This window comes from Cyanistes caeruleus, chromosome 1, assembly GCF_971803275.1.
Source record: "Cyanistes caeruleus chromosome 1, bCyaCae1.hap1.1, whole genome shotgun sequence".
In the NCBI taxonomy this organism is placed as follows: domain Eukaryota; kingdom Metazoa; phylum Chordata; class Aves; order Passeriformes; family Paridae; genus Cyanistes; species Cyanistes caeruleus.
Window position 1 is genome coordinate 127519952 of NC_141701.1, and position 127639 is coordinate 127647590.

Here is a 127639-nt window from a genome sequence, read left to right on the forward strand (position 1 = left end):
CCTTCAGGAGTTGCCACCTCTTCAGATATGAGGTGTTTCACATGAAAAAGGCTCATTTTGCTAAAGTTTTTCTGTAACCACAATGTCTGTTGAGTGTGGAGGGACCTGGGCAGCCTCTGTGGCTGCTGCAGGAACATTCTGCAGCACTGATCCCAGAGCCAGGGACCCTGTGCAGCTGGGAGGGTTGGGATAACTGGCTGCATAGATAGGAGACAGGTTTTATCAGACATTTCTACTCTGAGTCAATGCTTACTTCAAAAACCAGTAAGACTCTGGAAAATCTATCTGCTTGCTTAAAAAGGTACTAATGTTATTACTGGTATTTTGCAACAATCAGGGTACATAGGAGCTGACAATTATCATCTCCTTGTGGAAGAAGGACACATATCATATTTTTAGCATGCTTTAACATGTTTTTATATCTGGTGTTACATGAAGTTGAACAGGTAAAACAGCAAACAGTTTATGCCTTATTCCAAAAGTCAGTTCCATACCAAATTTATTTTACAAGTAGGAAATAAAAAGTCATATTTTCTGTCCCTTTTTTTTTTGCATGTGTGGCTAAAATGGGGAAAAAATGATCTATCATAATTTCTTAGGCACTTACTAAAAGAACCATTAATGCCTTCTGACAAAAGCTGTGTTGATTTAGCCCTACTTAGGAATGCCCACCTATGAGTTTTTCACCTGGCCATAGTCCCACCATCCTCAGTCAAATTCACATACACCAGCCACCACCATCTGTGACTACATCACCCCAGCCATGTCCCACATGGCTGCCCTTCTTCCCTGGGTGCCAGTGCTTTCCCTGGAGTGACGGTCCTCACCTGGAAAACAGCATTCTTTATTGTCCTCAGTTCCTTCCTCCCTTTCCCCTCTTCCCCTGAAGCAGGACTTGGTTTACCCAGTAAATTTAATCATGACCAGTATTTGGTAACTTCCTTGCCCACTGGGGTTTTGGACATCTTCCACAAAGGCACAAGTATCTTTAAGAGCAGCCACCCACAAAGCTGTCAACACATTCAGAAATGCACCTCACTTTCTTAACTATGGATGGTACTTTCCAGCCCTACCATGTTCAGACTGTGTAACACTGCCTGTGACACCAGCTATTCTCCCCAACAGACATTTTTCAAGAGCTTTTTTTGTGTCAGCATTCACCAGTGATATGCTGTTGTAAACATTTCACAGTATTAAAAGCCGGCAGTAGTTTTCCTATTTTCAGCATTTCTGTTCTGTGCTGCTTTGATGAGATACTTGGAAGAAGATTGAAGGATTTCCACTTAACCTCTGAGCTTGGATTTTAACTGGTGTCAGGTCATATTCTGAATTTAGATTAATCTGTGTGTTTCTTTTCTTTCCTTTTTCTCTTAGGTCTTCTCTTGATCTTCATTCCCATGGGACAGTGTGATTTTTGCAAAATATCTTCTACTGCTTTTCCCATCTATGCTAAGTACATTTCCAGACTCAGTGCAAAAACATATAAATAAAGAATAAGAAAACAGAAAAATCGACTCAGACATCCCTTGTTTTTTCTAATGTGTCTCAAAATATCTTAAATTATCTCAATCCATCTTGGAGAAGGGGTCAGAATGTTGCATTTTTAAATGTAGTGGTTATGAGATTGGGTGTTTTTAAAATAAGTTTTCTATTAATATTTCTCATCTTTCAATAAAAAATAAAGGCCCAGGGAGAGTTGTTTGGAAAAATTAGGTTGTGCTCTCCTCCCTGTCCTCACACGACTTTTGCTGTGGCTAACAGAGAGCAGGAGTGGAAGAGTGGGCTCATCCAAGGTCTGCACCCCCACTGCCATTTGCTCTCTGCCCCCAGCCCTGCCCCTCCACACCCCAGGCTGGTGCCAGGGAGCCAGAAGAGGCATAAAGGTAACAAGAGTTGTTGGGGTTCTCCTGGGAGCTCTCCCCCACCTGCCATAGAGTTCAGTCAGGACTGGACTTCGATGATCCTCGTGCGTCCCCTCCAACTCAGGGTATTCTGTGATCCTGCACACCTTTGCCTTGATAGAAAGGTAAAAGGAACTGAGTTTAAAACCAACAAGTGGTTTAGGGGCAGAGAAGAAAATCCAGACAAGCTGAATAGTTTCAGTAAGCAGCTTTGGAAAACAAGATTTTGATGAATTGTTCCCCCTATTCACCATTATTTTATTCTTCGTATCTCATTTAACCGCTTACTTGCCAGCTTCTCTCTACAAAGCCAAGTCTGCTCCAGCTGTGAGTTTGTACTCTTAAAATACTGCTTAAAAGCCACTTGTGTTCTCCAAATGAAAGAAACAGGGGGACAGAGTGTCTCTTAACTGAGCATGAGAAGAGTCTGCGGATCCAAAACAGATAATCCTGAAGCAAAAGTAAACATCAGCACCAACAGAGAGACCAGAAGATGAGTTGTTACACATCCTCCATTGGCTGCAATGGGGTTGCTGATGGAATGGCTCAGCAGAAGGAATCTGTACCACAGACTCTGATGCTGCAGGAGTCCACAGCACAGTGTAGGAATATCTGCTGTACAGTATGGGTATATGACATCTCTGCAACTTGGGTGGAAACACTGTTTTGTTCTCCTAAATAACTTCATTGCTGAAACACTGACAGTCTCTGTGAGTTTCAGCTGCATAAACAACATCTTTATGAGCTTCAAAGGGCAGGGGAAGAAGTCCATATTTCTGCTTGGCACTCAAATGGCAGAACAAAGCAGGAAATCTCTGTAATTCTGTCAGTGACAGAATCTTCTGCATAAAGTTGCATTCAAATTAACTGGCACGGAGGAACAGCGTGGATGTGGGTAAGGAAATCCATTAATCTTATGTTTTCCCTGTTGTGCTGGTTTTGGCTGGGGTAGAGTTAACTTTCTTCTTGGTGTCTGGAATGGGGCTGTGTTTTACATTTGTGCTGGACACAGTGAGGATAATGCAGGGATGATTTTGTTCTTGCTGAGCAGGGCTTGCACGGAGCCAAGGCCTTTTCTGCTTTCCATATTGTCATGCTGGAGGGGGGAATGGGGCTGTGTGGGAGGCTGGGGAGAGGCACAGACTGGACAGGTGACCCCAACTGTCCAAAGGGATATTCCAGTCCTTGTGTGCAGTGTATATAAACATGGGGGGGTTTAAAAGGAAGAAATAGGGCACGTTTGGAGCGATGGCATTTGTCTTCCCAAGTAACCACTGAGTGATGGGCGTATCCTGGAGATGGCTGAACATTTGTCTGCCTATGGAAAGCAGCGAATTCCTTGTTTTTCTTTGCTTGAGTGGGTTTTGCTTTCCATATTAAACTCTTTAACTCAACTCACGAGTTTTCCAGCTTTTACTCTTCCAATTATTTCATGATCCTGCAGGTGGGGGTTAAACCATGACAACTTTTTCTTGCAAAACCCCTAAATGCTGCCCAGCTCAGGAAGACAGGGAGTTTAATTGTGGCTTTGTAAAAGAAAATTAAAGAGATGTCAGCGTGATGACTGTCTGCTGAAACATGTAGGTGCAATTAATATTCAGGCTGTTTAAAGATGTGAAGTGTGTGTGGCTAACTCTATTGCTGGAACAAACCCAGGTCACCCAAACTGAATAAATATTTGTTTTTCTCCGTAGTAAGTATCTGGCTTTTAAGGACTTTTTGTCCCTTTGATCTGGGGTGGAGTTTTTTTTTTTGCAATTGTCTTTTCAGCTGCACTGGGTGCACAAAGCAATGTCCCACTGCCCATGGGATCCAATTCTCAAGAGATGGATCCTCCAGCAGGATCTTCACCAGGTTGAAATGAATGATATGGAACCTACCAGCTCTAGCCTTTTCTGAGTTCTCTGTGAAAACCCAAATAAACATTTCATCCTGGGCCTGAATGAGGTACTCAGCTCTTGATGAAGTCAGTATCCTCTGTACAAGAAATAAGTACTAATTTTTTTGTGGAGAAGGCCCTGAGATGGTAGGAGCACCTGACAGTCACATACAGTGATGATAACAATGATGATACATTTGGCAGCAGACAGGTCAGGAGGTGTGATAACTCAAAGGACCCTGGGTTTTATTACATTTTACACTTTGATTAGCATACAGCAACTTGGCTTTCTGTTGTCATCCATTCTTGATGTATTTTCTTTAGTATTGTCTTTGCATCTCTTCAATGTCAGTAGTGCAACTTGCTCCCACGGTCAGTGTCATCTCCAGTGGGGTTGACGGTCTGCTTTCTTCAGAAAAAATTATGATTCTCTGCTGTCAACCCTGCAAAATCTCTCTTTGGGCTGCAAATTGGAGTGGTTCAGGTGACCTCCAGTGTCCTTTCCAGCCTGAAGTATTCCATGAATCTATGAAGGAGACATTTAGCTCCCAACCAAGCAGGTGCGAGGTGGATATGCACTGAAGTGGCTGAAAGGCCATAGACTCTCTCAGGAAAGTATGATGGATGATTTAATGAATCATTATGAGTGTGTGGGCTCTGCCTTCCAGTGGGTGAGATCTGTTTCACTCCAGCTTTGTCTCACTTTATAAAGCAGGAAAAAAGTACTCTTCTGGAACTTTTTATTTATATTTCACAATAAAAGCTGTGACAGCTGGAATAAAGCCATTCATGGATTTATTATTTTCAAAAGTACAGAGTCAAACTCACAGACAAGTAGAAACTGTGGTAAAAGAAATAGAAGATTTGGGCTTACAAGGAAAATAAGTGATAAATCACAATGGTGTGGGAAGATGGTGGGTGGGTGGCATGGCTTTGAGCATTGAGGCTGACAGCCACTTCCCTCTGTCCGCTTTCTGCTGCAGCAGAGCACAATTCAAATTGAGTAGGAGGAAAGGCCATGATGACACCATCGTATTCAGAGAATAAAAAGCAAGGGATGGTCTCCCACTAACCTTAATTTTTCAGGATTCAGAGGACTAGATAGTCCTCATAACTAGTTGTTCTACCTGGGCAAGTAATTTCTAAAGGCTGACATAGCACTTGCCTGTGTTTCTGGTGCCAAAGAAGGGTTGAAGTGCTCGCGAGATGTGGCTTCAAGCGAGACCTCTTGTCTGCTTGTACTTTCAGAGCCTAGCTCTTTATGTCCATCTGTCTTTCCCATAAATCACTGTGAGCTTCATCCTGGCCACACAGAGATGGTCACAGAGGCCTTTTAGATACCAAAGGAAGTCTGAAGAGGAAAAAATGTTGTTACAGATCATATGAACAGGAAATACGAGGGGGGAAGGAACTGAATCACAGAGGAAGAAGTGGCATGTGTTGTGTCTGTTTTAAAGACTTTTCCCATAGGAGAAAAGCAAAAGGTTAAGAACCTTAAGGCTTAACCTTTAACCTTAAGGCATAAGGCTTGTAAGCTGTCTTCTTTTGTGTGTTATTCTATTGCCGTGTGTCAGACCACAATAATATGGAGATTAAGGATGTTGTACAATGGACAAAGTTTACTGGTGGCATAGGAAATGAAGATAAATGAGGACAAGAAGGAGAATGTCACCTGGAGAGCAACTCCCTTGCTATTGCTGATATTATACGTCTTTCCAGATTCTCTTTTTAAGTCTTCAATGCTGAAAATGTTTGATTTTTTTCCCTCACTGAAAGTTAAACTTCTTATATAATTCTAACACATTAAAGAATTAGATCTTTATCTAAGATGTTCTAATAAAAGCCTTTTTTCTATTTAATTTGTTGTTTCAATATTCAGGCACATTAGTTTCAGCTGAATTCTGTGACCTAGCAGTTAAATTGTAGCAAATAACTAAGTCACGAAACTGCTCAAAAGATTGTCAGTCTTTCTCTCAACCCCAATTCTTGCATGTCAGAAAATCCCTCTGTCCTCGACTCACATTCTACCAGGAGTTTCCCCAGCAGTCTCTTCTGGGAATGGTGCCAGCCTAGCTGGATGGCAGCTGGCATGGCACACGTCCTGGAGCACGGCAGAGGTGGTGTGCTGGCTGATCTCCACAGACAATCAACATTTTTGCCATTCCACACTTACACTAAGCCACTGCAATAAATATGTGTCAAGATTCCCACCAGCCTGTCTGAAGATGAACGATCTCATTACTGAAAAAGGTACATTAGATCATTAGCCCCCTCCCCAGCAAAAGGCTGTCTTAGTGAGAAGTTGAAGGGAGATTGCAGACCTCACAGCTCTCAGGCAGGGGAAGCCTATGCTGCTGTCCTGACATTGTGCATTGCAGGGTCCTGGTGATTCCCAAACCCCATCCAGCATCACAGCCTCACAAAGAGGTTCATCTCACTCCTGCTTTGTGACTTAAGGCAGAATTCAGAGGTGAATGTCTCAACTCCTGGAAAGGAAAAGCAGTGACTCAGCAAGGAGACCAGACTACCTCCACTGTGGTTCATGCTGTGACTGGGAATCCAGAACAAGGGAGAACATTATTTCATCAAATGGCTATCAGAGTTTTGCTTGTTCATAGTCTATTTCTGCGCTGAATACTAAAAGCATTGGGGTTTTTTTGTTTAATTATTAACCTCTTGTAAAAGATGCAGGTTCTCCTAAGCCTGTGTAGGGTGCCTGAAAAAATGAGATGGCTTTGAGGAATGAAAAGCCAAATGCAGAGAAGATGTATTTTTAACAGATTATTTCACTAATCATAACAGGGCCCTAACATGCTCCAAAGCTAGACTTGATTCATTAACTTCCATTGTTATTGATGAAAGACTTTAATTTTTTCCTAATCTCATATACACTTATTAATTCTTAAATCAAATATACATTATAACTGAAAATGCATGTTCTGAGACCAATTAAACTAAAGTACACTGTGTATTTCTCATTCTGGCAAACAAATACAGCAGACTTTTGTGAATATTTTTCCTTGTAAGACTCTGTTTTACTGTTTGTCTACTGTAATGAATATTTTGACACTGCTTTTTCAGATACTTGGGTGTAATTACTAGCTTATCTAGATAAACATGTCTACTTTTTAAGAAAATTTCTGCTTGGTGGTTTTCTTTTTTTCTTTAAGAAAAAGAAAAATCTGAAAATTGTAGAACAGCTATCTCTTCCTCATTTAGACTTTCTATCTTTCTCTTTGGAAAAATACAAATAAATGAAAGAGTGAAGATTCATTTAAAAATCAAATATGAATGTGCCCAGCAGATTTTCCTAAGCATTTTTTCATTATTTTTTTTTATGGAAACTTCGCATTTTTATGTTCTTGTAGTGAAATTAACCATATTGATCCAGTCTTAAAAATCAAATGTCATCCAAGAAAATAGTTATTGATAAAAAACCCTTTTTTACCAAGTCCTTTACTAAAATACAGACATCATAGATGTTCAAAGCATTAACTACAAAATACTTTTTCTATCTCACACAGGATTCTCAAACCTAGAAATGCTATGCTATCATAAGAAAGTTCCTAATTAATGGTGATGTTACATTCAGGTTTGATTGCAAATTGCTCCAGGGAGTACATTCTGATAATATTTCCGGATCCATTTTGATGACTCAAGAGGTCTGGATAAGATTTGAAAGAAACAGGTGGTCTTCTAAATGCTTCTTTTGTTCATCTAATTATTATTTAAAAATCACTTTATATGAAGTAGATTAAATTGGCCAAATGTCCAGATACATTTCATTGCTGTTGTTGTGGGTATTTTTATTATTAACATTATTAATAATAAAAATAACAATATGGGAAATATCAATAGTAATAATGGCATCCACAAAGCAACTATACAAATATTATGGCTTGTTCTGCTTCCTCTTCCTGACTATCATTCTGCCAAAAAACCTGGCTTGAAATAAAAAATGCTGAGATATCTAACTTAGATAAATTAGTAATAGAAACAAGGTAAATTACTTATCACAGCAAAGTAAAGATAAACAATCCACCAGCTTGCTAAATTATATGGTAAATTTTTAATGAATGGGATTTTTAAATAAGGATTTTTTTTTTCCTCCTAGACAATATTCTTTGGAACAGAAATTTGACTGACTAAAAATCTAGTTTTACTTCTGGAAAAATACCTTTTGCAGAAAGCTAACAATTTTTCTTGCATAAACAGGTTAAATTTTTCAAAAATTTCTTCCAGGAACATAAAGAAGTTGAACTTTCTAAAAAAGTTATATGTTTTATTTAAAACAACATATCATTTTACGCCTTCAGATTTCATGATTGTTTAGTACAGGATATAAATCAAAGTTGGAATTAATTTATTTTGTCTTTTCAAAGGAAAGACTTAGCTTTGTCTTCACTACTGTTTGTTCAGCCCTTCATTTCACTGCAGTACATTTCTTTTCTTAATTGCTTTTAGGAAGATGAATGTTCCAAATTATGGCATCATTATGAAATTAATGGTCAGATTTCCATCCAGGTCTAATCTGGGACTTGCAATACAACTTCATATATCAGGAATCACACTAAATAATCTATACAGAGAAAATCCAACCATGTACCTGTAGGCATTTTGTACAGTCAGGGGAAAGAGTTGCTGATTTTTGATTAAAAGGTCTTTCATATATACTTAAAACTAGGCAACAGCTTAAGTATAAAGTTTCATAAATGCATATTTGATGACTTGTCGATGAGTTGTTCAGCTACCATTTATAATCTACATCAGAGATTTAAGAAAGAAACTGACAAGTCTTTTATACCAGATTTTCTCTTTTGGTATGTTCCCAAGAGAAACATTGAGGAACTTTCATAAAGACTAATATTTAACAACATTCATTGCAAAGGATATGTTCTTAAAAATTATTTTTTAGACAAAAGCTATCTGCAAATGGTGCAAATTTTAAGGACAACTATCATCAGCAGAGCAAGTCCTGTTGTTCTCCATTTAGCAAATATTCACTACCAAAGTGATTTGGTATCCTTGACAATTTCCAACTACATAAACAAGTCCTACAGAAATATTTGTTCATGTTCAAATTGGTGTAAAATATGTGTGTGCTTTTGAACTTTACTGATTAAAACACAGGTCCAGACTTAGAATCTTTACTCAACAGTAATTGCAAAACAGTGCTTTAACTTGTTAAATTATCAGAATTAACCAAGCCCACAGAGAGGAATCACATTATTTTTCTGAGTTTACTCATGCCAGGGTAAGTTCTGATGCTTGTGGCAATACAGATGTAGAAGAGCTGAATCTTTATAATGCCTGTCTTGTAAATTACAACAGTGCATCCACACAGGGTTTTGCCTGAATGCTGACAGCTATTTGTAACTCAAAGCCATTGAAGGCAATGGTGCAGTCATTTAAATATCATTTCTGTAGAAAGAGGAGAAACTTTGCAGTGTATACAACATCTTATTTCTTTCTCAGGCATGTCAATCTGAGATTAAAAAAAAATCAGGAATGGAGGCTATTCTTGTCTTGACAACTCAGGTGCTTTACAGTGCACCATCTGAAGATGTACAAGGTCTGTAAAAAGGATTATAGTAACCCTTGCCTGTTGGCAAGTCAGACTCAGATCACCTGCAGATACGTTTGCAAATGTTCACCTTTTTCTCAATGATGAGAAATAAAGCTTACATAAGTATAATGAGAAAGTACTTCATTACTGCTCTGACTCTTAAATTCACATATACAGATAAAATTTGGCAAACCAAACAAAAAAAAGAATACTAAAGCAAAACCAAAGAAAAGTAGGTCTGGCATGTGTTTCAAGCTAAGAATTGGTTCAGAATGAAGACGACAGCTGAAGTGTAGAGCAACATTAGAGTAGAATAGAGTAGTAGAGGGAGAGCACACTTTCCTTTTCTTCAGGCACAGCTGATGGAGGTACAGTTCCACTATGGGACTACTGTGAGAAGGATCTGTGTTCTGTGAATAAAAGCCTCCAGCAGCTTTAATTGGCTCTTAGGAGACAGTTCTTACAGGTAGTCAGAGGTGCTGTACACAGAGGGAAGGACTGTTTCCACAATGAAAACACAGTGGTCCAAGGTTGTAATGATGAATTTTCCTCCACTTCAAAAAAACCCCATGTACTAGAAATCTGCTGAGATTGTGAAAGGACTTTTCACACTACCTTAGGAAGGAGAAATCCAGTCAGAAAGACCTTACTTGTCTTAGTCTTGGTGTTCTCATTACATATCATAAAAAGAAATATAAAAGGCCATGGTTCTCACTGTCAGTCACCATCTGCAGAGTAATTGCACCTCCCAGATTTGATTTCAGGTCAGTGGACTGGAGTTCTTTCAATCCATCAGTTCCTGGGGAATTTTACAGAGGAGTTCTCTCTCCATCTGAATGTGGATGGTACGATCAGAATAAATGCAAAGTTTATTACAATGTTTTATATTAATATTTGCAATTAAGGAGCAGAATAAACATGCACAAATGCCTCTGTAGATGTACCTATAATGCATAAGTGAATTAAAGAACGTAATTTATCTTCAGTTTGCCTTTTTCCTCTCATCTGGAATACCTGACTATCTGTAATAGTGATAAATGAAAATGCTTTGTATAAGAACCAGTAGTGATTTATCCTAATTCTCTTCTGCCAGCTAAAAACCTAATTTTAAATGAAAAGTTCTCCCTTGACTCTTTGAAGTAACTGCAATTATGTCCATTTGGGCCAAGACTAAATTTAGACCCTGAAATTCGATAAACTCTATTGGCATAAGAAACCAGAATCCTATGAGTCTAGAGGCATTCATTTCTCAACTTAGACTTAGATCAAAGTGTTTGACTGCAATTCACTCCACAGGACTAATCCCATTTACCTCATTTATATGAAGATCTTACTTTGTTTTCAGCAAAGCCAGATCTAATCGGTCAGGATGGTGGACATGGTGTTGCAATTCCGATATCTGGACTGCAACAGGTTTAAATATCCTGAGGATACCACAAGGAGGAGGGATACCAGCCAGAGTCAGGGAAGCCAGAGGCAGGGGACAGACCATTTTCATGTCAGATAGCCAATGAATTCCAAAAAGTCATATCCATCTTCTAGATCTTTTTAGAGACCATAGGAATGATAGTCTTAGTACTTCTCAACTCAGGGAAAAAAATGGCTCCCATGTATTTCCACCCATCCTTTCAGCCACAGCTTAGGGAGCAGGTTCTCAGTCAGTATAGGTTCAAAATGTCTATTAGCACTGAAGCTGGACCCACCATGGGAAGCTGAGAACTGTCTCTAGTGTTCACCTGTAATTGCACTTTATCTGTCTCTTTTCACTGTATAACAGGGCTTACCTTTTTATTTTTGGCCTGTAATCAAACACTAGCTAATTACCAAAGAACCATGGAATTTGGATGATTTGCAGATAGCACCTCATGAGAGAGCAAAAAATACAAATTCAAAATGCATAACTGCCTTTTGAAAAGATAGGATAAAAATACTTCAACAGGAAGTCAAACAGCAGGATTCCAACAGGGAGTGCTAAAAGAGTCCCAGACCATCACACTGGAATGTGTCATTGGCTTCATGAGAAGTGATAACTATATGATCAACTCTGTTTCATTGAACACAGGAGACACCTGATCTCATTAACATGACTAGTTACTAGTCTTATCAAAAAGAACAAATATATCTCTAGATCAGTTCGGGAGTGTGAGACATTAAGCCTTTCACACAGCATTTTGAGTTCTTTTCCATCTTTTATCTCCCTTTTCTGGAGACATATCATCAAGAGAAAGCATGTTGGAACTGCACATCTGAAATGCCACCTTTGCTTTTCAAAACTGCTTCCAAGATCTCAGCTGCTTCCAAGGACTAGCACACTCCTATGAGGAACTGACCTTGTTTTCAGATATCTGGTTTCTGGCTTGTAAAGAGAAAAACTAGAAAGAGAAAATTAGATTTCTTCATACTTTTTTTCCTTCTTCACCTCTAATTTCAGGAGTAGATTAATTCTTACTTTTTAGTAAGAACCACAACTGTAAGGAAGTGTCAAGCCCAAGTGTGTGGTTCTCACAGACAGCAGGACCAGAAAGTTTTCATGTTGCCACCAGCTGCCTCTGGACACCAGATCTTTCTGAGTGTGTGTTTTGCTAACAGCAGCCCAAGGGGCACTAGCAGTTCTCCTTTCCATCTACCACTTTTTGACAAATATGTCAGCTCTACATTTTGTTAAGGCATTTAAAGCTGAGCAGGCTTTGTGCTGCAGCCTGTTGAAACATTTCCACTGACTTCTTCAGTCACAAGAATTCCACCAGTGCCCTCTGTTCTGAGCTGCCATGGCCAGCTTCAGTGTGCCCTTGTATCCTTTTATTCCCAGGCAAATGTTTGCATATCAGACTGATGTCTTCATTTCTAGCTTTGCCCCCTCCACTTGCACCTCGGCCTTGTTGGGCTGACCTGTGGAGGTGCCAGCTTTCCTAGAGGCCAGGCACAACACTGTGAGTCAGCTCCCAAGGCAGGAATGGAGCTCATCTTCAGTCAGTTCAGAGGAATAGAGCAACACCACACACTGCATTTCTTTAGGAAAGGACCTGGTATCTGGGAAGAAGGAAGCCGGTGAGATTTTCCCATGTGAACTATCTTAGAGACCCCGTGTGAACCTGCATGTCTCGGCCCTCAGTGAGACTGGTTTACAAAATGTCAGTGCTACACCAAGGGCACCACTAATGCTTCATAGTTCAGATTTCAGGCTGCTTTCAGATGCTTCAACCCTTTTCTGACTGCATTTGAGGATGTTTTGATTTGGCACGATGCCCCCAGGCAAGCCACCAAATGCATGACTCTGTGTAAACAAAACTGTAGAGTTTTCTTGATCAGAGGTAGGTACCAGACCTTGGTAGGTCTGAGCTTTAACATTCACTGCCCTCCTCAGCTGTGGAGCAAATCAGTGCACCTCCTGAGGGGCAATTCCTCTGGAAAGGACAGCTATAATTTAGAGCAGTTGGTTTCATAAGTAATTACCTTGCTTGAAAGTAAACCATAGTGAGACACCATGTATGCTGCAATGAAGATAAGAATTTCTCAAGCACACATAATTTTTAACATTATATGCAGGCTAATTACTCTGATAGAAACACAGGATTGCTTTTCAAGCTCCAGAGAGCAGTTTAATCTAATGTGCTAAAATACAAAGAAAATATTTGTTGCAAAAAAGACAAAAGTTATTATCAAGGCATTAGTGCCACTGTTTATCATCAAGGCTGATTAAGAGGTGTTTTGTGGCACACTTCTTCACTGGCAAGAGTGTCTCTGTGTTTCAATTCAGAGGAGACACGAAAGTGCTATTCCTGAACATAATCAGGAATCGATTCTCCCTGACACCACCAAGCAATTACAGTACCATTAGGTTCCATTAAGGTGGAGACACTGCCAAATATAGACTCAGCAATTAAAATACTAAATGAAAGTTTGTGATCCCCATACTTTCCTATCTTTTGCGTGTCAAAAGAAGACTTGTCAAACCAAATCAGAAGTGAGAATTTTGACTGAAACTTGTAGGAACCAGAGGTTCACAAACTTTACCTACATTGTAGCAAAGATATAATCTTTGAATGAAATTAAAACCTCACACTGACCTGAACTGTTCTTCTCTTGAAAAGATTTCTGGAAGTAACCTATTAATTTATTTTAACATGATCCACACTTTGTTTTTTTTAAATTATACAGCAAGTAAAATATGTACCATTCCAATTCACCTTCATTTTTATATATTGAAACTGTTCAAAGAAAGATTTTTCCTGAGGGAGAAAAAAACCCCAAGTAATGAGTGATCAGTGTAACATAATTCAGTCTGGGAAATACAATAACTAGCAGGAAAAGTGCCTGAAAGCAATTTAGGGAACATCTAAAATCACAGGGGGCATTGTACGGTCAGATTCTGCAGTTAATGGATAGATTCTTAAACCCTAAGAAATTATATCTGAAACTTAATTCTGTCTGATAGTGTCTTTTGCTGGACAACTGTGTTTCTGCTCCATACAGAGTGCATTCAGAAAAGTAGCATATCATGGCAAAAATGGTGCCATGTGTCTTCCTGCATCCTAGTACAGCTGGTGCTGTATGCCTGCTTCCACCCATGCCATGCTATTACAGTGCATCAGCCAGCTGGTTCCCAGTGCACTGAAATACTCTCTAAGAAGCTGTTCTGAACAGTACAACAAAAAAACAGCTTTATTATCTTTAGACTACAAATGCAAGCAGTATATGATGTATAATTACCTTCTCCCAGAGCTCCATCTGAGTTTCATATTGAAAAGAAAGCTCTTCCATTATGTGATCTCCCATGTGCAAGAGGAGTGGCTTTCAGTTCAAGCTGCCCATGTCAGTGCCCTCCATACCCTGGGATGGGAAAAGACCTTGCCCTTAACCCTTGAGGGCTACCTGTGTCTCATATGAGAAGGGGCCTTCATCAGAGAGAGTCCTTGCCCACCCCATCATGGACAGTGTCAAGCGCTGCTTTTCTCAAAACCACCCACCACTATGGAGTCCTTGGCCTTTTCCCAGATGGAGTGAGCTCCCCGTGGATTCTTCATACTTTAGACTGGCCTTGCAGGCTAAAAAACCCCTAAGTTTTCTTTTGTGCTCTCTGTGCTTTCCCTGCTTCATTTTTTTTAAACTTATTTCTTGTAATTGTTTCATTCTCTTTCTGCTGCAGCAAATATATATTTCTGGACTGCAGCTCTGGGAGAGATTCAACCCAGCAGGTTAGTATTAGCTCATATCATTGGATGCATCTCAAAGGAGCTGAAGAAGAATTACTGCTATCAGGGGTAGAGCCTTCATCTTCCTGTTCACTTTAATTTGACTTCAAGAGAAGCCAAACTACTTCCTGCAGCCTGCACCAGACAACCGTACATCCTTAGTTTATATGCACATTTCTACGTGTTCCAGCATTTCCAGAACCCAGGGGCAAGGGGAAGGGAAAATCTGTGCTCACTTGAGAAAACAATCTAGAATCTCTCCTCTCCTGAGCATCTGGAAAGGCCTGCTGCATACCCAAGGGGTTCTGCTTTTTTGAAACACCAGAACTTATCCAGATGCTTGCTGCAGAGTGCCCAAAAGCCTGAATTTCCACAAGCTGCAATTTATAAGGATGAAGACAGAGCGCTGCTTTCTCCCACGCTGCCACTGTCAGGGGATGGCACAGACAGCAGCAGGTTAATGGTGTCAGCAGCAGGCACTGAGTGCACCTGGGTTAAAGCAGAAGATCCAGTGGTGGTGTGACTACTAGAGGATAGTAAGGATGGTCTGATTTTAATAGGCAAATGCAGGGCTGGATAATGACCCCTTCCTAATGAAAGTGCTCTGCTTTTGAGCCAAATCACTGATCTCAATCCATTACTCATCAATCTGTAGATGCTGGAAACAATAGAGTTCTTTCTACTTTGTATTATGAATGACAACAGTACTGTGGAAATGACCTGGTAAATGCTCTGCTCAACAGATAATTTTGTTTCAAGCACTGAAAAAAAAAAAGGGCACTAGAAAGTTTTCAAATACTGAAATATTTTCTGGGACACACTAAAAATTGTATATGACTTGCATTAATGGAATTAAACTTAGACAAGATAAACATTCAAATTATCTTTGAGGAGGATATTATCCTTCCTTCAAGAGCACTACACTCTCTGAATGCCAAGGATCTCTCAAGCTTAGATTCAGTACAGTTAAAAGAGCCTTTCCTACCTAAGCTGTGCTGCCTTTTTTATTCACTGTACTTCAAGACTGAAAGATCTGAAATAGACTGAAACAAACCCCACGCTGAGGACAGTCTTTTGTAACTCTCTCATTCCACCCTCGCCTCTCCTAATCCTGACAGGCATGCTACCTTGACTCCTTGTTGTTGAAGAGTATATTATCCAACAATTGCCATATGACATCATCAAGAATTTACAAAACATATTTCCCTGCCAAAAAGATAGGTAGGATTTGCATACATTGCACTGGAAATAGAAAAGGCCTAACTAAAAATTTATTAATATATTTGAATGGTTCTTGCAGGTGTGTAATGAGAAAAAATAGGATAAAATAAAAAAGCGTTCAAGGATGAAAAGCTATGGTTTAAAACTCACAGAACTAAGCTTAGATGCTTATTCTTTGTATATAAACTTTGTATAAAAATATTAATAATATTTTGGTTATATCTAGTTTAAATCTAGGGATGGCAAATCTCAATTTCAAGCTTTGAATAAACAAAACATTTAAATATTTATGTTTAAATATTGAAAACATTTCTTCATCCAGTTTTTACACGGATATAATGTGAGAATGTGGATTTAACCATTAATTTAATGGCTTTATTAAGCTGACAACAGAATACCTTAATTGCAGAGAATCTTTATTTCCATACTCAGTAGTGAAGATCAATCTGCCCAGCAAGCAATTTATGCAAATTGATTTTAATGAGAACTCTTCTCGGCTTTGCTAAAAATATGGAATCAGATACTTTATATCTTATAGTGCTGACTGCTTGATTTCTTGTAGTTCTTCAGTAGTTTCAGTGAAAATTAAAATTAAAATATCTATTTAGGACACACATTTTTCTGTTTGAAAAGTTGATTTCTTGTTTCTGAGTGTGATGCAAATAATTTTGGGAGATGGAAATGAATAGATTGTTTATACTCAGTAACAGATTGTGTGCATCTGGCTGTCCACCAGTGATAATTGAAATTTAGAAGAAATGAAGCTTTCAGACTCCCATTCTAATCACATCCTCTCACTGAATTCTGAGATGATTACATATTTCACTTGAAGGAAGAGTAGTAAATATGGGAATTTGGGATCAGGGACTAGGAAAAAGTGTAATAAAAACTGTAGGAGATATCTGTAATTGTTGTATGATATGATGAGGTTTTCTCCTCCTCATCTGTTGTGTACTAAAGGCGTGTAAAAATTGAGTCACTCTTATGTAGTTTTACAAATACTCTGAAGTTTGATGTTTAGCTGATTTCACAGGCCTCTGAAATATTATTCTTAGGACAGGTATAATTTTTCTGCTGATGTTTAGAGCAAAGCATGAGGAGAGGATCTTAGAACCATTTAGGTTGGAAAAGACCCTTAAGATCATCAGCCATAAACCTAACACTGTCACAAATACTGATACAGCCTCTATCCTAGAGACCAGCAGATGGTGGGCAGAGAATCTGCAAGAAAATGAGCAGAACCCTGTGTCCCATTGTTGCCTGGAATAAAAACGCAAAACTTTCCAGATGGTATTAGGAGTGATAACATAAAAAGCAACACTTCATCAGGTGCACAAAATACCTCTGTGCACATTTGGTACAGGATTTCTACAATTTTTAGTTTAATTAATTTGGGTATCTATCAGGCACATCCAATAGGAGATCAGTTGCCCTGGTAACCCAACCTTGGGTCAGCCTCTTGGAGTTGGTCCAGGGACTTCCTTGTTCTATTTCTTGTTATGTCTCTTAAGATCTGGTGGAAAACGAGATGTCATTGTCAAAACTCCATTCTTGAAAATGAGACTAAAAAGAATTTCAAGAATGTATTAGGAAGGGTTAGCTTATTGTTCTAAAATGTGAGAGAAAGGGCAGGAAAAATACTAGAAGCTATATAACTATTTACTGACAGTCTATGAAACTATGAGTATATAAAATACTTATATAAAAGAAAAAAATCTTTAGGCATCACCATGACTGGCAATAATTGGGAGAAGTAGGACCTGCATAAATTGTAAGGATGTAGTATGAGTTTAGTAAAGCCAAAAGTCACATAGACCCTTTCCCATTTTAATATTTTTTTGTTGACTCTTAGAGCCTTTGGAATATACTCCTTATATTGCATGTATTAGAGGATTTTTTATTGCCCATGGCTCCTAAAAAAAAGTATTTTATGAGCATGAGACTTGCCTACATGTCCTAGCACAGGAGTAATTTTTGAAACTGCATTGCTAAGACAGAATGTCCTTACTTGAAAATGGTATCACAGAAGGGGTTAAAGATACAGCTAATCCTACGGCTGTGATCACAGATCAGAGGGGATATTGTTGTTTCAATGTGGTACATCATTGAAAATAGCTTAAAATATATTTTTTCCCATTATTGCCCAGCAGCAGGTGAATGCAGCAGTCAACATCATAAAATGTCTTCCCCAAGCCTCCCCATGCCTACAAGGTAGGTGGGGGATTTTTCTCTGCTACAGGATAGGTGGTTGATGTAATTTGTCACGCAAGCTCTCTTTATAGTCAATGTAGAAATGGGCATGTTGAGAGCCAACTCCTCCCACCTGGATAATTAGCTTAGATTAGACACCGCACTTATAGATTGTTAAAGTTAGGGGAAATTTTCCTACCTCTTAAAAGTGGCCTCATTTTTGAAAGTCCTCTCAAGAGTGGAGCTTGTCGTTTACTTCACCGTCTCAACACGGGTATAAGTTTCCAGCTTTTTACCTCAATATTTAGAAATGGCAAAGCCAAAAGTTAATAAAACATTTCACATGACAGGCATGAAACTTCAAAGTTTTTTAATCAAGAGCATGATGGGGTTCCTTTGGGTTGATGATGTGAATTGTCAGTACTACTGGAAAAGATTAGGCAGGGGGCTGTCTGTATCAACCAGCCACACAGGTGGTCCTTTGCTGAGGCCTCTTGCAGGCAGTTTGAAGGCTATTCAAAACCAGGATAAGTCATTTACTCCAGTTTTAGCTAGAGTGGTCAGCATAGGTTGTTGCATATTTACCACAAAAGCAGCTTCTTCAAAACAACACCACGCTGGCTAGACACAAGGAATAGTGACTTGGCCATGCTCCACCATGTGGGATAAAGTTACATGGTGGGAAGCACACGGCCGTCTTAAAATCATATGGGTCCTTACAAAACCAAGCAAAATAGCAGCCAACACACCATTCTCTATAATCACTATATCTCTTATTACTCTCACCTGAGGACTCAAAAAGCCTCTGTGCTTTCCAGCAAGAGTAAAAACAACCAGCAGCCACCAAGAGACTGGGATGACCTTTTGTAACTCATGGTTCTCTCAGCTGCTACTGACTATTTTCACTGTTTTTTCACTACCTTCATTGGTAGGCCAAAAAAAAAAAAAAAAAAAGGAAGAGAAAGAAAAAGTGATAATGTTCTCACATGAATCATCCTTCCCACTAAACTGTCTCCTTGAGTGGCAGTTGAGTTTGTTAGTCATCCATCGTTTCAAAATTGTGGGTGGCAATTATCCAGCATTTCCTCTAGGTGTCAAGTCACACGGATAATCCCCTGGGGTGTGTCATTACACCCACTGGAACTGCTGAGGTTTTGATGTCCCCATCCTTCCAAAGCAGAGGGTATGTGTTTTCCTTCCAGGCTGCAACTACAAAGTTTTGCTGTGTTTCTGCAGATTTTACTCACAGTGGCCTGCAAGTTTCAAAATCTGTTACAGCCTCTGTCTAGTAAGTCCAAGCTGGTAATTTCATCAGTGGCTTTCTTCCTCAAAGATGAGGGAAAAACATGCATCTTGAATGGAAATTGAGCTGCTCAGCCATACATACATAAACAGAAGTCAAATAACAGAAAGCTAAGGTGACAAATTATATTCACAACCATTATTTTAGTTCATGAGAGCAGCTACTTTGATTTTAGCCTCAACAATCTCTCAAGCACAGCTAGCTCAGCCTCTTTGTCTGTGAAGAGAGAATAGTGAGAAAGGAAGGGTCTCAAGTGGGAGCAGTGAGAATTTAGGAAGGGCACTTTAGAGGGAAATGCAGTCCAGGTGGATAGCCAGTGATAAAGCAACAGGGCAGCAGCTCTTTCTGGGGAATACAGTGGTGTCTCCACTGGGGTTAAGGTCGTGTCCCCCTGTTGAGTGTCCTGCACAACTATGTGGGGTCTTTATTATTGTACATGGAGCTTGGTGAGCCTAGCCTCACATTCAGGGACAAAAATCAGGCACAATAGATGTCTCTGTCTGAGATGGTCTGATTTCATGTGATTTAATCTCCTTGCCGTTGGAGATCCCAGTGCTCTTGGGTTTGAAGGTGCTTTGCATCTACCCCCTCTTAGACTGGGTCCTCCAAACTGCGAGAGGGTGTTGTTGAGCTCTAACCAAGCCTTCCTGAATTATTTCACCTGTCTAACCAAATCTCACTGGGATAGTTAGGTAGCCCATACTGTTAAAAATCCTCATACTTTCCACCTCTGTACAGACATCTCAAAATGTGATCCTTAGTACGTGTATATAGTTGCCACAAAGAACCAAAAACCAAATATCTGAGCAATGTGTTCAGATTGCTGTAAGTCCTTCAGGTCTCACAGGAGTCTTCCTCCCACCACAGGTAATAGGGTTGGAATCATTTTTTCATTATATTAATGGAAATCTGCAGCAAACTCATCAGTTCCAATTCCTCTGAATGGCATATCAGAGCAGCAGGTACATATCTGTGGGGTTAGTTCTGGCATTTTCTGTCTATAGAAATAAGGAATTTCAATAGCTAGTTATTTCTTAAGAGTATTGGGCACATTAAACCCTGTAATGACAATATACAAGGGTTGGCCATTGTTTTTGTTGCTTACATGAGGATAATTTTTTATTCCAATTCAGTCAATCTGGGGTTTAGGAGATGCATTCAAATAGACACAAAGTGAAAGACTGCCATGCAGTATTACATCAGGCTGACTCCTTGAGAAGCAGTATCAAATCACTGGTACATGCTGCATGAGAGCCTGGGTGAAGGTAGCTGAAGTAGCTATGTCAGCTGAAGGTAGCTGGACGTGTCTGCTAGACAAAGCTTAATACGGCTTAGATGCAAAAAATTGTGGTAGCAATAACAAGTATATGATCATTATTCTTATTTTTGTCCTCATTTCCTTGTATTTTCATCCTTATTTCATCTTATTTCTAAAGAAATTCTTGCTAATACAACTCAGTCTAGTACTTGTTACTACAGTGAAGTTCCCATTCAATGAGAGGCTTCAAGACTTCAGGTCCTTTTCAGAATGTATCCATTAATTAATGAAAGCAAAAGGAGGAGCAAAAAATGCCAAATGTTTAGATGAGTCATCCTCTGATTAAATTTTGATCATGTGAACTGAAAATTATAATTCCATAACTACTATTATTTAAAAAGATTATTTTTATTGTAAAAATAGAAGGAATAATCAAAAGAAAAAATGGAACACAAACCCCAACAAACTCAGAAGAGGACTGGTATAATGAAGAATAGAGAATCGAAACAAACAAGACAGAGGTAACAGAAGACAGAACCATAATATAACACTAGAAAGAGTGCATTGACGTTCAAATTGATTTCATAGGGCAAAGAAAGAATCTCAGCTCAGCAATCACTGGGTTACTCACTCTTTTAATACTGTTAAGAGTGCTCTGATTCCCAGAGGTGGGTGGTTTCACCCACCATGCTTAGTTAACTTGTGGGACCCCCCAGCCACAGGAGGTTCTGGATGCTGAATGTTGGCTGGTGCTGAAGTGGCAACCAGAAAATTAGTTGAAGAGAAGTCTGGGGACTCTTAAATACAGACCAGGAAGTTACTGAGTTGTCAGAAATTGGTACTCTGGAAAAGCAGAAATATTTCAGTATACAGTAAAAGTACTGCAAAACTATTATGCTGTTGTACTGTTGTAAGCACATCATTTTTGGCCCACGTTCAAACCTTCACTCTATTATCATAGGTGCTCTTTATGTTCATATTTCATAGAATCATGGTATCAGAGAATAACAAAATATGCTGAGTTGGAAGGGACCCACAAGAACCATGAAGCACAACTCCTGGCCCTGCACAGGTCCAAGAGTCACACTAAGTGGCTGAGAGCATTGTCCAGATGCTTCTTGACCTCTGTCAGACTTGGTGCTGTGACTGCTTCCCTGGGGAGCCTGTTTCGGATGAACTCTGTCCCTTTGGTGAAGAACCTTTTCCAGATATCCAGCCTAAACCTACCCTAATTCAGCCTCACTCCATTTCCTCAAATCGTGTCACTGGTCACCACAGAGAAGAGATCAGTGTCTGCCGCTCTGCTTCCCCTCATAAGGAAGCTGTAGACTGCAACGAGCCTTCCCCTCAGTCTCTTCCAGGCTGAACAAATTAATTGACCTCAGCTGCTCCTCCTACATCTTCCCCTCCATGTTTGGCAAAGTTTGGACAACATGCTCTCAGACCTAGAGAAAATGAAGTTTCAGATTTGTTGGAATTTCTTGCTGTTCCAGATCATTGCAAATTTTATCAATGTCACCCTAAGAAGTTTAAGTAAAAGCAGTGCTGGCTGCAGAAGATTTCTCAGAACTATATCTAGTGGGGTTTTGAGCATCTCCAAGGATGGAGATCTTCACCCAACCGTATTACAGGGGAAAAGGGTGGTGGGGTTTAGGTGTAAATGGAATTTCCAGTATTTCAGTGTGTTCCCTTTGCTTCTTGGCCCCTCAGTGGGCATCGCAGCTCTCCATCTTCCTTGTACCCACTTATTGGATATTTATAATCACTGACAAGATCCCTCTGAGCCACCTCTCCTGCAGGCTGAGCAGTCCCAGCTGTGTGAGCCTCTCCTCACAGGAGAGATGCAGCAGTCCCTTGCTCATCTCTGTGGCCCTTCAGTGGGATCACTCCTGCTTGCTGACAGGGGCCTGGCCAATGGCCATCTAGGAGGGGATATGCCAAAAAAAAAACAACACAGAAAGTGAAACTAAAATCTCCAATGTTTGCCCAAACAATGGGTCTTGAGGAACACTTGCAGGCTGCCAGACAAGGAGGCCATGTAAATGATTTATTGTGTAATCTACACACCACCCTGATTGCAGAGGGTTTTGACTCTCATAATCACTTTTATTCTAGAATTTGATTTTTTTACTAGGGAAGAGTTGGATCATAGTGGGAAATCTGTCTGAACAATCTCTCACAGTGTGGAATTATCTGTATTTTAGTAGCTGTTTTCTTAGGCAAAGAACATTTTTCATTGTTAGAAACATGGAGACCCATGAAACCTCATGTTTACACTTGTTTAACAACTGATGGTTGGATGTGAACCTCAGGGATAAACTTTATGGTAAAAGTAAGGAAATCAAATGCAACTAATATGTCAAAAAAACTCAGGTCTCTATTTAAGATGTTTGATTTTTGTATTTGTTTATGTGTCCACAGTAGTTCTTTCATTTTCCTCTGAATATGGCCCAATCTCTCTTTGATTTTTTTTATCATGATACATATTAAAATCTGTTCCAATGAATGCCACTGGAGAATGGGAATAGCTGTAAAAGTTCTGTTTTGTAATGACAGAAAAAGTGGAAAAGTTGGCAAAAAAATTTATTTCTTTCCCCTGTTTTACTTTTTTATTTCCATTCTCTTTTACCTCCATTTTTAAAGAGGAAAAAATTCACTTTGACTACAAATGATAAAGAAGCAAAGCAAATTTTCCAGTCTGTATGTATCATGCACACTCTGAGAGCTACAAGTATTGGATATGTATTTCTCTTATGAAATCTTAAGGGATTTGGCTAGTGAGAAATTATTAACTAATATCATTAAGAGATAAAAAACGACTTCATTAAGAGATAAAAAAGTCATTCCTGAGACAGCATTAGCCTCTAAAAATTCTGTTTACTTAGTTTTCATGTTGCTTAAGGACATTGCATTAAAAAAAAGCTGAATACATTTTTCAGTCACACAATGTCTGCCTTTAAATTGAGGAACCTTTGACCTTGGGTATTTCTGCCAAGATTGATTTTTCATATTGGTCCAGCTAAAATGAATTATGGCCAGAAAAGTATTAAGCATGCTCATTTTGACTTTTATTCTCTACAGCATTTGTCTAGCATTGCATCATTAAACCACAAGTTGTTTCTGAGCTTTCCACAGTGCTGTTTTCTTTCTTTCCTCTTCTTCTCTTTCTTGGGTTTTTTTCCTTCAAGATTTTAGGCAAAAGAGAATTTGGGATCATGTAGATTTGGAAAGTTTAGAAATGAAATGTGACAATTAGAAGTGGGCTTTAGAAGTTGTTTTAAGGTATCAAAATTAATTATTTTTAATGTACATATATTTGAAAAAAAATTATGCAGTACTGCACTATTGAGATTCAAAATAAAATAGTGAATGTCAAAAAATTAAGGATGTTAAAAATCTACTGACTTCCTGTTGAAGATACTCTTTGAAAATAAGTTGTCAGTCTTAAAAACATTTTAAATAGTCAAAATACCTTCAGAGTTGGAAAAATTGTTATTATGAATACATATAACCAGTAAGTGGGCACAGGAAACCTGAAGAGTGAATTCTCACATTGGAGTGAAGCTGTTTGTGGGTGTAGCAGTTCATATACATACTAAGCTATGAGAAAAAAACCCAAACTTAACCAAGACAGTAACTGTTCTTTTAGTTCTCTATTGCTAAGTAATCATTATGTTTGTAATTTCTTTCATGTTTGTGGATATTGTTCACAGTCACTGGAGCAAGCTTAAGCCTTAATAACCTGTTTATGGTACATATTATTCAAGTCACTTTAGCACTGGAAATGGTAGATTAAGGCCTTCTGTGATTAATAGCTGAAGAAATAATCAGTCCCATTTCCTTGAAATCAGGACCAAAACATGGACATGAGGCAACATACAGCTACCACAAAAACAGTTCTAATTGCCATGGAAGGCACCAATATCTGCCCAGGAAATCCTGATGGTGTGTGTTCTTCATGAATATGAAATTTCCTAATCCAGGACAACCTCTGTGGGAAAGAAGAAAGTAACTCTGCATGTATTCAGAAGGAGCTCTTCCCAAACACAAACGACAGAGAAGAAAACACAGAGATGACTGAAAATGTGCTAGACAGCATAAAAGACCCACATGGGAGAGCACTGGACATATTTGCCCAGTCACATTGGCCATAAAATCCCTAAACAGAGTCCTGTGCTGGCAGAGTAGCCTGGAAAACACAGGAGAGAATAAAAATGTCAATAATGAATGGGAAAGTGCAATGTGGACTTATATCTGCAGAGAAGTTGGCTTTTTTTTTTTTTAATTTAAACATTCATTTGCATGTTTTGTCAAACCCATTCACAAAGATGTGATTGGACATTTTGTGAACAAACTTCTTTTGACAGAAGAATCAACAAAACAAGTTGATTTTCAATGATAAAATAGGCTTCAAGGGACACTGATATCCTCTACTTTGTAAACATTAAGAAGTAAACGATGGGCTTTATGATTTCCATGTTGCAGCTATGATGCTCATTATGTCACTAAAACTAGCTAATGAATAGCTGTAAGCATTAGAGTCAATGCAGGAGAGTGAAAAACCTGCTTCAGAATGCTCTTTAGAAGCCTACTTGGACAAATAAAAAAGATAAATCATGTAACTATTATTGTAATTTCATACCAGAACTTAGAGGAATGAAAACAAAAAAATATAGAAATTATTTGGGATGATGCCATTAAGCTGTCTAACTTCTTTGCTTTTGCCATCAGGATGCTGTCCACTGTCCCCAGCTGGGCACTACATCCCCAGTGAGGCATCCTTTCCCCGACAGGGACATGGAGAAGATGCCCACCTGCAGCAGTGTAGCTCTGCACAGGATGGCAGGGCTTGCCTATCTTCATGGCATCACCTGTCACAAATGAGAGCAGACGGACCTCAGGAAGCTGTTATCAACATTGCAGCAGGATTGGTCCTGCTCTCACTGTATGAAAACTGAGGAGGCCTAGAAGACCCTGCAAAATGCAGCAGCCTCACGCCTTTGTCTGGATATTGGTTGGAGTCTGAATAATCTTCTTTTGAGTATGCTTTCCTACCAGTGCCAGACATGCTACCTCATGTGCTACAGGTATTGTCATGTGCTACCTCAATAAAGACCTCAGAGTAGAGTCTCTTCATAAACTGGTGAGCTATTATTTCTTTGGTTTAGTCCCTGTGCAATGCTGAACTTGTTTTAGCCTATGGATACATTTCTCTGGTACTATCAAGCAATGTCCAACTTTGAAAAAATGCAAACATGGGAAAGTAAAGCCCTGCAATGTCTATTTGTTTAAGAGGTTTCCAATTTGCCTTAGGTGACTGAATTAAGGGCAGAACCCTTTTACAAGCTCTAGTTAGTTGGGGCATAGAGTATGAATGAAGCAACTTACTTTCATAGAGTATTATGAGTTTTGCATCTGTGTAATCTTGGTTACAAGAAGAAAATTTTATGCAGTTAAATAAGAATTAAGAATTGCCTTCTCTATGAAATAATAAAAGTGGATACTTCAGATATACATGGGGGGTGGTTCTTTGCAGATGTGCCTGTGCTAGTGACAGGCTCAAAGTTTGGACTCAGTTCACCAAGCTGAAGGAATTTGTTGGTGAGCATGGAGATAAACAGCTAGAAAGTATATTGGTTCTTGTGCCTTCCTAGGAGAGATCAGTTTTGGTGCAAGGAATAGAGCAAGCTGTGTCTGTCTGCATGCCAGAGAAGCCATGGTCTTTCAAAAGACCATGTGAGTGACTGGCCAGAAATGAGCCTAAAAAAAAGCTTAATTGAATCCTGTGAAATCCGGCAGGCAGTGCACTGAGAATGACATCAAAATAATACTGTATAACCCTAAATGCCATGAGCTATCCTTTATATCAGCTAGCAATTGAGAAGCTTTTTTTTTTTTGATGGTATTGGCACGGTGAGCAGTGAGAATATTCTTTGAAAGATACAATTAAGTCTAGCCTGATACCTAATGCTGTCAGGGAGCAGATTACTTAAAAACTAGGACTTAAGCTGTTCCTTTCGTTTAGCAGCCAAGGCTATCATATTGGGATGCTCAGTGTGGGAGCTCTGCCCAGCAGGCTGTCCAAATCATTGGTCCCTTGAACTTCTATCAGGCACCTAAATCCCTCACATGCAGAGTGACAGGGAACCTGCAGATGACCCTGTGACACCTGTCCCACGCAGGAGGTGAGGCTGCACGCCGAGGGCAGGGCTGGTGCTGAGCACAGCAGTGTGGGGTGATCTGACCTTCACAGGCTGTGGCATTGCTGCTTCTGCCAGCCAGGAGCCTTAGCACTCATTGTCACTGAGGGAAAGGCTGTCCTCTCTTCTGGCCTGGCAAGGGAGACAGGTATTTTCACAAACCACTTTTGGATGGGATGAATTAGTCTTCCTTCTTCACTGATCATTCAGGCAGCCTAGACCATAGTAAATACTAATTGCAGCTAATACTAAAGTTATTTTGTGCAAATATAGTAAAAATAACTTGTACAGATATTGGAAAAATTAAACATTATCATACCTGACAATAGCAAAAGTAAATAGAAAGATAAGTTCAAGGGTGTTTTCTGAGCAGACACCCTGTACTGCTGCTTTAATCTATTCATTTAAGAATTGCTTTGAGTAGAATACAAATTGCAGAACAGTGTCTCTCAAAAGAGCCAATATTCTTTAGAAAATTTGTAAAAACCACGTCTGTGTGAGACAGACTGGAAGTCAGGAAATGGTTTTGATCAACTTATTTCTAAGCCCATACTGGCATCATCACATTTGCTGCTCAAGGAGCAGAGAAAACCTTTCCTGAACTGTCCTCACGAGTTGTGAATTATGGATGTATCTCTGTGAACAACTGAGTTTCTGTCTGAAAGTTAAATAAAGCAGAAGAATACACTTTTTTCTCTTTTCTTTAGTACTTGGATTCTCTACACAGATCCTTCTATCTATTCTTTTTACATGGCTTTTTTTTCCCTACACAGCCATTCAGACATAGCCTTGAGGCTCTTTTGTATTTCCCCTTTGGTTTTAATGCTTTAAAGAATGTGTGTACGTTCTGCCTAGATATTGATACTTCTTATTTTCTGAGTAATCAAAGGTGCTTATGCTTCATAAATAGTTGCACTGCTTTTTACATGCAAATATGTATTTTCATCAAGAAAATTCTGTGTCTATTTCAGGCACCTGATATTCCTGCATTGCCTTTCACAAGAGGTCTGTCACTGGATCCAACTGCTTCAAATCTTATTAGACAGCTTTTCAGAGATGGTTCAGAAATAGTATCTAGACTTTCAGACATCCACAAAGAAGCATTTCTTTATAAAAATAACCATTCATTTTTAGAGCAGGATTTTCTAAAAATATGATTTCTCTGCAGAAAAGTGTTTTTGTTTCAGCACACTCATAAGGGTTTCGAGAGCATTTTTTAATAACATCCTGTTCTGGATGGAATGCTGGCAATTTCCCTAGAAACTTGTCCACAGTTTTAGTTATCGTAGGGGTAAGAACATCTACCATGCTGATATCCATCCAGAGGGATGCTGTTTTCAAAGGGATGAGGCTGCATTATTCCTTAGAGCATCTCTGCCCTCTGTGGCCCTACCCTCAGCAAAAGCCCTGCCCTCTGACTCTCCAAGGCTCCTGCTTTGCGTGCACACTTAGGAGGCTGCATGCCTTGAGCTCTAGTTAATGTTTAATTAAACAGAAAGGCCCAAAGTATTAATAATAAACTAACTCCATGGCAAGCAGAGGAAGAAACATCTGCCAAAAACTAGTGTTTTCTAGCAATTGCCTTTGTCCCTTCTGTTTTACCACGCTATCCCAAACAAGAAGCACGCTTCCCCCACTCTCATCCCATGTCTCCCAAACAATCCTGTTACTTGATTTGATCTATGTTCCACAGAAGCATGCCAGGGAACTGCTCCTGCCTCATGCCAGTGCTCCTACAGGAGGTCACTCCATCCAGGCCCTTACAGGGGCTGTTGTTCTGCACAGTCACAGCTAACCACCACTGCACATCTCCACATCATTTCTTACATGGGGTGACTTACCCCAGGCCCATGGGGCCTTACCCCAGGCCCCAGTAACATCCCCCCATACACAGAGAAATGTTTCCACCTGACATACTCCTGCCTTCATCTTTATTTTCTCTATTCATTACAGGTCAGCGCTGCAGGCAGAAATCTCTGCCAGAGTCTGCATGTGTTTTTCACAAGGCATAATCACCCCAGTCATCAGGGACAGGCTGAGGACCAGACACCAGGTCTCCAGATTCCCAGGGCCAAAGGGCTCATACATCCTTGCAGTGATGGTAATGGTGAAGAAGAGGAGAACTTTTCTTTCTCAGTAAGGCTAAGCTGGAAATATCACAGCAGTTGGAGAAATACCTGGCAGAAGGAACCCAGAATATAAACACACAGAGCTTGAGAGAAATAAAGGACAAATAGCTCACACAGATTCACCCAACAGGCCATGGAAATGTCCATAATAATTTTTCAGCAGTATGTGTTCTCAGTCTTTTGGCCTTCTGAAATGCTTTTGAAAAGAAACCAAAACTTTTTTTGGCTTTCAAACAGCAGTATTAGATACCCCAAAAGAATTAAAATTCCTACTGCTGTATAACAGTGACAACTCATTTGGGCTGGGGTGCATGCATTATGCACTAGGTGTGAGCCACTCTGACTATCCACAGGGCTCTTCTGGAGCCAGCTGTGCCCAGTTCTTGTACAGCAGCTGCTGAGATCCAGGCCAGCTGCCAGGCTGCCCTCCCTGCCTCCTGCTCCCTTACCCACTCACCCACTCTGCCTATGACAGGCCTCTCCATCACTCTCCTGAGCTCTGACGCTTGACTAAGCAGCTCCAATTTGATTTTCCATCCTTCTTCAGAGTTACTTCCCCTAGAAGAGAAGGAGGGAAGAAGAAAACTCTGCTCAAGCCCTGCCTTTGTCCCAGCTTCCCTCCTGCCTCTGAAGCACGTGGCACTGTCTGGTTACAGGACAGACCCTGAGCTCTACTGAGTATACAGTCAGGTCTCCACATGCACCACACACCCACACCCAAACACACCCACACCCTCTCCCTTTCCTCAGTCTCTGATGGGCAATGTTTTTGTCCTAAGGTAAGAGCACTGGTGGGTATTGCAGGATGAGGTCCCTGAATGCCCACATCATTAACACATTCCATAGATGGAGGAGCTCATGGAAATGCTCATGATTGACTTAGATGCACACCAGCATGCACAAGGCTATAAATTTCTGCTGGAAACTGGGCAGACTGTTCTCAGGATACAGCCAGCTTGATTAGAAGAAACACTCACTTTTGAAAGGTTGAGTAGAAGTGCAAAGATCCTGTGAAATGTGGAGATAAAATCCTAAAGTAGCTACATAGGTGCTTTGCAATGGTGAATTCAGCAAGGCTGAAGATGGTAAACCTGTATGCTTCTAGCCAAACCTTCTGACATTATAACCCATTTGGCATAGGCTGTAGACCAAATCTGAGGCTAAGTGGACCTAGCTACACCTAGATTTCTCTAAGAAGTTTAGGAAGCAAGGGGATCTCACTGAAGCTTGTTAACCCAAGAGGAGGGGTCATCACCTGATTATACTATTTTACTATCGTAATATATGATAGAGTTTTGATCTAGATACCACACAGACAATATTTAGATAATGTATTGGCAATAAATCTAAACATAATCATCCAGATAATCACTGTGTCCTACTTTTCAAGCCTAGCCAAGAGCCTTATTTTGTGACACTGCCACACAACGTTGCCTGTCTGGAGGATACCTGAGGAACTGCTGCATGTAAAATGCTGCCCTTTGAGAGGGATCTCTGGAGATCACCTGGTCCAACCTGCCCTTCTGCCAAATGTAAAGTTAGATCAGATTGTTCAGGGCAGTGTCCAGGCAAGGTACCTCTTGGTACCAGACAAGGTGTCTCTGGGCATACCTGTTCCAGTGCATGACCACCCTCAAAGTGATTTTTTATTTTTCCTACCAGAAAAATACTTTCCTAACTAGAACTACCCTTACTGCAAATTGAATCTGCTGCTCCTTGTTCTGTCACATGCACCTCTGGGAAGAGACTGGTCCTTTTCCATGTCCTCTCCAAGAAGGCAGCTGGAGAGGGCAGTGAGCTCCCATCACTGACAGCTCTTGCAAAGGCTGGGAGCCTCCCCAGCTCTCCTTACCCTTCATGTACTGCATCCCCTCCCCTATCCTGGTGTCTGCCACTTGACTCATGTGTGGCAATGTCTTTCTCTCACTGGGTAGCCCTAAACTGCACCCAGTGCTCCAAATGTGGTCTCACCAGGTGGAAGAGAGAGGAAGGTCCACTTTCCTGCACCCACTGACCATGCTTTAGCCAAGACAGCCCAGCGTGTAGTTGGCTTCCCTGCTGCCAGGCACAAAGCTTCCCTGGAAGCAGCTTGTCCACTGAGTTGTTGAGAGCTCTCTCTGTCCTCTCACCCAAATCACCAACAAATATCCTAAACCATCCTGGTATCTCTCCCCGAAGGATGCCACTAGTCACTAATTTGTCTGCTGGACTTCTGATGGCTGAACACCACCCTTTGAGACTGACACCACCCTTTGAGACTGGCACCACCCTTTGAGACTGGCATCCCTACCAATTTTCCACCTAATTATTCATCCACTTATCCAGAACTTATTTCACCAGCTTGGCCTTGGTCACATTATGGAAAACAGTGACAAAAATGTTCTAGAGGTCGAGATAAACAACATCTACTACCCAGCCCTCATCCAGAGCCAATAAGGCAATTAGATTGGTCAGGGGTGATATGCCCTTGGAAAATCAATGTCTAATGTCCAAATTATCTTCTTATCTGTCCTGTGCCTGGACTCACCTCTCAAAGGCCTGAGGTCAAGCTGACTGGCCTATAGATTCCTTTCAGGCCCTACTTGAAAATGGATGTAACATTTACTCTCTCCTTATCATCAGAACACTTCCCTGATGATCATGACCTTTCAAAGACAGTAGAGAAATGTTTCAGAGTGACATTGATCAACGTTTTTTGGATGATCCCCTGCATATCTAATTTGCTTTAGTGGTCCTTAACTTAATTACCTTCTACTGTGGGCAATGCTTCTCTCCCCTAGGCTCTGCTACTCATGTAGATTAACTGACAAGAAATGTATTTTCTTTTGCTACAGGTAGCCAATATTACTTTGGTTGAAACTTCAGTTATTTTTGAAAATCATGTGGTTTATATTCGGTCCTTGATGGCTTTTTACTTTATATATCTTTTTCCCAGCCATTTCAGCAACAAAAAGTGTCACATACCTATAATTATTAGAATACTTTGGTCCCATCAGGTGACTTGATATCTGGGGAATTTGTATGAATTAATGGATAAATTAATAGTAATAACAAATGACCAAATTGCACCAGATGTATGGGAAATTTCAGCATTTTGTGTTAAAATAACAGTCTGAGATCATCTCCTGGAAACTTTGAACCTTCTATGTCTTCCCATGAGTGCCTGATTAGAGGACCATGTTATTCAAATGTCAGGTCTTAAAAATACTCAATGTTTACTGAATAAGAAGAGCTGGACTGCCTATGGAAATTTAAATTTTCTATGCAGCAGATGGTAACACCAGACCAGAATTAATCCAGTTGTATCTGTAATTTCATGTGCACAACAGTTGGTCACTTTATTAGAAATTTATAAGAATGTATTTATAATATATTTTATTAGCAGTTTGTTGCTGCCAAAGCTTGAGTAGACAAGACTGAGACCTGGTATTTTTTTACAATAGTGTTTCAAAGTAAGAGAAAGCCATGCTAATGTATTGGGAAGATAATGCTGGAAATTTTGATGAAGAGATTAGCGCTTGTAAAGGGTTTTGAGACCCAGAAACTGAGAAGAAGCTGAAACCTTATGTGCACACAGCCTGTACAAGATCGTGCTGAATAACAGCTCCTGTGGACTTGCTAACAATATTTTCAGAATGCCTTTTAGTAGCTTGCATGCTTATTCTGCATATGTATAGAAAATACTATATATATAAATTGGAATTTCTTCCAGAGGTTTCAAGATGCCCGAGCTCAAACTAGCAAAGGCAATCTTCTTTCACCCAGAACAGCGATGAATGATATCTTCTCTTGTCTCATTGACTTTGACATAGAGAAAGGAGTGCTTTACATTTGAGCTTGCCCTTTTTATAGAACTCTGGTCAGAAGAGAATGACCTTTTCTCTCACCGTGTAAAAGAAAATTACTTTAGAGGAAGAGGCATCATCTGGCTGCCAACCAGAGTTTTGAGGGAGAGATTTTTCTTTTGTACACTATGAGATTGAAACGAACATCTAAACTTAGACTCCTGAACTAACATCTGATTGAAAGTGACCTGGATTTCAGACCTGTAGAATATGAACACTTTGAAAAGAAATTAATGGGAGCTGCAGGAAATGTGACCTTTCTGGCTTGTGGAAGTTTCAAAATTATTTAGAAACTAAATAATAGTTCATAACTCTTAATGAAGCAACTATCCACTTTAAGTAACACAATTTAGAGATTTTAGCTAGAATTGCAAATACTCTTGCTAACTCATGTCCCAGAGACATTGCACTGTCTGTAGAGACAGACTCCATGTCCTGTGTAAGAGAAAATGGATGGATGTATCACCTTGCATTGAAACAGCTTTCCTTTCTAGTTTGTCAGAGGTTTTTCTGGGCAGTACACACAGAGCTTTTTTTCACAGCTCTTCTTGCCTCCTTAGAGCACAAACACCAAGTTTTGAAGATAACCTGGGACTTGTGCATGAATAAACACAGAAGAAGAGGTAGTGAGTGACTCACCTTGATAATCCTCTTTGACAACAGGATTTGCAAGGTTTTATCCTGATGTTTGGGAGACAGCCCCAGATGCCAATGTGGCCCATCAAACTGGCAATCACCAACATACTCCTTGTGAGGGCTTGCCTGGAACTTAACACCAAGAGACGTTCCTGCCTCAGCCTACTCTGCATGGCCCTGGGCAGGCCACTGCCATTAACCTTTGTGAAACTGGTGTATTAATACATACTTTTCACTGCTTCAGGTTATCTTTTCCAGCCATTAATCTCCTTGACTTCCTAGGTTCTCAAGTCAAGGAGATCTGTGTCTCTCAAAACAACAAAAACATATAAGAAAAGGAAAAAAAAAACCCACCAAGCAAACAAACCCAAAATAAAATTGAAATAGTAAATAAACAATTTTGATGACTTAAAACTGTTGTTTAGGAAGTAACACCACATGTTGCTTCAGTATGAACAAAAAAACAAGAAAAAAAGAAGAGCGTAAAGGCAAGGCTTCATTTGCATTTTCCTCTGTCACTTGCAAGACTTCCAAATGCATACCAGGGGGAAAGGGTTTGTCCAATAAGCCTTCTTCAGGCAGAATTCCTCTAGTGGACATTAATAATGGAAAAGATATAAGCTCTGTCCTGTGCAGCTTTTTATTAAATATACATCTTAGAGCCAAAATGCCCAGACAACCTGAAAACATGTTGTTTGCTCAGAGCTGTGCTCAAGTGTTCAGTCCCCTGCCTTGCCATTCAGGAGCAGAGCATGTTGCAGTGCCAAGCGTCCTGCAGGACCTGCTCCAAAGAGCTAAAATACAATGGCTAGAAATAAAATAAGGGGGAGCTCTGACAAAGAGACACAGACAAAAGGGTGTCAATAAAGGAATGGAGTAGCTTATCAGAGAAGCACAACATGAAAAGCAGGTTAAGCAAGTTATTAACCAGAAAAGCATCTTATCAATCCCAATCCATGTCCTTGAATGCTCTTTAGAGATCTGCTCCTTCTGATAAAGTCTTCAGTGTACCAGGTCTGAAGCTTATGAGATCATCAGATTCACTCAAAGATGAAAGAGGATAAGTGCTTCCATTTTTACATGGAAATAGTAACAGCAAACAAAATTGTAACAACAGTATCTGTATATCTCTGTTTCAACAGATGTCCACAAACACGGAAATGGATCTAATTCTTTGCCAATCTTTATAGTGTATCATCACTAGGAGGTTTCAGTCTGTTGGCACTATGTTAAAATTTCCTGAATCTCAGTGTAATTGGGAAGATGCATCCTAGTCACACTCTTTTGTGGGCTGCTACCTGTTCATTCACCTAAGGGATCTGGTGGAGTCCCAGTAAGGTTTATTAGACCAGGAGTGGGACTCGGTGATCCTTGGAGGTCCCATCCAATTCAGCATATTCTATGATTTTGCAGTTCTGTGATTTTTCTTATTTTTCTAATGTAGCACCCAGCCCATGTTAAGAAAGGGAGAGAAGGCATTAGCACAGCTTTTATTATGTTCTTCATTGTTTTTCCTCCAACTCTCTCCTTGGCCACTTGTCCCCTTTCTGGTACACTATCTTGTGATCAGCCTGTAGTTCAGACCAAAGTCAAAGGAAGACTCACTGTTGAGAACTTTTGGCTTTCAAATCTTGCTCTGGAGCTCCTTTCTGAAAGGATTCCTGCAGGATAGCAGACAGTTTAATGGCTGCATCAGTCCTGAAGTGGCTGTCCATCCTTTGAGATGTGCAACTGCAAATATTCTGAATGTCCCTTAAGTAATTTTCAGTGAGAACACTGAATTAGCACACACCAAGTAGCTGAAGTTTCAGGGCTTGTTATTATTTTTCTCACTGCTGATACAAATACTTTTTCAGTGGAACATTACTAAATACTGAGTGAACGCTGAATTTGAATGAACCTCAAGCAACCTTGGAAGCCCAACAACTCCCCTAGTAATTGTGAAGTGTTATTTATAGTGCTCCTTTTCTGTCCACAAAACACACAGCACACGGCAGACATGAGCTTGCAAACCCCTCCTCTAAACCACAGCTACTTTTTTCTGGAAGAGGCCCACAGTTTTCAACCATCAAAGAAGCTGGCCATGCTAATCTATGAAAAACGAAACCTTAATACCTTAAATAGGTAGAGATCTACTGATTTCACTAGCTGGGAGAAGCCAAGTCTGTTTCAATCTCTTATAATTTGAAAGGCATTTTTGTAATGGGTCTTTTAAGAGCACACTACAATTAACAGATTTACAGACTGAATGTGCATTTACTACACGGTAAAGTCTCAAGATGATGGAGATAATGTTAAAATGAAATGGTGAAGAAGCGAGAATTGTAATATGATTGTGATTTCAGCACAGTAAGAAGAAATTTACAGATGACCTAATGTTGTGGTTTCACCCTGGCCAGATGCCAGGCACCCACAAAAGCCACTCACTCACTCCTCTGCTGCAACTGGATGGAGGAGAGAAAATTTAATAAATGGTTCATGAGTTGAGATTAGGACCAGGAGAGACATCCCTCATTAAATATCATCAAGGGCAAAACAGGCACAACTTAGAGACATAAAGTGAATTTATTACTAACAAAATCAGAGCAGGATAATGAGAAGTAAAATAAGCCCTTATAAACACGTTCCCCCCACCCCTCGCTCCTTCCATCTGTACCCCCCACCCCAGCAGTGCAGGGGGACAGGGAATGGGGGTTATGGTCAGTTCCTCACCCATGGCTTCTCCCGCTGCTCTGGGAGAGGAGTCATTCCCCTGCTGCACCGTGGGGTGACACAGAGACAGTTCCATGTGAACCTCTCCAATGTGAGCTCATCTCACGAGCTACAGCTCCCTGTGACCTGCTGCAAGGTGAGTCCATCCCGTGGGGAACAGTCCTCCCCAGACTGCTGCACATGGGTCACTCTGCCATGGGTGCAGGCCAGCCTGGGAGCAGGGCCCCTCTCTCCATGGGTCTCCCACAGGGACACAGCCTCCCCTCAAGCACCCACCCACTCTGGTGTGGGCTCCTCTCCAGGGGCTGCAGATGGATCTCCACATGCCCGTGGCTGTCCCTGGGCTGCAGGGACACAGCTGCCTCACCATGGTGTCACCATGGGCTGCAGGGGAACCCCAGCTCTGGCACCTGGAGCACCTCCTGCCCCTCCTTCTGCACTGACCTGGGTGTCTGCAGGGCTGTTCTTCTCACATGTTCTCACCTCCTCCTCTTTGCTGGCTGGAATTAAAACTGCGCCACAACCCTTGTTTTGATTTCTTCTTAAATCTGTTATCACAAAGGCATTACCACCATTTCTAATCAGCCCAGCCATGGCCAGCAGCATGTCTTTCTTCAGAACCACCAGGGATTGGCTCTGCTGGATGTTGTGGAAGCCTCTAGTGGCTTTTCACAGAAGCCACTTCTGTGGCCAAAAAACAGCCCATGCAACACCAATATACATAAAAATGCATTTAAGATACTTTACTAACTCTGTTCCTTGAATTCTCAGGAGCAACAGAACCAAGAGTGTCAGAAGGTACCGAGCAATCCTGCTTAACGTTCCTCACTTTTTTCCCAAACTGTTTTTTTTCTCTAGACAACGTAAACAATTTTTCCAACCAGTATCCCATCAAGTCTTCCTGCTGTGGTAAATGTGTCTCACCCTGAGATTCACACTTTGGTACTACGTAGGAAAGTAATGCCATCGCTCCACTAAATAAAAAGTCATCAAATGGGTTGACACATCTTTGACAAAATGTCAAAATTAACTGCTTCACAGCAGGGAAGGTCTTAGAAATACTGAAAGTTCCTACTACCACTTAAGTATAAGCAAGAGAACAGGCATTTATGACATGGGAAAAAGACACAAAAATTAGAGCTGAGGGAACAAATGTTCTTCAAAAATTATCTGCTCTTTCTTCTTAATGTATGTATCCTATATTATTTCAACTACACCATCTCTGATATTAAGAGTTACCACCTTCCTTTGTATTGGGGGCCAGCAGGACCCACATGCCAGAGAACTGCACAGTAAAAGGTGATTGAGCTGTTACAAGCTATGGCCTCTGAGCTCTTTCATGTTGTGAAAACTAATGTTCCCTTTTTTCCCTCTCAGGGAAAACATGTGCTTTCCTTACTCAACATTAGTTAAGATAATCACTACAAAAAAAAAAATTATGGATATATCATGCACTTCCCTTTTGGGAAGGGGATGTGTACATAGACACAGTGAGCCAGCAACCACCATTCCACAGTCTTCTGTAAAGTTAATTTAGTTTGAAAACTAAACTTTCTTTTTTGAATGATTCAGGCTTTTTTTTTTTTTCACCTATGACATCTAATGTAGGGATGCTTTGACTATGAAAGAAAATGGACAGAGGTAGAAAAGAAAATAGGAACACCTTGAACCACTGGGGTTAGGAGTTTTTTCTGCTAGGATAAGCATCAGATACATTACTGTGCTGTTGCTAACAGCTGGCACAATTCAAACCATTCTGTGTGTTCTGTATACTCAGTGAGTGCCAAACAAAAAGGCATCTATTCTGCAAACAGCACTGAGCAAAGTCAGCACCAGGTAACACACTCTCCTACTAGGATAAAATGGGCTGTTGTCAAAAATACACAGTAAAAAGGACTCTCAGGACACGTGTAAACATCAGAATTACATTTGGATCCCCCTTCCCATTTTCAGAACTCTTTTTTTATGTGTTTATACTGCAGAAATCTGATGTTCTCTGGATGATGACTGTTCTTGCAGGACATGTATACTTGTGTTCTGTCATGGGCTCTGACTGCTGCTGTGCTTTTACTGACAGAAGAGCTTCAATTGCTTTGAAATCCAAGCCTCTGGCTCCGTCTGAACACACACACTTCTCACTTTTGTCTCAGCATTTCCAAATCCCTAACATTAAAAATACACAAGGACAACAGCTCCAAATAGATTATTCTAGCCCTGTGTATGTATCTACATACAAAATAGAGATACACATAGATATTTACAAGCATATGTAACCAGAGGTTTTTTGGGCTCCCATTTTTTAATGCTTCAGGTTTACTTGCTATATTTCTAGTAAAATATATTTAACATGAAAGCCAAGAACAACTTTAAAAAAAATATTTTTCCTTCATTTTTTTCTGACTGATGAAAATGGATATACAGAAAATAGATGAAGGTACATATATTCAGATAATAGATATACCTAATATGAGGACATGGCCATTGCTGGCATGCTCTCAGCATGAGCAGGAGCAGCAATATAAAGCTGTCAGGGTGGATTTTTTTCAAAAGATTAGTGGTGAAAAACAGCCTGACATTTGCTCTGAGATCTCGATTGAAAAGGACAGTGGTTCCTGAACAAAGGAATCAACCTGCCAGGCTGATGCATGCCAGGAGATTTGGGGATTTTTCAGGGGGAATCACCCTAATGGTACCCATGGGTGCAACCCATCTATCTGCTCAGAAATTACTAACAGGTCTGAGGAGAAAAAATCCAAATTTTTTGGGTGCTGATCAGTTTATTTTTATCACCCAGAAAAAACTAAATTATGCTATAGGCATGCTAATCAAATAATCTTAAAGAGCAGAATGAAATAATTGTATAGTCTTTTTTGGTGGTATAAGATACTATTCTGTGATCAGTCAGAGGGAATAATATGAAGAAAAACAGATAAGGAGGGACCAGTGGCAATGGGCACAGCCCACCAGGGGGATGAGACGAGTTTTCCTAGTTAAGAACAACCATGAGAAGACATTTTGCTGTTTTAACTTTTCCTATCTCTGCAAATCTGTGCTGATGGCTTACCACAAATTTCACCTGATGAGAAAACCGTGAGCTGTGTGATATGTGTCTGCATGGTGCTCCCTTCCATGGGGAGGCAAAGCCCATCCATTTACACCTGCCCCATTGTAGTATCCGTATTATTTGTGTCAGGGAGATGCCTGTGAGCCTTGGCAAAAAGCAGAGGAGACAGGGACTCCCAGGGGAGCAGCAGCAAGGTCAGAGCTGACTCTCAGCAGAGCAAGAGTTTACCCTGCATCACTCCTGAGCAGCATGGGGGATACACATTGCTATATCCCCCTAAGTGGCACTGATTAAAAAGGCATGTTGCTTGTAATCCTGATCTGTTTACAGTTTTGTGCTAGTCATTCAGGTCAGGGGTTGTAATTAAAAAATTAAGGAAGAATAAACCTACCACTTTCCAGAACAAAACTGCTCTTCTAATGCTCATTAGGCTCATTTGTGCAGCAAAACATCCCCAGGGGACAATTCTGCACTTATAAAATAAACATTTTCCACGCGTGTGATTAAGGACCCTCATAAAATATGTAGTCAAGGCATTTCTGCTCCATGTATGCCTGGCTTCCTGGCATGAAAGCACTTGCAGTGGATTGAATGCAACAGTGGAAAGAGAAGAGAGTGAGATAATAAAAATCTATGGATTAAAGACAGAGATTGGCAGGGAACATGACAACCCATTACTCTTCTATTAGTACGTATTTCCACTGGGAACCAGGTTCTGAGAAGGATACAGGTTGTTCTCTCCAATTTGTAAGTCAGAGGAGAGCAAATCTCAGCAGACCATTACTTAAAATTTCTCTTTCTTTTGACTGTCTACAGAAATCAGAATTGAAACAGTTTATTATCTTTTTGAGCTTCTCCCCACAAGCACTGCCTCTTCTGCAAGTTCTGAGGAATTTCCCTAGAGCCAAACCCCCTCAGCACACATCACATTCCTCAGTTTTGGAATGCCTTCTCCTGACCTGTTCTGTGGGTTGCATTCTGTGGGAGAACAAAACCAAAGCAGTCAGGAGTCAGCCTGCTGGCATTTTAGAAAAATCAATGCCACCTGTCAACAGAACTGTCTTGGACTGACAGCAGGAAAATCAATGAGAACAGCTCACAGCTTCACCAAGTCTAAAGTGCTGCTTCTTCAGGACTGCAGGGAAGAACTCTCCTGTTTTACCATACAGCACTTCTAATTACTCATACTCTCCTTTACAGGTCTATGGCACACCAATTTATTAGACAGTTATACTTATTAAGAGATCAAATGTGATGGACCTTTATCATCCTGCAAAGATTTTGGATTTTTTCTGCGTTTTTGCTGCGCGAGTAATGTGAAACTGAAACAACAGGGTGATATTAAATAATAGATACATCATATTTAGGCTGCATTAATAATTTATTTTTATGTCTTGTAAGAGGCAGCCTCCTCCCTGTCTCTATAATGCATGTCTAGATTGAAGAAACAGTTGGTTCAACCTCAAACTGAATAATTTTTTTCAGTTTTAAGGTGGAATTTTAATAATTAATTTAGATATCTTAGGAAGAAAAAAATCAAACAGCCTTGTTTGACAATGATGAAATAAATATTCTGACTTTTATAGCACTTCTGCTTATATTTTAATGTACAATTTGGTATGAATTCAGAAACACATTTAAAACTTAAATAGTTCTGAAATTAAATTTTTTACTGACTATTGAAGAAAACATTTTTCCAAAACACTGCTCTCACTTCAACATTACTGTTTGCCCCTTTGTGAGCTGCAACATACCTGATAATAGAAGTCCTGGCCAAACCAGTATTTCATCTTTTGGTATAACTTAAATTTGTTCCAAACAGTGCCAAAGACTATGTGTCCCACCACAGAGTCCTCCAGGTAAGAGGCTTCCACAGCCAGGTGAAACCATTACCTTTGACAGGAAAAGGAAATGCATTTTTGACCTTATAATCTGTACCAATTTTTATTATTAACTATAGGGGAATGCTATACAATCCATGGCAAAATATATTACCAGCATAGAGATGGTGTCTTCCTTTACGAAAGATGCATTTTTTTGTTAATCAAAAAGTTCTAAAACAGCAAGTTTGCAGAGGGATAATGCCACTTACAAGAATCCCAGCTGAGACATTAGCCAAAGAACCTTTTTCTTTCCCTGTGATTGCTTCCTTAAGCACAAAGTAAACAACTTCCTTTTTTGATTTTTAACATAATTCAAAACACTTTGTCTCTGCCTGCCTTTTCCTACTTTTAGTTCTTTCTTTCAAGATGACACAACATGAGAAATACCAGCTGAATTTGCAGTTTCACCTGTCTGAATTTCCATTTTTTGTTAATAGATTTCTCTAACAAAACAAACTTTAACAATCATCCTCTTCTGTCAGAGAGGATTGCTTGTGGTCTCTTTTCTATTTATTTTTATTTACTTTCTAAACTGAGACATGATTATTTAGCCATATCTTCTTGCTAATGCTCCTGTAGGAGGGGCTGACACAGTGGCCTGCTCAGAACACTTTGAGCCAGGCTTTCCTCTCTGCTTTCTGAAACATCCCTAGAAGATGCTTTGGAACATGTATTTAGATCAATTCCGTAAGATCTACCCCAAAAGAACTCTATAATTCCAGCAAATCACACAGACAATACCAGCTAAGGACGCCAGAGTAACTTAAAGCCAGACCTGTTTGGACACATCATGATAAAACTTGTAGTTACCTGAGCACAACACTCTTTCTGCAAACTCTGCTGCCATCAGCTCTGTGGTGTACTGCTGATGGCACTCTGTGGAAAAGCCATCCTTGTTCCCTGGCTTGCAGCCTGCACCCCTCCCAACATCGTGCTCCCCTGGGCTTGGGACTTACCGCAGTGCTCTGCCTCAGACAGGATACAAGAACTCAAGCCACCGAAGCACAATGAAACAGAAGTGTCAACTCATGCATCTGCCCAAATCTTTTCACAGAATTCTCTCTGTAATGCCTGAATTTATTGTAGGCAAAATCTGGATTTTGTTATAGTGAGGATCCTAGAGTGGGAAAGATGCTGATATTCAAAGCTCTATTTATATATACATATATATATATTTACATATGTATGTGTGTTGAAAGCATTCATGCAGTGCGTGGGTTTCTAAGTGCTTCTAAAAGCTGATACTCCTCCATCAGTTTTTGCTTCACAAAAGCCCTTTAAAGTCCTTTAATAAGTAATTAAAATATATTTTAGTAGCTATCAAATGTTTTAGAGGAGGAGTGTGCTTTTGATCAAGCTGACACAAAATGCAGGACTCCCCTACAGCAGGCATTTCACCCTCTCACTTTCATCTGTCTACTGTTGATTAGAGCAGATGGAGGTCAAGATTCCAGCTCACAAAAACAATAAAGTTGTCTGAATAAGAAAGAATAAAGAAGGAGGAAGCAGGACCATGGGACTAAAACACACCTGCTGTAGCTGAACTAATATTGAGGAAAGCTGAACATATTCTTTAGTTCTTTCCTGTTGTGAACATTACAGCTCTCATTTTGCATTGGCTTGTCTTGCTTTAGTTTCTTATTGCAGAATGCCTGTGATGCCAAGCAATGTCTGCAGGATTTGGCACTTTGCTAGAAAAAAAAAGACAAAATGATGAGAGATGAAAAGCACCTGTGTAAATGTGCTAGTTCCCTGATAGGGGCAGTGCTATGGTTGAAATAATTTCTATTCATCTAGTGCCTCGGGCTTTGCTCATGTATGCAACTTTCATATGCATGGAATGAAATTACCTTAACAGAGAAAAAGAGACAATATGTCATATCTACATTCTTCTTATTCTGTACAGATGCAGCTTTGCCAACTCACCAAATGGAGTCCTTCTAAATGCCTGTCTTCTAGATAGATGGAACTGTTAGAATATCATGACTCTAAAATTGCCTGTTTATTAGATTCAAATAATGTTGCCAGTGCTTGGAGATCATATTCAAACAGAAGAAAACAGCATACAGATGCTAATGCCCTGCCTTTCTCAAGCTTTTACTGTAAGGAAGCCATCTCATTTGTTTACCTATGAAGGTTTAATAAATATTAGATTTGAAAAGCAAGATGAATATAATAGGCAAGGAACAGAATACCATCCATGCAGCAGCTGCTTTGTGAAGCTCGCTGCTGTGGAAAGACCTCATTTTGCCTTCCTAATTGTCAGAAGTTCTTTTGCTACAGCCAGGTTTATAAGCCAAAGCCAAAGTGATGTGATGTGGGCTGAAGCTGGGGTTCCCCATGACATCCCAGCCTCTCCTAGTCTGCCCCAGCTTGTACTGCCAAAACCCAAGCAGCTGTGTGGGCTTGCACAGCCTCAAAGGTCTGTGTAATGCTGAAGAGACTCTTAAGAGGACCCTTTAAAGAGGAATCCCATGAATAAGCCAAATCCCAGCCCCTGAGATCCTGGCCAAGCACACTGGAAAGGATGCACCACTAAGTAGCAAGACAAAAAAAAAAAATCTCCTCTGGGCTCATGAACTGGGGACAACCTCCCTGCACCCCAACAAGGAGGGAGAAGAGAGCCCTACCAGCAAACCTGGTAGGCTTCTCTGTCCATGGGTCTGCAGGCTCCCGCCTCTATAGGTCTGCAGGTCCCTGCAAAGAGCCTGCTCCAGCATGGGATACCTGGATATCTGCACCAACATGGATCTCCACGGGCTGCAGGGGTGCAGTTGTCTCACCACAGTCTTTACCACAGGATGCAGAGGAATCTCAGCTCCAGCACCTGGAACACCTCTTTGGCCTCCTTCTCCACTGACCTTGGTGTCAACAGGACTGTTCCTCTCACTTGTTATCACTCCATTCTTCTGTAACCACAATTACATCCGTGCAATAATTTTTTCTTCCTTAAATATGTTATCACCAGGCATTACTACCATCATTGTTGGGCTTGGCAGCAGCAGGTCCATCTTGGAGCCTCCAGGGATTGTCTCTGTTGGACATGGGGGAAGCTTCTGGGGAGTTCTCACAGAAGCCAGCCCTGTAGCCTCCTCATGACACGAACCTTGCCACACAAACCCAATACACTTAGACTCAGAGCTCCTGAAGTTCCAGAAGCATCATCTCAATTGCAGCAGAGGAGTGGCTGTCTCTAGCAAGTGTCTGGAAGAGATTCAGAAATACAGCACTTATTTGAATTCACAATTTTTTAAATGTGGGCTAGGGTGGAGGGGCTGGGGGGCAATAAAATTAAAAGAGAGAGAACTTTATGAAGCAAGTAAGCAGTTTGGTGCTCCGTAGATTGACATATTGGTCACAGAAAGTCACAGAATCACAGCACATGCTGAGTTGGAAGAGCCCCATTCATTGAATCCAACTCCTGGCCCTGCACAGGACACACCAAGAATCACACCATGTGCCTGAGAGTTATGGACACCCAAACCATCAGGGTCCTGGGACACACACATAAACAGTGAGATTTGAGTCTGTTTTAAAAGGGAATTCTAAATAGAGATTTTGCTGCTCTCTTAAGCTGTTTAAGGGGAAATCATACAGAAGATGAATTCACACTGCTCTCACACTTGCACAGTAAAAGAGGAAATGAGTTTAAACTGAAGAAAGGGAAAGGCCAACCTCATTCAAGAGTAAAGGTTTCACCACAATGGTGGTAAAGAACAGGAACAGGTGTTCCTGTTGTGTTCCAGAAGTTGTGGAATCTTCATCCTTGGGAGCATCCAAGGACAGACTGAACACCCTGACCCTTGACCTTGCTAGGGGCAGGGGCTTAGAGAGGATGGCATCCCATCCAACCAACATGATTCTAAAAAAAAAATAATAAAAGGTTCACTTTTTGCCTAATGTATCCTCATACCCAGCAAAATACTTCTAAAATATAAAAACAATATTAGGTAAATCTACCTTCCCTAGTTTCTCTACTGCTTTTTCAACAATAGATCTGTTAAATGCTATTTTAATTTGAAAGACTGTGAATCATTGTCCTTGAAAATAACCTATCCATTTTGTCAACAAACCTTAGTCTATCTGGTTTATGCTAGATACACTCGTTTTATTAAATTAAAGTTTGGACATGTTATCTATCCAGCAACAGAGAAAAACATTACTAAAGACAATTGGTCCAGTCTGATCTTTCTCTGCTGTGTAAGGGTAGGAACTTCACTGAAGTCAAATGAATTTATGTTGGTGTAATAGTGGTTCCTGGGGGAGTAGAATGGATCTTGGCTGCCCAAGGCTGTTTGACAATAGAAGAGAGTTCAGCAAAAGCTAATGGGATTATAGTGCTTACTTCTATAGTCCCTGGAGAGGCAGAATACTTCTGCAATTAAAAATTTCATGCCTAGCTACATTGGATCAACAGCACAAAATCATCTCTGGCAGAAGAAAGAAAGAAGAAGAAATGTGCAGATGGGAATTGCTGTCATATTTGGGTAGAGCATTCAGTGTGTTTGGTGTTGGGTTATAGGAGCCAACAAAGGCTCAGAAGAAAAATCATCTATTTTTATTTTATTTTATTTTATTTTATTTTATTTTATTTTATTTTATTTTATTTTATTTTATTTTATTTTATTTTATTTTATTTTATTTTTATGTCTCTGCTAATGTGAACTAGCTCTACTACTATGTGAGCCAATGGAAATGCAACCACCACATTGATCTTTGAGGAGGCCAGACAATGAAAACTGTGGGGGCTTGTTTCCTTTTGTGGATGAAGTTTAATAAAGAATCTGCTTGCAGTCTCCTGATTAATTGCTTTGTTTTTAAAAGGATTGCTTGTGTTTTGTTCTGGGGGCCAACAACAGGACATATGTAAAAAAAACAAAATGTGACATACTTCTGGATTGGTTTGTGCTTTCTGCAAACATTAAGTCTGGTCTTAGTCTGTGCACTCATTATAGTCATTATTAATCTAATCAACACACTAGAATCAATGAGAGGAAAGATAATTTAAGGAGATTAAAAGAAAATTCTGGTAAATGAGAGCTGAAGCAGTTCTCTTCCAAGGTGATACAGACAAAAAAGTTTAAGATGAGAGCATTGGTAGTATGCAAACGACCTCAAGAAAGCAGCAGAAAATGTTTTTATTGTAGCAAATAAAAGAACTTTTCCACTTACTAAGATTTCACCTCATGTTTAAAGCCTTCTATCTATGTTCCAGCTTTAAAACCTCTATAAGTCTTCATAAGGAAGACATGAATAATGACTTCAGAAAATAGATGCAAATAGCCAATCTGAATATTTGTAAAAGCTTATTTGGAAGAGGGCTGCAGAAGATTGCCTCCATGCAAATTAGCCTCAGAAAAAAATCTGTATTTCCTAAACTAAATCAGCTGAAGTTTTGTTTGCCGTTAAGAAAATAATCTAAACCCAGTCTTTGTAAGTTACATGCTTTCTCAAGTATATTGAGACTAATTTAAATTACAGAAGGTCCTTTCTGGTTGAGCAACAGCTTTCAGTCTGAATGTTGCTTTTGGTACAATAGACTTTTATACAATTCAAGGTGGATTTTTTAGTTTTGGGATGTCCAAAACTAGCTCAAATCACACTGATCAACGCTGCACATTGAATCATTACAGTATATAGAAAATATACATAAATGTATACACATGTTTTTTCTACTTCTGGCAGATGTTCTGGATCTTTCTTTCTTTCTTTGTTTAAACTGAGTTTTCTGTTATTGTCTCACATCACACCTGATATTTTTTCTGAGTTTATGCTCCTTCAACTTTCAGTCTCTTAGAAGAGATGAATCACTATCATGTGTGAGAGGGAGGCAAATGGAGGGCATCAAGCCCATGTAATTCTGCCTTGTTTTTGCCCCATATCCCACAAGAGGCTGGTTTCAAGGCAAGAGCAAGGGCTGGAGGGGCTTTAGACCCCTTTCTGTATTCCAGATATTAATATGTTGAGTGGGTTCAGACAGGGGACATGAGTTGTATTCCTTTGCCAATGGCACATCCCTTCCCTCACAACACCATCCCAAGGCAGCTGGAGCTGGCAGGACATGTGGCAGGGACACTACCTTTGCTGCTGGTGGTCTGTTTGTTGCTATGCTCTTCAGATGAAATCACCCTCTGCCCCCTTAATTTTTGGTTTAATCTACACGTGAACAGTAGCTAAGTTATTAAAGTTCTAACTATCCTTGCTCAAAACAATCCAGTTAAAAGTAAAAGATGAATGGCAGCATTTGCATAGAACACTTCAGATCTTCTTAACAATAAGATACGTTTTAGAAAAACAATAGCACCTTTGAAGTAATTCTTGAGTGCTATAACAATGCACAGGAATGTGCCAGAGCAATTAAAGTAGGGATCGATTTGAGACTGAGTAATGCAACAACGTGTGCTGCTGACAGTGCCAGAGAGCCATGAAGAACTCAGAAATTATCATGTTTTCTGTCTCCATAAAAAAGAACCAAGCCCTTATTTCCAATAATAAAAGGAAATCTACTGACATCAAGAGCTAATATGGGCTTAGTGACCAACATATGACCAATTACCCACCCAAGTTCCTCTCCACAGCAGTTGATGTAGCAGGTGGAAACCTGCCTTCAATGTTATCCAGAGCCCTCCACAGCCCTCCATTGTAACAGTCTGGTATTAGCCATCAGAATCTTTGGTGACATTTTCAACTAGAAGGTTCCAAGGATTTTAGAGGCAGAAGGAGGGCAGAAATTGTAATGAAAACTATGTGACAATTCCTGACAGCTGGTTCGCCCTTCTGAGAACTGAGACAACTTTTCCCATGAGATTTGACTAGAGACTCTGCATGGCAAGGATATCTCTTCTCTTACCCCAGAAAATACCTGCTCGGGTTCACCAGAGCTGAGCAGCTTCAGCTGTCAGAAGTTATGCCTTATGAAGAGTGACACTGCAATTTAAAATTAGATTTAGTGCATAGCTAAATGGGAGCCAATTGCAGCTGTGTGGCTCTCTCTACCTGGGTGTCTGGTGCTCTGCACCTCACAGGGGGCACCTGAGGACACTGGGCAGCTGCAGCAGCTAACGCAGCAGCTTCGCTTCCCTGCATCCTACCCTGCTGTCCCTGACTCCCGGCACCTGTTCTGACAGACAGCCCAGGGGAAGATGATCTCCATCCAGTGGCACAGCAGGAAAAGGCACAGCCAGCAGCAGTGGGAAAGCCCTGCAGCTGTGTCCATAGGGTGCTGTGCTCCGTTGTGCGGCCCCTGACTCCCAGCACAGCCCAAACCTGAGCTCATGGCTATCGGTGTCTGGCTTGGAGCTCAGCCTTGGAGACCAAAGTTTCCTCGATCAACTATCCTCAGTTTTCTAAAAAGCAAAGATGGCCTCTGAGCTTGCACCAGTCCAGAAAAAGTTTCGGCTTCACGGTTTTATTCTTCCCAAGTTACACAGTCCTGGGATTTGAGAGGAGCTGATGTTTTCTATTCAGCTGATGTATTGTATTAGCAAGCTCTGTGAATGCCATATAATTAGAAACAAACCTACACAACTGATAAAATAAGACACTAATTGTTGTATTTATTCCCCTGTGAAGGCACACTCTGGCACTATTAATTGTACTTAGTCACAATCTGTTCATCGTCTAATTGTTTTCCACAGAGCTGAAGAGAACCAAATATTTACCCACATGAGTGTATTAATAGCTACTCATGAATCATAACTGCTCTACAACGACTTCTTTTTAAATGCAAGGAAAAAATGCAGAAAATGAGACATCCAAGACTGAACAGAGTTTGGGTGTCAGGGCTCTCTGGGGACCAGGAGCTGTGGGGTCTCTCTGGAAGCCCAGGGCTCATCCCACCACTCTGTCCAGGACTGGGACAGCCCCATCCCTGGGCATCACTGTGGTTGCTGCAGCCACAGGGGAAGGAGTTCATGCCCCATTGTGGACACCACGGCAGCTGTGGGGGCCTCTCAGCCTGCGGGTCCAGAAAATTCTCTGAGGATGCAATCCTGGCCACAGCTGGCTTCTCTTCCAGACCTTGCTTTGGCTTGTCTGTGCTCTCAGGGTGATATTTCTACTGCATTTAACTTTAAGACAGATTAATCTTTTAAGTGCTGTAGAAAACCTACTCTAAACCCAGTGTGAATTAAACACATGAGCTGGCACTGCACTGGTCAACCAGTAGGATTAATTGACTTTCCCAGCATGTCATAGAAGAAATGTACCAAAAATACTTTTCTGATAATATACCAGATATTTTCAAACTCCAAAGGCAGATCAGAAAATTACCTTTGCTGCAAAGGAGTGAGGTGGGCTGTTGACTTGCCCAAAAAACTCTTGTTTTTTTCCAGATAGATTCACTCCTTTACAATGTACATTTATTGTGATTATAAGTGTGGTGCATTATTTGGTCATCTTGTAGGGAGAAAAATGTCAGATTTTCTTTAAGTGGGAAGGGACATTTTCCTTTTAACACATTGTAAAATATGTAAAAACAATATGTGCTTGGTCGAGCTCTATTTTTCAAAGGATTGTAAGAGTCAATTTCATGTTAAGAATTACAGGGGGTTTTATTACTTTTATGTTGAAAATAAGGGAAACTCTTTCTCTCTCTCTACCTGAACAGCAGTCAAATTTAAAGATAGAAAATCAGTACAATAGATAACTGTAGTACAAACTGAGTCTTATCAAAGCACACACAGGAACTGTGGCACATTTCATAGGAGAATACGAATGTGATCTTAAATTTGGTAATTTGAGGTCTCTCTCTTCCCCTTGGAAGTTATGCAGCTTTGAAAGCTCTAGAATATATAGCATGGATAGATATGTAAATATTCTTCTACAGAAAACATCTTCCCCTTTGTTCTGGTGTTTGATAGCCAAAATAACATATGCAAATGTGACAAGGAACATTTTTTCTCTAAGTCAGAGTGAAATTTATCTTGTTAAATCACTTGAAATACAAAGTGCTAGAAAGTTGAATGTGCATATGTGAGAAGTCCAGTAGATGAAGTACATTGCTTGGGAAGCTTGAAAATATGAAAAATTGTAGTTTCAAGTCTGATGAAATTCTGATACTCACTGACAGTGACCGCCTCCCCAGAATCAGATGAAATCCAGGACACAAATTTGTATTTGTAAAGACTGTGGACCTCATTAACAACATCCTCCCCAAGACACTATCTCAAAAGTTAAATGCACTAAATATACTGAAATACTCTTTTCTTTCACCACTGGCTGCAGCTTGCTGTGTAGGATGTCTGGATAGAACTGCTACCATACTACACTTGATGACAAGGACATATCACCAAAATATAATCTCCTGGCAGTAAAAGCTTACTGTAACAGTAAAAATCTCTACAAGCAATATCCTTATTTAAAAAAAATTTAAAAAAATAAAAATAAAGAAATAAGTACACAGATAACTTTGAGGATAATTTGGAAGATACTATAAAATCTGGCAATCCAAGTGATTACATAACTGGTCCACATATTTTTGTTGTATATTCTATAATATAAAAATATAAATCAGAGTGTCCACAACTTGTATCTTTCCAGGGAGAGGTTGAACCACCCTGAGTGAAGACTGAGAGAAATATGTCATGGCCAAAATCCAGTATCCTTTCTCTGGAACCCACTTTCCCAGTCACAGGAGATGAGTATGGAAACCAAAATCACCTCAAGGCTCCTTCTGCCCTTGTTTCTCTAGGCTGGGATTTTTACACCTTCTGCTACAGCATGCTTGCATGGATGTATCATATCCTGATGACCAAAGTTTGCACTGAAGTAACAATTCTGGTCAGAAAATCAGGGAGCAGAAATAAACTACCTGAATGTTTCTATGTTTTTATTGCTTAAAAAAGGGGAAGCATTCTACCAGAATAACAGCATTCCTTCCAAATTCCTTGTGTATCTGGATTATAACAGGAGACCCAAACTTGCCCTGTAGCTCAGTGAATTTTTCCCACTAGGCAAGCCTCATACAATTCCATAAATCCATATTACAGTAATTTCACTAATATCAAGCCACAAACAATGGCAGAGTATCTCTACTGCCATCAGCAACTTTACTGTTTTCTGCAGCTTCACTTCTGTAGGAGCTTCATTAACAGAGGAATTATCATCCTTTAAGGCATTTTGTGGAAGTTTAGTTAGCTTTGTGCTTTTTTAGCAAAAGAGAAACACAGAACTTTTGCAATAAATGCCAGATGCTTCAGCAGAATGCTTATAAACTGTTCTATAACAGAACAGAAAACATTTAAAGTGCAAAATTCAGGAACAAATTAAAAGAGATGGTGAAAACTGAGCTAAATTGTGGTTCCACCATAGTCCAAAGCAGACCTGACTGGTTCATTTTGGCCCAGTCATGCTCATCAGAACACCACATCAGATATGTCAAACCTGACTATGCAATGAACACGTTAAACAGTCTTGTGTTACCTTTTAAAACAGTGTGTGAATTTTCTAATGACTCCTTTAGCTCTTTTTCATTTCCTTTCTCCCTCATTGTTAAACCCTACGAAACAATCTTTGATTGCAGGAAAGTATGAAATTATTTCCATAAGGCTACAAACACCTCCAGTTCATAACCTGAATGCTTCTCCTCAGCAAACCAGTGCCTGTGTCCTTCTTCTGCCCTTGTACTTTTCACAAGCCTGCCCCTCTGCTCTGCTCTTACGAGACCCCAGCTGGAGCACTGCGTCCAGATCTGGGGCTGCCCAAACAAGAAGGACATGGACCTGTTAGAATGAGTGCAGAGGAGGCCACTAAATTCATCACAGGACTGGAGCACCTTTCCTGTGAAGGAGACTCAGAGCTGCTCAGCCTGGAGAAGAGAAGGCTTTGGGGAACCTTCCAGTACTTAAAGAGGGTTTTTATAAGAAAGCTTGAGAGGGACTTTTTACATAGGACAAAAGGGAATGGCTTCAAACTGAGCGAGAGATGGTTTACATTAGATATTAGGGAAAATTCTTTACTGTGAGTGTGGTGAGGCACAGGAACAGGTTGCCCAGAGAGGTTTGAACTCCCCATCCCTAGAGGTTTTCAAGACTGGGCTGAAAGGGAACCCGAGTAACTAAAAGCTTTAGTGGAAGGTGTTCCTACCTCTGGCAGAGGGGTTGGAACTTGGTGATTTTTGGGTCCCTTCCAACCCAAACCATTCTATGACTCCATGAATATGCTTCAGTAGTTATTTAAAGGTAATCAAACTACATTAATTGGGAGTTTATTTGTTAGGCTGTATCTTTATATTTTAGTATATGGCTGTAGGAAAACAAATCAATTTATCCACACAAAATACAAAGATGATTATTAGGTGTAACCACAGCTACTTATGAATACTATATGCATTATCTTTTCTATCTGTGTTCAATATCTGTATTCTCATTCTTTGTTGACAGCATTTATTTTTATATCAACTCCTGCAATTAAGTATTTAGTGTCACTTTGTTGGCACTGTTTCTTGAAAATACAAAACTGGCCTTGAGTTTTTCTGAAAGCTGACCTACTTGAAGTGAAGAATTTATCTCACACCATTTTCCTAAGCTTTTGTGAGTAAAAATATATGAATGAATTTCATTCTGAAGGTTTCCTAGCACTAGTTTATAGGCAGCACAGAATAGGAGCATAACAAATTCCTCTCCCCATTCTTGATGTTTTGGTTGTTATCAAACATTTTATTAAAGGTCAAGCCCATGAGCTGTTTCAGCTCTGAATTTTGTTATGTGAGCTATGTTCCTAATGTGCTGAAGATGCAGCTTTTTTGCATTTGGCAGAGTATTCCTGTTCAGTCTCTTCCTCTGCATGAAGGGATATATGTGCACATTTTCCCTCAAGGTGCTTCTGCATGGCTGCAGGAAAAATGAGGAGCCATCAGGTCCTCCTCTTAGTGTTTGCCTTGGTGTAAATATCTCAGTGGTGAATAAAGCAATACATGGAATCAAATTCCATACATGATGCCACGCCTGGAGACCCTTTCCCCTGTTCTGACTCAAAATGATGTTGTCTCAGGCATTCTTTGGCCTCTCAGTGGGGGCACTGGGTGATTCTTAACCCAGGCAAGGATCATAACCAGGAGTGTCACTGCTTTTCAGCCACTGTCTTATGTGGAGAAAGGCTTTCCCAACCTGTCTTTCTTCTGAGTTTGGTCTGTATAATGAAGCATATCTTATTTTATGACATACCACTTTGATGCCAGTTCTATCAGTGCTATATATTTCACCCTTCCTTTTAGGTTGCTGCTTTCACTGAACTCTTTCATATAAAGTTTGAACTCACCACCTGCTGTCATGCCATTAGTGTTACTGTTTTTCTCTCTGCTTCTCTATTAATTAGCAAGGTAAAAATTATAGAAACTTCTCCTTCTGTAAGTCCCAATCTAGAAGGGCTTTCTTACTGAAGCCAGTCCTGTTTTCATGGAGAACCCTGTGCCACACCAGAATAAAAGTTTCACTGTCCCAGACTGAGGAGAAAATAAAGTGCATGAAGATCTGCTTCAGAATTTGTTCAGACCTCTAAGTTTGCAAATCCCACAGATGGTAAATCAGGCCTTTCAATATAAGTGTTTCTTTTATATATTTTAAATGCAGTTGAATTTGCTGCTTTGAAAAATCTTTTAAAATAAATCTTCTGAAAAACTCAAGCTGGAGCTTGGTCAGTGCCTAATGATCTGGAAAATTGCTGGTTCAGAACCAATTGCTCTGTGCACACTAGTGAAGCAGATGCTTGGCAGGGCTGCTGGAAGAGAGGCAAGATGCCAGTTCATAGCAGAAAGAAAGGCTCTCCAAGTGCATCTAGGACTTCTTTGGAGTAAAATACATTTTATTGTCCCACTTCCCAAGACATGTACAAATGGGCTCACAGACCTCCCAGGTTACTCCATTATGCTGATATTCAGCCTGTATAAACATATTGGATTGAAGGGGTTGCTTTTTATTTCTTATTCTTAAAAATTCCACAGAGATGCTTTTTTTTTCTCCACTTGCTTAAGTGGTTTTGTCTAATTTTACTTGCACTGAATTTGCTCACATAGATCTGACATTTCAGGAAAGGATGTATGGAAAAACCCGAATCTTTGATACTAGAGAAATCTGAACTTCATCGGAAGCCAGCATGAGGGAGAGGAAGGAGGTGAAAGCAGGTTCATACACATGACTGAGATTCAGGATATGATGGGCTTACTCTGTTTAATCACAAATGGAAGTACTCTGACTTTTTCTCATCATCTTTATCCCCATTTATGCATGATATTAATTCTATAAATCGCTCCATATGAGAAGCAACAAAAATATGGTTTCAGAAACTGGAGAAATGCATACCAATGAATTAACTACTATTAGAATAAATATAAGTTAGGGTGTTAGAGTTGGGACAACTGCTTCCAGCAAAAACCAAATCTACACATTAATAGTCACACTCAAGGAATGTAGCCAAGGATGGGTTGCAAACCATTCCTATTCAGATGTAAACGCATGTTTTACATGAAGCAGGTATTTTAATCACACTTAATTAGATGAATTTTAATCTGAAAGAGATCTTGCAGTTAGAAAATGGCATTAGCAAGTGATTAGTATCCATTATTGGTGGATATCTTACTATTGGTGGAAGCTTATGATATCAGCTTAAGTATGTGCAATTAAAGATCCTGATACATAGCAGTGCCTTGTCCATGTCTGCAAATGTTGGCTGGAGTCACTTAAAAGTTAGCTCTCTATTTAAGACTAAGATAAAGCTGTTTCTCATGATGGCATAACCCACAATTTGCCATAGAAAACTTGAGTGGAAGAGGCTGGGTGCAAAAATATCAACAAAATACTTTGCAACTAATACCACAATATTTCAAAGATTTCTTTATTAAAGTCCTTTTTCATGTTGTCTTTAAGTTGTTTCTACTGTCTGACAGTAGAAAACAAAACACTCTTGAGAAGTTTCAAAATGCATTAGATAAAAAGGATGTATTCCATTTTTGGTAGCTACATTTGTTTAGAAAATGGATAAAGAAATTATTTTAATATCACTTCTTTACTCAAGAGTTTACCTCTCATAAAGGGTTTATTATTTATTCCTTCAGACTTTATTAAATATAGAGCATGGTTGGCATCCTGCAGGTTACTTACTACATCTTGTGATTTGTGAGAAATGCATTCATCTTTAAAAATAAATTGACAGATACATTCCATTTTTGGAGGATGAAGACATTGTCATTGTGCTGGAAAACAGAAGTAATCTCAGGTTCCTCAAAACAGGACTGCCCAGAGGTAATCCCCTTATAAACTGATTTGACTTTGATTACTGACTTTAAGCAAGCAGACAAATGTTGCTAGAACTGTCTAAGTGCACCTTTGGGAGGTGAGCATGAATGGCCACATTGCAAAGGCTTTGGTATTTTTGGACTCTTATGTTAGTTAAAAGGGAAAAAAAGAAACAAAACAAACCCAAACCCAAAAGCAAAACAACAATGACAACAACGAAAAAAACTACAACAAACAAAACAAAAACAAACAAAAAAGGAATTAAAAACCTTAGCAAAAATTGAGTTAGGTTGCCTAGATATTGCTAAAGTAGTTAATATTTAAGGCTGTAGGTAAGTGATGCATCTCTCTAGATCACAGCAAGGCAGTTCTCATGCCTCTGTGTTCTGGTGTTGAATGCCTGGCTTTGCACACCAATTTTCCCAGAATCACTACATGCCTCCAACTGCTACAAGAAATTTTCTAATCGGCATAAGTTTTTCATTCTTACACCAGTTACAAATTTCCTGAAACACCTGTTCTGTAAAACTCTTTAGTGAAGTCATCTATCAATGGCAGATGAGGTACCTCAATGTCAGACTTTGCTATGAGCAAGTTCCACTGTGTACATTTATCTTTCAGCTTTATGTCATGCTACTGATTTTAGAGTAACCATACCCCTTTCCTCCAGACCCAGGTGCACCAAAATATCTCTCACCTCACTGCCTCTGCATTGGCCTGAAGGCTCAGTGGACTTCCCCCTTTCACCCACCTATATCCATATTTTATAGCTATAAAATGCAGTGAGGCTGGCCTGCAGCCTCTGTGTCAGGTCAAGGAGAAGAGAAGCACACCAGCAGGGTCAAAAGGACTCTGAGGACACCATGGCTGGGTCATTCTGATCCTGCTTTCTGCCAGACCACCAGGAGAGAGACCTGTGCTTGGAAGCTGAGCTGCACACCCCCCCTCAGGACCTTTATGGTCACGAGCTAGGACAATAAAGACAGTGCAAAATTCTGTCGGAGGTGCTCAGGCATTCCCACATATATACAAGCGGAGGTGCTCAGGCATTCCCACATATATACAAGCTATATTAATTCTGTATTTTGTGGGACCCCCACCAGGAGCTGGCAGAGCCACAGAAGCAGTGATGTGGTGAACCTGGAGATGTTCTGTCTGTCCAAGAATCCCTCCAAGCTCTGGGTGCTCTCACTCCCAGCAGCTTCTCTAGCACACCTTCAGTCCCAGGACATGGCTGTCCCTCAGCACTTCTCTGTGCAAGCTAATCTTCAAGGCTGAGTTTACACAGGGTAATTTAATGATGAAAGAATGGAGGAGAGGATGACAGGACAGGTATTTCAGACTTTTTTTCCAAATTCTTTGTTGGATTTACAGCTGCTTTAGAGAGGACATATTCTGATGGATATTGAAGAGCTATAGTAACCGCAAATGTGACACGTACTTAACAGATTTCCAGAATTTCTGAGGCATAGGTTGAAATTCATAGTGTTATGACAGCCAGCATCCTTTAGAACTGCTCTTGAACCAAGCATGGTCAACACAGTGGTTTCAGCCATGAAAAACCGGAATATTTATTAGAAACTGATTAACAAAACACAACATGTCCATTCATCTGTCTGAGCAATTCATCTGAAATTTGAGGAGGAAAGTAATCAATAATTCCACATTTTTATACATCTCAGTATCCCACCAACACCAGGCTCCCCACGGAGCAAGTCAGTCCACCCAAGCTGACAGATACAGGTACACAGCAGCCCAGAGCAGCAGTGAGAACACTTCCCAAAGGAAATGAAATTGCAATGAATCACTGTGATGAACAGCCTGGGGCAACAGCTCATCCTGTGATTTTAAAAATGTTTTTCTTTCCTGTCAGTGAAATATTGTCCTGTCAGAAAGCACTGATGAATAGGTAATGCTGGACCCATCTCCATAGCAAGATGAATCTGTCTATTTCCAGGGAATGCAACGTGAGGCTTAGCGAGCCCATCCAGGAACCAGAACACTTCTGCAGCACCTTGGTGCAGACAAGAATGCAGAATAGCAGCTTCTGGCTGGCAAGGCTTTAGAAGAGCTGAGCCAGCAGCTCCCTGTGCAGTGTGCTCCAAGAGCCATCAGGTGCAACAAAAACCTGCTCGTATATCAAAAAACAAGGGGAGCTTGGGGCTGTAAAACAAAGCAAAGGGATGTAAACCTGTTTCTAAATGAGCCAATCATTACAAAATCATGTTTTTCAAGAGCATAACAAGGTTTCACAATGGAAATTAGGTCAGATCTGTGTTCCTTATCTTAAACAGAGGCTACCAGGGCCTATTCAGAACATACGTGCCATTGTCATACATTTCATGAGTAAAGCAGATTTGAAAAATGTGATTGAAATGGGAAAACACCATGCTTTTAAAGACTTGGGAATGTTTCATAAAGATCCTGTGCCATTAAACTCAGAGCAGGAAAAACACATGAAATATAACTCACTCATGCCTGCACCTATGGAGAACCTCCTCTAGCTAATTTGAGCCAGACTGGATCCTGTAAATCTATAATAGTTTGAGGCAATCATTCTCATTTCTGTGAGAAACTCGGGTTCCAAACAGATCTGAGGAAATTGCTAAGGAATAGGAAAGGATGGGGTCTGTGTCTGTCTCAGGACAACAATATTGGACAAGTCCTTGACACTAACACCTGCACCCCATCTAGCTCTGTGATTAACAGTCAGACACTACTGACTTTGGGTACAATTTCACAGCATAAGGTTTTCTTCTTCTTTTGTAACTTAACAAAATGTTAGCACTTCATAAATGTTAACTGCACTTCCCAGCAAACTTCTAATATTCATTCACTCTCGTGACAGCCCACAGTTGGGTGTTTCTGGGTGTCTTGCCCAGGACCCCTGAGCTAAGAAGTAAATAGTGTTTTCCATGTCTAGAAAGACTGACAGTTGGAGATCTTAGCATCCTTCTCACTGGAGCTTTGGCAGAGGAGAAGGAGGTAAGACACCTGCCCACTCCTCAAGCACCTATCCCAGCACCTTCTGTCCTTTGCATCCTAACAGCACAGTAGGAGCCACAGTGGCATCCCTAGGATTCACTGGATGGGGCAGAAAATATCCAGCCTGTCTTTTCTACTGATGCAGCAGAATTTTTAGATCCATTTGAAAATTACTATTTTCTTTCTTTTCAGAGACCAGAAAGACTCAGGTTTACAGTGACAGTTAATTGCGCCTCCATAATAACCTCATTAAAAATTCATTTTTTTAGTTCAGTTGCTAGCAAAGGGATTTGGATGTAAATTTGAACTCTGAAAGGGTTAGGATTACTAGGGATATATAAAATGTATATGTGGGTGAACTGCTTTGCAGTGGTATCTACAAGAAGCTGTTATCAAACATTACAAATATTTTCAATTTTGATGCTAGAAAAATTCCTCATGTGTTTTACCAAGAGGTGACAACAAAGTTTTTTCCCTAGCAGGACAGGTCAGGGACCTCAAGCATCCTGCACTGAAGGAGTTCACCTGAACAGGTGAGCAAGGCTCAGTGCTCCAGCCCAGCTTCTGGGAGAGCTGTGCCAACAAGGAGCTGTGAAAATGAGTGTTGGCAAGGGCAGAGCCATCTGCAACATCCATGTCATTAGTGCAAGCCATGCCTGCAAAAACACATAACAAACCTTGCCCTGCATTAATCACATTAAGAAGGGGAATTATTTTGCCTATCACTGTGATTAGGCTGTGTCAGAAGGAAACTTTTTCCATATTGGCAGTTACTAATATTTACTGAAATGCTTTAAGGCATTATTTAATTAACTCATTTCCACTGTGACCAAGGCCTCCTTTGCTCTTTTCACCCAATTGCCTTCATCGTGCTGATAAGGGGGCTTTTGTCCCCATTTGTTGCAGGGCTTGGGGTTTCTTTTTTACTAGTTATGGAATTTTTAGTGACTTTTTGATTGAGCTGAATACTGAGCCTTTCTGTTTTCTGAATCGCTTCACTTTGCTGTAGAAACAGGAATAGTATGCAATTTTTCACGGTGTCTGTGTTTGTCCTGCCTACTTGGTAGGACCACAGAGCTCTCCAGGATATAAGAATTCTCTTTCACTTAGACAAAACCAAAATCAGGTAAGATCTGGTTCCATGCAAAAAAATTACAAAGATTTTCCTGGTAAAAGAAAAGTTAAAAGAAAAAAAACCAAAAAAACTATTGTCTTTAGACAAGTCAGTAAAGATTAACATTTGCAGCATCAGCAGGAGTTTGAATCTGGGTCTGCTGCATTTCCATGTTCAGCCCACTCCCTCCCTCTCTCTGACTCACCACAATTAAAGCAAAAGATTCTATCTCAAGGGATGCCCTTCTGTAGGGATCTTCATCTTCAGGCAATCTACATTTTGTGATGGAAAAATGTTTCATACATCATACCTTCAGTTAATTGTAGTATTTCCAGGAAACAATTTGTTTTAAAACCCAGAACAACTCTGGATAGTGGAGACTTTGCATCCAATAAGATTCTCTTTAATTTATTTTTTTAAATTTCAGCACTGATCCATTAACTTATCAGGGATAATGGAGAGCATGTTGCTTCTTGTGTAACAGTGCTAATGTATTGCATTTATCAGATTTGGTAATTTTCTGTTTACAGGAAGCCAACATTTACCAGTCATTAGTCTTTATCCTTTTTATCCTTTGCAGCAAGGAGTGATCTGTATTTTCTCCAGTGGAGCCACTGAGATTTGGAAGCCATACAGCCTTGAATCTGATATTATTCACATTGGGAGCACTCTCTCAAATTAACTTATTGCAGAGAAATGTAAATCAATTATGTTTACAGCTCTCAACAAACAGAATTAAAATGTTCCACCAGTCTGCTTCGAATTCCTAATCATTTTTGTGATTAACTCAGTGTCTGGGATTTGCAAGAGAGTAGGAGATGAATTGGTTTCTCTTCATTATCTGACACAGTTCAGTTATTCCTGAGGTGTCCTAAAAAAACAAGCAGCCAAGCAAATTCCCCTTAAATAGTTATCCACCAATAAGTGGATAACACCCACTGCTATTCCTCAGGACCACTGTGTAGCGTATGTCCAAGTCAGAAGGTCATGCTCTTGAGATGGCAAATGAAGTAAATTCAATCCCAGACCAAGAATGAGTGCACAACCAGCCTGGCACGAACTGTGAGTGAAGGCAACAGAACTGGGTGCATGATATACAGAAATGCAATTTCTGAAAATAATGAGCAACATCCAAAAATGTGAAGCTCAGAGCACTGCTCATCTCCCCAACATTTGAATTTGCTGCTCTCTGCAGTTGCCATCTCCCATTGATTCCGTTTCATTTGGACCAGTACAATAAGAAGATTTTGATGATCCCTGGGATCTGTCTGCTTCGCAATCACATTCAAAGCTGATCCTTAAGTGTATAATTGTCTCCTGGCTCTGAAGAGCCTTTTGGGGCAGGAGAGATCTACCTTACACCACCCTAAAGATCCTGCTCCCTGCTGGCAGCCATCGGGGGTTGCATCCAGGCTCCCCACCCTTCTCCTGGGGAGAGCAGGGATGTCCCTGGGGACACCTTGTCGCTCTCTACAACTAAAGGAGGTTGTAGTGAGCTGGAGGTCAGTCCATTCTCTCAAGTACCAAGCAACAGGATGAGAGGAAATGGCATCAGGTTCCACCAAGGGATGTTTAGATGAGATATTATGAAAAAAATTCTTCCTGGGAAGTGTTAAACACTGGAGCAGCCTGACCAGGGAAGTGGTGCAGTCGCCATCCTGTGAGTATTTAAAGGATGTACAGATGTGATACTTACAGACATAGTCTTCAAGGTCTTTTCCAACCTAAACTATCTTATGATTCTATGATTCCATTTCTGAAGGACATGTATCTTTCAGATATGCCAAAAAAAATACCAGGGCTGGAGCATTTTACCTTTTTGTACAGTAAGACATCACCGCACTTACCATTATAATCACTTTTGCCTTCCCAGCACACGAAGCAGAAGCTGCCCCATCAGACAGATGGGAGACTCTGTCAGTCTGAGCACGTGCTGGCTCCCTAGGTAACCTGCCATAGCAGGGCATTCTTTCAGGGGAATCCAGGGTGCTCACACTGCCTGAGAGCCCAGACAACTTTTCTGGGGTGCAATGGCTGGGTCAGCTCTGCACGAGACCAGCCTGAGCTGCCAGTGCTCACTCCAGCTCATGAGGAATTCGGACAGCTGGGAGGGAAAGAAGCAGCCTCCACCAGGAGAAGAGATGAGCTTCCACAGGTGCAGGAGCCCAGCTCCCCCTCCCTGCGCTCCAGATGTGCAGGCTCCCATGGGACAGGCACCACAAGCCCCTGCACCAAAGCACAGTTGCACACAGCAGTAGCACCACTCTTACAAAGCACTTGCTGTGCTCAGCAGGCTTATCCATCTCTGAATTTCAACAGCCCAGATCCTTCACATCCTTATGTAAATCTCTGCTCAGTCTAGACTGACAAAATACATACCTTATGCAAAAGCCTGCACTGATTTCTAGAAATCCAGCATTTAGTGGCTTGACACACTGATGAAATATCACATATTTTATTCCAACCTTATAATCAGAAAGTCAGAATTATGGTAAATGGAATCTTTTCTATCCTCTGTTTTAAAAGGTCTAATTATTTTATTATTCAGTGTATGTACACGCAGATAAGTAATAATTATTCTGAGTATTATCCTGCATAATAGAGCCAGTTAATGCTCAGAGATAATAGCACAGAGACAGCTCATTATACCAATTTGTACAAAAATAACATAATTATTTTCTTATTCTGAACAAACTTGTTCTGGTGTGATAGGAACAAGTCTCAATCACTTCTTTATTTGCTGAAAGATTAAACACTATGCAGCCAGTAAGGTGATTATTATTTTAATGATGAATCATCATGTGCAATGAGGAATTAGCCATCCAAAGGATTTGAAGACAAATTCATATAAGGCTACATTAAAATAGGGATGCTCCTGAAATTATTGCATGTCTGTTTCTAAGTAGCCTTCTAAACAGAAATACCACTTAGGAGTTTGTCCTGCTAACAGCTGAGAAAACTCGGATGAGCATGGAGAGGCAGAAACGGTGATGTTTTCCAGTCTGCAAGTTTGAGATGCAGAAAACCAGTTCAGCCACTGAGTGTTTGGTTTCACCAAGGCTGAACTTACACTCCAAAGCAGGACAATTGCAACACAGAAGGTGGCTTTCCTGCAAAAAGACAGCTTTGCTCCTGGATAACCCAGTGGCCTGGAGTATTACGGTCTCTGGTGGATCCAGCAGACCGCTGCCCACAAAGTGGGTGTGGAACTCCTGTGACAAAGTATGTGTTTTATTTTTCCAGCTCTTTTTTCCTTCATCGCCACTGATCTAAGCCCCCTTCATTCAGTTCTTCTTTATCTAATCCCTTAGTCCACTTTTACTCTGAAAAAAAAACCTCAGGGAAAAAAAAGCAGAAAATATAAAACAAATGAAACCAATTCTTGCCACTCTTGGCTCATGTCTCTTTTACTCCAATATCTCCCCCAAAGTCAGCTGTGGCCCAGAGCTGTGTCCTGGGAGCAGGGCAAGGCTGAGCAGCAAGGAGAACTGACCTGCCACCACCTATTTTTCTTGTGGGATGGGGCTGCCAGAGCCAGGCACTCTGGTGAGACAAGTTGCTTTCAAGACAAAAATAAGGGAAGACAAAGGAAGAACTATAATAAAACTTCATGGAAAAGGAAGACTTTAATTTCAAGCTTTTCTGTCTTGCATCCCTTGGAGTCCATCCTGCAGTGGAAAAAGAAAAACACCACTATATTGAACACAATTTCATATCTCACTTCTGCTTTTTATGAAAACTCATTTGTGGTGGGTTTTATTCCGCACCAGCATTTATGCATGTGCTCAGGGAATAGGAAGGTTCCCCTTAACCAAATGAAATATTGTTCTTGCTTCTAGACAGACCTTATGGATCATTGCAATTTCTGTCTTCCAGCAGAGGACCTGAGACTGTGAAGTTGTCTGTAGGTTTGGGATTTTTCTATGCCAACTGTGTGAGGGTGAACAATGAGCAATGCTACTCCTCAACCACAGCCTGTGCTGCTCTGACTGGAAACTCAGGCTGGTTCTCAGGCCAAGATGCTGACAAATCTCCTCCTCTAACATAAAAAGCAGGAGCCTGGCTCCATGGACACAGGTGAACCTTGCCACCTCCTCCCTTGTATCTGGGGCTTCCTGGGGGAATGATGCTTCTCCTTGTTCTGGATTCCAGTTAGTCAGTGATGCTGCCAGTTGCAAATCTTATTCCTACAGTGATGATGGATTTATTTTCTGTGAATTAGAAAGGGCATTTTGTATCATCTGAATTACATGAGCCAGCAATAAAATTCACTGGAATATAGTACCTCTATAAATATTTCATAGAAACATGCCAAGTACTATACAATGTTTCATACCCTGCTCCCAAGCACCATGGAAGCAGGGTGCACACCAAAGGCCTAGGAAGGCCTGTGGTCCAAAGTCTAGGAGGAGCTGCCTGTCCCGTCAGTTGGGAAGATGATACACTAAAAATCTTGCTCAGACAAGGTGTTCACCAGCATGTCAAGTCTCCATGACAGCTCGGAATTTTCACTGTATGCAATCTGAGTCTAGCAATCCTGGGGCTTGGGAAGCCTTCTTCTCCATGCTGAATGAGGCTGACCAGGGACAGCACAGGGCAGGGCACTCGTAGGTGCAGCACAAGGCTCAGAGAGCATCCTCACACTCTCCACTGCCTCTTACATCTCCTCATCCCCACCCCTCACCGAGCCCTCCAAAGGTGACCTCTGTGGCTGCCCCCTCTCCCCCTGCTGAGCAGATGTGCTTTTTATGCAGATGTTGCTGCATACTTGGTACTTGGCAGGAAGTCAGTATCATTTCTAAAAAAATATAAAACAAGCAGCCTATTTTGGGGCTTATTGCCAACGTTTATTTAAAAGTACATCTTTTATTTAAAGACAGGGCATTTTAGGGCATTTTAAAATGTTGGTGTTCCAGGTGCTATGCAGTGACCTGAGGCTAAAAAACACATCCAAGCAGCCTGTCCACACAGCATCTGAGTAATTTCTAGAAAGGCTCACTTGCAGTCCACGACAGATGGTACAAAGGTTCTCTCCTAATCCCCTCTGTGGTATGTTAAATTTAATTCAGAAAATCCACACAGATCCCTGGGAGAGACAAGAGCAGCCCCTGGTCATTTGCACAGAGGAGACCTCTGTTGCAGAGGCCAGTGGGTCCTGAGCTTCCCAAAGCTTCTGATGTTTCAGTAAAATAGCATCAATTTCAATAATCATAGCCAGGTTTGCAAACCTCAAGCAGATTTTCTTACCTGCAAAGTCTCTTTTCCAAGCCAGGCTTTCCATTTTCTCAGCTGAAAAGCAAAGAGTTCTGATCAAGAAATGCCTCCTCAGGACTGGAAAAAACACAGCAAGAACAAACACATCTGGGACCAGATTTGGTTTGATGCAATTTTCAGTTTCTTCCATTTTGTTTCTCCACAAGGGAAGATAAAGGTTTGCTGTAAGCACACCACCACAGTCCAGAGATGTTTTGCTGGTGTGCTACACAGGTGAGAAGTGAACCCTTCACAGTCCAAAACTCAGCCTTGCTGAGAGCAATGGGCAACACAATGCCAGGATTTCCCTCAGAGGTTTGATGAGCTGATCATCACCATGCAGAGGATGAAGGTGTCTGAGTCCCCTGAAGCTGGCCACACTGCCTAGGGAGGAGGCAGGACTGGGGACTGTGGGGAATGGGTCCCCCCTTTCCATAGGTGGACATTCCCTGGCTCCCACCAGCACAAATTCTCCTCTGCACCCCAGAGGATGTGACACCCAGTGTTACCTGATTTAGGGGGTAGCCAAATGAAAGACAAAGTGTGATTTCACTTAATCATGGCCGTATATCACGGCTCACATTTCTGAAACATCCATGCTGCAGCAGAAAGCTGTTAAGCATTGCCGCTATTGGAAAACAGCAATTTAATCCCACAGGAAGCATTGATATTTCATGTTTATTGCTCTTCTCAGCTACCTCTGAGTGGGAAACAAAATTTTGCTCTTATAAATGAGTATTCCATCACTAATTGCATAGTGATCAGTTAGTTATAACAGAAGGAGTTATGTGGTAAAGATGAGACCCAGAAGTGATTATAAATCATACATAAGGTCATGTGATATGAAGAGCTTCACCGGTATCTCATATTTTGTTCAGGAGTAATTAATAACATTATTAATTTTCTAAGCCTTTTTCATTGTTGTGTGGCATATAGCCCACACATTTTCAAATTTCTCAAGTTACTTACAGGAACTTTTTATACTGGTCTTAAGAATCCTTGCCATCAGTTTTTGTATTTATTCCCCAACTTGAAAAGAAATTGCTCCAATTTTCAACTCAATCAAATCAAGTAGTTCTTATGGTAATAAGAAATTAATTAAACTGAGCAAAATAAAGAGCTGAATCATAGAATCATTAAGGTTGGAAAAGACCTCAAGATCATCAAGTCCAACCTGTCTTCAAACTAGCATCAGTTTCTTAATTTGCACTTATCATTTGAAGACACTCTTGGGTTAAAACAATCCCCAAGATCTCCTTTCTAGTTCTCTAGATGTTTTGTCAGGAGCTAATTTACTCTCCATTTGAGGCTGATTTTGACATGAACTTTTGAATTTATCCAGCTTTTAAGAAGAGAGGAATCGTATTTTGGCCTGTAAACTTGCTGAAAATTAGTTTCAAAATAACTTTATGCATTGTAGGATGTCAATAACATTGAAATAGCTTTCACAGGGTTGCCCCTAGCTCCAAGTAGCTGATGCCTTAAGTTTTAGCTTTCATATTATCCAGATTCTGTACCGCATTAGTATATAACTGAACTTCATATAAAGTGTTAGCAAGTTCTCCTCACAGGGTAGTTGGACAAAACAATCCCTTTCCAGCCTGAGAACCAAGGACACCATTGCAGCTTCAGACCCAAAAAGTATAAACAGCAGCAAATTGAGGAGAGCAATCTGGGAGGATGGAACTTCATTACCTGAAGCTGCAATTGGACAGTTAACCCCAATGTGTAAATGGACCAAAACTTATAAAAGTGTGAAAACTCGTGACTTGGGTCCATCTTGGGTGTAGCCTCGGCCAGGCTCTTGTACTGTCCAAGGTGTATCCTTTGAAAGCCTTTTCAATAAGTTTACTTTATTCCTTTAACACTGTCTAGCCTCTGTTCTAGGTAGCCTCTTAAGGCATCACCTCCTTGGCACTCAGGTCAATATTCCTTGCTTGTTTTGTCTTACTGTACAGATAGATGTTGGTGAGCTTTTGGTTTGATATCCATGGTTGGTTTGATATAACCTGGTAAAATTCCTACAACGGTTCAACACTAGGGATCAAACTAGTAAATTCCTGCAACATGCCCCCTGTCATTACTGTTTTGTTTTTTTACACTGAAAGCCATTAACCAGTCTTTTGATAACTGTCAGTCAGCACAGACATGTACACCCTCCACCTGGCTGCTCTTAATTAGAGGCAAATACAGATGTTTAGGAACAGCCAGGAGAAACACTTCTTGCTCTGGGAGCCAGCTGCAGCTTCGCAGAGCTGAACAGTGGAAAAAGAAGAGAAAATGGAGAAGCCAATTCCACCTGATTTACTTGTCCTGCAGCATTTCCACTTGTTGGGCTGCTGTTTCAGAACTGACACATGCATCACTGTGGAAAAGCACATGGATTCAGTTATGTCCTGAGTCATGACAACCAGAAGAGGCTGCTGATGGATCTGAGGAGTCAGAGAAGGGGCCATATGGCTGTCACCTTCTTTGCTCCTTCAGCACAGGATTTCAGTGCTCATAAACCAAAAGGGGTATTTCTGCACAGTGCTCTGAAACCTGATCACAGTGTTGGGGATGCCTTTTGTCTCCACTCCAGGGCTTAAATCCTGCAACATGAAAATACCTTTAGCCTGGCAGAGTCCCACTTTTTTGTATGGATATGTTGGGGTTTTTTTAAGGGCAATCTATTATGCTTATGATGTGTCATTTTTTGAAACTTCAGAGCTGCTTTCAAATACTGGAAATAATTGATTTACTGGAGCAATATGGTCAGACACACTTCATGCTTTGATCTGCAATAGAGCCTGGTACAGGATTCATATACTGCCAACATACCCTTACTGACCGTGTGCTCATAAGGAACAGGCACATGATTTTCCTCACTGAGCTGCCATACAGTTCCTACAGCAGATTTTCCTTCAGGTGATGGATGAGCAAGGGCAGACCACATCCACAGCCATTTAGGAGGAGGTAAAGCCCCAGATCCCATGTCCCTGTTGATGAAAGATGCATATTACAGATAAAATGTGGGTAGGTCTTATAGCTAAAAGTGTTATGTTGTTCTCTTAGCATCTGACCATGACTAGGCTGCATGAACTGCAGGGCTGGAGCAGTGGCTCTGGATAGGGAACACTGGATACTCCAAAGAAACTGCAAGCAGTGGTTTATGTTCACTGCGGTCCTGGTTCCTTTTCTAACTTCCTCCTAGTTCCTTTTCTGCAGAAAGAGACTCTCTTGACACACAAGGACATTTTTCTCACTCCTTTCGTCTTTGTTTTTTTGTGTGGTACTGCAGAGAGGTCATGCCAATTGAAATCTCATGTCCCAGAGGTTTTGTCTGTGATATTTTCATGTTCCTTTTCTTTTCTTTTTTTTTTTTTTTTTTGGCCTAAGATCAAGGAGAGAGAAAACTGAATAAGTCATTGCTACATAAACTCAAGTCTCCATAGCAACAATGAAAAATGTTTTCCTTCCTCAGTTCTACAATTCCAACCCTGCAGTCTCACCAGAGGCTTGGGAGAGTGGCAAGAGGTTAAAATATTTTCCAACTTACTTGTTCATTGCAGTTTTGAAAGCAGGCTACTGGGGTGAGCAGCATGGGCCAAATTAGACCCAAAAGCTATCCTGAGATCTGGAGTGTGAGGCAGGGCCTTGGGAAGGGCAGGTAGGAAGTACTGGATTTATCTCTGTAGGACTTGTATGCAGTAAAGCACAGTGCTGTAGCACAAACTGCCTAAGACAAATAAAGCAATGGAGAAGGGAAAATGTTAACACTAAGCAGTGCCAGTCTTCCTCTGACCATGCCACCACTGTGGGATCAGGAAGGCAACACAATCCCTAGAAAATATGGGGCTGCATTGCTATATTTGCACCAAAATCAAAGTAATAGTCCCAGGTTACTGCTATGGACCTGCCACAGCTGTGCAGAGTGCAGGAGGCAAGCAGGCAGTGCTGCACTCCTGAGCACAGGGAGCTGACACACATCTGTCACCACTCTCTCCTGCAGTGGACAAACTGAATTTTCCAGGACAAACTTGGGAATTTGGAACCTGAGGAAGACTGGATCCCACAGTCTGAGATAGTGTGATAGTGATAGCACCAAGACCTTGCCTGTGGCTTTGGAGTTGTGTGTGATGGATCAGCACTCGGCAGTGGCTCTCCAGAGGAAAGTACCTTAAAGTAACAAGAGATGCTTGGAAGACTTATGTTTTAATAAAGCCCGTTCTTCCTAAATCCTTTCTTCCCTGGCTGCCAGGGGGCTGCCAGTGAGCAGAAGGAAGGGCTGCAGATGTGCAGCTCCGTGTGTGTGCCACACTCCTGTCCACACCATAGCAACATGTCTGTCACACGACATTAGGCATCCGAGTTGTTTGTGGAGGTGTTGATTCCCCCTCTCTCAGAGCCCCCCAATATGAGATCAGTAACCAACAGCATGACAGGTGCTCTGCTGGTCTCCAGTCTCTCTGGTGACCAGTGAGAGGATCTAAGGGATTGCATGAAACTGATCCAGAGGAGATTTAGGTTGGATAATAGGAAAAGGTTCTTCACCCAGAGGGTGGCTGGGCACTGGAACAGGCTCCCCAGGGAAGTGTCACAGCACCAAGCTCAACAGAGTTCAAGAAGCATTTGGACAACACTCTTGGGCACATGGTGCAATTTTTGGGACTGTCCTATATGGGGCCAGGACTTGAACTTTGATGATCCTTGTGAGCCACTTCCAACTGAGGTCATTTTGTGATTCTGTGACTAGATGGACAAAAGCAGGCTGAAATAGAGATGCATGTAAACAAACCTTATTGCATGTAAAAATGCACTTAATTTCTTTTCCAAGCTGACCTTTCAATTGACAGTGTTAATTTGGAATAGCTGAACTGGACAAGAATGGTATAATTTAACTCAGAAGAAAAAAACAAAGCAGAGTAGTTCAGGTACATAATTTGTAGAGAAAAGCCACAAACGATTTTTCCTTTTTACCGTACCTGAGAGTACATTCTGGGGGCACTGTACAACACCATCTTAAAATGATACTTATGACAGGACAATTTCCCCACTACCCTGCAGTATGTGCCTACATTATAAGTTGAATCTAATGGAGTTCTCAAGTCAGTTTTAACTATTTGATTAACTAGAGATTTTTTTTTCAGCTTTGAAAAGTTAATATACTGGATTATAATCAAAGGTGTCTTCACTGATAACAGCATGATATTTTTAATATGTATTCAAGTAGTCTGCTCTGGGAGGCTTTCTGTGCTACACATTCTGTACTTTATTGTATTCCACCACAATAAAGCCAAGTGAAATCCTGCCTTTGATACAACCTCAACAGGGAATTTCTGTCTTAAGAGTCCTCTGCATGTTTTATTGGTTTTGCTATTAATCTCACAGGGTAAACACATATCAATGTTTCAGATTCTGTACTTGTGTCTTCTCCAGTCAAAACCAGAAATAGGAGCCTTTGGGTAAAAAGTTGGTAAATATTCATTTGCTTAACAAAAATTTCACTTCAACTCTCAAGGAACGTAAATGGCATAAACCAGAAGGCTCATCAGTGATAGAAGTTAAGTCGTGGTGTTTCAACAGACGACTTGTTAAGGGCTTTACAGTGGTAATAAGCACTCATGTTCCTCAGCATTTATAACAAATTAAATATTCCATAACTAAAGCTCATTTTATTAAACAAAGGCTTCTTGTTTATACTTCAAGTACTAGCTTTGAAATGGTTACAGAGCAGATGAAACACTGAACTCCCCAGGCACACATAACAGTTGTGCAGGATCATTGAAACACCTGATATTTCCTCATGACACACCGCTGCAAGCAGCAAAACCATTCCATTCTTATGCACTGAATTTATGCACTAACTTACAGCTCTCAACCCTCAAATGAACAGAGAATACTTTGTATATACATACGTAAAGGTTGCATCTAAATAAAATTTTGTTCTGTGATCTACCTGGTGGGCAGAGCCACTGGAAAAGCTGGAAGGACTCAGCATTGTCAAGGCTGAGCAGAGCTGAGGACACTGAAACTGCTGAAAATGTTCCTACCAAAGTTAGTGGTTTTGTAGCAGATGCATAACAAGAACAGATAATTTACAAGTGCAAATATTATCACTTCTAACACCATTCAATTTGTGTCAGTTTTGCAGCCAACTTCCTGATGTGGCTCAATGGGGAAGACCCCTCCATACACCATTGTCTTAGGTTACAATAGAAGATATATTCAAAATTATGTATTCTATTACCATCTTCATAAACTGTTACAATTGGTGGGGCAGGGTTCCTTATCTTTTCCACAACTCATCCCTGGTCTCCCTCTGGGCTATCTCTGCTAATGGGACATCAAGGTCTCCCATAAAATTACATCATTGCACTGAGATGCCCCACCAAGGGGGAGGAACCAGACATTCCTACCTGGATATAATCTGAGGCTTGGAACACAATGGAGGCACTATCACTGGATTCCCAAAGTACAAGAGCTCGATACCCACTACTGGTCCTCGAGAGAGAAAGACCAGATTGTTCTACAGGATCACCCTTTTGACAAAACCAAACAGGTCATTCCAACAGGACTGCAGCTACTATTTAATCAGACTGTTACCAGCACCCTGACCAACCAGGGTGTCAAGTCATATTCTGACTGCCAGTTTAAGCCAGTGTTTCTGTACTTACTGCCTTTGATTTTCCTATTAAACTTCCTTGGAATCTCCCACTGTCTTATTTTCAAACTAGCATGACCATTGCTCACCGAGAGGCAGGCACACCACGCCTGGTCCAGTGCAGGACACAGAGCAGTAGGAGGTGGGTCAGGCAGTCAGTCCTGTTTATCAAACAAGCCCAGCAACACCTGGGCTGCTGCATCTATACCCTCCTGCATCTACACCATCCAACGGGAAGCATTTACCTTTAAATTCGTTCCAAGAGGTCTGATAATCAACCAGTCACCCCAGGACAACAGTTAAGCCAGATAGCACATAGAGACTGATTTTGCCCCAGAATGTGAGCTGTTTTTCACAGTGATTCATCTTTCACTCTACATCAAAGGTACATAGATACTTCATGGTCCCACTTGGATAAATCAGTCTACTGGAAGATTCAGCCTTTTATCTGCTATTAGTTTAGCTATAGAAAGTAGAAAATAAAATAGATTATGACAGACAGAAAAAAGCCTGTTTCCTTCATTAACTGTCCAATATTTTTAACTAGAAGCCAACAAAAAATTTGGCCACTGACTCATCTGTGCATTGTCAGTGTTTCACAAATACGTATTCAAGAAGAAATAGAATGTCCACTAATAATTCCAAAATATTAAAATCCAAATAGCTAAGGAATAAAACTTCTTCATAAATCCCACCTTCAAGATGTTATATTATTCATTTATTTTTAAGGAATAAATATGTCCTAATAGCTCTTGCCAGGCAGTCAGTTAAAAAAAGCAGAAACCCACATCATAGGCATAATAGAACACTGAAAGAAGGACATTTTATTTGTTCTTTTTAAGATGTATAACTTTGCATATCAAAACTGGTAGTTTTTAATGAGATTTCTGAAAATTCTTTACTAGTTGGAAAGACTTCAGCTTGTGTTTTTTCCAGCTACTCAAAACTTCAGCTCCCTCCAACTCCTACCAGCTGCCAGGAAATCACAGAAAGTGTTACCCCAGATAAGGCTCAGCCAATTCAGCCAGTGAATTGTATCACTCTTTTTTAGCTCCAGAAGAGAACAACAAAATATAATGGATCTTTCTTAATGGTTAAGCTGAATGGAGAGAAGTCTTTTAAGGGCAGTTGAAGACTTTCAGTGGCGAGTTTTATAGCAGCAATGCATACAACACAGAAAACACAACTCAAGACTTTGTACTCTCTTCTAAAGTGATATGGGCTATTTTTCCTTATAAGGTAAGTAGAATTTTTTTTTCTAGGCAACTCTTGCCATTTGAAATAGCACACTGCTTGAAGTTTTGAAGCATTTCTGATGGATGCTTTCTTCTGTTCATTGTCCTTCAAACCAAGTGTAAAGTTACCCACAGAAGTGTCTTGTACCTTAAAAAATCCCAGAAATTAAAGAAACAGCATCTGTGTCACTTTCTGTGACCACACTGTTTTCCTCAACTTAACTGTCACTAACCACACTTGTTAATCAAAGAATTTTTTTAATGCATGGCAGTGTTGGCATCACAAAGCTTCTGTGGGGCCCCACCACTCGCGTAAGCCCTGCTCAGACCAGAGCACACCTTACTATTAGCACTGCCTGTCTTAAAGCCAGCAATCTTGAAAGATGTTTCATTCCCATAATGGAATTTTGGCTTTTGTGATAGTCATTTTTGACAAGAATACAAATATTGTACCAAATACAAACTACTGCTAGGAATGAAAGAAAAAACAGTTGGATTTACTAGAAACAGGGTTGTGCATGTAAAAATGTTTACCTTGACTCCAACTCCTTTTAGGTCTCGTTACAAGCTTAAGTTTTTCATACCATATAGCATTTTTTCATTATTAATTAATTTAGCCTCCAAAAATCTCGGTGCATACATGAGTAGACAGATGCAAAACAAGTATTTTAACTAGTTTAATTGAACTATCAAGTGCCATTAAATATATTGATAAAAGTAATGATGCTTTAAATTGCAGTATTTGAAATGAATTTGAAGCAACTTGGATATTGACTGGAAAGCAGGTCTACTACCAATCAAGTACTGGAAACAAACTCTGTTGTCAACACATAAAAATTACTTTTGGTATGAAAACCAAATAGATTTAGTGATGGAATTGCTGATTACATCTGATGGAAGTATAACAAATTATTTATAACAAAATAAATCTTTATGCCCTAAACTCTGGAGCTGGATTAGATTTTTACAGACTTTAAACTGTAAAAAGAACAAGACTTTAGGAATGTGTGAATGGCAGTATCAGAGACAATTTTCAAGTTTCCTATATTCACATGCCATTTGCTTCCCACTTTGATGCTGGGGCATCCTAGGTATGGAGCAGGCCAGGAAGGAGCTGCCATTCTCTCCAACCATGCCCCTGAAGCACCAAGAATCAGGACCTGTGAACAGCCCTGCAGCCTGGATGCCATCTCTGCCCTTCCATCTTGTTTGCATTGGGTGTTTGAGGTTACAGCATGCTCCTACTGCACATACAAGGCAGTGGGTGCCAGAGGAAGATGGAGCAAAGCAACCACATGTCTCTCACACAGCAATCCTGCAAGTGAACTTTTAGTAGAAATGAGCAACTTGCAGCCCACAATCCCATCAAAGAATTGGGAAAAGAGGTAAAGGAGAAAAAAAGAGGTTGCTCCTGAAATTGCTCCCCACTCTGTTACGATCCAGGAGCGCAGCTCTGGCAAACAGCATGTTGTTACAAATTGAGACAAATGGAAATGTGCTTCCTTGTCAAACCTGTTATTCCACAAAAGCAAAGAAATTCTGCTGCCTTGAATGTGCTGTGGGTAACAGACAGAGAAAGGTCCAGAAATATAACAAAACTAATAATATAAAACTAGGTTTGGAAGATGAAATTAAAGCTGCCTTTTGCACAGAAAGGGGTGTGTTTTTCTTAACAGATAAAACCCCCCTTTTTTTTAGTTCCAATAGTATATGTTACAACAAGCACACATTGTCTTACTGAAGATTTAACCTATTAGAAATAAATTAATAATGTTCATCATATAGTATTATCAACAGAATTTCTGTGATCATTTACAAATCCTGATCTGTACAAAATATTTCATAATATAGGATCCCAAGTTTTTAAAGAACCTTTTAATTCAAACAATTCAAACTACAGCACAACCCACTCATGAAAGGTTGTTAAAAATTTTACATACTAACAATAATCTGAACTTAGCTTTGAAAAAAATGCAGAATTTTCTGCATAAGAGTGATTCAAGGTTAATTTAATTATGAGCTACATCTTTTATTTTAAAGTACTTTTCACAATTAGCTCAAGAAGAAAGCAAACTTCTAATTTCACCAGCAGTATGCTTTTCTAATACTGCCCATTTCTTTCCATGAAAACAAACCCACTCTAATACCTTTCCTTTGTCTACTCAATCCTCACCAGACAATTGCTGCAGTGGCCGGGATGGCAGGAGTGCCGTGACCTCCGGAAGAAGCGTCCTGAGAAGGACGGCTCCCAGAGCAACAGGCACATCCCTCTCCTGGCCCGGCGAGCAATGTCCAGCTCAGCAGCAGCTTCTCCCAGGCAACGCAGGGAAGAAAGGACTGGAGCTCTGGCTAGCAATTCCACAGAGAAATCAGCCTTTATTAGAGCAGGGCCCTCTGTGGAAGGAGCCAGCACAGAAGCTCTCTCAACTGGGGAAAAACCACGCTAGATACAGGGAAGGTGAGAGACAGGGAGAAACCAGTAACCGATGGGATGCAGGCACGGGGGTGGAGAGTAAAGGGAAGAACCAACGGTGAACCAGGGATTAACATAGGGTTGCAAAGGTCTCTGGGGGAGAAATTTTGCTCTCCAGAACAGCAGGGTCTGTGGATTACAGATGAGTTCTCCAAGGGAGTGCAGCAAGCTCTCTGCTGGCTGTTTCTTTGACCTCCACGGAAAATAAATGCTAATAGCAAATTTTCCATTAAGGAAGCGGATGACAGACAAACAGAAAGATGTTTTGCTCTACAGGTGCCAAGATTACAAAACAAGAAACACTAATAACTACATATTTTAAAAATGTGAATTTACTTTTCCCAAATTCTTTGTCTTCAACATCCATTAGGAGGAAAAAAAGAAGAAAAAAAATAATGCAATTAACATAAAAGTGTTGTGATTATTCCATTTTTCCATTTATTCTTGCACAGAAAGCCAAACACATCCTTTTCTGACAAGTTATAGCATCAGCAGTGTCCATTATCTTACAGAAACCACATTCATGTACAACTGGAAAAAGCAGTTTCAAAACACTTCCATATGCATTAAAATAATTTTTTCAATCTTTTAAGTTTTGTGTTCTGAGTCTTTAGAAATGGTGTTTTTATTAGGTTTGGTAGCCTCGTCCATCAGTTCCTTCAGCTGCCCAATCTGTTCATCACGGAAGTCATTAAGTTTTTCTTCTGTCAGCTGGATTCCATATACAGCCTTTTCTCTCAAGTTTTGTTTGTCCTCATTAATTTGTTGCTGGATCAGTGCTGCATAGTTCTAATGAGAAAGAAATATAAAGGTCACAAAACTGACAAAAGCAAGATTCGGGTCAACTTTTTTTAATAGCATTTTATTGTAACAACATACTTTAACACAATCTCCTACAGTCTATTAATCAACAAGAAATGACTAAAAAAATTTACACTTTTGATAAGAAAGAAAAGTTATTAAAGCATTTCTAGTATCTACAGTCAATTTTATGCAGCTAGTTTAAAATGCATATATGTATAGATTAATGCCCTATCATATACTACTACTGAAAACAAAACAAAATTTATTTATAGATCTAATACATGTATTAGTAATCTTTCCTATATAGCAGGATATCAATAGGATACACTTTGTAAACACTTTGTAACCATCCAGAAAAGCATTGTTCCCAATTTTCAGCTAAAAGAGACCTCGGCATTGTGTACTGAACTGTTAATCCAATTACCACAAAAGTAACTAAGGCCAATGCTTCAGCTGTATGTCTAATAATTCCAGAGAAGTGAGCGAGAGGAAAGATATTCATGAGCTCATGATAAACTTCAAAATGACACTAACATAAATACATTACATTGTTAGTGGACCATGTCAAGCCTCACTGAAATCAGCAGGATCTTACCAGCCCTGTTGCAAAGCTTAATTCATGTATATTTAAAGAAAACAGATAGCTAAAACTGAGGCAAACAAAAATAAATTTTATTCGTATGGACTCTGAATCAAACTGATTCTTTAAGGTTCTTCCCAACATCACCTCTCCTGCTTTTAAATTAAATAGGCATTCAGAAACAGTGACACCACAGTTAATTTCCATGGTAAACTTATACCTCAGTGGTATTGCCTCATGGTAGAGCTGGTGTAGGGCTTAAAAGAAACTAAATAGGTTTTTTTCCCAATGATTGAACAATCACATGGTAATGATAAGATAAAAAATTGTGATGTTTAATTCCTCAAGTTTGCAATTTACAGAATTTCTTATCAAGGCAGCTGAACAAATGTGATCTCTGAAGCTACCCAGCAGACCAGTAACACACTGACAGTTACACTTCAACCATTCTACCTCATTCTATTTTATTCTATCTTTGCATTTCTGCACAGAACAATTCATTCAGCAGTGACTCTGGTCTAGAAAAAGAACAAAAATAAAAAACAAAAACTAACAAAGCCACATTAAAAAAAACCCCAAAAGCAAATCAACAACCAAAAAACACACAAACAAACAAACCCCACACCACTTTAATTATACTGAACAACAACATTCACAGCATATAATTCAGAAACAATACTGACAGCAAGCAATGCAAAAGTCTTTCCATCTTGTCAAGAGATCTGACTGAACATACAAACCCCAAGAACTCCTTCATGCAGTGTCCTATCAGCGCAAGTTCCACAGCTGGAAAAGTAGCTCCCCACTGCTAATAACAACCATCTGGGAGCAGCCTGCAGCTACTGCTGAAGGCATGAGCTCTGGTACCCAGAAATAAGTCCAGTTAAGAAACAGTTACAATTTTACAAACTGTTGACTGTTTTCCAAAAATATCAAATTAATTACTGGCAAATAGTCTGCAATTTTATTTTTTTTTTTCATCTAACATCACAGCATTTCATCTCACAGCACATCAGCATTATAGAATCCAGATCTTGGAAGTGGTGGTCCTCAACAAAGCTGCAATGCCCACTCGCACAGGTGCCCTGCACCCAGACACAGGGTCATGGACAACCCTTACTCCTTACACCATGTGTTCTGCTTCACAGCACTCCAGTGGGCTCCCATCTGGACATCACTGCTGGCTCTTTTTCCCCACTCATTTTCTAGCTGAACAAATGTTTTGTACATGCCAGAAAGCCTCAGTGGTTGAAGTTTCACATCCATCTGCAATGTGAACAGAAATTCAAAACTGGACAGTGGAATCATGCTAGGACCTGGTTGGCTCCTGACAGAAAATAGAGCTTTCTTACCTCATTTTACCAAAAGTCAGTGGTGCATCAAAGAAAGTATGTTTCAGCCTTTATAGAAGTGCTGAAAGCAAGATGAACTATATGGTGTAACTCATTTTTTCTGTGTTACCAAATGAAGAAAAAACAAAGTCTACATTAACTGTTTAATACATTAGTGTTCCCTCAGAAACTAATACTATTATTATGTGATCAGTGATTTGAGGAAAGGTACTACATGATTTGATGGTACACAGTAATTTAAGATTCAGCTCCTATATAAAAAATGTGCTGTCACCCTGCAAATTAAAGCCTCCTGATAATGTTTTCATAGTTTTAGTTACTTTCCCATGAAAGTTCTATAAACATAAGTTGTTTATCACATTCCTTCTAAGAAATGTCTTTTGATGGATGTTTTGCATGACCAGTGTGATTGGGAAGGTGGTAACTTAATTATCCAGTCCCTGGTCACTGTCAAGAATCTATAAATACTGGAGTCAGAGAATAAAGTGGCCTTTTTTCCTGTTCTAACACTGAGAGACATTCGTGTGAATCATTTTGTGTCCTTTAGCGACAATGTGCCATTTTCCTAGCAGCAAATGAATTTAATGTGCTGAACTCCAATGTTTTGTAACAGGTTTAAAAACATAATGAAAAACAAAAGGGGGAGAAGCTAACATTTGTTCTTTGAGTAATATAACTTTCATCATAAAATACAATAATCACAGTCCCTCTCAGGTAATAAGAAGCAGTATATTCATGTATGGTCTAGTTTTCATTAGAACTTAATAAATACAGAATTTAACTATTTTCTAGTGTCATCTTCCTTACCAGCAGAACTGAAACAAATTCTTGCTTAGCTTCCTCAAACAAGGAAAATTACTTCACTTCTGCCTTTCATTCTATGTTATATTTAACTACATCTTCCAAATATAACAAAACACGTTTGTCGTCAATCATGACACAAATCCTTAGCAGATTTTTCAAGGGCATCTTATTTCAATTATGGATCGCACTGTACTCACACAAAAACAGAGACAGGAGACAAAATGGAACACAAGTAATCCTGCACCCTCACAGAGCCAGCCTCAGCATATACAAGGATAGCACAGGGACACAGGAGCACTTCTCCCTGCCAGATTTTTAGGGTGGTTGATTGCTTCTTTGGAAGTAGCTCTTACTACAATGATCCTCTGCCTGCACCAGCTGTAAACTTTCTGAGCTTTTACATGAAAAAAGTAAACAAAACCCAAATCGCCACCTGAATGGCAACAGCCTTTCCCCCTTGTATGTGACTGCCACCAGAAACACACAGGATCAGAATCAAGCTCAAGTTACAACCACCTCTCCTGACCGTTTACATTCAAAAGATTTATTTTGTATTAAATCCCAGCCTGCGGTCCATCCACATCGCAGACACCCTCCTCACCCTAAAGGAGGCCCAAGGTAACAGTCCAAGGTGCAAACTGGACATGTCACTGCATTGACATTGGTGTGTGCAACCAGAGACACACCCAGAAACCCTCTGTATGGCGAGTGCACAGGCAGATCCCTCACCTGGAAGGGGAGGCCATGCTTCTACCTCAGATCATTGGCACCTACAGCATGCATGCTGAACCCAAGCATCAGGCTCTCTTAAAACCCTATGAGTAAATGCTTGCACCTCTAAATGATTTATACCAAAATCCAGAAAGTGAGTGTTTGCTTTAGTCAATAACCTTAGGGGTTTTTGTTTAAATTCACTAAGTGAAGCAAATACAGAGTTCTCCTCTGCTCTCTGACTCATAGGCATTCACAGAATGATCAAATTCATTAAAAGGGCAAGGGGATGGGTGACATTTGAGGTTTAAAATACCACACATTACAGAAAGAGCATCAGCCTTCTTGTTTTGCAAGTTGAGAAATGATTAAATAGAAAAATAAAAGCAAAAATTACACAACCAAACGCCTCACTTCCTGACTGCCAGATATATACAGTCCTACCAGATACAGTCCACACTGACACACATTTATCTCATATGCTAAACAATTGCTGATAGACATTTATTATTTAATCATAAAATTAAATGGGTTAAGAGCCCATTTTCACTGGAAAGAACAACAATCATAAGTTTTATTATCCTAATTTTTATTTTCTCTAACATCTTCCTAAACATGTACAATGCTACACTTTAGACAATTGCTCCAAAAAATCTCAGTAAGATATGTCTGTTCACAGTAACTACCTATACAATTCACTTTTTAGTCAGATTTTCTCTTTTAAAAAGGTCTAAAATTTTTATCTCCTTTAAGCAGTTCAAGTATAAAGCTGAAGTATTCATTCATTCCAAAAAGACTATCTCTACCTGTAACCAAATTAATGACAGCACTGATTAAAAACATTACTGTGGCCAGATCAGAAAATGCTACTCTGAGATATGTTAAACAAAGCACAGTCAGGCACTAGAAAAATGCTGTTTATTTTAAATTTATTTCTTTCAGGGTGACATAAAAAAATCAGCACGGCCTGACAGGCCACTGTCATCGCTCCCTGGAAGTTAATTTCAAATTGCAGCATCTCAGCTGATTCTGCTGTTATTCAGAGCAAAATCAAATACATGCTGCCAAGGTGGCAGCATGAAGAAACAACTGTGAATGAACAGCACAGCAAGGAGCACCCTGTTCTTATTATTGTACACAGATATTCTGAATTAATTATTTCATATTAATTCAGATAGAATTCTGCAAATTATTTACTATATTTTTTTACTGCAAAACTGTTTTGATGTTAAACTGAGAATCAGAAAAACATACAATATTACAGAAGTGCTTTTTAAATGGGTACTACACCCCATGAAATTTCAGAGTATCTTCATAAATTTTACCTGAAGTTGTAAGTATAGCTAGAAATGCAGCAATAAACCCATGAAAATTCTACATCATTTAAGCTCAGCTCGATACACCACTTCAGTGAACATTTTCATGCATTCACATACACAATAACCCATAACAACATATATTTCACCAGATAAGACTATTAAAAATAGCCCTAAACATTTTTAAAATTGCATAAAATACAATTACTGCCAACTTAATTAACTGATATGAATAAACACCTCTGTAAAGTCCCACATCCTCTAACAGGAGCAATCTTTTATCAATTTCAAATTTTCAATTTCAAATCACTTTTGGTTTTGTAAAGGTCACACCATTAACATGTAAAAAAAGAAAAACCAATATACTACAAAGAGTTCTGAGTAAGCCCTCCCCCTGCTTTTGAAAATACTTATCAAATGGTATTTGAATGATACCAAGTAATGACCTATGGCAGCATTAGAAGAGCTCCTTATGTGAATAATTAACAGTAATTGCTGGGAAAAGGGCAACAGAATGAAGAATTAAGACTTTCACTCTGAGGTACCTAGCACAGCAGAGGACCTCTAGGGAATAAAGATGTCCAGCTCCACTGCAAGTCTTGCAAGAAGGTGAAAAAGCAAATTTCTCGTGCAGCATTTGAATCACCTCAGCAGACACCATATGAGTAACAACATACCAAGCACATACAAGAAAGAAACAGCTATTGTAATTCATGAGAAGCTCTAAAACAAGTTGTGTGAAGTGCAGCTTGGATAAGCTATTTTGTATTTCAGTCCATTATTAGATGGAAAGATTTGCAGAGATCATTTCAAGCCAAGTCACACACTGGCAATGGGACTGCCTACACCTAAATATCACGTGCCTAAGTGACACTAGAGATGCAGCTTGTCTTTGTGCTGGCCATTGGAGAGAGAAACTTCTGTCTTAAACATGATGTGATGACTGGATACACTGTCCTCCAGAGATGTGGGTCTCTTCACTGAGAAAGCTACTACATGCTACATACTTGATCAATTTCCTTGCTTATGGTAAAAGAAAAATGTTCATTAGTTATTTTGTTTTGTACTTTTTTAATTACAAAAGGCAACAAAAATACAATTTCTCCTTGAATGACTCTACAATCCCTCCCCTGGAGTTTATTTCATCTTTTTCTAATGCTGCTGATATCAGATGTGGCAACATCCTAAAATGAAACACATGAAAGAAAAAAACTGTACTTCCTCTTTATCTTTAGAACTAACTTTGAATTACACGTAATTTCATTTCTGGAGATGAAAGAGCATGTCACCATTTCCAATTACAATGCACAGAGGTAAAACAGATTTCTCCAGGACAAAATATATGCATCATAAAGAATAGGAACAAGAAAACATCGAAGTTTACTAACAGTTAATCTGAAAAGAAAAGCCATGAGAACTTTAACAATATCAGGTTTTCCCAGGATATTCAAGAAGGATATTAGTACATGACTATCAACCAATTCCAGGGAACTGATCACATTAACACAATGATGCACAATATCGAATATAGAATTGTTACCATGAGGGGTTTGGGGTTTTGGGGTTTTTTCAGTTGCTTGCTTGTTTGCAATTTGGGAGCAAAGAATGAAAAATTGTTCAGCTGAAATGGAGCCAGGGAATATAATTATGTAATACTTAGTAATCAGCATGAAGAATTATTATTTGATCAGGAAGGTATAAAATGGACTGCTTTTTCTGAACACAGTTAACTAATATTGTTAAACTGAAAGAAATGACATTTATTTAGAGGAATGTGAAAAAAGCTCAAGGACTAACTCAGCTTTGTTTGTAGCTTAAATAACATGTTATTTTAATATCCTTTTTTAATGTAAGATTTATGAGATCCTAATTTGAGGTGAAAGTAGGAAGTTTATGGCCTGGCCATCAAGGTAAACATATATAAATGCTATTGCATCCAAAATGGAACACAGCACCATTAGAGTACAATTAGAGTGACTACTGTCATTTGTGGAAAAACAAATTGTGATTATTTATTTCTTTCTGAGTGCAGAATACTTACACCACTATTGTACACTGGGGCCAAAATACAGGTCACTAAAAGCTTTTTGCATCATCTGGTAACAACCATAGTCTAAGTCTTTAAGTTTCTCTCCATTTACGTCAATAAGCTTCATCTTAAGCCTTACACAGAAAGCCTGATCTTATTCTAAGGAATAAGGAAGTTAAAAAATTTGGAACATACTTGGACATTTAAGCAAAAATAAAATGGCCAATTAAGTTCTCGAAAGAGAGATCAATCTGAAATGTGGGTACAGCACAAGAAATGAAGCAGGAGGAAGAGATGGAAGGTAGAACAAAAGAAATGGTGGTGCAATTGGGTTCCAGTGGCTAAACAAGATCTTGCCACGGTTCTCTATCCTTGGAGAGGTTGTATCATTCAAAGTGTGAGTTTCACTGATAAAAACAGTGAGACACTTAAAAACATATTCTCTCATGTACATACCCACATTTGAAAGCCTTTTAAATTGTTATTGGAGACAAAATTACTTGGAAGATAAATATATTAACACCTCCACTAGAAAACTTATTAAACTCAAAAATTTAAGAACAAAATATGGACAATTATTCAGTCCAGACCTTAATCTGTAAAAAGCAGGATGAAAATACACTGTTGCTAGCAAACTATCAGACTGCTGACAAATACGGACAAATAAGCTACGGACCAGAAAAATTAAATTTCAAGAACATTATTTCATCTTCTCATACAAATCACAAAAAAAAAACCAGCAATTTGAAATATGGTTATTTCTTGACTCAGTTTCCATTTTACTTTGACATTTTATGTCATGCATGGCAGCTCTCTGGCTAATAAAAACGTAATGTTTTATCTGGCAAATCGTATGCTATAATCTCACAGAATACCCAAGGATTTATTGCATGCTGTTAATTTAAAACAAGGCAAGGGAAAAGACTGAAAGTCATAGTATCAGTTTGGTTTTAGGAATTTCACTTCTAAAGCATCAGTTACGCTGTAATATTTCTATTTAAACATTAAGCTAGAAAATCTTGGCACAGTGTTTCACTGCAGATAATTCCTAGACAAATATCAACACTAAGTACAGGAATTTTACCTAAAAAAACCCACTAAAGACTGTTTTAGCAACATAAGCACACAACTATAATTAAAGCTCACAATGCAAACATCACTTACAGACTTCTGTAATTCAGAATCAATTCTTTAAACAGAGGACAAGCATCTTAAATCTGCAGTTATTTCTTTCAGAAGTATTACTTCTAGATTTTCAAGGAAGATGATGATTTCACATCTAGATATTCACAAAAGGAAAATAAAGCCTGTTTCCAAGACAACCACATTAGTTGCCAGACCGCTAGATACTAAGAACATGCAAAAGATTATATATCCCAGATGATAACATTTCAAAGATTTCCATACATGTTCTTCTACTCAATTTATACCTAATGATGCATTTAAAGTGTACATATATATCCAAAAGAGATTTGGGGTTTTTTATTTTTCCATTGCATGCATTTCTACATGCTCACTAGAAACAAAACCTTAAACTAATACAACAATGAAGAAAACCTCAAGTATAAATGAAAAATTAATCCTCTAATAGGCATCTTGTATTGATTTCCATGACACCACAAATAACCTTTCTGTTGAGGGTACGCTGAATTTTTTACTTTAATGGACCTGTAGAAGAAATATGTGTTTGAATGAATTAAGTCAAAAGTCATTGGCAATATTTAGTAAACATACAAGAAGGTTATTAGCGTAGAAGTCGCATTTACCCCTAGGGACAAACAGACAGAAATTTCTCCAGTTTTAAATGAACATAGCCAAAGTTATCTGTTCCAATACAATACATGGGATACTAATTAAGCAAAGCAAATTTGGCATGATAAAACCCTGAATCAGAGGCTGATTTCTTTGGCCAGTGTTACCATGGTCCCTCCAGTACCAGTTAGGTCCCTCCCTAACTCTGTAACAGTAACAGAGACAAGCCCCACCTCAGCGCTTGTGGAGGCATTTAAAACGACAAACAAGGAGTCATGGAAGTTTATCTACCTGCTTCTTCAACAAGACACAAACATTTTGAGGTGTGCTCTTCACAGAGCATTACTTAGGAGACTGACCATCAATAAAAGAAAGCCTACACACAGGCAGCCTCAGGATTTAAAAAATTAAAAAAATACTGCCAGTGGGAAGCACAGGTGAATTCTTATAAGGGTATTATTTATCTAAATTTGACATTTAGTCTGGAATTTCTGAAGGTCCTGGTCTGTAAAAATAAATCAGTATGTTTGGCCACAATCATTTGGTTGTATTCAGTCCTTCTTACTTTTAAATAACAGCAGTAGGACATCTCTATGAAAATAAATGCAAATTGATGTAACAAGTATTTTCCTTATGACAATAAACAACACACTGGTTAATATTTGTAAATTCACTCTATGGAAAGAAATTTTGTTACTGCAATTAACTTAATGAAAGACAAAAAACATTAACTTATTACTATCTGTGCTAGACTCAGTGCAAATTTTTAAAGTTCTTGTCACTGCAACAAAGTTTGTTAAATGGCATTCAAGTTTTAGACCAGACAAATACTTTGTATACACATACACCTACATGTCTGTCAAATGAAATTAATAACTTATATTGTTCAAAAAGTCTTCCACATCCTCCAAGCAATAGACTAAATCACAGCATTTCCTTCCTCTTTAATTTTATTGCTCTCAAAATTACAACATAAAGTTCCTTAACATATATAGCCAGAGAGTCCTCTGGTTTAACTGCAGACAGAGATGCTCAGAGAAACTAAAAGTTCCCATTCCAAACCTGAGCTTACTCTTTCACCAATTTCTTAAGGTAAAAAACTCTAAAGTCTACAAATCTATGTATCTTACCAAGGGTTTTTAACTTGCAGAATTTTATATAACTTCTGAACTACTTCAGAACTAGCCACAGAAGTTAACTGAAGAATGCAAATATGTCAAGAGCTGCCAAAAGGGAACATGAATCTTTATTGACTACATAAGAACCCTCCAATCTGAGAAATCAAAAAACTTCTGTAATCATCTGCAAGTCACTATCGGTTTATCCAACAGCTCTGACATTTAAAAGGATTTTTATAGCGTCTGCCACAATACAGCAAGTGACAGCCACGCTGTCACAGAAGACTGGAGGGATTAAGCAGAATATGAAAAAGGAAAATTCAGTCATGTGCTAAACAAGTTTCAAAATTCAATAAAATACTGTAGAGACAGTTAATCTGAAAGTACTTCTGAAAAAAATCCATCACATATTCTGTACTGTTCTTGAGGAGATCAAATATATATCAAACTCAAGCCTCAACACCTTCTCCTGTAATCACTATACAACAAATACTTTAAAAGCATCTCACCTATACCTTGTTCTAATTTTTTTTCTTCTTTTTTTTTCCTGCTATTGCCAGAGTTTTTCCAGCTATTAAAAGTGGCTTGCTTTCAATTAGCAAATGACAGGGAAAACGGGATAGGGAAAAAATAAAGGGATGGAAATCAAGTATGTCAAATAGCTTAGAGCTGTATGTACTTCACTTTTAAGTTATAACTCATTTAACAAAGCTCTAAAATTTCACCACAAAAATCCAGACTGCCTACATATTCCTAAAAATTCTCACCCACTTAGAACCCCTCATTTTTCTCTGTGCAAAAACAGGCTGTCTAGTCCCAGGCAAACAGGTAAGTGTTGAACTGGCATAGAAGTTAACTTACCTCCATACTTTAAAAAGCATGTGAAAATACCAGAGCTATGAAAATACCAGGGCAACCCCACAGAAATGGGGATGCACTACATTAAGATTGGTCAGGCGAGCTCAGCTCTGCACTCTGGCACCCTCACAGGTGCTTCCACGGCCATGTGCCAGTCTTCACTTAGAGGTAAAGAAAGCACTAACATTTGGAGCAGAAGCAGCCTGCCTGTGGCAAAGATAGCATTAATGGAAGTGTCACATTCTACTTTTATGTCCAAAACTGCCATGATAAACTACCTGTCCTCTAAGTGGTACCGTTTAATCATTTTGGCATGGTGCACCCACATCTGCTCAGCTGCTCTCGGCACACTAATACAATGATACTCCTTATCATTAGTATCAATATCAAACCACTGCACAGTTTGCTTATACTGAATTAAGAACCAAGTTCTTTTTCTACTGTATATGATCAGGATGAGATTTAAATTGACTATATAATAAGTTTAGAAAAATCTCTGCCTGCCATTCATTGATGACGCAATAAATACGGCTCCTACCAGTCAGTGAATACTAAAGCTATTCAAGAGGTTTCATTTGTGTTTCAAGACTTTTCAACACTAAGGAATTATCTCTTATATTTGCATGGCTTTAAAATTACTCTGGACTCATTTAAAACAATGCAATGCTATTTGAACAATAAAAACTTGAATTATTTTTTAGCTGTTTATACTTCTTAATTTATTTTGCATGCTAGCCAATACAAATATGGAAAAGAAAGTCTTGTGTACATCGGCCCACAAGCAGAGCAGAACCTAATGGATCACAGTGAATGGCAATTCATGAGGTCTTTGTGAGCAGGGGTTTATTTCAGTCTTAAAGGCAGGGATGACTATTAGCATGATTTGCTGCTCTGCAGAATGTTTCGTGTATCTTTGAAAAAAGGTAATTTGTGAAGGCACCATCCGAGAGGGGAGCCTAGACCAGTCCCACTACTTCTGTCTAGTGGTGTAGGGGAAAGCCCTCCCCTTCACCTGCATCATGAGATGCAGCAGGTGAGCACAGCACACATTGCATCAGGTCACAGCTCCGAGCACTGGCCATGCACAGGAAGGCATTGGGTTGCAAGGGTTCCTCTGCCATCCCAGCACATGTATAATTTCTATCATAGAAGACAGGGAAAATCCAGAATAAACACTTCTTTCCAAACCCACTTTTGGGCTGCTTGTGAAATGTCCCTATGGGCTAGACACTGAAAGCTCCCCATGGATCTCTGACCCACAGGCATGTGCACTACAGTAAAGTCAGCCTGAAGTCCACCTGCTGCTGTAGTGAAGGACTAGCCTTGACTAGTGAACTACTGCCCCAGAAAACTGGAACAAAATATAACATCTCTGTGTCAAAGCATAATGTTTTAACATGAATTTTTAATGTCTCAAGAGACGAAAACACTGGAACAAGACTATACAGCATTGGGGAAAAATGACGGGATCATTTGTATTCTAATATATTTATGAGAAAAATAAAGCCGATGTCCTCATCTTCACTGAACTCTGCTATATCCACTACAGCAGTGAATTTACAAATAACAACTTTGCAAAACATCTTCCTGGTACAGAACCTAACTTGGTAATGCTTTATTTCATCAGGTAGGTAGAGAATTTCCCTAGGAAAGTTCTGCTACAGCTGCTGTCAAAATTATCATACCTATTTGAAATGTTTTTCAGAATCTAACTTCCCTCAACAATGCTCCTAACAAGCTACCTAATCACAAGCAAAAACAAAAAAGTTCCATTACTCAGGAAAAAGGAAACCTTTGGCAAGAAACTTGGTAAGTACTCAGTGATAGGTGCACCACTGTACCAAAAGCTTTAATCATAAGTGGGATATGCTAAATAGTACAAGGGATCATGAGAATTTCATCTCACACAACAGAACTGAACATCTGAAGGTGAAGAAAGAAAAGACAAAGCCAAATAAAAACAAATTCAAAGCGCTCATTCACACTGCAATTAAATCCACTGCACACTGCTGCATGCTTTCTGCTACACTAAATGAATCCAAGTGAAACTGTTAGATACCAATCTCATGCCATGAAAGGCTGGAACTAAGTATTTTAGATACCATGTCATTGATTTCCAAAAGAAAAAGATGCACAAACTCATACGCTTTATTCTTATACTTGTTACTACACATTTAAAGTGTGTATTTGTGCAAGTCCACAAACAACCCATCAAAAACAATACAATAAAAATTAATAATGATGTAGACAGCATTCACATCAATATAATACAGGTTTCCAAGCTCTTGTTAATTACCATGAAAGTTGTTCCATCACAGTTACATTCCACACTGTCTAGCATGTTAATCCTCATTGCAATGACATGTGCAATTTATATGGCTGACCTGTGTCTGTATAAAAACACAAACTAAAGAACACTAAACATATTGTTGAAGCATAAACACACTGCTAACATCACACCTACACAATTACTTTTCTATATAAACTTCACTAATTATTAGGCAAAACCCAACAGTGTGATTTGAAATTTTTCAGGTTACATTACTCATGGATTGAAACCAAGTGATTAAATGTGCCACAAAGGATATCAACAGTGCCAGTGATGATGTACCTTCAGAGTGCTGAGTCAGCACTTGTACTGCAGTGCCAACCAGCTGTGAATACAACAGGTTACAACAGATTTTAGAATTGTAGTTAGTTTTGCTTGAACAAACTTGAACTAAGAAACTTTGGGAACCTTCTCAGCTAACAATTGAAAGGTATACTTTAAGTCAAATCTTTTCTACGCATCATCCATATATCCTCTACCAGCAAAATCCAAAAGGATTTGTGTAAAGGACTGGATGAGGCCACAACCAAACTGATCTTAAAATGGCCCTTCTAGCCAAGGTCTTCCAGGCTACCTCTGCTTTATTACTCCATTCATTAAAAACCCAGGATTAGTCCAAGTTATATTTTAATGACTACCCCCAAGGTAAAAATATTTAAAATACAAATCTCAGGTTATTGTTAAATTCTGACATTTTGTTTTGAGGATTATCAGATTTCAAATTTTTTTCAAATGTTTCAGCACTGAAAATATACAATATCAAACAGTTCTCTTCTTCCCCCAAGGCAATTGTTTCAAAATAACTAAATTAACAACAAGTTCACTAAGACAAGTTTACATACTCCAAAGATCAGTAATAGAATATTGACAGTATTCAATAATCAGCTGATTTCTTCAAACTCTTTTAGTATACAAGCTTTTACTAACACACAGACAAGGTAGTTTCCATCCTATTCTTTCATAACCAACACAAAACTTTATAAGCAGCTGTTTTTCATAAAAGAAACACACCGTATTTATAATTTTCCTCACTATAACAAAGTCACTAAAGCTTTACTTGTACAAAATGCAAGCGAAAAGAAGAACAAAACCTCCTTTTCACTGGAAACTATGCACACACTATGCAACAGCACTCAAAATCTGACCAAAATTTATAAACAGCACATCTTAACAGTTCACCAATTTAGGCTCACTGACAACAAAGAATAATTAGAAATGCTCTGATACACAAATTGGCATTTCCTGAAGGTTTCTTTTCTGCCTGTCTGCCCTTGAGGTATTGTGTAGGATGATAGTAGCTCTAGTTTTTCCAGGGAACTCAGGAGGTTCCTCTATACCCATGATCACCCAAACAAGTTAACAGGGCTTCTTCAAGCAGCTTTTCCTTCACCCACAAACACCCTCTCAGAGGCACCATACAAAACAATCTTCCCAAAGTCTCATCTCTGTGGCCAAGAAAGTAGAACCCTGGCCCATTATATTTCAGAAGCAGGCCAGTAAAAAGGATAATGAAAAAGTGCATGCTTACTTGTCTTATCAACACAAAGCACAACTATGAACAGCAGCTGGACTATGTTCTCCAGAGGCCTCTGAAACAGCAGTGAATGCCCTCTCCTAATTGAATCAGAAACTAATTTTCTTTTAAAATGTTAGTATTCAAATAATACTTTACAGATCTAGGATGCAAAATAATGAGACACATTACTGGCAATCCCTCCTGGTTAGAAAGACAGCAAAGGTGGCTTTTTTCACTTTCTTTTCCTTCCAGGAAAATACTTTCCACCTGCCCAGAGCTGAACATTCACAAATGCTACTGTGCAGACACAGCGCCCAGCCTTGACATGCAATTTCATTATGGCCTAGAGAGTCTCCTCTTGTTTCACCAGACCAGCAGCAGAACAGCACCAGAGAGCTCAGAGCTTGTTTCTCAGACAGCACAATCTCCACACGGATTTCAGATATGACAGCTCTTGATTTGGAGAAAGGTAGATACATCCAACAGTTGTTGAGAATCTGCTAATATGTGACAGAGAGAACTCAGAACAAAAGCAGCACCTGCACTTGACAGCAGAGGAGTCAGAGTAGTCTGACAGTGTGCAGCAACAACTTACAGCAATGCAAGGGAGTGCTTTGAGAAGGTACCAGTACTCAACCACCCACCCTGGGAGCTTGATGCCACAGTCCCTGGCACAGGTTTTAATCAAGGATAACCATCTTTATGTGAAACAACTCCCAAGTTCAGCCAGTGAGCTGGCACAGACCAGCGACTGTTCCCAGCAGGCAGTTTGGATGTGGCCACCCTGCTCTGGAGCTTAAGTTTAACAGCATGGAAATGGGCTGTTCCACTGCCAGTTGCAAAGCAGCCTAAGCACATCAGTTCAGCAGTGCAGACCCACCTTTAGCTCAACAATGCTGTAGCCAAACAGTCCCCAGCACACTCTGCAAGAAGTGTATTCCTATTCCCAAGCCAAAATCTTATTTTATATACTGCTTGCTTTTTCCTAGTATCTCCTCTGTGGTGTGTAGTTTTTGTATTGAGATAACTCTTTCCAAAACCCCATCGCTGGGAAGGCTCCTAAGGCTCTGCATGGCAGAGTACAACATTTGGAATGTTGTCAAGCAGAATTAATACAAAGGTTTGCTTGCATGCAAACAGGAAATGTTTAAATTCTCCAACTACAAAATTATAACTCTTTTCTCTTGACCAAACACTCTGATTCATGAACAGCTTTACTTCATACTTCAGTAAAAGAGTTGAAAGGAATTTCAACTTCACCCAGAGCTACTGTGCACTGAGGACGCTGTCCACCACACTTGCAATTTCAGAACCCACTGAAATCACCCTGTGATTTCAATATGCTTTGCTTCAAAGCCATTAAATACTCAATGAAGTAGATGGTGCCAAAGCCCTGAAATACACCATGCATGTAGACTGCACAGCTATAGACACATGAATACAGAAAAAAAAAAAAAAAAACCAATTCCAAAAGGTTGGAAATACTTAAAATCTAGAAAAATAAGTCTAGGGAACACTTAAGTTTGTTAACACTGGAACACTGATACTAATTAATGCTCCAAAAAACATCCTTAGGAGAAAAAAGTTTGTTGTAATGTCAGATGAAGTCAGAAATACTTTTTCCTGAGAGTGATGGGAATAAAAAAAATGCATAATATACAATTTCCACGGAAGAGCTGATGAAACCCCAACTATAGAACACAAACTACAAGTTAAAAGAGAACTTTCCCAGGAAGCATGCAGGAATGCAATAAAACTGGCACTGATGGCTTTTTTCACAGTTAATTCTCCAGGGCTCAAATGGCATCCCCAGATCTTGACAGGTTTCCCACCAGTCTGCATTATTTTTGAAGCTGAGGAGGCGTAATATGTGTATGTATGCATTTATAACAGATCTTCTCTCACCAGGAATATAAAACTAAACCCTTTAGAACTAAACAACACACACAGGTGGTTCTGTGTGAAAAATCAGAAACTTTTTAGCTAAATTAGGAGTATTTATGTTACTGGCAGACAGATGGAAGGGGTTGAGGCCATATTTACCAATTATCAAAATAGTCTTCTATTGCAGATGTCTACAGAGGCCAAGACAGGCCTTGCCCATATCCAAAACACCAGCTGTTAAAAAGATGGCTGTTGAAGTTTAGAGATAGCAGTATGTCATTTTTCATGTCCTGGGACACATAATCACAGGAGAATGTATATTCAAAATTTAGAAATGACAAACAGAATATTCTTACCAGGATTTCCTTGTCTATTTTCACTGCACAGCTTCTTAGTTCCTTCTTACACTTAAAACTGGGCCATCTGTTTTTCCATATACTTAAAGGTTTTACAAGGACTTGGCCTGTAGCAAGCCATTGAGACTTCAGCTTCCAAGTCTTTCTCATTACATCCTTTCAGCAATTCCAACAGAGACACCTTTACACCTTCTGTAATGAAGCTCCCTGAGTCCTATAGGATTTCTGGGTCATCCTCTATTCAACTAAAATACTTTGAAGAACAAAGGCATCTTACCCCATATACTACCATTTTTGCAGCCCTGGGGTTTAATGCATCAGCAGGAAACAAACCTTTAAACATCTCCATTGTAAAATATAAATATTTAATTGTTTATAGCATAGGTTGTTCTTATTGAGGAAAACAAAGACAATCCTAGGCAATCCTAGGCAAACTGCCATCATTTCTAAAAACAAGGGTATACCACAACTATTTTCTTCTATTTGATTAAGTCTGGGAAACTAGTCTGCTGCAGAGGAGTGGCATCTGCTGGCAGACAAGCACTCCACAAAAATCAGATTCACCAATAGAACAAATAATAAAAAAAATTAAAAGACAAATCAGAATTCACATTATTCACAAAGAAACCCTCACTTCCTTCTTGATTGATAGGATGATGATGTTTTTCTCAACAGTGTAACTCCTTTCCGCTACTGAATTGCCCATGAACCAGAACAACATTGCTAGTGTTACCAATGAGATTTCTTTTCACTTCTCAGTCAGCAGCTGAACTGAAGAACAAAAGACATGTTTGCTATTAAATTAAAACCCTCCACATCGCGGATGCCTTAAATAAATTCTTAAAATGACTCACTGTAATGGATGTTAAATAGCTCACCAGGGTACTTCACTGTGAACAATAAACTGAATTTAAGAGGCCCAGAAAACAAGTGAATATCATGATTTGTTGAACACCTTAAAATTAATTCTAAGCATAAAATCAAGTTTGAACTACTGCAAAAAAAGTACACAAGTACAAATACAAGAACAAGTAACTGAACATGAACCAAAAAATCCATCATTTTAGAGCAGCCTGCTTGTACCACAGCCAAAAGCTGACCTACACCTTCCACGAGGTTTTACTATTGGAACTGTGGCAAGCTGTAAAATTTTGGCTTAAAATAATACGGTGGACGACTGACATATACCATACTCATTTTGAAAGGGGCAGAAAAACAAGAAAGTGATACAGTTTAAAAGTTTCACTGGCATCCATAAATAAAAGCAGGAATATTTTATACTATATTTTCATTTTTAAAGAAAACTTTCTACTCTAAACAGTGTTCTGCAATACACATTTTGTAACAGCATCTAAAATGTGACATTACTAACAATAAGGTTTTTCATTTGGTGAAAAAAAAATTTGCATTTAGACTACTACTATACACTTTCAAGAATACAATTGTTTTAAAACTCAATCGATCCATTATGACAAAAATAAATACATACCATTTTTTAAAGAGTTTTGTATCGACATACTGAGGCTCCATCTGCTCTGGGCATACTCTCCTGGGGACTACCACGGCTGATCTGAATTTTATAATTGCAGAATATGCCAAGTTGGAAGGGTTCCACAAGGATCAGAACAACTCCTGGCCCTGCTTAGCATCATCCACAAGAGTCACACCCTGTGCCCAAGAGTACTGTTTACCATTGTAAATCCAAACCAGAAAGCACATTATGACAATATTATGACTAAACCAGGTGGAAAGTCCAGTAAAGTTTTCTAATTGAAAAGCCTTCTCAAAATCTGCAGCAGTAAGTTAACAATTCTCAATATATATTTCAATAAATAATTTAACAATAATTGAATCTGCACAAATTTTAGTTTGTATTAAAAAATTCAACAGCCTTTTTTTTTCCCAGCATAGGAACAAGGCTTCTCTAGCTAAGTATTTGCTGCCATCATGTGTACACTTTAAAAACTGCAAACTTATGAACAATACTTTTCCTTCACAGGTCAAAAATCAGCCCTGAGAATACACATAAGGGCATAACAGACTTCAGTCAGAAGGTGATTAAGTTTCAAGGATTGCTAATGTAATATGAATTCTTACCTCAATACAGGCCTTCAATCCAAATTCTACTGCAAAGACCACATGCTTTCACTATGCAATCATAAGAAGCAAGAAACTGATTATAAGTAAATGGTATTTCATGGCCCACAAAAAAATAAACCAGTTGCTCTGGCTTATTCCACACAAATATTCCACACACAGTACTTCCAACTCCACCCAATACCTTCAGCCATGACCTCTTCAAAGAAGCAATGGTTATGGGGACTTAAACCCTTCCACCATGTTTCTTCTGGTTCAGGAAGGAAAAAGAAAGAAAAGCAAAAAAGAATGTTGCAGTGACCTAATGTTCATTTCCTCTAAATTACAGAATAGAACAGTTCAGCAAGAAGGAAAAAAATACTATAAAGTTGCATAAATTAGTTTGTCAAGTTTACATCATTCAGTAATTCCCACAGAGAAAGGGAAGATGCATCTACATCTTGTCTGTTGTTAGCCAGTCTTGAAATACGGGAGCAAGGTCAATTTAGAAGGTATTTTACAGATTTACCTAGTTACTAAAGTGAGGAAAAAAGTGCATCATGCTCTCTTTCATCTTAGACTGCTCTGTCTCTCACTAATATCTCTGAAACAATAAAAAACAGCACATTAACATAACAACCCTCCTACAGACCAATAAGCCAAAACCAACACCCAATAACTCTTCTTCTAGTGGGACTTCTAACTTATTCATTAGAAATAACTATATACTACTTCTGGAAATGACCTTTAAAAGCTAGGAGTTCAAGCATTTTATCAGATACTATGATTAAATATATTTTCTAAATTATATCCTTCAAAAATACAGTTGGAAATTAGCAGCTTTGAGACACAGAAATCAAATACATTTTAGCAGAATTTTTCTGTTCAATGGATTCCTAGGAGTGAGCTGCACAAAAAGCAGGATATCACTTAAAAGACATATGGTTGTAAGTACAGTCAGTTTCAGCCTCAAAACAGCCAAAGCTCTTGGCATTACAAAAGACAGCTAAAGCAACATGAATGCTGATAAAGATGCCACTAATACCAAGATTATGACGTCAAAATTTAAGGTTCAACTTCTTGCAAAAACCAACATATAATTAAATTACTTTAGTATCAGCAAACTGTGTAAAAAAACCTTTTCATTCTTCAATGGGTACACATCAGTATGTCCTAAGTATAGCTCTATACATAAAAAATCTGGAGCTTTAAAATACTCCATTATGCATAACTCTATTTGTGCAACCTGACATTACACTGAAAGAAGAAAAAAAAAAAAAAAAAAAACCAAAAAACCAAACAAAAAAACCCAAAAAACCCCCCAAAAAACCCCCACGTTTATAAACAATTATTCCAATGTACTCCAGATGCCATTTTAACTTACAGAAAATACCAGTTTTCTGTCTACACAGGACAGAAAGGCACATCTATACAGTACATGCAATTACAGCACTCGTTATTGCAGTAATTACAAAATATGGTACTTGACAACACTTGTAGAAAGTTGGCAGTGTTTACAGTGTTGATAGTGGAAATGCACTGACAAGGCGGTAAAACCTACCATGCTTACAAAACACTACATGCTGACAATATTCACACAAGTACCAAACAAATGCTAGAAGGAAGGTGTCAATAAAATACAAACAAGCAGAAATCCATATAATTTTGCAACTGCAATTCATACTCTGTTTGTTTGACCCACTACATTGTCTTAAAATGCAGCAATGTTCAGACCTCGATACCTTGTGCTGCAGAGCAGAATGAGTTAAAAAACATGAATACACTTGAATTCCTGAAGATTGCACAGCAAGAACTGTGAGAAAAAGCTGTGAGAGAGATCTGCAGAAACTGAGAAAGATACATAAAGAAGGAACTGCAGAAACTGTGTCCCCCTCCCAAAGAACAGAACAGCCTGCAGTGGTAACTGTATAAAAGAAAAAATATACATTATGGACTGGTCTGTACTAAATCGCATGTAGACAGAACAATTGGAAATTGTTATGCAGAAGCTAAAACAACATAAACATCTGTGCCTTTTGTCAATAAATGTCCTTGCAGCATCACACTTCTTGGTCCATCTTTCAGTTGCTGTTAACTTTCATCTCAAAACCTAACCTGGTAAGGTTTTCTACTGCAAAATACTTTAAATACTAAAAATGGGGCTATGACACGAGAGCAAAATGTAATGTAATAGGGCAAAATAATGCAAAATGTAATAACCAGGGCAAAAGAATCAGAATACCCATCTGTTCCTTTTCCTTTTTTTTCTGTTTTGTCTACATGTAAGAGAAAGCAAGAAATCTAACAACACTCATACTTGAGTACATACAACTTGGAGAAAACCTTTTAAGACACCCGTTAGCTTTCAGTAACCTGTGTCAAGTTAAACATTTTGAAACAGCTGTCAAGGAATACTGAAAAAGAAGAATCAGACTAATTCATAGCAAATAAAAAAAACTTATATTCAAAGAGTATTTGTATCTCTGAATGCATAAAATAACAGATTGCTGGTCATTGCAGCTTTAACTTAAAAAAATCTGGAGGCCCTGAAATTTGTGTGCTATTACAGATATAATTTATACATAATAAAGGCTTTTGATTCCCTAAGTTTCACACACATACCACATGTACAAGTACAATGGAATGCTAGGAACATGGCTACGCACATCCTGTCTCATATGGCTTGGACAGAATTTTATACCACCACTAGATGGAAACCTGAATTACCTTTTAAACTGACAATTCTGTAAATGCTCCATTACTGGTTCTGCTTCTACTGTGCCTGGCTGTTTTCTTATTTAGAGCTCTAATCTCACACTGGCTGACCTGTACTCATTAGGAAGGTACCTGAGTACTGCACCTGTACTCATTAGGAAGGTACAGGTCTCTGCTCATGGAGCAGACATCCACAAAACTTCTACAGTATCTTCAACCCTGAGAGCATTAACCCTGAGAAATATGCCCTTCCAATGCTATTCAATGTAAGGAATCAACTGTTAACACTCATTAGAGATGCAGCCCACTTCTACAGCAACTTAAACTTCTCAATCTAAACTACGGCTAATAAAATTCCTATACTCTGCCAAGAAATTTCAGTTCAGGGATTCAATTCGTGCCACATTTTAAATATCCAAAGCATGCTACAAAACCATCTGCAATTTATAAACCTATTTGCACACCATGTATTTATACTTGCAATGTACCTGAGGTGACTGGCACATGCAAGTGACTGACATTACTGTTGGATGTCGCCCCTAGGACCTGGATATAATTTCCTGCTGTGTCAAAACAGAATAGAATAGAATAGAATAGAATAGAATAGAATAGAATAGAATAGAATAGAATAGAATAGAATAGAATAGAATAGAATAGAATAGAATAGAATAGAATAGAATAGAATATATTTAAAAATAAAAACTTCAACTAGCAGATCAGCAGTTATCAAAACAACCATCTGGCTAACTACATGCAATCATAGATATGATAGCATACAGATAATTGGCATGGTAACATGACAAGAGCATTGAGAATACTGATGCCACAATTTATAAAATTTTAAATTTAAAAAATACAGTAAAGGTCTAAAACCAGTATGGACAGAGGACAAAAAAATTAAAAAAAAAAAAAAAACCAGCAAGAAATCACTGGCCTCAACAGCTCCCAGGTGAACCTGAAAGAGTATGACGCTGCTTTCCAGGTGAGAAGCAACAAATTCCCCTTCCTGCAACAGGTGTGCATCATGCACAAGGCAGTGGGTATCCACCAGGCTATCCAAAGTCTCACCACCTCGGAAAGCTCCCAGACTGCCTGGATTCTCTAGGGAAGAGAAGCAGACACCAGCTCCTGCTTCTAAATCCAAAACTGAAAGAGCACTGAAGGATGGAAGTGATGGCATAATATGAAAAATATGTCATTTGCATGAAACTTCACAACAGGGATTCACAACAAAGGGTCAACCTTTGCAATTGCACATAAATACTAATTCAGAACCCTCACCAAATCATGAGTATACCCAGGCAAAACTTCATCAGAGGTAGACTTCAAATCCTACAACCAAGCGGGCCACCAGGAATGGCAGGACAGAGCAGCAGCCTGATTTCCTGCGGCCATTCATGCCCAAATTCCACATGCTCTTCAGTTTACCAGCCACAACTCCCTGGCTCTCAGGAAAGCGCAGAATTCCTTCCTACCTTTTGAGAAATATAAAAGAAAATAGAGGAAATTGACTCCAATTTAGCTCTTACAAATTAACGACTAGTGAACACCCTAAGTGGGGGACAGAAACATGGGACTCAGTAGGAATTTACTATTATTAAGTTTTCATCCAGATAGCCATAAAAATCACTAAAAGGAAATTCCGACGTAACCGGGAATGTTAAAATGAAATACTACTCTAAAATCCTATTTCACGACTTTAATAAAAGTAATAAAATGGCAAAAAACCTAAAGACATATTTTACTTCCAAAAAATTATATTTCTTTGTCAGGAAAAGAAAACATCTCTTATATAATGTACTTCACTGAAACTGAGAGCAGAATTCAGAATGCCAGCAGCCATTTTATACTTATACTACCTACATTATTTGCTGAAAGACAGCACCAAAGGCAACCCACACATCCCATTCCCATTTTAGTCAGACTCCAGTACCGGCCACAATTTCCTCTTCCACCCTCTTTGACTATTTGCTCTTCAAATTCTCCATTCAACATTTCAACATATTTTCGAGTGCCAGTAGTTTAAAAATAAATCAAGAAGGGGAGGGAAAATCATACTCGCCCAGAAAATTAAGAAGCGAAAAAGTTCTGTAAGCGAGCAGAAAAAGACATATCAGAACAACTATATACTCTGAGATATGACAGCATCCCACAATCATCCCAGCAAAGTAAATACTGCAAGTGACGCAGGCAACTGAAAATAAATTTGAAGGATGACAATTATTTGTATTGCATCAAATACACCGATTTAACAATTTAGTCATTCCTGAGAGGCTATGTGACGGTTCATTTGAAAGCTTGTAAAAAGGTTTTCAGGGTCAAGAGTGGCCAAAGAATTTCACAGGCAATTTATTAAATTTATTAGATTGAGAAAATGTTGTATAATTCTGCAGAATGATTCTGCTTGTCTAAAAGACAGTCCAGGCTCTCTCATCTAGAGGATCAGGCTTTTTAAAAAAGCAAAGTGCAAAATGGTCATTTTCAAAATTAAAGCTAAAATGTGAAACAAATTGTTATTGAAATTATTTAACTGAATATTGTACCTACTGCAATCTGAAATGGAAGTAATCAATACTATCTTAATATTACTTATCTTATGTAAGCATTCTCATCAGCTACCATGATTTAGGAGACTGCTGAACTAATTGACTTATCATACCTGTCAACATTAATTCAATAGCATTCCAAGGTAATAATCAGTATCAATCTAATTATATCAGTAGTCTCCTGTAAACAAGTACCAATTATTTTAATTAAAATATTAAATATTTAGAAAATAGATAGGAACATATATTAATAATTCATATGTTTAATTTGAATCTACCTGAACAAGCATAATTCCTGAACAACAAAGCTTACTTTCTTTGTATCTCCCTTTAATATTTCCCAGCAGATTTCCAGACACAAAGTAGCGATCCAATACCAATGACAGGAAAACCACAATATCTATATTCTACTTTTATATAAACACATATGGACTTGCAGTCTATTATTGGTTGTACCCACTTAAAAACTCTTCCAAGAATATTCAATGGATAGATTCCCTATTTTATAAAAGTAAATAGGTCAGCTTAGGTTTCCTACAAAACTTCATTAGCCATCTACATGGTTGGCTCTAACATCAAATCCCTCAATTCCTGTGCATTCTGAACAAGATGAGATCCCTTCTCATCTCCTTTACAGGAAAACAACATGAACCACTCACCTACTACAGCAATATAATTTCAGAGCTTTTTACCACATTTTTCCCCCCTTTATTTTTAAAGCTGATCTTAGAAATCTCCCTACAGGTTTTCCACCATGCTTCACAAAAAATAAAGGCAATTTGTTCCATTTGTGAGACACAATCACAGAATCATTCAGACTGAAAAAGATCTCTAAATTCATGGAGTCCAACCTTTGATCGAACGCAGCTTGTAAACCAAAACATGGCACTGAGTCCAGTCATCCCCTGAGCACCTCTAGGGATAGTGACTCCACCACCTCCCTGGGCAGCCTGCTCTTAACAATCATTTTTGTGAAGAAATTCCTTCTGACGTCCAACCTGAACCTCCCCATGGCACAACCCAAGGCTATCTCACCCTGTCCCTAGCTGCCTGAGACAAGAGGCTGACTCCCAGCTGGCTACAAGCTTGAATTAAAACCCCTAGCTCCCCTGAATCAACATAATTTAAATAGCAAGGGAAGCAGGGCCATCATTTGAGGCAACCATAACGTGATTGAAACACCAGGCCTGTTTTCTAAACCTTTAGCTAATATGAATCAAATTGGAGGACAAGAAAGCACACCACAGGCTATGAACTAGTATACTCAAGCACACCCAGAAGGTCTGACTACCCAAAGAGGGCCTGAAGAGTTTTAGCAATAGTTAAGTAGTTTCATGTTAAAATAAGACATCCTTGGAAATTTTCATGCAAAAAGCATTTCAGATGACTTATTAAGATTACACTTCATATTGAAATCCTCATTCAAAGTCAAGAAACATCACTGCAATCATCATATCCATAATCTTTACCCTCTGATGAATATACATCAAGATATATTACTTTAACATAAATTAAGAATACTAATTTTCTGTAACACGAGACATCATGCCACTCTGTACCAGATGCCCTTAATGCAACAGAAGGCATGAGGAAAGAACATTTCCAGATGTAAGCTGAATATTGACAACATTAAAGTACATATAGCAAGGTATATGCTTAGCCTAACAAAAAAGAAAATTGGGAAGAAAAATGTTGGAAATTCAACATGCTAAAATACCTTTATCAGAGCTGTAAGTACACATTTTCCAAAAAAAAGAAACTTAACAGGAAATTTAAACAACCAGTTTGTATCAATGTTTAGTGATTTGATTAGGTTGATTTTTTGTCTGGTTTTATTGTTTTTTGTTTTGTTTAATAAAATTAAAGGCAAGAGATACAGTTATGGTTCATGTACATGATGCAGCAGCAGTACCTTGGCTTCACTCATGGCTGTGTGACTCTTAGGCAAGAACCAGGCACTTCACAGCTATGCTGGTAAGTCCTGCAAGAACTGCCCTGGAGCTTCCAGCCTATCTCTGGTCAAAACAGTGTCCTGCTGCCCAGGAAGAGTGCAAAGAATAAAACACAACAGAAACAATCCAACGGCTCACCACCTGCTGACTGATGCCCTGCCCATGCCTGAGCAGTGATCAACCCCCCACACCCAACTTCCCCCACTTTATATACTGAACATTCTACAGGTTGTATGGTATGGAATATCTGCTTGGCCAGTTTGGGTCAGCTGTCCTGGCCATCCTCCCTCCCACCTTCTTGTGCATCCCCTCACTGACACAGCATGGCCATCTGAAAAATACTTGATTTAGAGTAAGCACATTTAGGAACAGCTAAAACAGTGCATTACCAACATTATTCCCATACTATATCCAAAACACAGCACTGAACAAGCCACTACAAAGAAAATTAACTCTATCTTAGCCAAAACCAGGACAGAGGACTGACTCCAACATAAATTAATTAGCATGTAATTAGAGCCCTGAGTTACCTAATCCCAGTTTGTCCCCAGTCCACTATCCTAAATTACCTAGTTCAAGTCTTCCTGGGACTGGGAACCACAGGATAACATAAGATGCAAAGCAAGTCTCACAGGCCAAAAATGTGAAAGTCTGATTTAAATATCACACTTGAAATAGACTATTATTTGGGTGAGAAAAAGACCCCAGAACAAAACAAAAATTAAGGATGAGAGGAGACATGCTAACTATGTGCTAATATCTCCTAGCATCTTGTTAGAAGACAGACATATTTGCAAAGTTCTTTATACTCACACACTCAAAACAGTTATTAAATTAGTTTCCTTTCCATGAACATATCATAGTTAATAGCACTAAATGTCAGGTTTCAAAATTAAACTTCTGTTACTTGTAGTCTAATTTTTGTCACCATTTTCCCTGTAATCTACTCTTAAAACGTTTCAAAACTGAGAAATATTTTCACTATTTGTTTACTTCACTTTAAAAACGGCTGAAGATATTTCAATGTGAACATTTCAATGTAAATATTTCCTTCCTTTTCCGAAACTATTTTAAGGAAGATTTTAGCACTGAAAATAGTAACCTGTAACTTGTCTCTTCAGCTCACGTTAAAATTGAAAGCAGTGATGCAGAAACATTTCAGCAGTATCAAGTAAAAGGCAATTGAGAATCACAATAGCATCAGGCATTTGAGAGGTAGGTACAAATTTCTCTGATTCGAGGATCTATCAGTTGGCACAAGAGGCAATTAAAATACACTTATTCCTTTCCTCTGTAGAGAATACAGGCAGTCTTCCTCCTGCTTATTCCTGATGCCCCAGCCCAAGTTACTTTAACCCACAAGATCTCAGCTACTGCAGGTAGAAGGGATGGGGCAGTTCTCCTGCATCACCCTTCCACTGGTAAACTGGGAGGCAACAGATTCTACCTTTGCTAACCACCTTCCACTGCAAAGCAGAGCAGAATTTCCTTCCACAGAAAGGAAAATAGTTTTGAGATTCAAAAGTACTACCAAGCCAGTATTTATACAATATATCTAAATTTGATTTATGTAATAATATAAATTTGATTTACTTACAGTATGGCTTGGTACCAAGGAGCATGAAAAATAATGGGAAGATTGTCTATACATCTGTCTCTTGCAGATGTGTTTATGCTTTAACTGAAGTTTCTCTTCTGTGAAGAGGACTTCTTGGGACTTATTAATATGCTGGTGTCTACTGAGGTGCAGGCATGTGCGGAAAGCACCTTATGGGTCTCCCTGCTCTGCTGCTTGTGAAACTTGTTACCTCATCACTTGGGAATGATCTGTTTTTCTCTCCTTGGTGAAACCAAGCACCAAGTTCAGGCGAAGGGGTGTTAAGCAGAGAAGCAATGTTCACATTAAGACTTGTTTCCTTAGGCCACACAGAAAAAACGTTACTCAAAAATGAAATGCAAGTTCACCGGGAAGCTATTTACACCTATGTACTTAGTTAATTATAATTATACAATTAGTTATGTATGTAGTTACAAGTATTTATATAGACTTATATAATGCATTATTATAGACCATACAGATAATGGTGCGTATATTTTTATTTATATATTTATACATAGCTAATTATATAACTGATGTCACTCTGTTACATATACCTGGGCGTGCATAAGTATGATCAGACACATCCGAGGCACGGCAATGAGAACCGTAAAAGACAACCTGCCTAGAGACATGGAGCTACAAGGCATTCTGCAGCTCTATAAGGAACTTGCCCTCACAGGAGCATGCCCGAGGAGAGAGAATCAGCTGGGCTGGAAAAGCCCTCTGACATCTCCGAGTCCAACCTCCGAACAGCTGCGACCGCCCGGCGTCCCTGACCTTGCGGGGCCCTCCCCGCGCCCCGCCGGGCCCCGCCGCTCCCCCCGCCGGGCACTTGCCTCCCATTCCCGCAGGAAGCGCTGGGCCTCAGCGGGCCCGGCCGCCTTGTGCCTCCGGAACTCCTCCTTGACGTAGCGGTCGCCCAGGGCGCGCAGGGCGGGCGGCAGCGCGCGGTGCAGCTGCAGGAGGCGGCGGTACAGGCGCCGCGCTCCGCCCGCCATGGCGGCGGCCGTGGGCCGGGCCGAGGGCCGGGCCGCGCCTGCTCCGCCGGCCCACACAGCGCCCGGCTCCGCCGGCCCACACAGCCCTCGGCTCCCCGGGCCCGCACAGCGCCCGGCTCCCCGGGCCCGCACAGCGCCCGGCTCCCCGGGCCCGCACAGCCCTCGGCTCCCCGGGCCCGCACAGCGCCCGGCTCCCCGGGCCCACACAGCGCCCGGCTCCCCGGGCCCGCACAGCGCCCGGCTGCCCGGGCCCGCACAGCGCCCGGCTCCCCGGGCCCGCACAGCCCTCGGCTCCCCGGGCCCGCACAGCGCCCGGCTCCCCGGGCCCACACAGCGCCCGGCTCCGCCGGCCCACACAGCCCTCGGCTCCCCGGGCCCGCACAGCGCCCGGCTCCCCGGGCGGCCGAGAGCGATTACAGCCGTACCGAGCCGTGCGGTTGCAAATAGCGCTTGTAAAAATGCATGGAGGATGCTGTTCCACAAAGATGGGTGCGGGTGGCAGAGATCACGATATCTAGATGGACAAAGTTCATTTTTGGCTCCAGGTTCACCACCAGAAGAACGAAATGTGCACTTTATACCAGAGTAGAATGTGGCACAATAATTAGGCCACTAAGTCCAAGCTTCGTATGCTTAAATTTGATTTACTTACATTTTCACTGAGATGAGTCGTAGCAAGAAACTTCGTGCCTCCGTGGGGCTGCTTGGGACTCTGTTGCCACCACGTTGTCACTACCGAGCTCCTGCTTTCTCCCACCTCCTACATACAGCTCAAACTCCAGTTCCCTAGCTCTTCATAAAGCTTTTTCAGCAGCTTAATATTACGTCCAACTCGCCCATGTGGAAAAACCTTCAAATGTCAACAGTCACAGATATTATGGAAAAAGCAGTTGGGCAGTGGCAGCAGTGGCAAAAGTCCTGCTTCATTAAGGGTGAGTGTTAAGCTCCTTCCAGCCAGTGAAATTTCTCATGATTCAAAACAAAAAGGAAATATTTCCACAGGGCTGGAGAGCATTAAGCTTTACTAAAATATTAGGAAATTACATAAAAATGTACTGCCTCATCAAAGGCCCAAGTTATTATATGAGAGCAACAGAGTAAAGAGCAAAGTAGAGGCTATATTACTGTCTACTATTTCTTTATGTTTATTTATTGTCCTAAGCACTTCATTGATGGAAAACTGAAGTTCCCAGTAACACAGTTACTGAAATAAAAGCAAATGCTTATAGGTTCACTACTCTCAACAACAGTCTCCTGTCCTATTCGTGCTGGTGATGCTGTTGGAGTGAGCAGTCAGGCCCTGGCCTGATCTTCGAATTGATTTGTCTTGCTATATTTTCAAACTGTATTTTCTTCAGACATTTATTTGAGGGAGGATTTCTGGACCTAATGCATTTTGTCTACCATATATCCTTCAATATGTTCATGGTTTAAGAGGACTGAAGTTAGAAAACTGTTTTGTTGTATCACTTCTTTGCAATGATGTAATTCCTCTGAATCATCTCAGGGTACATTCATTTTCAGAATTTATTTAAATATTTCATTATATCTTGGCCACCATACTCATGTTGCACACTGAGAGCTTTCTCCTTGCTACACATACCCTGTGTGGTTTTTAGGAGTTGTTTTCCTTCCATGGCCTGCTTAAGCCCTCTGCTGGGCACTCACTTTTCCATTCAGATACTCACCAGGCTGAAATACCAGCTCAGGCAAATCTGTGACCTTCGACATTTCTTACATCTTGTCTTTCTGTCCATAGAGACCAAAAGCCATTTTTGCCCATCCTGTGGGGCAAGTGGTTCCTGCCCAGGAGGATTCCTGCAGCATCTCTGCACCTCCAGGCTGCTTTAGCTGCAGCTCTTGAGCCATGTCCTTGTGCCTTCCCTAGCTGCTGCTAGAGGAGCGAGGACTTACCAGTGAATTCCCCATGGAGCAGAAGATAGAGCTGTAAGCTCATCAAGCTGCTGATAACAGTCTAAGTTGTTAGTCTTTGTCTGTTAACAGTTTTTATATGCCTAGGTCCTCAAAGGTCTCTGCACTATCAGGTAATGTGGAGAGGCAGCAGAGGCAATTGACTGCCATATTCTTTCTGTATGGGCACAAAAGAACTCACCGTCAGAACTCATCAAGATAGAATATTAGAGATATTATTTCTATATAATGACTTCTCAGTCATCAGTACCCAAAATATCTGTGCCACACTTTGAATCCAGACACAATTTAGTTAACACATGCAACTCCTTTGCTTGCCTCTTCTTGGTGCCTGCCTCTTCTTCCAGGCAGCACTGCTTCTGTGCAGGGCACTGGGGTGTCTGTCCTGCTGCTCCTGGTGCTCCACAGCCTGTGAGCACTTCTTAGCTTGCATCAAAGAAAGAGGTACCTCAGGAGTGTGGTTCATCCCACTCCTTTTTGGGCAGGTGGAGGCAATTAATCACTACTTCCTTCCATATGTCAATAGAAAGATGTACTGTGGTACATACGGTTTAGACAACCCATAATAGATTATTCTGTGTCTGACTGGGCTTTAGAGCACTGGCTCAGTGTTTGTTGTGCTAGAATTGGTGTGGATCCTATGGTATAAAATACCAGTGTCTTTGTGCCATACTCCATCATAGTGCCTTTGGATCTGGGGAGGCAATGTCAGCTCTGCAAATAGGTCAGCACAAAGACAGCTGGAGTGGCTTAGCCAATATATTAAATCTATATTTGCATGGCTAGTAACTGTGTGAATAGCATCTAGCTTTCCTAAAAAATAGCTTTTTCCTAAGGATATACAAGAAATCTGTGGTAAAGCATAGATGCAAAGTGGTTTCATAGCCATCCTTCTGAACTTTTGACCCCATGAATCTGCCAGAGTGGCCATGTTGTTTGCTACAGTCCTAATTCCAAATGTAGAAAGACTGAAGGAACACTTCCATGTTTATTTTTTCCTTTTATCAGTAATATGTTGACTAAAGAAGATGAAGCTGAAGTATTTATTGAGGTGGTATAATTGCTGTAATTTTTTAAATTATCAAGAGCATCCTGATAGAAGTTCTTTTTGTGAATCAAAATAAATGATTAAATATAGAATGCAATGATATGATATTTCTTTCCAGAACTGTTGATAGTCCTGATGAAGCTAAATTGTATTGTCATATTTAAAATATACCCCACAGAATAATCTGTAATCTTTTCTTTAAACTGTGGATAAATGTTAAAGTACAGTCTAATTTCCTGCTATTAAATAAAAAAAAATATAGCCCTTTCCCGTTTCCTTTTTTTGCATTATGCAGATCACAATAAAATTGCATCTCTCACTTCAGAATTATGATGTTTTTAATAAACTCTCTAAATATTTGAATAGATTCAAGGCAGTTTCTTTTTACATGCTATTCCAGACCAAGGCAGATTCAAAAACCAAGCTGAAGAACTGTTATGACAGCACAAGTTGTCTACTAAATATTCTGTGGCATCTTCCAATGTTCCTCATAAACTAAAAAGACATAGAATTTTTCCTGCACTGTAGGAAACAGAAAATTAATACTTTCATAAATGACTTAGAAAAAGCCATGGGTACTGTAGAGATTCTGAGGATGCTTCTCTGTTGGAGTAGAGTTTTGTCCATGATTCAATAGAAGCAAAGTCCTAGCATGGGACTGTCTGCTTCGAAACCCACCCAAAAGTTGGACCCTACTATACATGGATGCTGCTGGAAATGGACCAGCTCTTTTGCCAGGGCCTGGGGAAATACAACTAATGAAGGTACCAGTTGTGTTTGCTGCTGGCTGCAGAGGCAACTGCCTGTCCATGCTTGGCCCAGTGTTCTTCACACAGCCTGTGCTTGGTATGCTCCAGGCTGCTCAGCAGATCATGGCAGTAAGACAGGACAGATGATTTTCTTCCAAAAGCTCCATGTCAGTGAGGAAAAAGGATGCCATAATAAATGTAATTTGGTGCAACTCATCAGGATAGCTTCAGGTACTCACACATGCATCTGACAGTAGGATGAAAACAAATAGAACATATTTCTGATGAAATAAATACTGCACATGATAATTTTGGAAGGGAGAGGCAGTCAGCTGGTTTTGGACTAGAGTCAATTATTTACATGTTTGCAATGCTGGTACTTCTGGACATTAAAAGGAAGTTCTGCTTTGGTTCAGCTTATGCTTGAGCCACTCATTCATTGCAGGATTTCTTGTACTTTCATCTGAAGCACATGATCTGTATCATCCAAAACAAATACTTGACAGCTCCTGAGGAAGCTCTGCTTGCCTCCTGCAGACATGAAAGATGCCAAGTGTGTTAAAATATTCAAAGAATTTAGCTATCAAACTCTGTCAAGTTTCTGCTTGAATATGTGTGAGCAGAGCTTTGGAGCAAGCCAAGTGCTGGCAACATCAGCCCAGAGGGGTGCCAGGCTTGCACATGGACCCTCCTGCTCCCCATCTCCCTACCTTCGTCTGCTCTCCCTAGTCCAGTGCTGGATTTCAAAGCACACATGCAGCAGCTTGTCTCAGGGAAGTGTTGTGAAAGAAAAAGAGGAGATTGCCATTAACCTTGTGAGGGTTTTCTTTAATCTCTTTTCAGAAACATCTAGTATTCAGTGGAATTTTCTAAAAGAGTTCTACTCAGTGAACTGATCCAAAATTTAAATTTTGGGTAGAATGATTAAAGAGCATCAAAAGTCAGTGGAATGGCAGGCAAGATGGTTTTAGGGGGAAAATCCTACACCTTCTTTTATAGATGGTGCCAAGTCAGACTGTGAACTGGAAATCTTTTTCATCCTTAAGCTACTATTGTTTTCAACATTCAAAGAAAGCACCCAAAAGATTACCTATATTACAAAACATTTATTCTACTTTTGAAAATTCAAACAGAATTTAAAAGTGTCAATTATTTGGAATTGCTGTGCGTCTTCTCTTGTGAACGATCCTTTTGGTAAATACAGTACTAGTTCACTTACTTAATCTACCACGTGTGCTGTTCTGTTTAATTGCATTCAAATTCTGCAAGAGATACAATATTCTGCTCTTTATTCACACAGTAAGTGAATTAAGAGCAGAATGCTGATGTTGAAATAAATACAATTTGAAAGCACACATTTTGTTATTTCAAATGTATAATGAAGTGTGCACCATTCATAGGTAAGGCTTTGTTTTCCTGTTCTACTTAGTAAGTCATTGTAAAACTTAAGGCCATGCAAAGATGCTTCCACAAATCCATTAAAATTCCTTCCAGAATAACACAAAAAGAGTGCTGAAATTTTTATGTTGATGCTTTTAACAGAGCAGGGAAACAGAACAAGTGAGTAAATGATCAAATTAAAAAATTAGTATTTTGAAAAGCTGCAGAAAAGACCACATATATGTGACTGCAAAAGCATAGCCCAGCCTCAAAGCATCAGGAGGGGAGCATAAGCAAGCCCCTTCTGGCCAGTGGTGCCCATGTGTCCTGGGAGCTCCAGGTGACATGCTGTCAGGCCCTGAAGCCTAAACTCCAGGAATAAAGGTAGCTAGGCTACATCACTTCCAAACTTTTAGCCCAGCTCCACATCAACCCAAGAGGAATTTAAGGTGCAACATAAACGTGTTTAAATGAAGTTAGAAGAAAGCTTGTTGTCCTGTCTCCTGTTTTCATTGAATATGTTTTATATGAAAAGCATAGCTTACAAATGCAAGCTATGAGGTTTCTCTGGCAGCATTGCAGCTCTGAGTAAACACACTGTAGTATTATTTTATTTGCTTTCTTCACTAATTAAGTTTTTTAAGTTTCCTTGGCTCTCTGTGTGGCTGCTTCAGTTTTGGCGTTAGAGCCAAAGAGGACTGGGAAGAAAACTGTGCTTTCTCTTTCTCCCTGGCTCCACAAAGTAATCACAGGTCAATTTGAAATCCCTTCTTGCTTTTTTAAGGTATATAGATAGCAGACTACATGTCACAAATAAAGCATGAGCCCTGTGGCTCTTACTGGTCTGGCAGCCCGTACCTTCCCACTAGGAGAGAAACAAAGCTGTTGACTGCACTGACCATGGGGGATGCAGCTGCAAGTGTCCAGGCACTGCTGCACGCTTCAGAGCAGAAAGCAGGGCAAATCCACAAAATTCAAAGCCAAGCATAAATTTGAGAGCCTTTGAGAATGTTTGGATTTCTCCTCTTACCATACTCAGCGGTTGCAAGTTTTGTTCAGTGGTTACAGGTTTGCTCAGGTTCAGGGCCTTGCTATAACATTGTTATTGTTTCACAAATCCAGATCATTGTTTGCTATTTAAAATGAAGCATGCATTATCCAACATCATTCATTATTTTGGCACAAACTATATACTATCAGCAAAGCACATGTTCCATCTCAGATCTCTAGCACTTTAAAAGCCCTCTGAATGCATCCAGTCTGTCCAGGACAATTTAACATGCAGGCCAGGTTCTGGAATACTTAACTGGCCTCATGCTAAAACACTTGGCATTACCTTTGATGTGCAGCCTTGGATAGGCATCTCTTGTCTCCATCCAGTTTCTGATGTTGTAATCAATCAGGAAAACAAATCCAACATGAAACTGTGTAGCTCTGAAACTGTTTGTGCTCTTTTGTTGTGCTCCCTGCCCTGAAACTCAGCACCACACTGCAGACTGGGGGTGTATCTGGATGGCTACTCATCCAAGGTTTATTATTCACTGGATCTGGTAATATTTGTAATTACATTTCTTGATAGTCAGGATTTTCCTATGCGGTTTCTTGATATAACATCTTGTGTTAATGGTTGGGGTTTAGGATAGAACTGTAGGATACCACATTAAAAAAAGCTTTTAAATAAATATTCAAGGTTCCTTAAGCCCTTTTTATCCAACATCACTATCACTGTTAATCAGTTCCTCCCTCCACCCCCTCCCCAAACCACCTGAAGGCAGGATCAGTGGTGATCAAAAGACATGTAGCATTTCTTAGTATTGAAATGATCACCTCTGCGAGATATGGTTTTTAATAATGAGTTTATTGTTGTTGCCTTGTGAATTATGGCTTTTCACTTCTCTTAAACCAAAACAAAACTTATTTGCAAGGTGCCACAGGAATAATTTTTAGACTGAAAAACAAGTGAGTTAGTGATCACAAACTGCTTGCTGCTTTGTGGAAGTGGCATTTGGTTTTTTACTTCTTTGAGGTTTGTTTTTAACCTAAGATGTTGAAAGATAACTTGTTCTTGTATGCTATGGAGCAGTAGTAGCTCCAGGTGGTATAGAAAGCACAGACCAAGATGTCAGGGAAAAAAATTTCAAGTGTTTCAGTCTAATGACATAGACAGCAGGATGGTCACAATCTCTTGAAAGGAAAGAAGCTGGAGACTTTTCACTAATGGGATATAGCAATTACAAAGTATCCTAGCATTTTTCATTCTCCAATTTTATTTTCCCACCGTATATAAGTTATAATTTTTTTGTATTCATTAGTAGGGTATAAAGATAATGCATATTTAACAATCCTTGACAGTGATTCTGAAAGCAAGCTTTTTAATGGTGCAGAGATATACTCCTGGAGCTTATGGTGAAAACTACATTCTGTAGGACAGATGATTTTTCTGTGAGCTCTAAAATTCAAATGATTACTGTTTCATTGTGAAATACTGGAGAATCCCATCCAGGTCTAGGGTGCAGTATCTATTTCAAATATCAAGCTGATATTTCAAATCTCAGGCTGTGATATCAAAAGATGTACTTGAGAGGATCAGTACTTCAGAAATTCTTCAAAAGGACAAGAATTGTAATCCCTTCTGTTGTGCAGCTTCAGATATCAAAACTGCTCTTTACAGCTTCCAGAGGGCTTTGCTGGTACTCATTTACTGTCTTCCTGCACTCTGCTTTCAAAGTTATGCCCTGAGAGAAAAACTTCTCATTTTAAGACCTGGATTTCAAAGTGCTCTAAAATCCACAGGCATCTCCAACATGTTTTGAAAATTGTTACACCTCACTAGGGCCAGAGGCATCATTATCCATGCAGGTCTGAAGTCAGTTGGTCTAACAGGTCTTCAGATAATACCCCTTCCTTTCAACCTTCCTAGGAGAACTGCATTTTATATTCTTGGAAATCCACTGGGATATGGTAATTGTCTTGAAAACTTAGTCATGACAATAACTGGAACATTTCATAGTGTAAATTTGGAGTAATTCTTCCCTCCCTGTGGAAGTGCTTAGCAATTTTTGATTCTTGATTTTTTTATTTTTTTTTTGTAAACAAGTCAGAGAAATCTGAGTGTATGAGACCCATGAAATATGTGTATATTGCAGACTGATCCTAAGCTTAATTCTTCAGCTAACCAAACTGACTATTAAAATTTGATAAACAGCCAGTTGAGAAATATTTAGCATTACTGATGGTTTAGAAAAAGTGAAACGAAATCAAAAATTACTTTTCTGATACTAGAACACAAATAATTTCTCTTGCTGTCAATAAATGCTTTCAATTCCTTCTCAAGTATTGTCTGTTTGATATATGTGATGCTGTACAAGCAAAGGAATAGATATGCCACAAATGTGCCACACAAGTAGTATGTGCTATGTGTGCATATACCTGTTTTTATATAAATGTATATACATACACTTACGCCCACGTGCCCCTTCAAACTCACATACGTATGTCCATGGACACAAATACATACACACACACAAGTGCTTTGTTACTGTAAAATTCTGAAATAACACACCAAAACCATTTTTCCTGGCTTATTGTGCAATCAGATTTTTAAGGCTTTTAATATGGTGCTTTTTTTTTTCTTTCTGGTAACATTTCCCAGTATTTTCCACGATATAAACTGTGTCCTGCGTGTGTGTGTGCTTGACACTCACTGATTGCTTTGCACACTTGCCTATCAAAATGTGCCTCCAGGTACACTGAGGTTGTCTGAGAGTACCACATTGCCACTACACATATGGGAAATGTGAGAAACTGAGTCATCATGCCAACCTAGCCTTCAGTAAAACAGTGTCAGAGGTGGTACAACAACTTAAGGCTTTCCTGTGTTTCAATTCAGTGCTTCAGTCAATGGCTGATATAGTCTCTGAATTTTGGACAACTTTGTATTATTCCACATTGTATGAATGTGTCAGTTTTTTATTTGAAATTTTTTGGACAATAGCTCATTGTCATCATCATCATCAGATATATGACCCATACAAGTCAACCTAAAGTCTATGAGGATTTTAGTAAATGTTTTCTATATATCCTGTAGAGGCTCTCTCAACAGCAGGAACGTGCAGCTATTGAGATCTGAAGCCTTAACCCTAAAATGAACTTAAAGGTGTTCCCACAGCAAAGGTGGAAATGCCCTAGCAGCAAAAGACTTGAAAGATACTGATTGTCTCTAGTTGACATTCAGTAACAGAAATATATCTTAAGGCAAGATTAAAACATTCATTAAAGAGTGAAAATAAAACATCATTACAAAAAAAATGAGGTTTCCCTCTTACTCTTTAGTAGTTACAAAACATTCTTCTGGTTCTTTAATTGCTGCTTGCACAGGCTCTGTACTGAGTCATTTAGTTTCTGAAAGTAACAACACTGTCCTAGCCTTCTTATTGGCTTTTACTCCTATGCCACCCACATTGAGCTCCAAATCTGGATCCAAGGACTGCTGAGCTATGAAGACTGCATTTGTGTAATTCTGCCAGCAACCACCCATATAACCTCAGAAGAATCAAAGAGAACTGAAGATATGCTGAAACATTCAAAAGCCATATGAACACCAACTACCAGGAGATGCTCACAAGCTCGTATTTTATATACATCCTGTTCGATTTTCTGGTTGGTCTTTTCAGGGTGGAGGAGGATGGGAAGTGGTCAAAGACAACTCTTTTTATTTGGTCATTTAGCAAAGTGGAGGTTTTTTATTCTATCCAACTCATCTCTAGAGGCTGGTAAGCCAAATCTCATCATTGTGCCACACTGCAGGACCAGAGAAGGACAGTTGCTGCAGGATGAGTGTTGCCACGGGATGAAAAAATGTATTTTAATGGAGACAAGGACTAAAAGCTGCTAATAATTATTAGCATGGTTATATTGTTTAGCCATTCCACAGTTGGCTTATTCACTGTCTAGTAATCATCTCTTCCTCGCTGGGTGTCTCCTTGCTGAAGAAAATGAAGAGATTTACCCAGGACCAGCAAGGGATCAAGACAAGATGAGAGTAGCTTCAACATCAGCATCCTCACCTGCCTCTCTTTGCTTCACCCCTCACCCAGGGTGTTCCTGCGTCCAGTTTTGCATGACCTAGAGGAGTTCTGTCTTTAGGCTTGACAAATGAGGCTTTAAGGCTGGAAACAGTGTTTTTCACATCCAGAGTCTGTATTAAGTGTCCTGAGGATGGCATAGGCTCTGTAGTCCCAAAAAGCAGGATCTTCCAGGATGTTGCAAAGTGAGCACACAAATGAATAATACAGTTCACTCCTGAAGTGTATCCAAGTGGATACTGCAGTTCTGTGCATGCAAAGCTCTCTGTTCATCTTTACATATGTATATGGAGAGGGTACATATTTATGCATCCAAGTATGCAAACAGATCTCTGAATTGAAGACAGGAATGCAGAAAATTATGCAGAAAATTATGTAAAAGGCTCCTCCTAACTTTGTTTAACTGGAAATAGCAGTGATCTGGCACACCTGGGGACAAATGTTCTTCCAGATGTGTTTCTAACCAGGGTGCTTAACTCTCCCACCTTTACTTTCTGAGGCTTCATAAATTTTTTTTAGTATTTAACTGCTCCTCTGTATTTTCTCACTCTTCCAAATTAAACAAAATTAGTTGATTAATTTCAATTTTAAGTAATGAATTTCTCATAATTTTTACTCCCTAACTCCCATGCATGAGCATAAGGCTGCATTGTCTGGGATGATTGGCTGAGTGGAAGATGTTGATTTGCAATAAGGTATCCACTGGAAATTATAAACATAGAAATGTTTCCATGAGCCTTTGGTTTGTTAAAAGAATTGTGTTTAAAGTTGCTATCTTTAGATCCCAGATTGACATCACAGTATCACTTTAAGAAAATAACCCAGGCAGTGAAATGCTTTTTGGAGGGGGAGTGAAGGTTACCAGTGAACATCCTGGCTAGTCAAGACAGTCAGCAGATTTTTGGAGTTTGGAAGGAAGGAAAAAAACCCCCGAAATTCACCCTTTATTATCTAAACAAATATTTTTTAATATTTCAGTGTAAGTATGTTCATAGGAAATGTAATAAAAGTCAAATGAGTGAAGACAATAACTATGAGGACTCCACAGAGTGATTATTACTCAGAATTATTGTGAAATGTCCCCATGGACACAAGGTACACCCACCTGCCAGCATAAAAGGGTTTATATTAGCACTGAACAGGGACATGAGTATCACACTGACTGTTTTCAGGTTGCATCCCAGTTACTGCAGTGTGGAAACCACTAACATACATGACACTTGCAAGAGTCATGGATGGTGTGGTAACATAGGACAGCAGCCCAGAAATCTGCATCTGATTTATGTTTTACTCATTGTTAGATGTCACTATGTTTAACATGACAATTCACATCCCATGAGAGCTCTGTTTATAAAAGTTACACATATCAGAAAAATATGGAAGACATTTCCTTGTTCTTGCTATTTTTTTTTTTTTGTCTCAATAGGATGTAGCCTTTCAGAACCAAAACCCTGGATGACACATGCAAACAAGCAGCTTCACAGATGTACACATTCCTATTTGGTCTTGGGTCCTGAACACTGCCAGTCAGGAGTCAAATGCCAATTCTGATGCTCTGAAATGATTTGAGGAAGGAAATCCAGCCCACAGCTGTTCCACTGCTATGCAATGTACAGAAGGAATCATCTGCTGTATATGGTCTGGTGAGAACTTCCTGCAGTATTTTGATGGCCAGACCACTTTTATCACAGATTTCTCTTTTATTGCTATGAGGAAAATTTTTAGATCTTTATAATCACAGACTGAACAAGTAAGACATTACCATTTTTTGCTTGTTTGTGTTATGCCATCTCTCTTCTCCACATTTTTTCCTTGCAACAGCATCATGAAAGGTCTATTGAGCAGTAGGGCTGTGACATTAGGATCAAATCCCTTTGTTCACATCCCCCCATCTCCTCTGTAAGGGCTGAAATCTAAGTGACATGCAAAATTGTACAGAGCTTTGGAGCACTCACAGTATGCAAGATGCTGCTCCATAACAAGCACATTCTTGACTCCTGCTAAATCCAATGTGAAATGGTACTAAAGTCTCCATGGAGTATGGTGACCACATTTAATGCATTGTTTGTATTTTCTGCTCTTACTTCCATGCGCAATATTCATTAATTTTGGACAGCCTCTATTTTCTTGTCATCATCTAGAAGCCTGTACAACCATGGACAGGATCTAGTCTATGCTGTATTCCTTAGTTCTGGATTGTTTTGCTTCCATGAACAGAAGCCAAAGACTTCTTTTCCACACAGTTCCTCTTCTGGATGCTGCACTGATGTACTGGCTGTATAACATTTCCAACCTAGTGCCGCTCACTGAGTAATTTGCACAGCCTATCCATTTTAGAAAGCAAGCATGATGATTTTCAGAGGAGCCGGTTCTGCTGCACTGCATCATTTAGTTGAGGCAACACAACTAAAAATTACAGGAGCAGAATTGATGGAGGACAAGGGATTTCAAAATTATATACATTTTAAACATAAGAAGTGTGAGCTGGTAGGAAATTTGTTCTCATTGCTTTTGTTAGCATTGGCAGTTTCAGAAACAGTCATGTTTTGATTGCCTCATTTATTTTTAATAACACTATTTGCAAGAGGAATACCATACTCCTGGAGCACCATGCCTTTGGGGTTGATTAGGTATAGTCTTGTGCACAAGACTTACAGAGATTGCATCGTGTTAAGAGAAAAAATGCACTAATATCAGTGTAGTGCAGAACTGTGTCACTTTAGGGTACATGTATCTCTTTTTTTAATAGGAGAGAAGGCCCTTGTGCATTCTGGATCTTGTTTGTGAGTTTTAGCTGCCTATACTCAGTGTAAGTTGCTTTAACTTTTTTAATTCTGACAGCCACTACTAAGGACAGCAGAGAAACCTTGCATCATCAGAGGATTTGTGTTGTTTGTTTTTCAACTAACTTAAATAACTTTGTGTATTGTTTTTCAACTAACAATAAACAAGTGGCATACAAATAAAATATCTTCTATTTTTTCTGGTTTTCAATCCCTACTGTATTTCTTGAGATATCAATGGGTGTTGTTCTGATTTGTCATCCTGCCTCTCAGAAGAATGTCACCCCCTTTCCTTGCACAGTCGACTCTGGGCTGTTTTGCTGCAGCAGACACTGACAGCCGTCTTCATCAGCCAGTAGATGTCATTGTGTTTCCACTGCAAAAGCACATCAAACATATTCATCTGGCTGCAAATGCCTGTCTGGTCCTGCAAACAATACTGTTGAGTATTTAGGATTGTCTCTACCCTGCAGCAAAATATTTGTTAAAAATGCTTAGCCAGAAAAGAGTGAAAATTAAGTTCCAAGCATTTGATAGCTGTGACTAACTAGCCAGAGTACCCTTGGCTTCAGCTAATGTAGTGCCAATGGTGTTATACAAACACAGCTTACTCAACAGGACACAAATCATTGTTAATAAACTATTACAAAAGATGCCAACAGAAGAAGATAGAAATAATGTCTCATGGATTAGCCAACTTCTTTAGGCAACCAGCTCATTCTGCTGTGAAGTCATCTGTTCTTCAATACTCAGACAGGACTGAGAATTTATACTCCAGAACTTTTTAGACCTTCAGAGTGTAATGAAAAGAGGCTGTAGTCTGTTATTTTTCAGCTATTTTATTTTGGACTATGTTAACAGGTTCCAAATTTACATGATATAATATTTGTGATGTAATTTGCAAGTTTCATTTGAAGTCAAAACTTGGTAGCAATAGAGAAGGAAACACTTGGCAGTAGTACAAGAGGTAGGGTTTTCCAAAAAGTCTGACATATTTTTTTATCAGTAACAACTCAAGAGAAATCATTTACCCATCATCTTGCGACATCCATGTTGCAAACTGGAAATGGCATAGAGGCCTAAATTCCCTGCTGGCAGCAACCAGTGAGGCCCTGCTGGCTCTAACAACACAGGAGACACTTGACAGATTCAGCAGAGAGCTGGCCTTCAGCAGCATGTTTTGAGTCCCAGGGGCCAGTGTGAAATTGAGTGAAGTCAACGGAAATCTTTTGCTTGTTGGCAATGGGCTATGGATGAAGCCATGAATCAGGTTTTCTGGAGGCTGGCGCAGCACATCTGTCTTGGGGTGAGGCAGCTGGAAGGCATAGGCTTGGATCTGAAAGGACAAGCTTCATTTCACAAATGTCTGCTCAGGCTTCACTAGCTCAGGAATAAGCTGAGGTGGCACAAGAGAAACACTGTTCCTCCCTTAGAGTGGCTCATCCTCTTACTTATTCATGGAAACATTTAAAACTCTTCCTGGACTGGGAGACTTTTGCACTGGTAGGTGACTGGTTTGGGTTGAGAGGGTCCTTTAAAGATCATCACACCCAAGGCCCTGCCACAGGCAGGGACATCTTTCACTAAATCAGGTTGCCCAAAGCCCCATACAGCTTGACCTTGAATACTTCCAACAGGGACAGTGCCCCCACGGAAAGGGACTTGGGGTACTGGTGACAGCAGGCTGGACATGAGCCCCTCACTGGCCTTGGAACACAAACCCTGTGAGGAACGGCTGAGGGAGCTGGGGTTGTTTAGCCTGGAGAAAAGGAGACTCAGAGGTGACCTTACCACTCTCTACTCTCTACTTCTTGAGAGGTGGTTGTAGTCAGGTGGGGGTTTGTCTCTTCCATCAGGCAACCACTGGCAGAACAAGAAGACACAGTCTTAAGCTGCATCAAGAGAAGTTTAGGTTAGACATCAGGAAAAAATTCTTCACTGAAAGAGTGATTGGGCACTGGGATCATCTACCCAGGGAGGTGGTGGAGTCACCATCCCTGGGCATGTTTATAAAAAGACTGGACGTGGCACTCAGTGCCATAGTTTAGTTGATGAGATGGTGTTGGTCATAGGTTGGACTTGATGACCTCAAAGGTCTTCTCCAGTCTAGTTCATTCTGGGATTCTATGGGTCACCCACAAGTATGGACGGGAACTGTGGCTGTTCCCATGTTTGGATAGGAGGTGTATGGTATACATACAGAGGTCCTGTAAATGAGCACCCCTTCGACTGTCTAGACAGCCAAACTCTTGCACTTGCATGAACAGACTGAGGTCCACAGGTACTACAGCAGTGTCCTCTGGGCTGTACAGTGACAGAACATGTTTAAGGATCACAGCAGCCTCACCTGCTGTCTTACAGATAAATTTACCTGCAACTTGAGCTATCCATGGTGCAGAACTAGTCTTTATTAATATTCCAAAGTAGTCTCTTGCAAAAAAAAAAATAAAATTTGTGACTAAACATCGACTTAATAATTCATGGGTCAGGCTACAGGTGGTATACCCATTTCTTACACACCATTCCACATTCCTGTTATACATGCTATGGCTGCTGGTTTTCCAAAGCACATGAAGGAAACTTTGTACTACTCAATTGCGAGCAGTCTCAGACTTCTGAGCTCCCAGTGCTGTGCCTCCAGACTTTCACATTTACCTGGGATTTCTCATTCGAATAAGATCATTTAGAACTGCCCCTGGTAATTTTTTTGATCTACATCAGCTGATCCATAAATATCAAATAAAAAATATGCAGCACTGTCTTAAATAGTTGCATTCCCAGCTCACTACTTCCTCATCTGATTCGTCACAGTCTTGTTCCCTATCCCATGCATCCAGAGCTTGCTGGAACATTTATCTGAGGATTTAGCTGGCTAAAAACACACCATCAATTTTTCTTCTTTCAGGTGCACATTTTTTCCCGTACAACTGACTATGCCATTGCAGTGGGAAGGTGTAAAGGAGAAGAAAAATGTAAAGAATAAAATGTAAAGGAGAGGAAAATAGATCTCTGTTTTTCTATCTGCCTGAGGATATCCTCAGAGAGGTGGAGACAGTGGCAAGATGGATATGGGATCCCCAAATGCTGACTTTAATCTAGACTCCAGTAAGTGTCCTCTGTCTCATTTTTCTGTCTAAAACAGTGGAGGTAATGCTATTCATTGTCTTGTTTCACCTAAGCAAAAACATTATCAAGTTTGTTAAGGCATTTCCATACTACAGAAACTAGAAAATTCCCACTTCTGCAGAAGACCATGAAGAAATAACTGATTCTACTTGTTGTACCAAATGCACTAATTGTAAAGATCACTAATTTTAAAATTGCAATAAAAATACTGACCTATCTCACTTCTTAAGCATGCCTTGGATATCCTCGCCAACACAAATGTTCCAATTCATTTTAAAAAAATAGTAGTTGATGATGTAATTAGAGCCTGTGTTAGAACACACTTCCAGAAGGGACATGAATGAAGGCTTTCTGAATATTGCACATTTTGAAAAATCTAATTTTGCTGTATTTGGTTCTGCTGCTATTTAAATATTCTATAACTTTCAATGTAATTGTGCATGAGTTTGCATATATTTTCTTGCTTAGAGCAAATGCAAGTCTGGGAACGTTCAGGTGCAGGTGAAAGTTTTGCAGCAAGGTTCAGGTGTTAAGGAAACTACCCCTGCCTAACCATTCATTCTGAGACTCTCTGCCAGTCACATTCCCAAGACCAGAGACTGGGACTGCTGGGACTGAAGGTCCTTCAGAGAGGGCAGCTCCAGTGTGCCGGCAGGAGGGCCACTTGACTCACTCCACACTCCACTCATACAGTCAGACCAGGTTTCCCTACCTCTAATTTTCCCAGAGCAGAGTCTTAGATGTCTAGTTCCATTTATTCACAGAGCAGTAACACAGAAACTGACAGAGCTGGCCTGTCTGAGGAGCACCCTCAACAAAGGAGTCTTCACCCATCTTCATCTACTTTGACATCCAAAAGGTCGGCAGTTCCCAGCTCCTAAAGTGTCTCTCAGTGTCCATTCACCTTGACTGGACCGGCTGTCACCCATCTTTGTGGCCTTTGTTATCTCAAAGGCTGACAGTCCTTTTGTCTTGTGCTCCCACACAGAGCTCAATCTACATCTCAATCTGCATTTTGCAAACCCAGCTACCTGGATGAGAGAAGTTCTTGACTCAGAGAACCAGGGCCACCAGCCATGGCACCCAGGGATATACCTGATCCTGGGCTGGCTGCACTGCTGGCCTACATGGATGTCACTTCAAGAGCACCTCTGCCATCATAGATTCCCTCTAATCACAGGGGCCTCAGAAAGGCATCTGGCTTAGGCTTGTCACTTGGGATTCCTTTGCACACCCTGACTTGTGCAGCCATGAATCTCTAAGACACAGCACCGAGACTTAAGAAGAGATGTGTTGGAGGTCAGGGGTTCTTCCTTTTTTTTTGTTTTCTGTTATGGTATTTTTCTCCCATTTCCTTTTTTTTTTTCACCTCTCTGGATAGAACTAGACTCTCCTAAGTTGTTTGTTTTGGTTTCTTTTAATTAAAGCAGTGATGCTAGTTCACAGAATCAGAGAAATATAGAATGGTTTAGGTTGGAAGGGACCTTAAAGATCACCTAGTTCCAACTGCCCTGCCTTAGGCAGAGACACCTTTCACTTCTCCAGCCTCCCTCTGCAGTTGGTACCACCATGGTCCCAACAAAATCCCATCACACCTTAAGAAGCTGGTCCAACACTGACAGGTCAAACCTTTTTGGTTCCTCCTACTGTCAGGTGGAGGTGTCTCAGTTCCCACCTGGGCACCTTGCTGCCCAGCTCAGGCACCTTCCAAGGAAGCAAAGATGATGGACTGGCTCCTGACTCCTGGTGAGTGCCATGCCCACTTTTGCTGGCCATAACAGCAGTCTGTGAACCCACCAGGCTCTGCATCCTGCAGTTGCAGGGTAGCTTTACCTATAACTTGAATCTCTTGACCATTTGTAAAAGATAGAAAATATAATATTTTGCAACAGATGAAAATTTACCAAAAAAAATCTGTTCATATTCATGCATAATACTTAATCTTTAGTGAAGTTATTTGTAATCATGTTAATAACCTGTTTATTCTAGTTGTTCTTAGTATAGCATCACCACAAAAGCCTCTTGGTGTGCTCAGTGTGGAAAGTCAGTTGAGGTGCTATAATGATGTCGAAATGAAACGCTGTCAGTGCAAATCCATAAAATGACATAACAGTGTCAGAAATGAAAGAGAATCATATCAGTGTGTTCCAGCACCACTCAAAAATTTGTGAGAGGAAAGGGTGCCACAATTGGGGGACAATGTTTGTTATGACAGAAATGCTCAAGAAGCTAAAAAGGGAAACTGTGTTTGCCAGCCACATCACTTTTTAATCCAGCAGATTTATGAAGAAGTTGTGCTAATTTCCTCTATAAATATCTCAGTGAGCAGAACAGTGCTTTTTGTTGCAGAAAGTGATTTTTAACTGGTTGCAACTCCAGGTTTCTTCTGAAAGGGAATAGAAAGGTTCACTGCATTGTTTGTGTAAGTAAACAGTCATTTTTTTCTTTTGAAAGAGAGAGAAAGAAAAACAAAATGCTTCTTTATCCAGTTATCCTCCTTAAGGAAACTCACATTCCATGACTCAAATACCATCCTAAAGAAAGGACTCTCTAGGCATCGCAGGTAGGACAAATCTATTCCTATATCTACTTTTTTTGTTTTTAATGGTTACAAGTGCCTAGAAATTCACATATCCTTTGAGGAATGATCAGCTTTTCAGCTGTTCACCTCCTTACCCTGTCACATCATACTCAGCAATAAAACTTGAGGCAGAAGAAGGAGGGATGAAGAGCCAGTTTCCAAGTTGGTGAAGCTCAGCAACTGTCTGGGCATTGGTCGGCCCATGAGAGGTGGTGGGCCTTTGCTTTGCTTGCTGTTTTTGTCTCTTCACGAATTAAACTACCTTTACACCTTGGGAGTTCTTTTTTTCTTTCTGCTCTTCCTGTTTCTCCTGGGTGGGGGAAGTGAGTGAGCAGCAGTGTGGGTACTGAGATGCTGGACAAGGCCAGCCCACCAGGGATGTGAACTGACTGAGTTAAACACACACCTCCCAGGTTTAAGGAATAGCTTGCATTTACCTTATTAAGTTTTGATACAGACTTTGCTAAGCTCTCTCATAACCAAAACTATTTCTAAACACTTCTCAAAGTCCCATTTAAAGCCAGGTGTTGTGGAGGATGTAGTAAAGGGTGACAAGAAGAGCAAGCCACCAGCTTCATCTACTGCAGCACAGACACAAAATTTCATCTGGTGTCTCTTATCCAATGACAAAACTAGAGCTCATGATGATAAGCTGAGATTTTGCAGAAGATGGGTGCTGACCTGACTTGGCTTCTAGGGAAGGCCGTGGTTAAGATCTCCTTGCACCAGTGGAAGCAGCCTGGCTCCAAAACACTTTTGACATGATTTTCTGATGGTAATGAATTTGCCATGACATTTGCTTAGACTATGGTGTCTGAGGTTTAATTATCTTCATTATTAAGAAGAGTTGTGACACTTCTCTTTGGAGTATTCTGACTTCAGATTCTCCTGAGAACATGCTACACTTGTCCCTGTGACTGAATACCTGTTCATAGTGCCTGGGGTGGCACTCATGCCAGACGATGGGTTTAACTAAGAGTTTGAAGACTCAAACACTAAACTCATGGAATATGTGCACACAGAACAAAAACACCTTTATTTGATGGTTCTTGGTGGTTGTCCTGGTTTATATGCCCTTAGAGTGCTAAATATTCAGACTCTATTATAGGTGATCTGGAAACTACTCCTGACAGGTTATATTACCTTACATTATCTGTAAGATATCCATCTGTATCCTAAACACTTGAGTGTGACCATATTCTTGATAGAAGTTCAGGGTTTCATCCACACAGCTGTCCCATAATGTCTCTCCTAGGAGAATGATCCCACCTTGAGATACATCCAGTCCTTATTCATGTCAGCAATGGAAGCTGAAGGTACTGGCCTAGACTTAAAACCTGAATTTTATGTGGCTAAAATAAGGCAAGCTGCAAAGACCATGTTAATGAAGGTTAATTGACCAGATTATGCTCAAAGTTCATGGACAGAACATTCAAACAAGACAAAAGACATTGCCTAAAGTTTAAGCTGCTGAGAACTTTTAGAATCACAGAATCATAGAATCATGGAATAGTTTGGGTTGGAGGTGCCTTAAAGATCATTTAGTTCCAATCTCCCTGCCATGGGCAAGGGACACCTTTCACTAGACCAGGGTGCTCAAAGCTGCCTCCAGCCTGGCCTTGAGCACTTCCATGGATGGGGCCATGCCCAGCTTCTCTGTCCCAGTGTCTCACCACAGTAAAGGATTCCTTCCACCTAGATACCCTAAATGTCCCTTCTTTCAGTTTGAGCCATTACTCCTTGTCCTGTCACTGCAGTTCCTGACAAAGAGTCCCTCTCTGGCTTCCCTGCAGGGCCCGTTCAGATGCTGGAAGGTTGCTGTGAGGTCTCTGCACAACCTTCTCTTTTCCTGAACAGCCCCAACTTTCTCAGCCTGTCTTCATGAGGGAGGTGCTCCAGTCTCCTTTCCAGCTTCATGACCCTCCTTTTGCATGTGCCTGTCTGCTCTCAGGGCTAATGCTTCATTGGCCAGTGTTTGATTTAAAGAATAAAGTAAGTTCCAATCACTTTTTTTCAGACAAGGTTGTTTTCTAACAAAAACTGTAAACTTGATTAGACAGAAATATTTCATCACTAGATTTCTGAAGTTTTTATCTTCAGCTGTCCATACTGAGGAAAAAAAAAAAAAAAAAAGACAAAGTAGTATGAAAGCCTGGAAAGTCCATCTTGATGTTTTACAACACATTTTTATTCCATGATTACATAATTTATTTCATTTCCTTTATACTAAATGAAAGAACTGAAAGAAACACTTGAAGTTAAAATAAAATATTTAATTTTAGTCAGGAAAAATGCATGTTTTACATGACCCAAAAATTTTATCAGAATTTCTGATTCCTATGGCATTTGGAATAATTATTGAGTGATAATTCAAAATAAGTTTTTAAAAGATCCATGTAACTTTCCAGTGAAATAAAATCCTACCTAAAGATGTCTGAACTTTTTGAAAAGTGGTTACATCACATTAAGAATGGCTGAAAATCAGAAAGTAATACTGATAACTTCAAGGGAAAGATATTTTTCAGCAGTGAATTTGCACCTTCTTTCTTCTACAGAAATGGTGGTAAAAAAAAAAATTTCAGTATCATTTCTCAACAGATATTCAAGCAGATTAAAACTCTCCAGGAAATCTCTGGAGGTGCTGCTGATTTCAACTAAAAAACATTTTTCAGATATTTTCAATTTTGATTTATTTTATTTTATTTTAAATTATTTTCATTTTACCAGGAATAGCTCATTAGGCTATTTTTTATGTAAAATATGCTCCCCAAAGTAGTAAAAAAAGTGTAAAATCATGATTCACTTTGTGTTAAGATGGGGATCTGTTTTAAAATTTTTCAATTAAAATTTGGATTTCTTCAAGAAAGTTTGAATATTCTTTTTTTTTCCCCCTGTATGAACAGAATTTTCACTCAGAGAAATTCTCCAACACCTTATGTACATTTATATATTTTAAAAGTATGTCTATTGTTGTGTCAAACGTGTCTCACTGGAAAAGCTATTGACTTTTCCATTCTATTTCTTTAATTTTCCACTACTCTTGTGTATTATAATACTCCAGGTAGGTGCTGTGTGTGCTTCTGATTATGCTGTGTTACACAGCAGGGAAACCTCTTAGCTCAGACTGGTTGCCTGGTTGAGAAAAAAAAAACCAACACATTTAAGGTTGTAAACACAGCTGTGGAAGAAATATTTTCTATTTCCTTGCTGTTTGTTTTAATGTACTAAAAAGACATAATTACAGAAGTTTGCAAAAATGCCAAAGTGTAAAACACAATAGTAGTTTGGTCCGTGTGTTTCTATTATATGTCTATATGTAGCTTTAAACAGTCCAAGAAAATCTTTAGAAATGGTTTCTCTACTTTACACTCTGATTTGCCCTCATAAATAAAGTACAAGATTTTCAGAAAAAATAATTTAAAAGTAATCTCATAGCTACACTGGTATTAAGAAGTGTTCAAATCTTGTTCTTGCCATTTTTCATGCCAGCATGAGGATTTGTGTTTCTATTGTTTCCTTTTTGACTCTGCAAACACTTTAAAGATAGGAAATTTGCAGATCTGTGGAAAAAAAAAAAAAAAAGAGAATAGAGGGTTTGTAAATCTAACCACTGCAACTTCATTTGAAGAAAATGAAATCTGAACTCTGAAAGAGGACAATGCCTGTTTTTTTCAGCTTGCAAAGAAGTAGAGTAATGCAATCCCTTTTATTTCCTATTTAAATAAAGGCTGAAGCGTTTTCATCTGTGGCGTGTAAAGACTGCTTTGCAAAGAATAAATTCAGAGCACACGCATTGTAAGTATTTGCCAAGAGCACTGGGTTTATATTGGTTGAGTAAACAGCACTATAATATTACAATTATAAAAACAAAATGTGCAGAAAAATGAGATTCTCACTCTTTTGTTAACACTCTATTAGTTCCTGAAGTCCTAGTGAGAAAAGATTAAATGTGCAGCCCTCAATAAAGAGCTCTGCTCCATTCAAGCTGCAACACCACCAATTACTTCACCGAAAAAAAAACCCTAAATTTGATAGAGATCCTTAGTCCAAATCCTGTGTATGAACCCCTGAAGCCATCTCCCCTGAAATCCTATGTAAAATAACACTAATGACATCCTGGTCACTTCAGTCTATGGAATATTTCACCTTTTATATCATAGTGTGAGAGCAAACAAAGGGCTGCATAAAGTTCTTTTGACTGTGGCTGGAAAGACTCACATTGGCACCAGTGCGCATTTGGATGACACTGTACCATCCTTTCACTCCACCCACAACTATTATTTCTTTGCCCAGAATTGTTGTAATGTGACTGCTCCCCTTCATAATCTCTGCATTTTATCTAACTTCTTTTCCAAAGCCAGAGAGGATAATTGTCATCTTTTGTATAACACAGCAAAAAAGGCTGAGGACGGGCTTAAGGGCAATGGCTTTCTCAGTCTATCTGTACCTTCTCTAGACTGCAAGTTCACTGAGGCAGAGAGCAACAGCAAGCATGACAAGGTTTTCTCAGCTGCCTCAATTCACTAACAAGTGACAGAGGAAGAAAAAATTTTATATCGAACCCATCGCAGTGGAGTCCTCCAGCAAAATGGGGTGGAGAAAGGACAGCTGAGAGCCAAGCAGGAGTGTTGCAATGAATAGGGTAAGGCAGAATCTACAGCTCTGTCGCTCCAGGTATTGAACCAGGAGAGGGAACGTGGGCACACAAAACGTCCCTCCACTCCCACTGAAGCCAATGGAAACCCTT

General features: G+C 39.7%; 1 protein-coding gene and 2 long non-coding RNA genes across 3 annotated transcripts; 1 reads left to right on the forward strand and 2 right to left on the reverse strand.

Moving 5' to 3' along the window:
- Positions 1 to 62916: 62916 nt before the first annotated feature.
- Positions 62917 to 65634, reverse strand: LOC111924248 (uncharacterized). Its single transcript, XR_002861548.2, has 2 exons — positions 64557 to 65634; positions 62917 to 62977 (listed from the first exon to the last, which is right to left on the reverse strand). It is a non-coding gene; the product is annotated as an uncharacterized LOC111924248 (long non-coding RNA).
- Positions 65635 to 75328: 9694 nt separating this feature from the next.
- SDHAF3 (succinate dehydrogenase complex assembly factor 3) lies at positions 75329 to 104228 on the reverse strand. Its single transcript, XM_086856693.1, has 2 exons — positions 104048 to 104228; positions 75329 to 75702 (listed from the first exon to the last, which is right to left on the reverse strand). Exons 1-2 carry the CDS (start codon positions 104207 to 104209, stop codon positions 75502 to 75504), a joined length of 363 nt encoding a protein of 120 aa, XP_086712819.1. The 5' UTR covers positions 104210 to 104228; the 3' UTR covers positions 75329 to 75501.
- Positions 104229 to 104513: 285 nt separating this feature from the next.
- On the forward strand, positions 104514 to 117372 carry LOC111924246 (uncharacterized). Its single transcript, XR_002861547.2, has 2 exons — positions 104514 to 105141; positions 115829 to 117372. It is a non-coding gene; the product is annotated as an uncharacterized LOC111924246 (long non-coding RNA).
- Positions 117373 to 127639: the final 10267 nt, after the last annotated feature.

Coding starts and splice junctions, on each gene's coding strand:
- SDHAF3 (XM_086856693.1), bottom strand. CDS start 104,209: ATGGCGGGCGGAGCGCGGCGCCTGTACCGCCGCCTCCTGCAGCTGCAC. Junction 75,703..104,047: donor GCTTCCTGCGGGAATGGGAG/GCAAGTGCCCGG, acceptor CTTTCTCATTAG/AACTATGCAGCACTGATCCA.